Below are 144,179 nucleotides of genomic sequence, written 5' to 3' on the forward strand. Positions count from 1 at the left end.
TAAATAAATGCAAGCTTCCCACCTGTCTTTTATCTTCCTTGCCCCTGCTTGTTCACAGTTAGCTTGTTTTCCAGACTAGGGTTGTCTCCTGTCCCCAGGGAAAATTGCTTCTGCACAAATATATGGATAGCTACACCCCAGTTGTGTTGACAGTTCAGTATCGACAGTTCATTGAAAAGTCTAGCAAATGCACACACACTCTCACATGGATTTTGCATTAGCTTTGTTCACACACAACCATACGTTGGACATAGAGGTAAATTGCTACAGAAGATCTTGCCAGCAGCTGAACAGATGAATTCCACATGCATCTCCAATGGGTATGACTAATTTGAGAGCTCTGCCATGACAGTGTGCGGCCCTCTTTATCCTCCAACCTGACCTGGACCTGCATCCCATTCCCCATACCTCCATGGTATATAACAAACCAGTCGGCTGAAAAGTATGGCTACTGTGTCTGATCTGATTGCTCCAGCTTCTCCCAACCAAGTAGCAAGTCAAGTGACCGAGAGAGAGAGAGTAGTAAGAAAACAAATTGAGAAATGGGACAAAGAAAAGGAAAGCAACGGAGGAAAAGAGGGAGCGGGGAAGAGAGAGAAAGAGAGAAAGAGAGAGAATTTCATGCAATGGGCTAGGCCTCTACAACCACTTGTTGTTTACCTGGGCCCAACGGGGTCTCTCTGGACTCTGTCACATAAAAAATAGAAACTCTGCTGCCACCTAGCTGGAGACACATAGAAGTCAGACAAACTGACAGCCACACGCAGAGGGGTTGGTTGGGAAGCCAGGACAGTTGGGGGGTGGGGGTACCATGCCAGTGACTATTTACAGAGAGAAATACAACAAAGAGAGGTACAGCCCTGCCCTTGCCCTTGCCCTGCTCCCCTCTGACTCAGCCAGTCTCCTCATTCCAGGACTCTGGGGTGGCACTGGGGGCGGCACTTTCTCCCCCGTTACACGTAGTGGGGGCTGCCGGTGTTGTCGCCGGAGCTTCTGCCGTAGTTGCTGGAGCTGTTGACGTTGTTTCTTCTGGGCTCGCTGCTGCTCCTGCAGCAGCAGCAGCAGCTGGCGCTGCCATTGTTGTCGCTGGGGCTGCTTCGGCTGTTGTGGCTGAAGCCGTGCTGTCTGCCTCCGCTTTTGCCTGTGGGGCGCTGGTGGTCTCTGTTGGGGAAGCACTGTCTGTCGTGGCAGCGGCAGGAGTTGCTGGTTTCGCTGCATCCGTGTGCTCCGGCGCTCGGAGTCTCTTCATCATTGTGGTCACTCGAACGGCTTTCTGCAGGTTGGCGAGAGAAAGGGGGTTGTTCGTTGGTAACGTTTCATGGCCTCTCGCAGTTTTATTGTGGGGAGAAGGAATAGGAGCAACACCTCCACCCTGCTTCCTTTGCACCCTACCCTCTATAATTTGATGTCACTAATTCAAAATCTTATGAAACCCTTGGCTTGTGTGTGTGTACACACACACACACACACACAAAATTATATATAATTATAGCATGTTCACACTGGAGAATCTCAGCTTTATTTATAAGTGTGCTTTCAGTTCTTGTGACTGCAGACAAAACTTGAGAAGAGACACTGTCTATAACGGCAGCTCAAGGCTAAAGCATGAGAAAGAAAGCAGCTAGGCCCCAAAATGTACTGCGAGCTTTATTTCATTTCATGATGACTGATCCAATTGTATGACTTCTTGACCATATTACTGAAGGCTAGCAGTATTCAGAAACGGAAGTTAACCAATTTACTCTTTTTTTTTTAGTCCACAAAATTTTCTGAATTATAAAAAAACTAGAGGTGGTCCCTGAATGTTACTCCTCCCCTGCCTCAAATAAAAAAAATGTTGGGGCAGGGAATAACATCCAATTTACATTTTAGCTATGGCAACGTTTTCTATGGGAATGTCCCTGAGAAAGGTCAAGTCTTTCTGAGTATTCCATTTGTATACTTCCCAAAAGCCCCTGTATGTTGCCTCCTGCTTCCCTGCCCAAAGTTTTTTTTTTTAAAAAGTCCATTTGGGCAGGAGAAGGCAGAGGTGGTGGTGGGTGGTCTAGTCCTCAGTGAGAAAGGATGCTTCACTGAGGACTAGAAGTAAAAATTCCAGAATATCCAGTGGGAAACTGACTCTTCATGTGCCATTACCACCAAGGAAGAAGAACCCGAGTGGGATACACAACTTTCCTCATCCAAATCGCTAAAGTTTCTTTTTAAAGATAGATAGAACATTGTACCGTATATATAAAAGTCATAAGCCATAGAGTTAATAAATATTATTAATAGAGGAGTTAAAGGCAAAACTTCATGGAAGATTAAGATGTCCAAGAATAAAAAGGTTTATAAAAAATAATTAAGGTACAGATGAATATTACATGAAAATTAATAATGTAAAATGCAATTAATACAAAGTACTTATAAAGTATTAAAGTTATTCAAAATATTAACATCTTATCAGTATTTGAGGTAATATAGATTCTTCAGGTTCTACCAATTTATTCTTCAACACAACCAGGAGACAAACATATCAATCGCAAAAGTCTATACAATATTGATGAATTCAACATCCCCTGATCAATATTTTGGTAGTAAGGCCTATTTCAATAGTTAGTAAATTGATTACAACTCTGGCAGAAATTATTAATTGCTTCCTGCCATTCCTTAAGTTTAACGAAGTGTCAGTTTAACTGAGGGTAAAATTAGACAAGGTCCATTCATGTAATTATCATTCACCCCAATGGGTGCATCCCACTTTCCATGCGAATTGCAGGTGCATCCTGACTGGGACTGCAACAGGGGGCGAAAAGTTGTGATGTGGATGGGGCCCATGCCTGCAATTTATTGTTGAAAAGCCATTCAGTTGCTAATTGTGTGACGGGTGTGTTCAAGGCCACTTAGCAAGCTTCATGGCTGAAAGGGGATTTGAGTCTGGGTTTTCCCTTTTGAAATCGTTCTAGCCTCCTCAACACTACAGTTGCTCTACACTACTATAAATGTAGTGAGGAATGGACAATGGCATTTCTGTTTCCTACCCGGCTGCAGTGAGGCTAGCCTTAATCCTTTGCATATTTGTGCGGCCTTATGCAAATAAAACCAATGCCCATAAGGGTTGACAAAGTAGGGGAGATTTGGAGACAGACTGAGAAGGCCCGGGATGTGTCCCCTCTCTTGAGGCTAAACTTCCTCAAGTGCAAAAGAGGATTCTTGCTGGCAGCACCAAGTACGTGGGACCTTACCTTCCATTTTGCCCTGGCAAAGTTTTTCTCAATCTGAGCACATACTCCGTCCTTTATGTTCTTGTCCGAAGCTGCATTGCCAGAAATCCTGAGAACAGAAAAAATATGACAATGAGTTGTGTCTCTTGGCAATTACCCTTCCTTAGCCTAACTTCCTTCCTTAGCTTTGCTCACGGGCCTGTACTGTTGGGGCTTAAATGGGAAGGCAACTTTCCACGCCAGCAATTACCATGAATGCCCTGGCCTCTGCTCAAACCAATCTAGATTTTCAGTGCTTATAACATCTGAAACACCTTGTTTCTTCTCCCTTCACCAGCTTCTACTTATTTTATCCAATAGCAGAAGCTGGCCAACATGGTGCCCTCTAGATGATGTGCTTGGACTAATATCCCCACTGCTCCTGACCATTGGCTGTGGTGGCTGAGACCAGTAGGAGTTGTATTCCAAACACCTGGAGGTTGGCTACCCCTGCTTAGGATTTTCAGTGGCTTTCCTAGGGCGTGAAGACAATTTAAGAGTATAAAGACCTTACACACCTTACCTCTCTGTGTTTCCTCCCATTCTCCTTGGTCCTAAGTCCTTCTTTTGATAGGAAACCCTTATTTTACCAGGAACAGCTATTTGGCACTCACCATTCATGAGAAATAGCCTCCTCTGCTGTAATCCTCTGGTCTTGGTCTACCTCCATTAGACGGGCCACCAAGTCCTTGGCTGGAGAAACAAAGAAGAAAAGGATGTAGTGTCTCCTCTCACTACCATTCATCAGATGAAACTGGAAGTCTCCTTTGATTTTTCTTGCCTAATACCTAATTCGGTCCTTTACGAGGGAGGTACTGGGAGCACATATCAGCCAAGGAAGAGATCACAGTTACCTGCCGTGGAATGGCACTGACATTTGTTGAGACTTACATGACTGAGAGGATCAGGTAGGAGTTTATTGTTGCAGGGCATCTGCTAGGTGGGAATGCTGTTGATTGGATAAAGGAACCATTGACACTGTATTTCCCTTCATGGTTTGTGGGTGTACCTCCTACAAGTAACAGCATGCGTTTTCCTTCTCTCCAGTATTCATAGAACCTTACCTGCCTGAGAGATGTCATCCCAGTAGGGAGGATCAAACTCATAGTCGCCTGCCAGGATCTTACGGAACAGGTTCTTATCATGGTTTTCATAATCATCCTCATCCATTTCCTCATAGAATGGTGGGTTTCCTGACAACCTGTAGCACAGCGGTAGGAGGGGAAATTAGCTATAGGAAGGAGATTTATTTATTTATTTATTTATTTATTGAAAAGGTTTATAAGCTGCCTTTTAGGGCAACAAGGTGTCTTCCTATAAAACTGAATAACAACAGACATATTGCTAAAAACGAAACAAAAACATTATACGATACCAAAAATAAAAAACATAAAATCACCATATTAAAGACCATATAAAACAAGCTAAGCCTTTTTGTCGTTGGCATCTGTCAGTCTTGAGAGACAGTGGAGTGCGCCTGAAGGGATGAAATCAAACTGCTGCCTTAAAAACCTAATAAAGACTCAGGAGACCACAACATATTTTATGAAAAAGCCATCTGAAATAGATGACTTTTTAATGTCCGCTTAAAGCCTGCAAATGCACCCCTCAACTTAAAACTCATGGGGCTACTACCAAAAAGGCCCTGTCATGCCTGCAAATCTAACTGATCGCAGTGACAGTCATATGAAATGGTAGGTGTACAGTCTTGCCACTGAGTGGAGCCTCTAACCATACACAATCTTTCGCCCTTTTGCCGTTGCAAGAGCTGAGAATGGTTCTTCTCCTGTAGATAGCTTTTAAGTTCCTTCTCTTTATCCACCAGCCTCCTCATATCTATTCTGTTTTCTGACCCTCCTCCACCCCACCCCAGTCGCCAGTATGATAGGCTGAGGACTCCAGTATTCTTCATTGCTCCTTACTTACAGAATATACATGATCACACCAATAGCCCAGCAGTCCACAGGCCGTCCATACCGCTGGCGCCCGACCACCTCAGGAGCTGCAAGGACAAGAACAGATGGCAAGTGCTGCTCCCATGAGCATATAGGGCAATGAAACATAACTCCAGGACATAGGATTTCAGAAACTTTGCCTTGATCGGAGTGGAAATCAACACTGATAAAATATGACCTGGTGCAGTCATCTTTGGGACTATTCTACTTCTGAAAGCAGCTGGAAGGACTGTGTATTTGAATCTATAACACTTCCCTGCAAACAGAACTAGTGCGCCCTGACAGACAGCGTCCCATGTGCTGCAGGTTTAGAGAGGTAGAACTGGGTGGTTGTTGTTTTAATAAGAGATGAAACTGTCCCCAAAGATCTCAACATCTCAGGAGCATTTAACACCCATGTCATGAGGGAGCCACCCTGGAAACACCCCTCACATCTTCCAGTGAGCCACACTCACTCCCCTCTCGCTGGGAGTCTAGGGGAATTGCACTAGATGTCTCATCAGACAGCAGTTATGGCTTTGAATGAATGAGTGTCTCTTGTGTGAGAATTGTGGAGAGCAGGAATGTTATTTTCGATGGAATATGAAATTAGCTGTGGCTGGTTCTGCCTTTTCCATCATGAAACCTTACAAGCTAATCTCAAAGGCGTGAGTTTCCTGGAGAAATAAGCACCTACTGCATTTCATCTGCCTGAAAAAAGGCATTGGCGTCTGAGATTCAAGTCCCTGGTGGACTTTATACTATATGGGTATAATTCTCCCCCCCCCCCCATTGGGTCCTTCCATGAAAACATCATCTGGTTGTGCTGACTGTGCCATCTCTTACCTAGATACTCAGGGGTCCCACAGGGTTCCTTGATGAGCCCATTCTCCAGCTTGGCCAGGTGAAAGTCGCTGATCACAATCTTTGAGTTCTTCAGGCGGTTGTAATACACTAGATTCTCTAGCTGCAGGGACACAGCAGGAAAGGGGTGGGGGAAGAGATGAATGAAAAAGCAATTCCCCAGGCAAAACTGCTGAATGGCTCCCTCCTGCCCACAGTGCTGTGCCACACAGAGGGCCCTTCCAGATGACAGCCATCAAGCACTGACCCTGTATATTTTAAGGCGCCTAGTTAAAAGCCTTCTTAAACAATCAGCTTTTAGCTTCTTCATTTTGCCTCCCATGTGCTATGTTAAGGTTTTTCCCTTGCTGATTGCTTGCTTCTATGAATCACTGCTGCTGTTGGATTTTTTTTATGACATCTTTTATTTGAATTCTCTTTTAAGGACAGAATATATATATATATATATATGTAAATTATTCTGGGCAAAGCAAGGTATTTAGGATGGGTCTGCTTCTATTTCTGTATATAGAATCATGAATGGGATTTGCCAGTAAGCCACAGAAAACAGTGAGAAAGAACAGAATAGGAAGGGCAGCATTATTATATTTGCTTATGTCTACTTCTTAGGGGAAGCGAGAGCCCATGAGGATGGGGTGGATAATTGGCTCAGACGTTTGTGCAGCAAAGGCTAGCAGCAGGCTTGATGGACTTGCCTTGAGGTTCCTATGTACAATCTTGAGTGAATGCAGGTATGCCACAGCCTCCAGCACCTGCCTGATGACATTACTGGTGTCACGCTCAGAGTAGTAACCCTGGTCCAAGATCCAATCAAATACCTCTCGGCCAGTAGCCCTGCAGATGAGAGAAGAGAGACAAAGTGGCAAGGGAAGACGTGAAATTGTGTAACCTGCAAGGCAAGGGTTGCCACACTATGGACAGAGAAGTACGTACACCACAATTTTGCTAAACAGGTCATATAAACCATGACTGGAATTTTTTACACATCACTTGGGAAGACAGGCGAACTAATGCCAGTGTACTGGAAGAAGCAAAGATCATCAGTGTTGAAGCAATGATTCCTCAACATCGTTGGTCTGGTCATGTTGTGCGGATGCCTGATTATCATCTTCCAAAGCAACTACTCTATTCTGAACTTGAAAATGTGCTAAGAGGAAGGCACGCTTGGCAAACCCTCACCATGATCAACTCCTGCCTGGAAACCTATGTCTCTACTGTGGAAGGACGTGTGGATCCAGAATTGGCCTCCACAGTCACTTATGGACTCATTGTTAAAACCGTGTTTATGGAACACAATTTTAGTCGGGTACGAGTGATCACCAAAGAAGAAGAAGAAGAAAGAAGATAAACCATGACTGGAGTATAAAATGGAGCTGATGAAGCTGTCTTTACTGGGGTCAGGCCACTGATCCATCTAGGCCAGTATTGTCAACACTGAGAGGCAGCAGCTCTCCAGGGTTTCAGAGGGCAGTCTTTCCTAGCCTTACCTAGATCTGGGATTGGACCTGGGACCTTTTACATGCAAATCAGATGTTTTACAACTGTTCCCTCAAATGTACAGAAATTCATGAATGGTGTGGAGAGCAAGTGAAGAGGAAATAAATATTCATGCCCCTCTTTATGGATGGTCTCCTGAAGAAGCTTCTGATCACACTTTGGGAAGGCACCTTGTGAAGTGCCGACAAGATGGTTTGCAGGCACAGTAGAGCAGTCCAAGGCCTCAGCAGAGCAAATGGGAGAGGCCATTATGTATGCGACATCTTGGGAGTTCTGGGTAACAACTACTTACAGCTCCAAGAAGAGGAAGTACTCTTTCCGGGTAACATACACATCCACCAACTGCAGAATATTGGGGTGTTTCACCCTGTAGGGAAAGGAAAGGAAGAGAAAAGCTAGGGGTTGGAAGAGACCTGCTGGCGTATGGCATAGATCCTGTCGCCAAAGTATTTCTGGCAGGTACCTGCTCAACTTTTACTTGAAAACTTCCAAGGGGAATGCTATCACCTTTATTTGTAACGTATTCCAGTCGTTTGCTGCTTCCATAATTTGGAAGTACAGTACATTGTAACCTAAATCTTGTTCCTTATTATTAAATCTGAGTCCCTGTTCTTCCCTTAGTGGATGTGGTAAATAAGGACCCTTTAATGGATAGTGCATAGGCAAACTCCAGACCGCCAGATGTTTGGGACTACAATTCCCATCATCCCTGACCACTGCTCCTGTTAGCTAGGGATGATGGGAATTGTAGTCCCAAACTTCTGGAGGACCGGAGTTTGCCTATGCCTGGGATAGATTAATAATCTCCTTTTGAGACAGAATGCACCATGTTTCATTAGCACTGGATTATCCTTCAAAAGCCTCCATCATTTCTGCAGCTCTCCTCTAAATCTTTTTTTTCCTGTTTGTCAGCATCCTTCATGGATCATCAGTGGCCACAGTACTCCAGATACTTCCCATGGGCACCCATGGTAGTTTCTCACTGAGAACAGAAGGCAAAGCCCCCTCCTCTTCCCCCAATTCTGACTGCAATGACGGCAGGGCCCACTAAAGGCAAGGTTGCTTGGAAGGAAGTATATCCCTCATTCTGATAAAGGTTCCCTCTCACTCATACAGAGTGACATGCAAAGTTTGCCATTTGCAGAGCAGAGCCATTGAAAGCAATAAACTTAAGTTATTGGGTTTCAGTGGGCAAGAGTCACCCAATGAACCCCATTAGCATTAACCTCAAGAAGCAGAAGGGCTCTTGCTTGTGCAATGGGACTTGCCCCCATTCCTGGCTCGGGGTGTGTGTGTGTGTGTGTGTGTGTGTGTGTGTGTGTGTGTGTGTGTGTGTCTGTCTGTCTGTCTGTCTGTCTGTCAGAAGCCTCAGGACAGTGGGGGGGGGGGTTCATTCTATCTGGCAAGCTGATATTCCTGCACAGATGGAGCTTTTGTAATAGTGTGATGTTGAATTCCACCCAGTGAGTTTACTCTAACACTGTATATCACCTATAGGCAGGATAAGCTATCTGGCACATGATCTGGGATCAGATGTGCCAGTGTACAATGCCAATAGTTGTTTTTTAAAAAAGAGCTATTAACACTGTGTAAAGATGAGCTTTCAAATAGGAATAGGCGTTCTGCTGTTTGTTGTTTTAGCTGTGAGTTGTGTTGTGCTTCCTTGCCAGTTTTGCTCTTGTCATGGCACCAGTAGAGCTTGTTTGTTTTCTCTGCCCAAACATCTGACTGGTATTTAATTTTTAAGGTCTTTTTACATTTATTTTGTTACATTTAAGAACCTATTTCAAGAATTGGCTTTGTGACTCCATTTGAGGACCCTGCTTTGAAGAAGGGCGAGTGAGGAATGTGGCTTTGCATTTGAGGCACGGGCTGGCCAATCAGTGCTGTGCACATCCAGTTCCTCCTGAAAATATTGGCAATGCCTAGGTCAATGTAGGAGCTGTTCTGGAGAATCAGAGAAAGTCTAGATAATTTCTTGCTGCAGCGGATTTGGACACACTATGATTATCTACCACAATTAGTAAAAAGATAGCAACACAGCAGCTGAAAAAAGCAGAGGCTAGTGTATCAATCAGTGTGGACATTCACAACTCACATTTTCAGGATGATGATCTCATTCTTTGCTGCCTTCCGCACTTTGCGCCCATCTCTTTTCAGAAACTTCTTGCATGTATAGAGCTTCCCTGTTGATTTCTCCTTGGCACGGAATATCTCACAGAACTCCTCTCTGGCGAAAGAACACCCACCTTCAGATTTAAGTAGTCCATGCCCAGCAGATGAAGCAGCCCAAGAGGGACCACATATACCTTAACTTCATGAGTCACCCACCCTCTCAAGAGTGATGTATACATCCATCTACCATATTGTCTAACAGATGCATGCCAAATTCAAGCACTCTATCCCAGGTCCCACCAAAATGTGATTGCTCTTGGAGAAGTCCAGGCATGGGGTAGGGGCAGGAAGAAAGCTAAGGAGGAGCAACTGGCTATAAGCCTGTGCTAACATAAGAAATGGTGAGCTTGGCCAAATGGTTCACACTATTTCCTTTCATGTTCAGTGGAGGAACATAGGAAGCTGCCTTTTACTGAGTCAGACCCATTGGCCCATAGTATTGTCTATGCTAACTGGCAGCTGCTCTCCAGGGTTTCCTCCCAGTATAACCAGGAGACACCAGGGGTTGAACCTGGGACCTTCTGCATGCAAAGCAGTTGCTCTGTCACTGAGCTACAGCCCTTCCCACCCATGACTGGTGTGAGGCTGCTACAGTCTCTTGATGCACCAGGACCAGGTCTTCTCAGAATTGGGTTGTTTGGCAGTGCAGCCCAAAGAGGGTGGTAAACTTCATCTAAGGCTAAATACTGGCACTAGACCTAAAGTCAACAAGTACCTGGGGGGGAAGCTGAAAAGAACCTTGAAGAGAGAGTGCAAGCAAAGCCTTTTAGTACCCAAATATGTTGGCCCTGGATAATATCTTCTGAAAAAAGTATGTGAGCTGCAAGCCAGGAAATCCCTTGTTCAAATCTCAACTTAAACTCACAATGAGTCTAGTAGTCTCATGTTTATAATGTGTGCACATAAAAAGGAGCAGGGTTGCATTAACAAGCTTTGCCCCTACCATATGCACATACATTTGCCTATGTGTGTATAAATTTATAAACTGTACACGTAGAGATTTGTACAAGTGGCAGGAGATAAACACAGTCTCAGCTTCTGTGTATGCATCTGCATCCATAGGTACCTCAAAAATGTACAAAAAATATGCGACTAGGGCTTGCCACTGTGATTCCACTCCCTCCTAAACACATTTGTTGTATGCATGTGGGATTGTGTGGGCAGCCCGTATGCCATTTGGGCAAGCCACTGCCTTTTCAACACGAGTCCTCACCTCCTGGTCTGCAATGGGTGGTTATTGGCTTAATCCACAAAGCCTAACCAGCAGAACTATGTGCTGTCTAAGTACGGAAAATTACTATGACTGTGTGCGCTAGGTGACCCATTACAGGAGACATGGGTAGCCACTGAAAATAGCCCTCTCTCCCCATATTGTTTGGCTGCACTTAATGTGTAGTGCAAGCTCAAATTGTGTGTTTTCCTATTCCCTGCCAGCAACAAAGATGTAGGGCAGGAAAGAGGGGAGAACGTGATGTGGGGAGTTGCCTTGGACAGCAATCCTACACCTGTAATAAGCAGCAGTTTAGATACCTGTTTGTTGAATTCTATTAACAAAAAAGAACCCCTTCAGTTTCCATGTTCACTTAAGCTCCAAAATGCCAGTGAATTGCTGCTGTTCAGGGCCATGGCCTTAACAGACAATTTTTTTAGGCAATATGGATATGGTATTGTATACCTTACATTGTGGTTCATTCAAGCTTTACCATTCCCGTGGACCTGGATGGCTCTTGGTGACAGAGGGGCAGACCTAAGTCTCAGCTTTGTCTGTTGACTGCAATTGACAAATGGAGTCATTGCAACGGAAACTACCCTTTCACATGAGAAGTACCCAACTGGCAACCAGTGCCATTTGTATAGGATGCATAGAGTTGGAAGGAGCTTTGAAAGCAAGGAGGAGCAAAGACTTACGTTTTGATGACCTGCCCTAGGTCATATCTGTCAGTCACCTCAGATGGCTGGTTATAATCCTTCTTATCGCCCAGGGTAACGCATCCAAACGGCATTGCCAAGTTTGGTGCTGAAATATAAGAGAATAAAAAGCTTTAGGTCATCACCCTTGGATTCAGGTAGTTTCAGGCATAGTGATCAGGGATATTTGAAGGTCCACCAGCCACTGCACCACAGAGCAGTCGTGCATTTCACTCTCATTATAACCAAGTCGACGGGGAAGCCACAATCAAGGAACCATCACCTACTTAGGTCAGAATAAAGGACTTCAGTCACTCGGGTGCAGTTGCAATATCCACTATGAGCTACTATTTCCTCATCCATTTATAGCCAGTCATTTCAAACACTTTTTCTGGTTATGTTAGAGCCAGACTTGATATGGCATTGGAGTTCTGTGAATGGGATATCCTGTTTGGTTTTTTTAAGCTGAAAGCAGTGGTGGGAGGTCCCTCTTTGGAACACAGCCGCAATGCGGAGGGATTTTCACCTTTTCACCTGCATCATCTTTTCTGCCAATTAAAATCCGGCCATCTTGCCCTCCACTTATTTTGTGTGTGGCTGCCCCAACCGATTAGTACACACTAAAACGATGCCCCTTTAAATGTATTGCGGAAGGGCAGATTATTGCTCTGTTTCTGTTCTTTATTTTATTATGTATTTTGTGTTTTTATATTGTAATTGTATGATGTAAACTGCCCTGAGATCTACGGGTATAGGGCACTGTACAAATCTAATAAAAATAAAAATAAAAGAATTACTATTATTATTCCAATTATTACTGGCTCCATATATGCCAAAGTTTATGTAATGATATGCAATTGAGCTAGATATGCATATATAGCTAAGGAAAATATATGGCTTTTTCTCACAGGAATAATAATAATAATAATAATAATAATAATAGTACACCACCCATCTGACTGGATTGCCCCCCAGCCACTCTGGGTGGCTTCAAGCATGTACAAAAACAATAAAACATTGAACATTAAAAACTTCCTAATACATGGCTGACTTCAGATGTCTCCTAAAGGTTGTAAAGTTTGCAATTATTCTATATATGAGCCTCATAAAAACACAATAGCTCATAATAACGCACATAACCCATTTCAAAAGATCTTTGACAGGAATGCATTTTAGACTTTTGCAATCCAGGATGCATATTCCATATGCTGATAGTGGAATATGTGTCAGTGACCATCCTGTAGCCCAGTACTGGCAAAAATGCCAGTTCATAAAAATAAATTCTGTAATTTTAAACGGTACAGAACCTGAACAATTATTACGAAACTAATATCTTGTGGTTATACAGTGTGGAATCCATATAGCAAATATTAATGTGGGTAGTTGCTAAGAGAGTCGTGTTATTTTTTCCCCCTGATCAGAAACACCTCCTACCTTTAAAAACAAAACACGTCTTTCTGTAATTGGCCAAGAGCCACAAAAATATTCCACGGAGAGAAACCATATGACAGATTCATATGTCTGATGATCCTCTGCATCTATGATAGTCAATCAGCTGAGCTAAATTGGCTCTGCTCCATTAAACAAATGTTAATGGACACATACAGTAGATTCACCTTCTCTATTAGAGGTAGAAAACTAGTCTCATTTCCCCAAAAACACTACAGAGAAGGATTTAGGAATACTCCAGCACACAGATGGTACCTACTCACAGAAAGCCTCACCTTAAATTGAGTATTGCATTTCCATGGACCCTATCTTCGTAATACTGCTCAAAAAGACTTGTGGAAGCTCAGATGAAGGACTGCAGTAGAGGACGAGCGACTACTTTCTGTTTGCCCGCAGTCCTTTAGGTCAAACCTAATGGGCTGAATCCATCACACACATGATGGAACCCTGCTGCCACTCGCAGTTTCTCAGCATGTGTCTATTTGCCGCAAGTGGTAATGTGCATACGACTTTCCTACATGGAAGTAATATCCATCCATGTGTGGAGCAGCCCTGAATAAAAATGTTTTGCAAGCATCCTGCACAAATATATCTGAATGCTGGGTGGGTGGGGGAACAGCTGCTGCCCCTCCCATCTGTGGTGTCATAGGCCACCTCTTGTGTATAAATCTCGAGGTTCTGGAAATACAGCTTGACAAAAAAAATGAAGCACAAGATAATATACCCAGGTCAATGCTGGGATTACTCATCAGGCAGCTCCTTGCCTTTGGGTTGTCACACAGTGATAGTGACAGGTGTATCATTAACGCATCTCCAGCAAGTGTAATTAGCCAGCAGTGCATTGAACTATAGTGCAATAAGCTCAGAGCAGAAACCCCAGTAATCACGCTCCTATCCATCACAAATCGAGAACTGCCATATTCAGTTTCCTTCTTTTTAAAAGAGCTCTCAGTTCTGAAAGTGTACCAAAATCACACGATCCTCACAAAACAAAAGCAAACCTTTTCTTGCCCTCCCAATGGCATAGAAATGCTGAAAAATCCAATTCTTAACATGCTCAGCCAAGCAAAATCAATCAGGCTCCCCACCGTGCTGACAATCTCGATACCACATTCATACTTGTAACTTTTGGCAGAACTGGTAGAAAAAGAGGGGAAAGGGGATGGATGGAGGTGCCTGTAATCCAGAGGTTTATCACAACCCCCAGGTTCTCAATCTCAAATAACTGCAGTAGTGACTGACATTCCACAAAGTGATGCTGCTCAAAGCTCAAGGTATCTTTCAGAATGTGTTGCCTTCTGCGCCCTGTAAGCTATGAAGCGGGGTGGTGCTTTCAGGAGGGAAAGAATACAGTTTCCAGGTACGTTTTGAGCCTACCCACAATACCAGAAGCAAACATGTAAGTATTGGGGAAATGAGGGTCCCAAACCAGGAACAAACTGTGGTGTGGACTCCTGATTTGATTGCAAGGTATGGTTTGTGCAAACCATGATTTGCCACATTTGGATGAAATGGCAAACTATGGTTTTCTGTCATTAAGAAGCAGAAGCGTATAAACTCTCCACATGCATGAAGGAGGAGGGAGCAGGTATCCATGGTTCTTAATGACAAATCATTACTTTGACATGACTTCTGAATGCACCCAGGGAGTGGTGGCTGGGCAAGAACACTGGTGGATTTCCTCTCAACCAGGCAGTCATGGGGCAACGAGAGGACTTTGTTTACTCTCCACATTGTCACACAGCCAAATCTGATTGGCTATGCGGTGCTATGATATCCTCATATTAACTGCGTGATCCAGGATTGATTGGGTTTACACAAGCACTAAGCAAGCACTAAAATGCATGAAAAAAATGAAGGTGGCTTTTGTTTTTGTGCACACTTTCTTTTCCCCAACCCTTAGCATGATACTTTATGGCTTACACACCTCCCCACAAATGACAAGTCAGGCGGCGGATACCAAAGTGCTTGCTTTTCACTTCTGCTTACATCCAAATCAGATGTAACAGTATGACGAAACAGCGCTCTGCTGTTACTGGAAACCTTCCATCAAAATCCTTGAGTTGATGCCTCACTGTTTTGGTGGAATTGGCAAACGAAAAGGGGAAAAGTCTGTAGCAGGAATCTTCAAACTTGACTATCCCAAGAGCTCACTTCTCCCTGCAATGCAGTGTTTCTTACGCTAAGGTAGGGTGGGGAAGTCTGTGGCCAGACATTGTTGGATTTTGATTTTCACCAGTCCCAGCCAGCCTGAGCAATGTCCAGGGATGATGGAAGCTGTAGTCTGGCAACATCTGGAAGACAACACCCCGCCTCTGTTCTAAGAATATTCTCTTGCCCTCACCGCCCCTGGAAGCCCACTTTCTGCAGCCTTGTCATCTTCAGCAGCCCTCACTCCTTTGTGACTATGCTGTTGAAGCAGGAAGGGCCCTTGTCACTTTGATAAGCTTCCACTGGAAGCTCGCTGTTGTCCTGTTTCTCTTGCGATGAAAACTGAAGCAATTAGTTAAAGGGGTCCAGGGTGGTGTTGGAGATTGCCACTTCCCTCTCTAAGCTGCCATTCTTTAATTCCACATCAAGCGGATGGATCAAAGCTGCAGAAAGCTAGGCAGATGGCTCGCGCCTAAAGGCCTGAATGCAGAGGTATTGTGGCACAATGGCAAAGAGAACCGGATGTGAACCAATACCGGTACGTTCCTACATCAAAACTGAGTCACGAGGTAGACGTTGGAAAGCCACTATGAGCTTCATCAGCCGCTCCCCTGCAATATGGGGACCATGATACTGACCTACCTTATGCAAGGTTGATGTGAGACTTACTGAATAAATGCATGTGAAATGCCTTGGACACTGGACACTGATTGCTACCACCACTGAGTTTGGACTGTGTATTGGGATTGTGTCTTGCAGTGTCCGTTCCACATGAGAAAAGAGGTTAAAAAATAGGTTCTTTAATTTGTACTCTTCTGTGAGGCATAATTGGGCTGCAATCTCAGTACTGACCAGCATCTGCTCAGTGGGGATAACTTTATGAATTTTATGACCCATCTCATCCAACAGCTCGAAAGGAAGGTGAATTGGAAGGATGGCAACAGATGGAAGAAAAGTTTACTTATATATTTACCAAACTTACACCCTGCCTTACTCCAAGGTGTTAAAAGTACAGAGTGCATGGTTCTCCCTTATTAATTTTATCCTCAGAACAACCCTGTGAGGTTGGTTAGGCTGAGAGTTGGGCTGAAAGTCAGCGGCTGGCCAAGGTCAGCAAGTGAGTTTCATGGCTCAGGGAGGATTTGAATCTGGGTCTCCCTGGTGCACGTCTACTACGTCGCACTGAGAGCGAGCCCAGCATCTTACTATGAAAAATACATTGTGGGCTACGTTAGCAATTAACTACTGCTCAGTGTTTCTGCTTGTAGTTATTGTGGCATTTGTACAGCCTCCCCCAAACTTTGGTCCCTAGACATTGTTGGATTACAGCTAAACATGGACTACAGCATGACCTATGATTGGGGATGATGAAAGCTAAAGATAAAAAACATCTGGTGACACAGTTGCAGAAGACTGTTTCAGTATTTGTGCTTCCAGAGCACATCTTTGATTGCTTACTGTTTATTTGATTGCTTGTCTGTTGCTTAATCTGGCTGTGTTTGTTTTATATCCTTAGCTGCCTTGGGGACTCATGGGTGAATATGTGGGACAGAAGCATTTTTAATAACACAAACAACATGAAATAAATAATGCTAAGCATGATAGACTCCCAGACACTGAACTGGGACATGAACCATTACACAAAATGCTCATTTATATAGGTATGATTTGTGCCACAGCTCCAGCTTTGGCTTCTGTTTACAGAGCCTGGAATATATGAAATGGGAATAGACAGAAGTGCTGACATCCCCATCTAGAATTAAGTACTGTGTGGATAGCTCTCTTCAGCTGATTTCTCAATATTCAGCACGAAGGCTACTAGCTGAATGAGCTAACTGCCCCCAGTGAAAAATATTGCAAAACAGATTAAACATTTGCACCAGGTGTTCGAGCTCAGATGGCCCTTGCACTCTTTTGCTTTGTGTTTCTTACCGCCAAGAGAGAAAGATGCATGTGTGACCAGTCAGCCAGGGTTGCTAGCTCCTACTGGCGTGTAAAAGCACACTTTTCAGGGGACAGGAATAAGAGAATGGATGAACCACATACCAAAAGTTAATATTGTTGGGCATAGGATAGGAAAGGATGTGTACTTGAATCTCCTCCTTGCTTAAGAACTTGCAGCGTTTGTGTTGCACCAGAGGCCCCCACCCCATCCTCTCATCCCAGCCTTAGAGGATTTAAAGGTAAGGTAAAGGACCCCTGGATGGTTAAGTCCAGTCAAAGGCGACTGGGGTTGCGACGCTCATCTCGCTTTCAGGCTGAGGAAGCCGCCGTTTGTCCACAGACAGTTTTCCGGGTCATGTGGCCAGCATGACTAAACCGCTTGTGGCACAACAGGACACCATGACGGAAGCCAGAGTACATGGAAATGCTGTTTACCTCCCCGCTGCAGTGGTACCTATTTATCTACTTGCACTGGTGTGCTTTCAAATTGCTAGGTTGGCAGGAGCTGGGACAGAGCAACGGGAGCTCACTCTGTCCTGGGGATTCAAACCGTCAACCTTTTGATCGGCAAGCCCAAGAGGCTCAGTGCTTTAGGCCACAGCACCACCCAGGTCCCTAGAGGATTTATAGGGACTTGACTCACAGGGTTGTCGAAAGGCTTGTGAACCTTTTTTGCACATGCCTGTTATGCATCCCATCATTGTCTGCTGTGGGGCCATTGAGCATGTGAGCCACAGCCTTCTGTGTTGTGGGGCCCAGGCATTGGAACATAGGGGCATAGAAAGCTGCTTATACTGAGTCAGACCCGTGGATCCATCTAGCTCAGTACTGCCTACACTGACTGGCAGCAGCTCTCCAGGGTTTCAGGCAGGTCTCTTCCAGCACTACTTGGGGTTGATTGAACCTGGGGTTTCCTGCATGCAAGGCAGATGTTTTGCTACTGAGCTACACATCTTCCCCAAACTCCCTCCCTTTAGAGCTGTGATTGGCTCCCTCACTGACCTCCAAAGAAATGGTGACAATCAGGCTTTTAATAACAAGGGTTTCGTTTTGTTATTCTGGTGCCCATGCTATGTCTTTTTGTCTTTCAAATACAGTTGGCGTTGGGTTTCTTTTTGGGGTTACTCTTTGATCCTTATGCTGTAGGTATATTTCATACTTTAGGCATACATTTTGTATGCTACTTTGGGGACCTTTTGGTCCAAAGATGGCATGCAGTCAAATTTACCCCACCTTACTTTATCGCCTAAGTAGCAAAGAAACAAAAGCAGCAACAAATGCCAGCAAAGGAGATCGGCATAGCTCACAGTGACTCACGCAAGTCACATTGTGAAATCCATGGTGGTTGCTAACCAGGCAATTATTTGCTGCGACATCAGGCCAAGGTACTGGCTCCATGCACTCATGCGTTACTCTCCCTGGGCTTTAAAATTTTATTTTTAAGAACAACACACAACTCAATTACTGGAGCCTGCAATTAGGAATATAAGGAGCTGCAGAGACAGACCACAGGTCCATCTCATTCAGTACTGTCTACACTGATGGGCAGCAGATCTCCAGAATTTTATGCAGGATTCTCGTCCATTTCTACCTGAAGATGCTGGGGACTGAAGATAGAGGGCTTAGTTTTACCTTTTACTTTCTGCATGAAAAGTAGATGCTCTAGCACTGAGCCTTTCCCTATGTTGACACTGGGGCGGAGATACTTAGCCCTTTCCCTGCCTGCTATTTTTTTTCCTGTAAAAAAACTGTTCCACCCAATTGCTTTTCTACCCACTTTAGAAAATACAGGGAAAACAGCCAGAAAGAGGAGAGATTTTGAGCAGAAGGTTGTCCATAGGAGAACGGGTTAAACATCCTAACCACTTTGTGCTGGAAGTGACAGCTTCCCATGGCATTTTGTATTTTCTATTTTTAAAAAAACAACACAGCAAGAACTAGGGAAAAGTACACACAAATGTACACAATATTTAATCTGGCGCCTAGAAGAGTGACTGCAGGCACAACCCAGGAGCGGAAAGGACTCTTGGCCACCAGAGGTCGCTGCAATGCAAATTATTGGCCACATTGTATGTATGTGATTCATGTGTGCTTGCCTGGCTAGGGAATAAAGGAGAATTGTTGCCATCTGGGTCCACCTTTGGGGAACTGGAAAACGGTGACAAAAAGGATCGAAACAATCATTTTTAAGTGTAGCACTCAAAGAGGCACGTGGCCACTTTTGATTGGAGTGTGGAGGAACGGTGAGAAACAGTGTCTACATAACAGGAAGCCACATCTCTACTTAAAGGGGGTGACGATAAGTATTATACCAGATGTAAAAAATACATTAATATACATAGAGCTGTATTTGTGAAGTCTGAGAAGCTTTTCAAAAAGGATAACAGTGGACATAGAAACTTTATGCAGGCCACCGCAAGCATATAAAGTTGTATGCGGGGAAATTAGAACCAAAATAATAAAACATTTACAACCCTCCAAGCAACAGTCAAAGAATGCATATTCAGTGCTGGTAATTCTGGGCAGCACACAGCATCCATCCGCAAGAAATATCCCAATGAAATATGGTAAAAAGCCAGCTTTCTGAAAAACCATTGAAGCTCCAGCTCCTCAAATATTTATTTATAAGCTACCTTGCCTTCACACACCACACACACAACCAGCTAGAGGCAGAATATGAGAAGTTTCAGTAGAGTGTTCTGTAGAGACAAAAAATAATAATGAATATTTTCTTCTCTTCAGTAATACGGAATTTTAAACTTCTAGTAATCTTGAGCAGTTTTTCCCAGCTAGCTGCACCCACCAGTCCATCTCGATCTCCTGTTTTAACTAGCATGAGGTCACCACAGCCATAGCTAGTGGTTTCTGTAAACTTCAGCTTCAGTCCACAATAATTGGTTTTTGTGTCTATGTGTGGTGTGGTGTGTCATTTCCCTCTGCCCTTTACATAGCTGTGCCACTGGCAAGCCTGACCCTATGGTTGCTAAGCCTTCTTTCTCTACTGGGGAATTATTCTCAACACTGGGCTGCATCCAACAGTGTTGTTCTGCGCATGACAGACTTCTGCTTCCACAGTGGAACTTCTCTTCCCTCCCCTCCCCTCTGAAAATGCGGGATCCCCACCAATGAAGTTATTGACACCCCTCCTCTGTGCTGTGGTTCAGAACTAAACTGGCCCCCGCCAAGTGGCTGCTTTCTGGATAAGACAGCTAGAACTGCAGTCACAAAACTCTGCCTATTTGGCCATAAGTGACCTAAAATATATTATAAAACTGGTTTTAACTTTACAAACAGAATCATTGTGTCAGGTAGGACTTCCTAGGTCACCTAGTCCAAAACCTGCCGGCTGCAGGAGATCCAGAGCAGAGCATCTCCAACAGATAGTTCTTCAGCATCTGCTTAAAAACCCCCACCAAGAGAGAGCCCACCATCATCCCTCCAGGTTTAAAGAGAATGTATTGATAACAAAATCGTGTCATGAAAATGTAGATGTTGTGGCATCCTTTCCTGTATTAGACACTGGCTGAAAGAGATAAACTAGCTGGGGCACAAATGGCCAGTTCTCACTGCAAAGATTTGGGATGTCAGGGCAGGTGTAGTAGTTAAGACTAAGGCCTGAGAGACAAGGGCTCAAATAGCCGAGAAGCTCACTGGGTGACCATGGGCCAGTCACTGCTTCTCAGTCTAACCTACCTCACAGGGTTGTTGTAGGGATTAAATGAGGATTAAATGAGGGGGAGAACTTTGTACACCGCTTTGAGCTCCTTGGAGAAAAGGTGGGATATAAATGCAATAAAATAAATAGAGATTAAGACGGTGCCCCAAAATCTGTGTGATACTTGCTCTTTACAGAACAGTCATTAATGACCTGGAAAACGAACAAGCGAAGTGACTAAATTTCCAAATGATGCTAAATTATTCAACACAGTTAAGTCTAAAGCAGGCTGTGAGGATTTACAGAAGGATCTCACAGTGTTGAGAGAAAGGGCAAGGAAATGGCAGATGAAATTAAACGTTGGTAAATGTAAAGTGACGCATGCTAAGAAGAATTAAAGCCCAATGGTACTTCCACTTTACTGCGTCCAGAATTGGCAACCAGCATTCGAGGAGGAGATCTCAAGACAGCTAGAGATGGGACTATCAAAAAGGCGAACCGTGCTAAAGGGGATTCATCTCTTCATATTAGAAAATAATGAAGCATCCGGTCTCAGAAAGGATAAAACTTTGAAAGGCAGCAGCTAAGATGTTATAATACAGGCACAGTAAAATAATGTATGGTTTGAGGAGAGACAATATAGAAAGTGTATTTACTAATTTACAAATGAACCACAAACAGAATACAACTCATTCTTGTAACTTATTAGCATTCAGGAAAGCTACGTACAGTGGTACCTCGGATTACAGATGCTTCAGGTTACAGACTCAACTAACCCAGAAATAGTACCTTGGGTTAAGAACTTTGCTTCAGGATAAGAACAGAAATTGCGTGGTGGCAGTACAGCGGCAGCAGGAGGCCCCATTAGCTAAAGTGGTACCGCAGGTTAAGAACAGTTTTAGGTTAAGAATGGACCTCCAGAACGAATTAAGTTCTTTTAAAAAAAAATATTTTTATTAGTAATTTTGACACAACATTTTATTGATAAACATGTCATCCTTAACCCCCCTATTTTTCCCTCCCCCTCCCCAAAATATAGCCCCACCCTCCCCTCCCTCCCCAGACTTCCCTCAGCTCCTCTCTCTGGTTTATCAACATATATTATTTTTTGCATGTTACAAAACTGTACAGATCCTTAATTTATCTATCTAGATGTTATCATTAAGTTCTTAACCCGAATTAAGTTCTTAACCCGAGGTACCACTATAATGGCTAACAGTATGTAGGTTTCAAAGAGACCTAGCAAAGTTCGTGGAACCCAACAAGGAATGGAATTCTTTGTTGGTGCCTTGTCTCCCAGAAAATAGGACATTGAATATTGCCAGAGATATTCTGCTGGGTTAGATGAACTACTTATTTTCTATGGGGGTATTTCTACCTCATGAGCCTATTTCAGCTTTATACTGTCATAGCTTTCTGAGAAGTGCAGTTTGGTGACGGTGCTAAGGTTTCAGACAAAATGAGGGCCTCATTTGGGGCCAATGAGGGGAGTCATGAGGGCTGGTTTTAGAGGCCTGCCCCCCCCCCCAGCCTAAGGATCCTCCTGTCTACACTTAGGGGAAGCACATTCCAGATGTTGGAGTCACCACAGAGGAGACCTTGTGGCTCTGCCTTTGCAAATCTTTCTACTGTGTAAACTGGGACATGGGACTGTTGCTCTTCTTCAGAGGGATACCTAGGGTCTGTTGCAGTCTTGGCAAGGAGCTGTATTGGCACCCCCCCTCAATCACTTCACCTCAACAGCCACATTAGAAATTAACGTATTGGCCTGAATATAAACCACACCTTTAAAATTGGAGGTGGGGAAAAAATGAATATAAGTCGCTCCATTCCTCCTCACTGCTCCTGGCTGCATATCGGGGGGGGGGGGGTGTTTAGCTGCGCTGTGTTGCAGGCGGCCTTTCCCTTTCCTCGCTCTCTCCCTTCCCGGCCTTGGGGGAGAGGACGGGGGACTACGCACAGGGCGGGCACCCCTTTGTTGTGCTCCTGGCGCTGTTTGCCCCATGCTCCTGGCTGCATACCGTAAGGTCGTGGATATAAGCCGCACTTGAACTTTTCATAGTCAGAATTTGGAGGGGAAAGTGAGGCTTATATTCAGGCCAATACTTGGGACCCAAGTATTGAGTACTTGGGACCCAAGTACTCAAAGTGTCCAGAATGAGGGTGAGGAGAGGAGGAAGGGGGGGGATATGTATGCCCTTGTGCCACGCGGTGTGAGAATGGTGGGAAGCTTCTCCTGCATTTGATCTCACTACATGCATGTCGCTACACACACACACACACACACACACACACACACACACACACGTCATGCACTCCATAGTCTCCAGCAGTCTATCTTCATACCTCCCTTGCCATTTCTCCTACCGCTCAGCTCCCAGCTCTTGTCTAAATTCACAACCTTACACAGATAATTGGAGACAGAATTCTGGGGTGATTTTTGCACTCCAGCCCAGATCTGCGTGCAGTAGAAAAGGAAGGTCGGGGCAGGATGCACGGGGGATCTATGGGGGGCTGTAGGAAGTTCTGGCAATGTTTTCCAAAAAAGATCAACAACTCTGTGGCTGACCCCCGAAAAACAACTTTGGGCAATAACCCCTCTGTGCTGCTTACAGATCTAAGGGAGTGCTCTGGAGGCATGCAGGGCCTTGTGGTCTGCATGTGTCCTTGAACTTTATATAAGTCTGTGAGAGTTGTACTGACCGCTTAATATCTACACGGAAGTAACTGCACATGGGATTCTAGCCTAAATTAGTGTTGCTTAATTCCATAAGTAGAAAACTCATGGACAGACAAACCCAACAGAAACTTCAGCCATGCTCCGTTTGTGGTAGCCTCTTGCCCCAGTTTCCGTGTGTTGCAATGAAGGACGGAATATAAGGTTTAAAAATTATTTTTTTATTTTGACCGTTTGTATCTGCAAAGACCAGTTCTTATCATCACCAAACCATTTTTCAGCAGTTCATCATTATTCATTGACTTGGCAGAAGCTGAAATTATGCTAATTTTGGTCTAGTAACAGAATAAAATGGCAAAACATTTTTTTTTCTGGTCCATGAGTCCATAAAAATATTATATAAAATGTATCCAGCTGGACCACAATTTTAGCGATCCAAATGGCAGTGGTGTGCATAGTCCAGAGTCTGCTGAACCAAGATTTGGAAATGAACCTAAGAGTCCTGATGAATCGACCAGAGGCCCATCCAGGCCAGCATTGTGTTGTCCACAACCAGATCTCACATGCTACAAGAAGATGCTTGTGGGAAGGCTACAAATAGGGCAGGAAGGTAATCATATCTATCTCCTATTGTTGCTCCTGGAACATACTTTAGTTTAGAACAAAGGTGAGTAACAGCGCAGGGGGCATGGTAGAAGGGTACAAGATTGCGCATGGGGAAAGCGCATAGGGATAAGTTACCATTTCTCTCTCTCTCATAATACTTGAATTTATGACCTTCCAATGAAGCTGAACACTGGGAGATTCAGAACATGCAAAAGGAACTACTTCTTACAATCATTATAGATTGCTTTGACAATTTCCATTTTTATGGTCCATCTCCCATCTCTGGGAATCAGGGCTATTATCAGTTCAACTCTTTCCTTTCCGAACCTCATCGTCTTTATAGCTCCCCCACCCCTCCTTTGCAGTTGGGAAAGAATCATGTTCAGAAGTGTAGTGCAGGTGTGTGGGGGATTTAACCCTGTCCGTACCACAGCATGGTTCCAATGAAAACTGTGCCCCTTCCCACAACATTTGGGGTTGCTGATGGCTGCATGACATTATTTGAATTGCGCCCCGAGGCACCTGAGCCACAAAGTTCCAGGAGAACAAGAAGTCATACTGACACGGAATATTTGGTTTATGGGTTCAAATAGGCCTCAACTTTATTGGTTACAGATGTGAGCGGTTTGGCTTAGGCCAGGCTTCCTCAACCTCGGCCCTCCAAATGTTTTGAGACTACAGTTCCCACCATCCCTGACCACTGGTCCTGCTAGCTAGGGATCATGGGAGTTGTAGCCAAAAACATCTGGAGGGCCGAGGTTGAGGAAGCCTGGCTTAGGCATTGGGGTGAAGCCAGGCTATATCTTGACTCCTGCCCGTCTGCAGGGAGTCCACGGAAGGGTAAACCACTGAAAGGGGGTGCCCTATAACTTACGTCAGATAGCGGTACCACGAGGGTCCCTGTAGGGGTTGTGGGCCCTAGCCCACGCCCAGGCTTTGGACAGTATTCACACCTCGGATCCCTTTAACACAGTGGTTCTCAACCTGTGGGTCCCCAGATGTTGTTGGACTACAACTCCCATCACCCCTAGCTAGCAAGGCCAGAGCTCAGGGATGATGGGATTTGTAGTCCAACAACATCTGGGGGCCCACAGGTTGAGAACAGCTGCTTTAACAGGATACCCTTACTGAGGAGCGGCAGGCAGGGCAACAACCTCCCCTCCAACCAAACAAAGGCTTACCCAATGCCTAACCGCACAAAAGTTGTGGCGATTGCTACTAGGTAGGCAAAAACCAAATGGACGGTGCCAATTTGCCAAGTGGAAAAAATTCCTACCCGGCCCAACAACCAGGCGACCGACAACTGCTATAGCAAGGTCATCTCAGAGCAAAGCATGATAAGAGGGTGGGTGGGTGGGTGGGGTGAACCGACGAAAAGGCAGGATGAGGGAGCCAGACAGCCGCGCCAAGTTTAAATGGCCCATGACCACACCGACTCTGCAAGCTGATTGGCTGGGGCTGCCATGCAATGCCAATGACACGGCTGGCTATGACGTAGGGGTGAGGTGGTGTACCCCCCCCCCCATGCTGGAAGACCTTGAGGCACGGCTGTCTATGCGCAACACTGCCCACCGATATAGAGGTGAGAGGACTTCTGAAAAGCTGGAAGCGCTATTGCTATTCCACCTGCAGTTTAACACAGAACTACAGATATGAAGCCCCCCCCCCCAAAAAAAAACCCCAGGGAAGTTGAAGGGGAGAAATGGAAAAATCAAAGGTGGAATAGGATGGGTCCTTCATTTTATATTTATTTTTACTTTTTTTCTAGCCCTTCAAATTTCTATATAGCAATAACAGTCTATACTAAGTTATCCATGTCTAGAGGCACCCAAAAACTGTATATCTGGAGGACACTTTGAAAGTGGTAACTTTCCAATGTTTGGCTCCCTCCTAAAGTGTCAGATGGAATCTGCTGGAGAAATTTCACAGAAACATCTCCCTGGATATATACTCAGATTTCCCCCCCCCCCCTCTGCAGATCACACCACACACACAGCAAAATGAAGAGAAATTACACAGCTGAGAGTTCAGAATGCACCTTCGCAGCGGATGATGACTTACTTACTCAGATGACATACATTATTCACAGCCTCAGGGTGGATAACAACCATTATTAAACACACAATACTGAGATACAAAGCAGACATCATAATAATTTAAAACAATTTTACGACATTAAAGTAATTTTATAGTAAAGACATAGGAGATTTAAATATTTCAGATAGCATGCATTTCTTAAAAAGATACACCAGTAGGTTAAACTCTTGCTTATTCCCAGTCAGTAAATAATTTCTAAATAATTTATCCATGATTTGTATATTGAAGTCACATGGGCAAACACTTGAAAGAAATGTGTGGAGGAAACTCCATGTGGCAAGTCATTTGTTTGAATGTAACTTTTAACTTGTTGTTTAGTCGTTTAGTCGTGTCCGACTCTTCGTGACCCCATGGACCAGAGCACTCCTGTCTTCCACTGCCTCCCGCAGTTTGGTCAGGCTCATGTTTGTAGCTTCGAGAACACTATCCAACCATCTCATCCTCTGTCGTCCCCTTCTCCTAGTGCCCTCCATCTTTCCCAACATCAGGGTCTTTTCCAGGGAGTCTTCTCTTCTCATGAGGTGGCCAAAGTATTGGAGCCTCAACTTCACGAAAAAACTTCACTTTTAACTACAAACTACTAAAAAGGAGAGGCTGTGATTGGTTTGGTTAAATGTCCAAAAGGACAAATGCTCCTTCCTGTGATAGTATGCATGTACTCAATGCAAATTTCTTTCTGTCTGGAGCTCTACCACACAGTCTTTCTAAAACCTGTGAAATGGGTATGGCTATGTACATATGATTGCTTCTGAAGAGCAAAGTGAACTACAACCCCCATAATAGTATTGTTACCAGCCCTGATACAGCATGGTTACAAGAATTATAGATGAAAGGACATATGAGGGGAAAGTATGTTGTTTCCTATCCTAATTCCTCATTACAGTTGCTTCCCCATGTCCCATGGCAGTTAATAAGATGCTGAAATTAACCGGATCAGATCAGAAGCAGCTTCTAGTTTGGTCAATTTCTTTAGTCAAGGAAAAAAAGGAACGGACTTGGATGGTAGAACATCGCTGAGAGGAAGCGATTGCACTTGTCCTTTCATGTACTTATGTAGATCTGTGTGCTTTCATCTAGAACCTTTCAAGTTCATTTCAGGAAGTTTTTATTTATTCAAAAATAGTTCTAAAATTCTTGCAGGCATATGACAGAGTGCCTATTTTCACATAATGGCACTACCGGATGAGTTCCTATAACAGTCACACTGATATCTATGCACTTCAATTGCATCAGAGATGGTTGTTCTCCTGGGAGATAGCTTAGGTTTGAACCACTGAGCCATTATTCTTAGGGAGGCGGGTGGCACTGTGGTTTAAACCACAGAATCTAGGACTTGCTGATCAGAAGGTCGGCGGTTTGAATCCCCGCGACGGGGTGAGCTCCTGTTGCTCGGTCCCAGCTCCTGCCAACCTAGCAGTTCGAAAGCACGTCAAAGTGCAAGTAGATAAATAGGTACCACTCCAGCGGGAAGGTAAACGGTGTTTACGTGCGCTGCTCTGGTTTCGTCAGAAGCGGCTTAGTCATGCTGGCTACATGACCCGGAAAAACTGGCTGCAGAAGTGGACAAGCACCGGCTCCCTTGGCCTGTAAAGTGAGATGAGTGCCACCACCCCAGAGTCGTTTGCGACTAGACTTAACTGTCAGGGGTCCTTTACCTTTTACCTTAAGTACAACCGAAAATACAATGCAAGATGCTAAAGTGACAAAATATTTATAATAATATCAAGAGAGGTAAAGGCAAAGGTAAAGGATGGCTGGACGATTAAGTCAAGTTGAATTTGACTACAGGGTGCGGCGCTCATCTCCACTTCCAGGCCAAGGAAGCCATCGTTTGTCTGCAGACAACTTTCTGGGTCACGTGGCCAGCATGACTAAACCGCTTCTAGCACAATGGGACACCAGGACGAGTGCCACAGTGCAGGGAAATGTTGTTTACCTTCCTGCCACAGCGGTACCTATTTATCTACTTGCGCTGGTATGCTTTTAAACCATAATATAGTCCATCTACTATTATTCTTAGGGACGCGGGTGGCGCTGTGGGTTAAACCACAGAACCTAGGACTTGCTGATCAGAAGGTCGGCAGTTCGAATCCCCACGACAGGGTGAGCTCCTGTTGCTCGGTCCCAGCTCCTGCCAATCTAGCAGTTCGAAAGCATGTCAAAGTGCAAGTAGATAAATAGGTACCGCTCCGGCGGGAAGGTAAACAGCGTTTCCATGTGCTGCTCTGGTTCGCCAGAAGCGGCTTAGTCATGCTAAGGAGTGCTCTGATGGTGTTTCCTGCTTGGCAGGGGGTTGGACTTGATGGCCCTTGTGGTCTATTCCAACTCTATGATTCTATTCTATTCTATTCTATTCTATGCTGGCCACATGACCTGGAAGCTGTACGCCGGATCCCTCAGCCAATAAAGCGAGATGAGCGCTGCAACCCCAGAGTCGGTCACGACTGGACCTAATGGTCAGGGGTCCCTTTACCTTTACCTTACCATTATTCTTGCTGTCCTCAGCAAAGCAGAGTCTCTGGGACTGCAACCCAAACCCCCCAAAATGCAGTTCTCTCCCCTCCCACCAGCATCTACCCAAAGGCAGCCATCTCCAGCCACCAGCCTTTCACACCCTTGATCTCCCAGTCCATGTTCCCCCCCCCTCATTTTTATTATTAGAAGTCCCCCAAAGTGTGGGAGTCCATTTCAAGCTCCACCAGCATCTCATGCTCTGGGATGTATGAAATACCCACATTCAACACTCTGAAGAGCTGGTGATTCTGCACAGTTCACACTTCTAGTTATACATAGAAGGGATGAAATAACGTATCTTTGGGGGCAGTGAATCTGGAAGTTTTGGGTATGTTTCTGGAGCAGCAGCCCAGGGAGATGATCATGTGAAATCCAGTAATTTGCAGTGGTTGGTGTTTGATTTAGATGTATGAAATCCAGATTTGTGAAGGAGATTTCTGAGGAGAAAACAAGATCATAAATAATAAAGTTGCTGGGACCAGGAATCTCTGAATGCATCCACCTGCTATGCTCTGATGCAATGCAGTCTTAATCTTAATTCAACATGCTTGTATGTAGCATGTTCCACTTCAAAAGCCCTTGATATTAATTGAGCATAAAGTAAAGTTGTAGCGACTAAGTTCATGAAAACACTACAGTAGGCAAGGAAATGTCAAACATGGCGCTAAATGTGTTCAAAATGTACACGATGATCTCTGAGTTTAAATTCTTAAAACACCAGAGTTTTTAAAAGTTTGGTACTAAGCAAAAAAGCATCGAGCTACATTAAGAAGATCTGAGTTTCCTTTGAGGACTAAGCCGGTCCTGCCTTAAATCAATTTAGATCTCTCCAAGAAGAGAACTGTAAGTATCTCAGATGTAATCCTTACGTCAACTGAGTCACTTTGCCTAATTCACTGACTGCAGTAGGAGCTGGGAGCCCCAGGGATTTTAAACAGGGTGAGGCAAATATACCAGGGAATCAAACAATTTTGTTACTCAGAAACCGAAACTATTCAAGTCTGCTAACAGAGTTACTGTTTAAGTGAATATGGTACAGATCTGAGCAGCAGTACTGAGGGTCTTGAGTTCAAATCCCACAGAGAGCTCATTAACTCTTTGGGAAATATTTATTTTCCTCATCTTTGGTCTCTTTCTGTGGTTCTCTCTCTCTCCCCCACCCCATCCCCACACACTTTCATTTTGTCAAGACTAATGACTCCTCCACTCTGGAGATTTCTTTAATGGAAAGAGCTGTAAGCTTCAGCCACAGCAGAGAAACAGGGAGCAAGGGATATGGAGGGAGGAATGCTGGCGGAAGATGACAACTGCCAATGGCAGCAAGTAGATATCTGCGAGGAAAGTAATCCACAGAGAGTCCCTGGGAAGCTAAACTGAGGAGAAAGCTCAGAGTGGACAGCTAATCATGCAGATGCTGGAAACACATGCAGGAATAATAGTGACTCACAGGCAAGCTCTGAGAATTAATTGACTAATGTTTGCAGAGCACTTTGAAGATAAAATAAATTTAGTGTCTTAACTATAAATTTAAATAAATTTAGTCTTAACTATTAATATGTCTGGGGTAGAAGAGAAGGAGATTTAGGGGTGCACAATCCAAGGGATATTTTTTTTCAACTCCTGTGCAACATGGTGCCATCTTTCGGACTACTGATTTTTCCATTTTGATGCTCAACTAGCAGGATAGGAATCTCCCATCTGGGTCTGAGTACTCTTGAACCACAAGTGGAAAATGCCTTATGTGCAAAGTTGACAAGAAAGTTAGTCGAGCCACACAGAAGGTGCATTGTCTCATCAAGGAATGAAGCACGTAGAAGACCGTCCAGAAAAATCTGCCCATTTTAAAAATGGGAACATTACACTTAAGCTTGAGAGAGAAAAAGAGGTAAAGAAGAATTTTTTTCAAGCCTTAGGGATAATAACATAAACAGACCCCTCTCTTTCTGAATTCCAGATGGTGAGGACAAACAACAGGAAAGGAGACCATGTGTGCACAAAAAGGTTTCAGGAGCCGCATGCTGCCTTCCTCTGGTATTTTGATCAATTTCCATTGTGATCAGTGAATGTCATTTGCAGAATGGATCAAGGAATCTTCTTATTGCTAGTCATTATGTAGAAAAAAGAGATATTTTTGATTACAAGTGGCAGGAAAGAAAGAGAAACAAGACCTTAAACAAAACCAAGAACCAGGCTGCGTTGGTCCTAAAGGATGGGGGCAGGAGAGCTGGTACTGAATAATATTTGATGGGCTTCTATCATATGGGATAGATTTCCACTTCACAGTTGTTTTACAAAGGAAAATGGGAGGGCAGGCTGCACTGAAAGGGTTCTGCAGCCATTCTACTTACTTTGAATGGCATGAGACTCACAATTGGACAAGGGCCATGGTGCATGCTCCACCCGCCATTTTCTTTTTTGCAGCTACTGCTGCTATCACCAAATATCTTCCCTTTTGGAATAAGAAACCTGATCCTATTAGCTTGAAGTAGAATGACACCTTCATGTTTACACAAGATTTGCCTATATTTTTCTGTGCTCTCTCATATACCTACCCTAGAGGTTATGTAATATGAGACTTCTGGGCTTAAGTAATGTTCTGGCCAATTTCATAGGTCCTGTGTGTCAGTGTCTTGTCTGTTACCTAACATGGAAAAAGTCTCTTTGTCATTTTTTAAAAATTAAGAAAACATCTCTAACAGGACAAACAGAACAGCTATTGTTGATCTGGTTTGACAGACCAGTGGGAGAAAACACCTCTCAGAATATCATTCATCATAGCCACAAATCTTCAAGTTCAGTTGGAAGAAAAGTGTGTTGACAGGATTTAAGCTTGTATAGAGTGAAATTGTCCTGGGGAGTGTTCTGGCTTGGACCCATCATGTTTCAGACAAGAGCTTAATGTACAATTGATTTGTATATTGCAAATGATGCCACAGCAGCTGTGACTATACCGTGCTGTATTTTGCACAAAAGAAGAATGATTGGAAAGCAGGGTTAAAGATACTGTTTAATGTATTTGTCATCAAAAGTGACTCATCCAGCAAATATCAAGAGCTAGAGAGCCAGGAACAGTAGCCAGTACAGATTTTCCTCCTAGGCATATAATACAAAGTGTGTGTGTGTGTGTGTGTGTGTTCGTTCGTGTTCCATTACACACACACACACACACACACACACACACACAACCTCTTTGTTTCCTCTCCTTTGCAGACAAGCAAGTCTGCTATGTACACATGAGTGTGAGTGTGTGTGTGTGTGTGTGTGTGTGTGTGTGTGTGTGAAGCAAATAGATTTTTCTTCTATAAATCACAATTTTGTGCTTGTTTGGTGATAAGGCAAGTCTCAGCAAACTAATTAGGCATATATCATAAGAAACCAACAAAGGCATTGTTAATAGCAGGGGTGGCCAACGTGGTGCCCTCCAGATTTTGCTGGGACTCCAATTTCCAGCAGCTAGCATGCCCAATGGTAAGGAATGATAAAAGTTGCAGTTCAGCAACATCCAGGAAGGCAGCCCTGATTTACGAGCTCAGAGTAAAAATCATAATGGTAGTGGAGATAGGATATACGATGATGGACTGTACATCTGTTCTGGTATTTTTCTCAACCAAAGCACAAAGATTTCAGAGTAAAAGTTTAACGTTGAAAGACTCAGATAATCATTCTGGAATATGCGTGGGTGAGGGCTAGGTTTTTTTTTTTATGGGGACAGCAGTAATGTGGTAGCTTGTTTGGATTCCAGCTTGTCAAGTGTGGCAGCAAAGCTTGTGCTGACATTTGGCAATATTTGCAGTAGTACTGTAATTTCCCGAAGAACAATTACAAACAGGTTTTCAACCTTTCATTAATTAATGAGTTGGATGTAGTTTATTAGAGAGGTTCTCAGTCGATTAAAGGGCATCCTTCATTAGCCGGGCAACTTTTTTTTTAAAAAAAGAAATGTTATAATAATTTAGTACTTTATAAAAGAACAGATGGCAGACATTGTCTTAAAGGAGGTATTCCCCCTTGACTCTCACAAAGGATGGAATGCCATATTTAAGAAGATTAACTGACAATCTTGAAATATCTGGAGGTCTGTCGCAAAGAAGCTGGAGACTTGCTCTTTGGCTCCAGAGGGCAGGCTGATGGCTAGAAATATCAAGGAAGCAGATTTCAGATAAACATGATTAGGAGGAACCTCCTGATGCTGGGCAGTGGGACATGCTGCCTTCAGAGGTTATGTTTTTCTGGAGATACTGAAGTGGAGGCTGCACAGCCAGCTGGAAAGGATTCTGTGTTTACATCCTTCACTTTGTTGGGGTTTGGACCAGATGACTCCCAAGGTCTCTTCCAACCCCATGATTCTATGGTATACACAATCTAAAAACAAAGAAAGAATGCCTTTTAAAAGACCCACCCACCCAATGTTCATATGCTAAGTACATACACAATTAATTATTTGATTAACAAATAATTTAATTTGATTTAATCAAGTTACACTCCTAATCAAAACTCTGTGCAGCATGTCCTACCATAGCATTTTCTTCCACCAGTTTAAAGTTATTGTATGCATTTTCATATATGCTGTATTTGTATTCTTATTTCTTAAATAAATACAATTTTTAAGGCAACCCATTTTGCCCTGGATTTGCCTTTCATTAAGCTTTATCTGTTTTGTGCTTGTCCTGCACTATAATATTCCTTAAGATGGGAGCATAATGGAAAAGAACTAAGGGAAGATGTGTATATAAGTCAAGAAGCATTGGAAAAGGAAAACACGAGCAATGAAGGATTGATCTGATTATGATATTCCTGATAGTAATAGTAGCAGTTTAGACTTTAGAGCATGCATGAGAAATCTGTGGCCCTTCTGGACTCCACCACCCATCAGCCCAGGCCAGCATGGCCAATAGCCCTGACTGATGGGTGTTGTAGTACAACAACATCTGCACAGCTATAGATTGCCTATCCCTGCTTTAAATATATAGTTTGAATCTTATATGGCAAGTATTATCCCCATATTGCAGTGTTATCCCCATATTGCAGTGTCTACCTGAGACTGCCATGAACTCATGGCAGAGGCAAGTTGTGAACTGGAGATTTGTAGTGCAATGTCTCATCCATTACACTGTATTAGCTCTCTAGGGCTATTATCTAAAGGGGATTGTGGAAAACACGGTTGGAATTTATTTTCTCTAAAAGCTGCTCTGGCTGCTGCAGAAAAACGTATTTTACCCTAACAGAGAAGATGAGTATCTCATAGAGAAGACAAACCTGGTCCCATAGTGGCGATGTCAAAACATATTAACTATGCTTACACTCGTGAAGGCAAGCAACGGTGCTGAGAATGGGTAATTGTTGGGTTAATGAATGGCAAAATGATCTATATGCATCTTCTCTTTCAATGCAAACATCGAGAGAGCTTGCCTAGACTTCACACAAATTCCCCAGATACAATGCAATATGGTAACCAGGTACTTCTTTCTTGAGGGCTAAATAGGAGTCAGAGTAGTGACAGCTACTGCAGATTATGCACCAATGTAAAATTTAGTGGACTTAACCTGCAAATAGCTGGCTTTTTTTTAAAAGAGAGCAGAAGGCAGTTTCAAAGAAGTTCATGGTGGTGGGTACATCCTGCCACCTCTAGTAAACAGGATTTATATGTTTTTAAAATATATTTCCCCCCCCAAACCTGCCTGCACAGAATCAACAGTAAAACAAAATGTGAATACAGTACACCAGAGGACGTGATTCCTCCCATACCGCTTTCAGCTCTATCCATATCAATTCCCGTCTCCACCTTTCTTCTTTCATGTTACAAACAGGGAAGGGCTGTAGCTCAGCAGAAGAGCATCAGCTTTGGTTGCAGAAGGTCCCTGGTTCAATCTCTGACAACTGCAGTTGGGGATGAGAGAGACTCTGGTCTGAAATCCTGGAGAGCTGCTGGCAGTCACTACAGACCAGGATGGAGAACCCCAGGCCCCAAAGGCAAATGCAGCCCCTCCAGTCCCACACATGTGGCCCCTGGCCACACCCCAGTGCCAATGTCACATGTCACACCTCCTCTACCCCTCCTTTGTCTCTAGCACTGTGTAGCATGTGGTTTTTGGAAGCTCATCTATGAGAGAATATGGCCTTCAGGCTGAAGAAGCTTCCCTACCCCTAGTGTATATAATACTGAGGTGCATGGTCCAGTGGTCTGACACAGTAAAAGGCTGTTTCTTGTGTTCTAAGCCACCCCTCTCCATCTGAGGGCAAGAAATGTGCTGGTTCAGCTAGTCCGGCCCTGAGTTCCTGACTGATGCACAAGCCTTCCTGAAAAGCAGCCCGTTGTTATGCATCCCTCAGGTGTTGTTGCACAACCATCTCGGCATGCATGGCCTACTGTTTCCTTCCCCTTAATGAAATGCTTGGCTAGTTTATGGGGCTAATAAAGAGGCAAGGAAGTTGGAATTAGCTGCTCAGCCTCCCATGCTGACCTGGTGACTGTAGCAAACGGATCTCGCTCTGAGACCTTGCTGCTTCTTCTTGCTGAGCGGTCTCTCTCTTTCGCCTCCCAAACACACCATGCAGTGTCAGCAAACTGAGTGCTCCCCTAGTCCATGTCACAGCCGTGGGACACTTCAGACATTAGCCTGGTTCCAGCAGTCAATAAAGCTGGAGAACCTCCTGACAGCACTTGCCTTGCTCTTTGCTCCTTGCCACTTCAGCCCACAAGTGTGTGAGAGAGTGGAAGGTGTGGTTACACGTAGTGCTGAATTCTGAGCTGGCGGAGCCACCTTGCACACATTAAAATGTCAGGAAGAAGGCAAGGCTGAGACCTTCATTCCCTGACACACTAGCTTTCTACATGCAAGGTGGTGTGGGGGTATTTCTGGGGAGGGGAGAAAGGAGAACATTCTAAATGCAGCCCCTCTCCGACAGCCTGATGTGCTACAATCCTGTTTTAAAAACTGACCATGCAGTGCTGCTACAGATACAGAAGACTTCTAAGTATGCTTAGGGTTGCTTTTCTACTCTGCTTACCAAGGCTCAGTTAGTTAAGGTAAATGCTCACACGCTCTCTTAATTAAGGTGGAATTTTGCTATTTTATTCACCAGCAACTCAGCTACAGACAGATGGTTTGGTGGTGGTGAATATCAATACAGTATTGGGGGGGGGGGGGACAGGCCAAGGAAGAGCCTGGATTGAAAGCTCAGAAAGGGCTCTTCCACAATTGTAAGCCATACTGCCTAGGGCTGATAAATTTTGGCTCTACCCCTTGACACAAACAAAAGGATTAAATGTGGTCTCCTAGCTGGGGTAGATTGTGATTCTTTCACAGCATATTGCAACTGACACTCATTTCTTAAATTCCAGTCTCAGGTGCAGCTAGGATATGGTGAAAAATGGGATGCCCTCTAAGCCATACACAGGCAAAGAACAAGCCTAGTGGGTTACATCCCATTGCATAGAAATCCCTGCAGAACCTGGATCTTAACAGTACTTCCATTCGATTGGATGATGGCATAGAGTCATGTCATCGGTCTTGAAAAATACCCAAGTTTTCTCACTTCCTCCTTATCATTACTTAGTGAATAACTCTTATCATTTGCTGTACATATATGTGTGGTGAATGTTGGCAAGGGACACTCTAACTCAAAATCAAGCCCCATTGTCCCATCCAGACCACCCCACAATCTGGTCTGTGGGCCTTTGCTTCTATCACTTTAGTCTACAATAGCTTAAAGCCATGGTTTTCCCAGTAGTGATGTATGGAAGTGAGAGCTGGACCATAAAGAAGGCTGATCGCCGAAGAATTGATGCTTTTGAATTATGGTGCTGGAGGAGACTCTTGAGAGTCCTATGGACTGCAAGAAGAACAAACGCATCCATTCTAAAGGAAATCAGCCCTGAGTGCTCACTGGAAGGACAGATCGTGAAGCTGAGGCTCCAGTACTTTGGCCACCTCATGAGAAGAGAAGACTCCCTGGAGAAGACACTGATGCTGGGAAAGATGGAGGGCACAAGGAGAAGGGGGCGACAGAGGACGAGATGGTTGGATAGTGTTCTCGAAGCTACCAGCATGAGTTTGACAAACTGCGGGAAGTAGTGGAGGACAGAGGTGCCTGGCGTGCTCTGGTCCATGGGGTCACGAAGAGTTGGACACGACTAAACGACTAAACAACAACAACAACAAGCTTGAAGATGCATTTTCAGTAGCTTTCCCTATAGCCACAACTGCTAGAAAAACTGTGAAGGTAGTTTTCATTTTGTGGTGTGCTCCCAACGCACAGAATAGATAAAGTCCAGTTCATATGCTTAAGTTTTTGGACGAGGGTGCACAGTGGCCACAGCAGATACTCATGCTGAAACGACCAGTTTCAGAAATTCTCTATGAAGCAATAAAAACACACCTCTCCTGCCTGACAAGTTCACAGAAGTTCGTGCCAGGTGCGTTTTAGATCAGAATTCAAAAGAAAGCACATCAGGTTCTCTGGCTCTCTCTTTCTCTCAGAGAAGTGAGGCTGGGGACTTGCTGCCTGCTGGTTTCTATTGCCAACAAAAAATAACCACCTCTCTTCTATACTGTGGCTGCAATGCCCACCACTAGGATCTGACCTAGAACCTAGTACTGTGGGAAGCTCTGAAGTCCAAAAGGAGGTGTGAAGTATCTTGGGCTGTGAGCCAAGAACACTAGAGGTCACGACGGGTAAACCGTCTTGCTGATTCATTCGCATCATGTGTCCAGTTGACAACGGCGCACAGGCAAAAAGTGCTAGCGCACCATATCACATTGCAAAGAAGACAGCCAGCTATAAAGCAGGACTGCAGGACAGTGACAGCTGAGTCAGGAAAGCCTGCAAGTGCTATCATGGAACAGCAACGTAGCTGGGGAACAAGGAGGGGTAAGGCTTAGACACTAAGCCTCAAGAGAAAACAGGGAGGTGTAGGAAGGGCGAAAGGGCATCAGGAGAACTATGTGAACAGCGTGGGATGGATCTGGGTAGCAGCTGACCTTTCACTGTGGGGAACAGCCATTGCTTCTTGCTTCCAGAATCCTCATACTTGTAGAACTTAGCAGATACTTAGTCAGTTTGAAATCTGCATGTAGGAACCAAGCCTAAAAGCTGGCCTTATGGCTATAACATCCAGCTTAATTATGTGGCGTTTGGCTTCTTTTAAATAAACCCCAAACCCTCATCCTCTTACTTCCTGTGTTGCGTAACATCTTTGCCTGATGACGAAGAGTTCTGTAGAACTCAAAAGCTTGCCCCTGTTTTGTAAATTTTTGGGTGGTCCTAGACATTGTCCGAGTGTGGACTGTTTCTGTCAATTTGACTACCTATGCTTTCTTCCACCCCAAAAAACATGGGGATGGATGTGTCTTTCTGGAACAAACAAAATTCATAAGATGGATAGATTGTTGTCATGGGTGTTAGCACTGTATACTTAGCCACCCTTGGCCAACATCTGGAAGTGAACGATTTGGCACTTTTGTTCTCTCTTCCTGCTAAGTAGTAGGTTGACCAGATGTGAAGGAGGATAAGACACACGTACCATAAATAGCTGAGCAGAAGAGAACATTCCAATTGCTTTTCTCCCTCTTGCATGCTAAGCTGCACCTGCTGAAATTCCCTTTCCCATGCCACTATTAATAGTACAGAAGCCCTGTTCATCTTCCCATTCGGCCAGCAACATGCTTAACTGCCTCCTTTATTTTAGCTTGTTGGGCAGGATTAAGATGAGAGCACAGGCACGGACGGCATAATGCCCGAGAGGGAAGAAATGGTGTCTCCTCTTGAGGAAGGACACGAAGCTCAGCTTCGCTAGAGGCCCCGCAGAGCTGTTGCACAAAGCAAATCTGTAAGGGAGCCGGAATTTTGGAAAGCTTTGAGAATAAACCGTGTGAATAAAAAGAACAGTGGGAGGAAGTGCTAAACTGCAGTCTGTTCATTCTAGAGAGGAGCCTCATTACAGTGCAGCTAAGCTCAGATTCTTCCAAAGGGGGGGAAACCAAGAGAGACAGATTGCATGGTTACATGGGGGCTGAGAACACAGCCAGGGTTAGAAAGTGACACCAGTATGTGAGATGGGAAGTCAGAAGCAAGTAAAGCCTGTGGCATCTCCAGCAGAGAGAAGCTAATGTTAGCGGAATGCATTAATGTTGTTACATGAAGGTCAGGGAGAAAGGCTTGTTTTTGTTTTCGTTTTTTAATGGAGAGAGCCAGGCATTTACTGGGAAAAGAAAGAAAGAATAAATACAATAATGACTTATGACTCCTAGTAAGAATTGTGTGCTGTAGTAATGGTCTAGATAGCCCTTCAAATCTGAAGAATCCCTGAAAGTAATTGGCAGGATGTTGGTCTCGGAAAGAAACTAAAAATATGCTACAGGCTTCGTTTGGAGCTTTTAGGGAAGAAGCATCAAGACAGACAGCTTATGGGCTTGGTCACACCTGCAGCAGCATGATGATCTCAAGTGGTGACCACTACAACCCAAATGGGAACTGCAGCTGGACTAACCAAGGTGCCTGTGATGAGCGGACCAGATAACTCTCCTCTCCTGTGTCTTTTCGTGCAGAGACTTGGATTACCACAAGAGCCAATCCTTAGGCTACATCTCTTGGTTATGCTCTAGTGCAGGCATGGCCAAACTTGGCCCTCCAGCTGTTTTGGGACTACAATTCCCATCATCCCTGACCACTGGTCCTGTTAGCTAGGGTTGATGGGAGTTGTAGTCCCAAAAACAGCTGGAGGGCCAAGTTTGGCCATGCCTGCTCTAGTGTAACCAAGAAATGGAACACAAAATGGGGCTACACAGATTACGGTAGGCTCAACAGATAAACCCTTGAACTGCACACTTTATGGTTGCTCAGTGATCTTTGTTCCACCGACAGCTTTGATTCTGAAGTGGGCATAAACAATAGTTGCATTTAGTCAAAACAGAGGGGGATCTAGATAATATTAGAGTACACAAAAAAGGGAGACTTTCTGACTATAATTACCTCACTTTCTGAGCCTAACAGAAGGCGGCACATAAGCTCAACCCATAGAAAGTCAACTGCATGCAATGACGGTTGAAATGAATTGATTTCTCACTCAACTATATATTTTTTATTGATTTTAGCAGAACCTGAGTACAATTAACTGTTTTCTAGATTTGGGCCAAGAGACACGTCCACAAGTAAATCCCAACACCCTTTTCTGTCTTAGCAATATTTACCATAAAGAAAAAAAGTTAATTGGATGAGGAGCTGCCACCTCTGTTCCTCTATACCTGGCATATATTCTATGATGCCAAAATTCTTATTCAAACTTTTTGATATATCCCGATGAGATCCCATGGAGTCCAGAGCAAAATAGATTTTGTAATAGAACAACTAGAAGGTAAGGCATAAGAGGAAAGCATCCAGCATGGGGGGGGGGGAAATAAAATATCTCGTAAATGTGAATACGTAAATAATTGGGGGTGCGTAAATGGGAACATCTGAAGAAATATAAGGTGGGTTGTTTTGACATCACATGAAAGGTGTAAATTCCATTTGAGAGGCTGTTATGAATGTGACCAACGCATTTCCAGTAGGTAGAGGTGGACCCAGAGGGCAAAAGGGACCTAGTTAGGCTTTCTACAGACTTAGGGTATAATCTTATGGTCCACTTCATCACGGGAGGGCATGATCTAGAGAGATTTTAATTGTTCGAATTCTGAGGTCCGGCTGTCTGGATTTGGACTGCAGCCTGGAGGTTCTCCACCCCGACATTGTATTATTCAAGAAAGGTTGTGTCCCACCCCCCACCCCGCCTCCCAGGAGCACACTTTTTCAGTAAGACCTAATCAGGGATCAGATCTAAGTAAATATGGCATTGATTTTCAAGCACACTGACCCTTGACCATTTGATGCCCTGCAAATCTAATGTAGCAACCCTACCGAAAGCACACTGCAGCGGGGGGCGGGGATGACTCTGAGCTATTAGAGAATAATGGAACCGTAAGCCAAAACTTGCACAAGGAGATTACCAGGAATAAATCTTGCCAGGGAATTTGACAGCTTTTATTTTTCTGTAATTACAGAATTAGTGGCCAAGTAGAAGCAGGATGGTTTAATAGACCGGAATTTTTTTTACAGCATTTTGAGTGCATCTGAAGGGAGCCTCACTTGCAGAATTTGATTGTGTTGGCTTGAATAGGGTTTCCTCCAGATGCAGCATGTTATCTACACTCGTTTCTGATGAGAGGTTAATGCTTTCTGCTTCCATTGAACTCAGACATGACTCCAGGGACAGCCCCAAGGTTACAGGATAATGCTTAGCATTGATGCATAAGACTAAAGAAAAAGAACTTTAGCAGAGATCAGGGTTCAGCTCCAGCCCCATTAACATCTTCATTAAGGATGGGGAAGCAGGCATGAGAGGCATACTAATTCAATTTGTGCCAAAGACCAAATGTGAAGGCACAGGGACTAGCCGAAATACAAGCGTATTCAAAAGGCCAAAAGAGATGAGAAGTGATCTAGAAAGGCTGCCAGAAGAATCACTCAGGGGTTGTGGTGTATTTATTACTTATTCCTTTCTTATATTTATACCATCCTTCAATTGCATTCCCAGGGCGGTTTTACGAAAAGGAACAATTAAAACACGACTACTAGAACAAAATCAGCTGAAAGCTACAACCTAATAAAAGCAGCATAAAACAATGAGCTGTATTCTAAAAGAAAGGAACCCCCCGTCCCCACATCTAATAACACCAAGAAAGTGAAAATGACAAAAAAGTGCCAGGCAAACCTTCTGGAAAGAGTATTCCGGAACTGGGGCACCACCACTTACAAGGCTCTCTGGTATCCACCTAACTCACTTTTGATGGAGAGAGCATTCACAGAAGGGCCTCCATAGAAAGGCAAATATAGAGACTGATGGACTGAAGCCATGAGGAGCTTCAAAAGGGAAAAAAGAGCATTTTGAACTGAAATGAGTGTGAGCCAGTGCAGTTGGCATAGCACAGGCATAATATTATAATATTATGATTATAATATCCAGTCAGCAATCTAGTAGCTGCATCCTGCAGCAGAAAGCATAGTTCAGAGGCAGCCCCCAAGTATAGTGCATTATAGTAGTGTAACCCGGAGTTATCAAAGCATGAATAATGGCACATGGCTATCTCCGTCTAGGTAGGGTCAAACCTGGCATACCTAAACTAGTAAGAGGTACTCCATGCCGCGGAAGCAACTTGTAGCTCTAACAAGAAAGATGGATCAAGGAGAACTCCCAAGCTGCAAACCTGCTCCTTCGGGGGGAGTGCAATTTAGTCTAGTGTAGGATCACTCCCCTGGGTAAACAAACCACTATACACAGCACTTCCATCTTATCTGGACTGGACGTCTGCTTATGGCCTTTATTTTGGGGGAGAGGGGCAAGCCTACTCTGAGGTGTACAGTTGTACCTTGGAAGTCGAATGGAATCCATTCCGGAAGTCCGTTTGACTTCTAAAATGTTCGGAAACCAAGTCGCGGCTTCCGATTGGCTGCAGGAAGCTCCTGCAGCCAATTGGAAGCTGCGTCAGATGTTTGGGTTCCAAAGAACGTTTGCAAACCGGAACACTCACCCGCCAGGTTTGCGGCGTTTGGGAGCCAAAATGTTTGACTCACAAGGCGTTTGACTTCCGAGGTACCACTGTACTGAAAAAGACTGTCAATATGTAGGGGTAATTTGTGCACTTCTGTAATGGCCAGTATAAAAGCCCAGGGAAATGTTTGAAGAGCTACTTTGCCTATACAGTCATACCTCATGTTACGTCTGCTTCATGTTATGTTCTTTCAGGTTACATCCCGTGGCGACCCGGAAGTACTGGAAAGGGTTACTTCCGGGTTTCGCTGCTCGCGCATGCACAGATGTGCAAAATGACATCATGCGCATGCGCAGAAGTGGCAAATCGCAACCCGTGCATGCGCAGATGTGCCACTGCAGGTTGTGTTCCCTTCAAGTTGTGAACGGGCCTCCGGAACGGATCCCATTCACAACCAGAGGTACCACTGTATAAGCAACCTCTCTCTCCCCCCCCTCTTTCTCACACACACCCCATCTATCCTCAGTGTTTCACCATTCTGTCTGAAACAAGTGGGTGTGGCAGACAATGATACAAAATGGGATTGATTAATAACGGCAAAAATGACACAGGGCTAATAAGGTTCACATCCTGTGGATTCCAAAGCATGTTGGATGTGGTGTACATCTGTTCAATTCAGTAAAATTGTTAAGCAAGAGTGCATCATCAGGATCAATTAACACAGAATTTTTTAAGACTTAGTTTACTTTTGGGAGATCTGGAGCAGGGGCAGCCCAGCATTAGGCAGAGCAGGTCCATCTAGACGGTGTGTGCGTGGCAGCGGTCGGGATTGCCATCTTGTCTTTCGCCTCAGGCAACAAACTGCCTTGGGTCGGTCCTGATCTGGAGAACGCACTCTAGCTTTGTAAATTTAAAGGGGTAGAATTCACTCTTGTACTAGGCCAACTTCTCTGTTAGCTCCGGCATTTCTGCTTCTGCTGATGGAATTCTCTCCCCTCTCCTCCCCCTCCATGCTGCTCCAGGGGTTATCCCATCAGCCCAGAACCAATTTGGGGAGAGGACACATTGGGGTGAGGGGGAAAGACCCACTGCTCTAGCAGGATGCATTGTACGGGCTCTTACTGGCTCAACTACAGTGGTACCTCAGGTTAAGTACTTAATTTGTTCTGGAGGTCCGTTCTTAACCTGAAAGTGTTCTTAACCTGAAGCACCACTTTAGCTAATGGGGCCTCCTGCTGCTACCGCACCGCCGGAGCATGATTTCTGTTCTCATCCTGAAGCAAAGTTCTTAACCCGAGGTACTATTTCTGGGTTAGCGGAGTCTGTAACCTGAAGCGTATGTAACCTGAAGTGTATGTAACCCGAGGTACCACTGTATTTCATTGAATCTGGCCCAAGACAATTGTTGAACCACTGGGACAGTAAAACGATAGATTGCAAGACCGAAATCAGTCTTCCATTGCCCTAAACCTAAAGCATGATTTGCTTTTAATTCACATAGTCAGGATTGCTCAGTTAGGTACTATGGGCTCGCCAACACTTCCGCTTATCCCGTGCCTAGAAAGCAAGGATCCGAGTAGTTTCCCCAATTCCCTGCTCCTTTCCCAGGAAAAACTTTTTCTTTAGCTCTAAAAGGGAGCAAATGTCAATCCAGAGAAAACTGGAATTGCTGTTTGCTCCGACTGAGCTCTAAAGAGCGTTCCCCCCCGGGGGGGGGGGGAGGGAGCAGTGCGACCAGAGGAAGAGTGAATAAGCCCCATCTTTGTCTGGTTTTCTTTGGAAGTCTGGATTCTGCCGCTTCAGTCAGGGTCCACCCACTCCCTGCTCCATCCCCAGCTGCTGCTGCTGCTGTGCTAAAAATTTCCCAGCAATCCTTTAAAAGAAAAAAGAAAAAAAATCCACTGCTTGCATTTCCAGGGATGAAATATAGCTGAAAAAAGAAAAATAACAGCCTGTGTCATTTTGCTAACGCGGAAGCATTCCATCATGAATGTGTGAAGCATCAGCCCTGCTGTACACAGCTCTACAGCTATTTCACCAGGGAAGCTGGGCTGCCTTGCCTCTCCTGAAAGACACTGATAAATCGAGGGACAGAGCTGTAAAAATGATCAGTGGCGGTGGAAGTCTAATCTAAATATTTATAGAGGAGAAGTCTTGCTGTAGCCCAGATGAGATCATAGGACTATCTACTGAAGATTGTGACATCCCTCTTCAGGCTACCTGTCTCCTCCTGGACCCAGTCTAAGCTCCTCATCTTTACCTTGAAATACCTCCCTTGCCCCTCCATCACCTGGCTGCTCTTATGTCGTTTGCTCCTCTGCTTCATCACCGGCATAAGGTGGCCACGTGCCTTACTTTACAGTAGTGAGTCCTCCATTTGAAGGGCTGTCCAGTTCAAGTCCACCTTAAAGATGAGGAACCATAAGAAGGGAAAGCAGGAGGATCTTGAAGTTCCCCATCAGCACTAGCACCAGGGGAGAAGGCTGAGTGGGCACACACAGTCACCTGGTCACAGTCTTCCTCATTAGGCTACGTGAGATGTATCTCTATTTAAATTTAACTAATTTGTTTGCATTCTTCAAATCTGTATCCTCTGCTTTTAGATCACAGTTTCTCAAACTTGGGTCTCCAGCTGTTGTTGGACTACAACTCCCATCATCCCTAGCTAGCAGGACCAGTGGTCAGGGATGATGGGAATTGTAGTCCAAAAGCAGCTGGAGACCCAAGTTTGGGAATCCCTGTTTCAGATGATGCAATTTTCCTCTTTGGTCGCCTGCTCCCTCAAACACCCCCCCTTTCACCTTTGGTGCCCCTTGTGCCTTGAGCAGCTTGCCAGAATACCTGTGGATGCCCCCTCCTCCAAAACCACCTTGTCCATGCAGCTTTTGACCCAACGCTGCTCGTTCCTACGCTCTCTAAAGCAACTCTTACTGTAACAAAGCCTAAGCACTCGTAAATGGAAATAGCGGCATATTCATCGGCTATTTATCCCTCCCTCCATTTTCCTCTCCTTTGTCTGTTTCCCCCATGTCAAACTTTAGATCAGGGCTTGTGGCACCCACCGTCTCAATTTCTCAGCGGCATTCATACATATAAATTAGCATATGCAAATTTCATGCACATTTGGTTCACGGGTCTGTGCTGTGGCACCTAAGTAACTGGAATTCAGAGACATGGAAATGGTTTTGTCTAACACCATTTCCAAGATGCCTGTAAGAACATTCATGCCTGCTTGCTAGCAACACAACAAGATGGAGACCCTTCTCACCACACGACAGGAGAGCAGCGTCCTGTCTTTCAGTTTTACAGTCAGTCTGGGAGATTAATCAGCATGAGGATGTAAGGGAAAGGCACACTCTCTACCTGGTGGATTTCAGACACAAATGAGTGGGAAAGGATGAAAAGACATTCAACTCTAAGGCTCTTTCTTTAGAATGATCAGCCCAACTGCACTCAGGGGTGGCCTGAGATGTTTTGGCACCTGAGGCAAAGCACCCCTGCATTAGTGTGCTTGTGGGATGCTCTGCAATGGCTCCCCCTCAAGGAAAAGTCCTTGCAGAGCCTTGCCACTGAGCATGGAAGCTTCGGCAGAATCTCCCTTCCTGCCCAGCAGCAAAGCTGGGTGGCAGAATGCCTCCTGCCTCACCAGCTCAGCGAGAGGGGAGACGTGCTCCAGAGCTTTGCCGCCAGTGCCTCTCCGCCCCTAGGGGTGGGGGGAGACTGGTGGCAAAGCCGGGTGGCAGAATGCTGTGCTACTCTGCCTCCGCCAAAAGCCTCCCTTACCTGGGTTGCTTCTCCAAAGGCAGTGGGGCGGGCAGGGCGCTGCCTCTTGCATTTCCACCACCTGAGGGGGTTGCTTCACCCCGCCTCACGGGAGGGCTGGCTCTGATTGTACTCCAAATGGCAGCTAACTCTTTGTATTGTACCTGTGCTAAGACTGTAGTCCTATTCCTCACTTGCCTGGCAGCAAGCTCCATTTAATATAGTGGGATGTAGAGCTGAGCAGAAATGCATTGGGTTGCAGTGTTCACTACTTTAATGCCAACATCCTCTACCCTGTGCAGATTTACAAATCAAAGAAACCATCATGAGCACTACATACACCAGCACCCAAGCACAGACTGCCAGCAAGTATATTGGCTATAATACAGTGCTTCTTTCATGTCTAATTTCAGGGGGGAAAGAGGACCCTGCAGGCATCAAGGAAAGCTTCCATGGGCACATCTGCATCCATGGGTACCATTTTAGTGATTCTGGCACTACCCTCTAAATATTCTATTATGTGCAGATGCAACAACAGACTGTGTAGGGGGCCTATGATACAGTTAGGCCCTCCTATCTTACCCTCCCCTCCCAAATAAACCTTCAAACATATGTGGTCCAGCACAGCAGCAATGAATGCAATAGCTCCAGGAAGAATCTGTAAAGGATTCCTCTATTATCCCACAGTGATGCCACCACTTGTTAAAAGATTATTATAGCTACTCTTACTATAATCCCAGTTTGCTGCCACCAAACTGTCAAGGATTAACTCCTGTTATCCCACTCCATTCCAGCTGTTACTCCCCTTTACTTATTTGTTCGACCCTGTTTCCTCACTGCCACCATATATTTAAATTGCAAGTTAATGATAAACCTCTATTCACCCGCTAATAGCTGTGGCAAAGCACGGTACGAAATAGTACAGGCACCACTTCCAAGTAAAACAATGTACGTAAGATGTCTTTTGTCTTTGATCAACAAATAATTAAAAATGGGCGGTCATGCTTAGCTTTAAATTTAATATATAACAAACTTAACTTGGCTGCTCTTACTATAAATCAGACTGTTCACTCTACCAGGTTGCTTTAACGTTAAAAAGATAATTCTGAGATACTAAGTTCTTCCTCTAGCTAATGAGCCTGGCCACTCTTAACTCAGAATGACAGAATGTAACTCACAGTCCAGCCAACTGCAGCCCTATTGTGGAAACTTTTTACCCATTACATCTCCTAGGAGCAAGTAAAGCTAGCATATAGACAGTTAACTCTGTACATTCCACAATGTGAATTCAGATAAAAGCAAAACCTTTATCTCATAAAACCTCCAATAAGTATACAAAAGCGATTTTTCTACAGGATCACATCTCCCCTTGCTGCAAAATATTGCCATTATAGTGCTATGAAAAGAAAATATCTATTATTATTATTATTAAGTATCCTTGAGAGGGACTAACTTTTTGGGCCGATGTGTAAGAAGTGATAAACAAATGTGCATTTATTGCCCTAAAATCTGCTCACGTGGGAAGGCACACATTGCGTACACTACTACTCTGTGTATGCAGGTGAGTGCAAACAATGAATTTGGCATATCAGTGGAGGTGGGGGTGAGGAGAGAGAGGCTTGGGGCCCCAGCACTGACCCCATACTGGAATTTCCTCACTTTGTTTCTTTGAACAGATGCTCCTTGCTGGTATCCCACCCACATGCTGCTGTCTCAACTTTGCTCTGAGAGTTCAGAGGGAAATAGCAAGAGGCAGAGACAGAACACACACGAACCCCTCCAAAATAGCCTGTACCGAATCTAATGGCATTGCTAACATCAATCATAGGCGCACCAACAGGGGAAAAAAACCACACCACCAAGTTGGATGCTAGGCAGTACTAAGGAGAGGAGTAGCAGAAAGATGCTGTTTTATAAATCAGCAGCTTGTTCTTACTTCAAACACTGCCTTCCGTTACTGTTCTCCTGGGCTTAGCAGCAAGAGAACATGCTGAGAAAAGGCAGCAGGAACACTGAGAGTCATCAGGGCAATGTGGGGAGAGATGATTACATACAAGAAGGAGAATTACCACTGCTCTAGCAACGGGCTGGTTCAAGTTATTTTGGCACCACACTATAGGCCAGTGTGCCTCAACCAGGTGCCCTCCAGGTGTTTTGGACTACAACTCCCATCAGACCCAGTCAACTGAGGCTGATGGAAGTTGTAGTCCAAAACACCTGCAGGGCATCAGGTTTGGGGAGACAAAAATGGAGCATTAACAGAGTTACTGAATTAGCAGAGAACTTCATCAGAGGACAGGCTTTTAACAAGTATTGTGTAATTAGTAACCCCACACACTGGAGATTTGTGGTTGCTGTTTCGAAACTCAAACTGTGGGGGGCACTGTTAAGCGTAATTGTTTAATTGTAAATGGAAAATAGCTCTGTATGTGTATTGCTAAAAGGAGCATGGAAATTTCCAGTGAAGCTCTCTGAGCACCAAACAGGCTGATAATTAACTGAGAATGTATCACTGCTACTCTCTCATGTGCTGTTTAACTTAGATTACATGGGAGGGGTATTCAGTTGCAAATCTCCATTTTGTGGGAGTTGTCCTTGTTCTCAAGCCACCTTGTGCTGATGATTCTCTCCTGGAGAGAACAGCCTCAGGCTGGAATGCAGGCTGCATGGAGAGAAATAACTTTGATTTCAGTTCTGTTTGGAGTAATTTTACATTTCTAAGAAGATGTACATCTGCTTGGACAAGCACATGGTTTTATGCAACTATTTGAACGTATCGCTATTGTTGTAGGTCTGTTTTGAAGAAAGTTATTAAAGCTTTGGAACCATATTTTTGGTCTGGACAATTTTTATTCCAAGAAGAGTCATCCTATTGCTCCAAATGTGCAATATTAATAACTGCAAGAGGCACACCTACCCCCACCTAGCTCTCATGGTTGCTGAGAGAATTCTCTCTGGGCTTTGCCTTTCCTTCCACCGCCTTCTGCATGACTGCCACATACAAGGATTGGGGAAAAGGATGGAATTGGCAGCAGCTGCTTAGCAAGTGATCCTGGCGCCTAACAGCTGTGCCAGAGAGGAAGAAAGAACAGTACGCCCTATGTTCCCGCAATCCTCCAGATACTACCTGGCCTTCAGTTAGGTCTAAATGTTACACTTACCGCATTGCTAGGTGCCAGTTTAGAAACTGGAGTGTAATGTTGACAAGTGTGGTGTTTGCTCTGCATCAGGAATGGGGAACCCATGGCCGTTCAGATATTGCTGGGCTCCCAACTTCAATCAGGCCCATCCAGCATGGCCTGGTGTTAGGGATACAGGCGTTGGAGTACAACATCTGGAGGCCACAGGCTCTCCATCTTTGCTACATAGTAGTCTACTGTGGTGTGTGTGTGTGTGTTGTGGAAGCATCATATATCAAGAGAGACAGGCAGCATTGAAAGGTTGCCTTTTGTTTCCATAGACTCTTCCCTTAATTAATATAGCTACCTTGCACAGGCAGACCTTGGACTCCCTCCCTTTGTGCAAGCACTTTTACAGACCATGATAGGTAGCAAGAGGGCTAGACTGTTTTCATAAGCTTGGCCTTCTGGCCACTGCACAAACCACTCTGGCAGACAAATAAAAATTCCTTCCATGCCATGTGCCACGTGATGTTTCACTTCCCACACAATTAGAACAGCATGCCATGCTGAGCTGGAAAGCGGGAGACTCAACACACCACCCGCACATGATATGCACATTACAGACAAGTAAAGGCATGGCGTGAAAACTCCAAATGTCATGGAGTGATGGTACCATTTAGGCCTGGCCTTTGCCCGCTCTTCCACTTGAACCTGAGCCCTGGGAAAATGTCCCGCCATCCCACTTTGAGAAAACGCTAGTAATTATTCAGAATAAACATCCACTCCTCCGAGGAGCTAAGGTTGCACAGAGACTCTGAAACACCCCCCCAGCCCAATCAAACTGGTTTTCAGGTTTATTTGAAAAAAGCCCTGACTTATTTGAAAAAAGCCCTAAGAATGTGTAAGTATGTAGAGCAACCATAGTGACTAGCCCCAGGTTGCCCAGTGAACTTCATGGCTGAGCAGGGATTTAAATATAACACTCTTTAACTGAGTTATCACTTTGGCTCTCAATTAACTTTAAAATAAATCAGTCTATCTTCAGGAAAGAACATGAAAACCTTTTTTTTTAACAGAGCAGTGTACAAAAACAAAACATTGGTAGCAGGCAGGCAACCTAGTATACTTTGTAATGCGAGTCATAACTGAATCACGTACCTCAGGAGAACAAATGAGCTTGAACAAAGCAATTGACATTTATAGTCTGAACATAAAAGTCCTAAAATGGAATCAGTTTTCCAAGAATCAGTTGAGTATATCAGCGAAACAAGCTACAAAGTGGAATAAATGAGCCCTCCCTCCCTAAATCACACACAAAAGATTCCGGTCACAGCAAAAGGCTTTAGATCTGTTGCGTATAGGTTGTTCCTATCTACTTCGTGTTTCCCCATGGCAGGTTTTTTGGGGGGACGAATGTAGCATTCTGTCACACTTCGCCAACATTTGTACCACTCATTATGCCAATATATTGACTTTGATTGAATTTAAATGGCTGAGTGCTTCATGAAGGAGTTCTTAGGGGGATATTTTCCTTAAGATCAGATCAGATGCCGGCTGGCACATTTGATCTTCAGCCATGTTTATAAATTATCTGTACCCAAGAGAAAAGCCACTTTAAGTTTGACTGTTTCATTTCAAATAGCTGCATGCCCTTAGATTTGCAAATCTGGCTTCCCTTTGGACCTCTTTTAACAAGTTGTAATGAGTCACTGCAGCCAGAATTCCCAGACCCAGAGCACCTGCCTTGAACAAGTGTGAATCCTGTATCACAGGAAATATTTTTTTTACAGGGAGGTGAGCAATCAAATAGACCTTTTTGATCTTGAACTACCATAAGCACTCCAGCCTGCATCCTGAAATCCACGGACATAAAGTCCACTTGTGAATTATGCTTGTGATTTGTGAATTATCCTTTCAGCTAAAATAAACATTTCCTCAAAGTGTCTTGTGACACCTTATCTAATAAGGCATTTGTTTTTGCTGTAACAAAAGTCATATCGCTACCCCACTGGAATTTTCCAAACAAAACATGGTCACCTTTATGCACCCATCACATTCCATGCAGGAGTCATCCCTGTGGATTATGTCTTACATTGTTTGTTGCCAGGATTGGGTGAGAAGAAAAGGCACAATCCACTTCTATAGACTTTATGAAGACAGAGGCTCTGCAGGCATCAAATATGTAACATGCTACTAAGCAAGCTTGCTGTTGGTCATCATAACTAGAGACATTTTGCTGCCTGGCAGAAAATCCAAGTGGTGATCCCATTTTGGGAAATGTATCAAACTAAGATATTGATCGACATTTTGCTTTTCTGTACCAGTACCCTAAAAATCTGCCACCTGATGTCCTAGTAGAGCTGATCCTAAGTGGGAACTTTGTTTATCTAAGGTTCAGTTCCAATGTTAAACTGCAGTTTCAGAGATAGGAGCAAAAGGTTTCATTGTGAAGTGTCAGAGGCCAGACCCCCTCCCTGAGTGATGGCTTTCCCCTAGAACAGTGGTTCACAAAGGGTGTGGCACGCCACATTGGTGTGGCAGGAGAAGATGGCAAGTGTGGCAGTAAGATTCAAGGACAATCAAAGAAACATTTCAACATGTCAGTATAGTATAGTATAGTAGTCTCAAAATAATTTTAAATATGTCCACACCTCTCTTCAAGCACATTGGCTATTCTTCTACAGTTCTCCATGACATATTGTTCTGAACAGGGATTTTCAATTCTGACAAATATGAAAGATCAGAAAAGAGCTTCTTTGTGTTGATGAGCAGACAAGAGTTTGTTTGTCTCAAATTAGACCTAATATAAATGAGATTACACGGCAAAAGCAAGCTCACACCTCTCACTGGGAATGATTCATGATCTAATGTAGCTGCATTGTTTTTATACTTTCTGCATGTCCCATGATCACATTATAAAGTAGTTGTGTTCTATGTTATAAATCAAGCACTGTGAGTTGTTGTTACTTTTTGCTTTCCAATGTATTTCTTATCAATAAAAAAAATTAAGTGAGAGGCGCAAGCAAATTTTTATTCTGAAAATGCGGCCCAGGGAAAAAAGCTTGAGAACCACTGCCCTAGGAGGAGGGAAGCCAACAGCATTACTAAATTCCAAATTCTCAGGGCTTCATAGGGATCCTCTCAAGTGGGCTGACTATATAAATAAAGAGAAATTGCCTAGACAATTAAAAATGGGCTGTTCTCCTTAGTTTAGCCCTTTACCATATGTTTCCTTGCATATTAATAAACCAGGATGGATCAAAGTTGAAGCATATATAGTTAATGAATTAAACCTTTCCCAACATCTCAATAACAGAACAGGCAAGCAGACATATATGCAGATTACTGACATGCATGTATATCTGTATCTTCCGCAAGTCACGTCTTTTCAAACCCTTCTGCCCTGCTCTCCCCCTGCCTAGGCAAAGACCTATCTCTGTCAGGAACTCAAGCATGCCAGCAAGGCCAGGCTGAGCTGGTGGTTTTCACACCAGGTGCCGAGATAGCACACAGACTTGGCAGTATCTGAACAGACCCACAACATTAACTGTTCACAGATTGGGCGCCAAGATGGCTTTCCTCTGCTTCTCCTTAAAGGCTTTGATTCTCCATTAAATGGGAAATGATGAGGTGGGCAATAATCTGACCCAAGTGGTCCATACATGGGTGACCTCAAGACTGGACTCCTGTAATGCCCTTTATATGGGACTGCCCTTGTATGGGGTCCAGAAGCTGCACCTAGTGCAGGATGCAGCTGCCAGACTGCTCACAAGAGCATGCTATTCTGCCAAGAGATATGCACCGCTTGCTGATTTGCTATCATGCCAGGTTTAAGGTCCTTGTGTTAATTTACAAAGCCCTAAGCAGCTTGGACCCAACATTACCTTAAGCACCGTCTGATTCCTTATGCTCCACCTCTGCCACTGAGATCCTCTGATGGAGAACTTCTGGTGTTTCTCAAGCTCTTGAGGATCAGTTGGAACTCTCTACCTGTAGAGTTTTGCAAGGAACCATCCCTGCCTTCTTTCACACATCTTCTGGAAACTGCTGTTTATAGACGGGCCTTAACAATATGAGAGCCTCTTGCCAGTATAGACACGACAGATCTCAAGAGACCATTGGTTTGACTTTCTGTGATGCTTCCTATGTTATTGTGTTCCCAGACACTTAGGAAAAGAACCAAGTAAATGCAAGGATTGTTTCCCTACGTAAGTCAATCTGCTGGCAGCTACGTGGAGCAAACATCTCTCCCTACCTGTGCATTTCTCTACCCCAAAGGGGCGCCAACAGCCGCTTCTACCAACTGAGGTTGGAGAAAGGGAATCGTTTTTAAAGAGTGTTTTGCATGGGTTTTAGAGAGGCATCACCTCCCATTGCGAGAGCTGCCCACACGTTTCTTTTGATTCACTCTGAATTCTGGTCGGGGTTTTTTTTTTTTTTTTTTTAACAATACAGGAACTTGCAAAATCTCTTTAGTGGCTGCAGAGGTGGGATGAAATGTACCCACCGAAAGCAGCCACCTTTATTTCAAACCTCTTTCAACTGCGGGAAGAAAGGCCGTCTCCATCCTGAATCTATTCCTGAGCTGAAGGCTTTTCATCTCAACAGTGAACTCTGTCTGTGAAATGCGTCAAGAGCTCCGTATGCAGTATTTATCTTAAGCGCCTTGGGGGAAAGAAGGCACCCCAGGGCCATGAAAGCAAAATACACCAAGGTTGGTGAAGCTGAGCTACAGGTTTGGGCTTTAAAATAAATGAGGGGCAGAACAGGTCCTCCCCCTCACCCTCCATTACAGTAGGAGATCAGTTGATCTGCACATGTGATTGAAGCCATTTTATGTGCCAACTGCACAATCCATCTGCATGAATACAACTCAACTGTCATTCACAATGCAGGATGATGGAGGAAGGGGATATATCAGAAAGCTCATGAATTAAAAAACAATGTGCAGCCAAACCTATGGAACCTAGGGACCAATCCTATGGAATCATAAGAACACAAAAAGATCCCTGTGGGATCAGACCCCAAGGCCTATCTTGTTCAGCAACCTGCTTTCCAGTGTGGCCAACCAATTCCCTACAAAAACCCTGCAAAGCAGGACATGAGTGCAACACCACTCTTCCCACTTGTGCTCTTCAACAACTGGAATTCAAAAGCATTCTACCTCCGATACTGGATAGTAGTACGCAGTCATTGTGGCTCATAGCAATGCTTAACCCCTTAATGAAGAAATGCATGTGAAAGCACAAGTTGAAGGGTCCAGGCAGATTTTGCAGAAAAGGCACACACCACCAGGTGACTTGCCCATTCCCGTTCACAAATCTTTATAAAACACATGTGAATTTTGAAAGATGGCATGTTTTTCCACATGCCTGTTTGGATTTGAGTTGATAGGCTGGGAGGTGGGTTTGGGGAATTCTAGCTCTGCCAAGTCATAGATGATAGCTGAAAGGGCAACGTGCAGACCATTCCAGGAATTGTGTGTGTATCTGCTCAACGGCACTTGCTGGCTCAAGGGTTCCCCATCACTCTCTGTTTACAAGGTGCCATGCCTAACATTGTATTTTTTTTTAAAGCTGATTTCCATCCAACATAAGATTCTCTCTTATCTTGAGCCCAGATGCACTTGTGTTCATTTGCACCCAACTTTCAATTAACTTGAGTAAGACTAGGTGAGCCCTCTTTCCTTTTCAGAATGTAAGGGAGAAGGAGCAGATGTCCTGAAGCAGAAAGCCAAAGAAACTTCTCAGAGAGTGAACCACACAAAAGACCCAGGGGCTAACTTCTGAGTAAACATGCATAGGATTGGACTCCACATATTACATTTTAAAAGTGCAGCCATTTTTTGTTTTGTTTTCTAAGCTCAGACCTTAATAGATGATCCATTAAAGTGTTTACTTAAAAAAAACACCACTATATATCATTTGGTTTAAGGAATTCTGAGCTGAAGTGTCTTTTGGGGCACACAATCACTGTGAAGGCGGAAAATCCAACATAGTTCTGGGAATGACCAACAATGGGCATAGGCCACAGGGCTCCACAGGGAGGAATCAGAAGGGGCTCATTGGCAGCTCTGTGGAAAGTGAAACGTGACAGCAAGGGCCACATGCTTTAATAAGTAGACCAATTATCTAAAGCTTCCAGGAGCCAATTGTAATCAGAGAGTGTAATTTTTAATCAGGCGACTTCAGATTAATGGCACACTTGTCCACTTTTGAGAATATTTTGGTTCTAGTATGTAACTGTAACTCATCTCATCCTGTTAATACCTTTAAGAGTCACAAGTGAAAAATATTAAAGACAGTCTTTTTAAGAACAAGTGGTAGCTCTTTGGCACCTATTAATGATGTTTTGTAATATGAAAACTCAATCAAATTATAACTAGCTATAGTTAATCTGCTAATTAAAGAGGCAGATGATCAATCAACTAAAAATCCTTTAATTGGTTCACACTGCTACTGATAACGAAAACAGTGCATGTCATTTGCAGTTGCTGGGACCCGAGGCCTAGGGGTGAGCCCAAATGGAGTTCTCTTACTTTTGTTTACAAGGTGTGCTCAGAGTTCCTGAGCATTTGGGGAGGCACAGAGGTGGAAGGAGTCTTCTTCTGCAACTCCAATATCCCTAGCTCAGTCAAATGATGCTAATATGGCAAAGGTAGGAAAAGAATCCAATACGAATTGGCAGGAAAGGGATCTTCTGTTTCAGATGGCATAGTTTCCTCTTTAGGGTGCCAACAGGCATATGAAGTGAGATCCACCCTCTTCAGCATGTATTAATTAGCCCTTCTTGTATCCCTAGTTTGACATGGTGTTCCACATCAAGTAATCCAGTATGTTTAAGGCGGATGTGATTTTAGGATATGGCAACAGGGCTCTGAAAAAGCACACATAAGCAGGAGGCCTCTGAAATACTTCCCACCCTGACTGCGAATGAATTTAATATATCCCAATACAGGCATCAGTTTGAGGGTTTAAAACAAAAATAAAAAATGGGGATCTTTTATTTTGGCTAGTCACAATGTTTATGGCTGTGGAAGGCAGAGATTTACAGAGCTGGTCCAAAATAATGCCAGATGATATTTACACCCCGCTCCAAATATATATCTATAGAAGAGGTTTTCTTGGTGAGTTGTTTTATCCGTGCTCTGGAGCCCTAGTCAAAAAGGCTGCTCTGTTATTAAAAATGAACTCTAAGTTCTGTACGGATCTTAATAATTTTAACTGGATATGAGCGCATATTTAAAAGCCTCAGCAGCCACCCCTTCGAATCTCAGCTTATCGGGTGATTAAATAAAACACAGAGAAACCCTCAGCCAGGGCAAAGGAGTTGAGCGCGCCTCCTTCCTTGCGGATGAGTTCTGTTTGCTAACGCAGCCCCGCGGGCGCTCTTCTGCGAACCACAGCGAACGCTGGTGGCGCTGCGCACTCCAACCCCGGGAGTTTCTGTAACGAAGGACAAGAAAGCGAGGGACACGCCGTAGCCCGAGGAACACACATGCGAGAAAACGCAGGTCGAGCTTCCCACCCACAAGGCCAGGGGAGGCGGGCAGCATCTCCACCCGGGCGCCAAAACAGAACCGCTAAACTTACAAGATGCCTCCCCAAGCACGGTCTGAGCGCAGATCCTCTAGTCTATGGAGATCGTTCCCTTTTTAGAGGCATCTTTAGCCTGGATCTGACTCGAAGCATAAAAACTCCTGTTCTCAAAACAACACCCCCCCCCCCGCACTCTCCAACCTGCAATTAAGACAGAATCTTTTAGTTGTGACATTCGCTGTTGTCATGGAAATAAGCGCGAGAGAGCGAGTTGATGGGCGGGGAAAAGGAAATCAAAATAGCAGAATCTGCCCGGGGAGAGGGGGAGCGGGCGGCAGCGAGAAAGAGTTGATGTGTGCGTGTGGAATTACAGTTGCTAATGCCGGCTAATGCCACCAGCTCCAGTTGGGCTTCCGCAGATTGTCCCATCCGGACTAGCCAGCGGCACCAACCTTTTCTCGAGGCACGAAACTTGCAAGCGCATAGCTGCAACCTGTACGTTGCTTCCACCAGCCCCGTGCGCGCGCATGGATTGCCTGGGTAAAGTGAAGCCGAGGAAGCTTTGCCTCCTCTCTCTCTCTCTCTCCTGTGCTACGGGAGTAAAGGAAGGCGAGAAGGACCCCGAAAGAGTCTCAGTGGGAGGAGGGGACGCCTGACTCGGAAGCAGACCCCCCCCCCGCGCGCGCATCTGCCGCGTGGCCAGCCCGAATCTGAGCTGCCCCTACCCCGCGCCGCGCCTCCATGGCTCTCTGCGCAAGGCTGGGAAGCCAGCCTCGCCGAGTCTCTCCCATGAGAAGCGCGCAGACGACGGCAGCACCTCCCGCCCCACAGGGGGCGACGTGCCTCTTTCTGCCCCGGGCCCAAGCGAGAATCTCCGATCGCCGCGGGAGAGGGTGGGCGCGCGCACCGAGCAGCAAAGGGAGCAGACGCCAGTTCCTTTTGCAGCAGCTGCAGATCGACTTCCACGTGGGGTCTGAGCTGGCTCCTTTTCTTAACCCTCCGCCAGCCTCCTGACTCCACCGCCCCCGTCCCACTCTGAACCCCCTTTTTGCGCGCGGACCCCCCTCCAATTAATATTTGAATGTGTGCGCGCGCTCACTGCACGGGCTGGGGAAATCAAGACAGCGCGAGTGGGTGGATGGGTGCGGGAATGAAGATCCGCAATTACTCAGCTCGGAGTCACTTTGCCGAAGTGAAGGTGCAGCGCAGAAACACTCCAAGCAATTCACGGCGGCAACGAAGGGGAGCGTTCGCGCGCAGCCCGGTCGACCCCACAGGTTGGATCGCCGCAGGGAGGCCACTTTCTCCCCAAGCTCCGCGGCGGGACAGGCGCCTACTTCCCAACGCGCAGCCTTTCCCCCTTACAGCCGCAGCCTCAGAACCCCGCGAGGGAAAGCTTGCCGACCGAGCTTCTTACGGCACATGCCCGGGTGTCTTCCCAGCCGTCTCCGGCGCCGAGGCTCCAGCAGGGGCCCTCCTCCCCTCGCCTCACTGCAGCAAGCCACGGGGGCCCCGCGCCGCGCCAAGACCCACCTGCAAATCTGCTCTGCCGCTGGAAGGGATCAGAGGGGTGGGAAGCGTTCCGGTGGCGGCGGGGGGAGCTGCCCTATTTCTGGCAACGGGGACTTCTCGCCCTCCCCGTGGTGATCGGCCCTCCTCAATAGCCCGCCCGGCTCTTCCCGGGGCGAGGGTGGCTGCAGGGTTGCAAGGCGAGATGTGGCGTCCGAATCCGCCGTAGGATCCCGTCGACTGAAGATGGAGCCGAGAGCGCTCGGTGCTCCGCGGCTCCTCGCAAGTTGAGCATCTCAGTTGAGTTCCAAGTGGGAAAGTTACAAAGGATGAAACTGACAAGGGCCCGCCCAGGAAGGGTGGGGCCACGGGCGGCTGACGTCACCCGGAAACTTTACGCCCCTCCCACTACTTTTAACAATTGATCCTGGGCCCTGCCTCCTGGTCCGGGACAAAATCATCTCACAGGCTGGTTTAGAGAGGGGAAACTAGGAAGACGCGCATCATATTCCTGACCAACCTGATCTGTCCCAAGAGAAAAGCCTTTCCATGAAACTCTGTTCATTACAGTGACGTATTTCATGTTTTCCCCGTAGTTTAACCTATATAATATACGACATTTGTAGCACCCCAGAGCGATAGAAGATGCTAGTATCGCACACTTTTGTCACACAGCGCTGGGATTCGTTGCATGTTCATGACATCGGGACTGAACCCCGTCATCAACCGAATAGCAAACCAGAGACAGATATAACAGGAAAAGAATCATCGGTGGCACATTAGGCTTAATGGTGAAAGAACTATTTTTGGATATGGTTGCGAAACGGCATTCTTGTTGCAAAAGATGTCATTGTATACCTAAGGGAGGCTGGAGAATAAGCATTTGTCTCGCAGATTGACATTCTCCCCTTTAGAGACACACAGTTGGCAGGCTAGCTGTCTAAAGTCATACCTTCCCTGAGTCCTCTGCAATACACATCGCAGGCTCCAAGAAGAAGAGGTCTCATGGGCATGACAAGTTTGATTACGATACGCACCTGAAATCACGCCCTACAGGGATTATCCCAGAACAACAGTAAATTGCTTCCTTTTTAACTGATTTATGTAGACAGAGAAGGTGTAAAAGAGAGGTGAATGCAAGGAAAAGAGATTCATTGATGGGCAAGAGCTTTCCTCCCATATCATGTCTTCCTTGCCCATGCCAACAGTATTGTGGTCGATATCCTGGACATGTGGATGCTCAGTGCATGCAGTTCACAATGCTGCAGTGACCCAATACATTATGCTTGGCTAGAAGATCATGGGATTCACTTCATGTGCAGTAGGGCTGCAGTTGAGCAGTCAAACATAGTGTGAGTGTTGCAGAAAAAAATATATTCCAGGTTCAGTTCCTGGCTTTTCCATGTTTGGCTGGGGTCAGTGCTGGGGCCCCAAGCCTCTCTCTCCTCACCCCCACCTCCACTGATATGCCAAATTCATTGTTTGCACTCACCTGCATACACAGAGTAGTAGTTTACGCAATGTGTGCCTTCCCAAGAATGAATGAAAAGATTGGAGTTCTAATCAGCCTGCCAGCCAGCTCACAAACATGACGTTTGCAGACTTCTCCAGATATGACATTACAGGATTGTTCACGAGATTTTCTGCGCAGGTTACATATTCTTCAGGGTTGGTTTTTTTTTAAAGGTTTCATTGACATGACTGAGTTGTTCCCAGCACTGTTAATATAGACACACATAATATTTCATGTTATTCGTGTGCATAGACCTGATGACTCATTACAATTCCATCAGCTCATACCTAGGCTTGCTTGAGACTGGGACTTAGCAGCAGTTTCCTGATGGAAAGTTAGCATTACAAGGAAGAGAAACATTGGAAATAGGGCCTTAGTTGACAATTAAGGAAAATCCACGAGGCGCACCGGTGTTAGCTATATATTACAAAGTAGGGCATGGAGGCACACAGGTGGTGTGGATTACCTGGGGCCACACATTCAGTTTTACGATTTATGGCCAGAGATGGAATTGTACCTGCAAGTGTTTGTGAGCCAATTACTAAATTACAGCGTTACTTTGCTCTTAAATCAGGGGCTGCACATAATCACATTTTGCAACTCTCTAGAAATGGCATTCTGTTAATCATTCTACTTCAGTAGCACCCTGGGATTTACAGGATGGCTGTGGCCTGCTTGTGTATACGGAAAATGGATGCCTATCAGAGGAACACACTTGTCCGAATAATATATTTTTGACTCTGCAGCAAATTAAAATATACACCGTGGTACCAATTCTGTGTTACTAGTCATAGCACAATCCATCTCTACAAGGGACTTTCTGGGCAGCAGACCAGTTCTTATTTGTGCTGTGGGCTATGGACCTGCATGCTGAGCACTGGCAAAACAACACAGTGAAGGTAACAGCAGCACACCTCTCTCAAAAATGGGTCTTCTTCTGTCAGGGATGATGGCTGCTGTTTGGGAGTTGGAAGACGCAACCTACATATCTGCTTCTCACACCATGCGCTGTCACTGCACTGTGTGCAAGAAGGTATTTCACTAGTTGCACAAGACAGAATGGGGCTGAATGGTCTAGAGGGGTCCCACTTCCAGTGAGTCCCATTCTCTTGCATTATGGTGCAGTGATGGGTGCAGAGGGTGGAGCACCCTACTAAATGTAATTAATGTATGATTCTTACAGCATTTTCCTTTTATTCCTTTCTGCTGGAATGGGTTTGCGCAGGAGTTTCAGTTTTCATTTTGAATTCAAAAGTTTTATGCCCTGCAGAACTGCAGACAAAAAAACGCTTTTGGAAATGTGACCTCTAAAGTGTGAAGCGCCCGATGGAAAAAGGGAAAAGAGAGGATTCAATATAATTTTTTGATTTGCAGTGAGGGAGAAGGACTTAATGCATAGAAAGCTAATGCTATTCTAGGTTGCATCAACAGAAGTATAGTGTCCAAATGAAGGTAAATAGTACCGTACTTGGAATACTGTGTCCAATTCTGGGCGCCACAATTCAAGAAGGACGTTGACAAGCTGGAACATGTGCAGAGGAGGGCAACCAAGATGATCAAGGGTCTGGAAACTAAGCCTTATGATGAATGGTTTAGGAGGTGGGTATGTTTAGCCTGGAAAAGAGGAGACTGAGAGGGGATATGATAACCATCTTCAAATATCCAAAGGATTGTCACATGGAAGATGGACCATCTACTGTTCAGGAAGGGAGGACTTGAGCCAATGGCTTCAAGTTATGAGAAAGGAGATTCCGACTAAACAGCAGGAAGAACTTTCTGACAGTAAGAGCTGTTCGACAGTGGAACAGGCTCCCTTTGAATGTCGTAGACTCTCCTTTCTTGGAGGTTTTTAAGCAGAGATTGGATGGACATCTGTTATGGATGTTGAGTTGAGATTCCTGCATTGCAGGGGATTGGACTAAATGACCTTTGAGTTCCTTTCCAACTCTACAGTTCTGTGACATTAATATACATTTAAACCTTGCCATTAGTAATATTGAGGCTATAGCCATACTGATTTTATGCCAGAACAGTTGCTCCAGTGACTTCTGTCTCGAGGGCAAGGCAAATATGCTTTGGATGATCCCGATTTCAAAGCAATAAGTCACCTTATTTTTTAATCTTTCCCCCCTCTCGCTTTTTTAAAGAGGGCAAACTAGTTATTTTTAGAATCACCACAAAGATGAATGCTCACAGCTCCTTGGGCTGCACAGCTTAAAAGTGCTGTACAATTACTTTTTATATTTAAAGAAGTCCATCTCTTTGTAGATAATGATCAGCCACTGTCTCTATCTAGGCTTGGCATGCCAGAATTATAACCTTATCTGCCTCATGGGGTATACCAGTTTCAAACTGATGAAGGTGTGAAAGAACCTTTGCTCTGGGAGTAGCTTGTATCAAAAGATATTTACGATACAGTATTAATTCCTTGCCGACTATATATGTATATTTAATACAGCCAGATAAATGTGAGGGATATTGACCCGAGGTGTTTTAAACTGATGTCTCAGCACTTATCTAAGATGCAGTGCTTTACTTTTTATTTCTTAGAAGGCATCAAAATTGGTGACCACTGGAGACGACCCACTAGTCAAAGTAATCCTCAGCTGTTTTCTCTCTGATAAATATGTTCTTGCTTATAGACCATAGTATAACAGCCCTGATAATGATGCTTAGAGCAGGCATAGGCAAACTTGGCCCTCCAGATGTTTTGGGACTACAATTCCCATCATCCCTGACCACTGGTCTGCTAGCTAGGGATCATGGGAGTTGTAGGCCAAAAACATCTGGAGGGCTGAGCTTGCCTATGCCTGGCTTAGAGGCAGGAAGGGATATTCCTTTTAGAACAGTCTTTGCCAACTTCCTGATGTTTGGGGCTACAGCTCCCATCATCCCCAGTCAGCATGCAATATTTTTTTGTATCCTATCCCCCTTAAATGTTGTTTGGAAAATATTGTATCCAATGTATACAAAGTAGCTTATATAAGTTATTCATTATTACAGATGGGGAACCTGAGGCTGAGAAATGAATCACTTCCCCAAGATTCTTCCATACATTAAAAATCTGCTTCTTGGCATTTGAGTGGAAGCTGTTTTAACAGGAAACATTAGCTTCTAGATGACATGTATATGTAGAAATATGTATCTTCAATTTTTTTAATATTCATAATCTTAACATATATTGCAGGATAGCAAAAATACATCAAATTTATTATGTATTTTTCTATACCCTGCAGTATGTAATTTTGGACAGTGAACACCTATACTTTTAAAGCATATATATATATATATATATATGTATATGTATGCATCTATTGGTTGTCCTTGTTGTATTTCTTACCACTTTTCACCATAAGGTCCATGGATGAGTTGCAATAATATAAAAAATACAATATTAAATATTAAAACCCATTGAAACAATTTACAGTAAGAAGAAGAGGGTAGCTCCAAAAAATATATTTCAAGTGTCAGAGGCCAGGGTAAGGAGATGTGGTTTCAGCATACAACAAAACCTATATACAGTATAATGAAGGTTCCAGATGCACCTCTGTGGGGAGGGAATTCCAAGGGCTAGGGGTTGCTACAGGCTGTCACCCCACAACTTCTGAGGGCAATGGGACTGCCAAGAGGAGCCCCTCCCAATCTTAACACCTGAGAGAGCCTATAGAGGAGGTGGTCTTTCAGCAATTTGTGGCCTACATGAACATAAACATATACATATATTAGCAAACTATTCCCCTCCCAATTTGCATACAGTTTCTTGCTTTTATACTTAGTTTAAATACACTCAGCAATGTACTGTATTTGAAATGTATGGATCCTGACGCTTTCCACAACAAACAACAATTTCATTAATCTTTCTGGCTACGAAAAGCACCATTTCCGAAGGAAATACATTGCCGTTATTTTTGCACAGAATATTTAACTCCAGTAATACAACCATCCATTCTACCGTTATTGCCTTTCTCCCTGTTTCTTAGAAAACAATTGCCATACAAGCAAATGAGTAAGTAAAATCTGTCTGAAAGAGCCGTGTGATTTATTAAGAGATCAACGAGAATTTCTGTGGACCTGTTCTGTATTAAATATTACTTAATGGGAGAGAAAAATGCTTGCCCAAGGGAATCTCAATGAACATGTGTTTGTGCATGCGCGCACACACAGGAAGCTGCCTTGCGCATAGTCAGGCCACTATCTACAGTGACTGGCAACAGCTCTCCAGGGTTTCAGGGAGGGGTCTCACCCAGCTTGTGGGTTACCATATTCTTCGCTCTATAAGACGCACTTTTCCCCTCCTAAAAAGTAAGGGGAAATGTGTGTGTGTCTTATGGAGCGAATGCAGGCTGCATGGCTATCCCAGAAGCCAGAACAGCTAGAGGGAGCACTGAGCAGTGCTCCTTCTTGCTGTTCTAGCTTCTGGCTTAGCTGCGGGAAGCCTCCGCAGGGCACGGGGAGCCTTCACCCTGCTGCCCTGCGGAAGCTTCGCGGGGGTATCCCAAAGCCAGAACAGCTAGAGGGAGCACTGCCTCTGCAGGGCACGGGGAGTATCCCTTCTCCCTCCTTGGGGAACAGCCTGCAAGCGCCGCACACACGCTCGACGCAGCTCGTGAAAGGGAGCGCTGAGCAGAGCCTGGGATGCATACAGGCTCTGCTCAGCACTCCCTTTAAATATATATTTTTTCTTGCATTCCCCCTCTAAAAACTAGGTGCGCCTTATGGTCAGGTGCGTATTATGGCGTGAAAAATACGGTATTTAAAGTGCAGCCAAACCAACAATTCATGTTTTGCTAGTGAGGAACATGATAGGAGCTGAAGCTCACAAAGTTTCCCTGTAAGTTTGTTAGAGAGAATTCTGCGAGAGACATTCCCACTGTGCCCTGACAGCGGGAGGGCATAGCTATATATCCTCCTGCCTGTCTGGGCTCACCCTCTTCCTCTCTTTCCATCTCTTTCTGCTCTGCCAGCAATGTGAGGACACCTGCTAAGTCAGAGCGACATGCTCAGACTCCATCTTAAACCAGACTTCAGTATGTCCTTGTAAATGAATTACCATTTTAAGCCTGCCTGGAAAAAGTTGCTCGACCTGTTACTCTTCAACAAGTATTTTGAATGAGTAAATGTTATGTTTACTTTTTACAAGACTGTTTGTGTGATTATTGTTTTAAGGGGGGGGGGGGGATACCAGGAAAACCCAGTCTGCCTTAAAGCACTCTGGATTACTTAAAGGCTAAAACTAGCCTATCTAAGCTGCCCTTTAAGCAAATGGGTGGCACTCTGCTGAACTCACAAATGTGGAGAAGGAAGGATAATATCTAATAAATACATCCTCTCCTGTGCCTGGAGGTGCCAGGGATGTTCCACTGTTGAGCTGCAGCCCTTTCCCAAGTATCCTCTCACTGCCATGAGGGGTGAGATGATTAGGAGCAGCACTAAAGTGTACAGTTTTCTGAGATGCAAGAGCAGACTGGTGAGTTCATACTAGTATTTCCAAATATTAGACAGAGTCTGCAGACACCTAAATAACATGCAAGGGAACCTATATCAGATCCCCCAAAGCAACAACAGGGACCCCCTGCCCCAGTCCAAAGCCTCATTTCCACTAAAAACTCTTCTCTCTCTTAATCACACATTCAGTTTGTTAGGTGAAACTAACCCATTCATTGTACAGTGGTACCTTAGTTGTCAAATTTAATCTGTTCCGGGAGTCCGTTCGACTCTTGGAACCGTTTGAAAACCAAGGTGTGGCTTCTGATTGGCTGCAGGAGCTTCCTGCATTCAATTGGTCCAAGTGGTAGCTGCGCTGGACGTTCGGCTTTCAAAAAATGTTCGCAAACCGGAGCACTCACTTCTGGGGTTGCAGCATTCGAGAGCCAATTTGTTCAGGAGCCAAGCCATTCGAAAACCAAGGTACCACTGTAATTGAAGTCTCTCTGTGTGTGTATGCTCTTTTCATCCTGTTAGATTTTTAAAATAATAATTAATTGTGAAATTATTAAATTTAACACTCACAGCAGACGTGTGTAGGTTTGAAAACAGTGTTAGTTATGTTCCAAGTAGATAAACTGAAATGGATAGAAACAACCAGCTTAGGTCTTCTGATTTCCATGGGTCTACTCTGAGTATGACTTAATTGGAAACAACCTTCTATTTCCAGCAAATCCCAAAATGTGGGATAGTGTCTTTATCTCACACAAAAATGGCAAGAGGGTCATCAGTAGTTGATCCCCTTTGGAGCACCCACTCTATAGAACAAGACCCAAAGCAATACACATCTGTTCCACCACCTATCCCCAGCTCCACTATATTGCTACACTACTTCGCCTTCTCCTCAGCTGTCATGCCAAACTGGCACAGGCAGAGCTGGCTGAGTGAAAGGTTGCTCCACTGACGTCCAACATACCTTGCTGAGCCACTTCAACTGCAGAGGCAAGCTTTAAAATTGGATTTGGATGGCGCAGAATAGATAATAGTGAGGGGCTTTCATTGTTTGCAGGCAGCAGGTAGGGTTGGGAACAAGCATAAGGCTCCTATAGGTGTCCTGATTGTCAGGAGCAAAACTACTACTCCCCCCTTGTTTGCATAGGTGTTTCTTACCTGAGAAATGTCTGAGGTAAAAATGGAGCTGTTCGATGCCATGATGGAGGTCCCCCCCCCCCGAATAGAAGAGAGGCCTTCTCCTTAGCTGCTGTGCCTGTCGCCATGTTGGTGCTTCTAAGAGACGAGCTGTTGGAGAAAAGCTGTCAAGGAAAAGGTTTATTTCTGTTTGTTCTATCCGTTGGAAAGAAGCAGAGTTCCTATTGCCTCTTTCTGTCAGACACTGTCATTTTCAAAGGGGCTTAAGCATCAGGTGGCATATGAAAAGTGTCTGTACCATAAAAAATGGTTTAAAAGACAGTAAAGGAATGGTACCACCAACTGTCAATCAATCCTTTTGACTAGCAGATTGTACCTGACACTAATTTAGTTTATTTCAGTCTGTTATTTATGGCCATTTCCTGTCAGTAAGTGCCATCAGAAACATTTCCTGTTTTGCCACCTACTGCAACAAAAGGACAACTCTAAAGCAGGGACAGCTATTTCAAATTTCAACAGGGGAAATCTTCACAGTTGGGGTCAAAGGCATTTTTATCCAGATTTAATTGCAAAAGCAGTGCATTTGTGGTTCCTTTTTAAAAATTCCTTGTAATAATCAGAGATATAGGTCTTTCCCCACAAGCAATTATGCCCTGAGAAAACAGTTACAGCAGCCTCTCCTCTATCCCATCATTAAATGCACATTGGAATATATCTACCCAGCTAAAATTAACTCCATTTATAGTTAAGAAAGGTCACACAACTTGCTGCAGCGAAAGCTTCTGATAATTCACACAAATCAGATGTAGCACACTACTGCCGTGTTCCTGCAACTAATAATATGCAAGACAATTGTCAAACAGAGGCACAGATTTAGACTTACCTCAAAATGGCTTAGTGTTATTCCTTCATCATGGCAGGAGGGAGATGACCAGATTGGGGGGAAATATACACTTCTGCATTCTGCGTCACTTAACAGTGCATTGGTACCTGCTAAAACTTAGCCCCATATGTTGCAAGCATACAGATTTCCTCAGTTATGATATTCAAAAAGCTATATAGATAATCAAATGCAGATTTGACAAATAGGAGGATTTTTCCTCAGTTATGCACTGTTTGATTTATGCACATTCCTCATTGTAAGAATGTAACTATCTATGTTTTATGAGGAGAGAACTGATGTTAAAACGATGTTTAAATTTTGAACTTTCAGCTTGGAAGCTATATGAAATTAGCGAAACAGAGGGATTCATCATGATTTAAAGCAGGACCCTTACCATTTGTGGTGAAGACAGTGGCGTAGCGTGGGTTGTCAGCACCCGGGGCAAGGCAAGTAATTTGCGCCCCCTAACCCGTGAATTTGCGCCCCCTAACCCGTGGATTTGCGCCCCCTAACCTGTGGATTTGCCCTAACCCCAGATGTTGCGCCCGGTGCGGCCGGCCCCCCCTGCACCCCCCACGCTACCCCACTGGGTGAAGAGGCTTCAATAACTATTTGCTGCTGATCATCAAGCCCCCTAAAAATTCTCAGTCTTTTTCCTTTGTTATGGTAAAGGGCTAACCCAAAAGAATGACCACAGAGTTCATATTAAACTTAGTGAACAAGCTGGACTATCATAACGATTAAGGTTTTAAATGATAATTTTAGATTATATGTTAGTGACTAAGTTTTAATTTATATATTTTTTAACTGTTGCTATATCTGTAATGTCCCTGTTATGCCTACTTGCAAATTCAAATGTATCCCTATTGTGTTTTATGACTTCCTTGATATTGTATGTGGGCAGGAACTGGTCCGTGACTGAAATAATAAAATTCATTCATTCGTGAAAAAAGGTAAAGGTACCCCTGCCCATACGGGCCAGTCTTGACAGACTCTAGGGTTGTGCGCCCATCTCACTCAAGAGGCCGGGAGCCAGCGCTGTCCGGAGACACTTCTGGGTCATGTGGCCAGCGTGACATCGCTGCTCTGGCAAGCCAGAGCCGCACACGGAACACTGTTTACCTTCCCGCTAGTAAGCGGTCCCTATTTATCTACTTGCACCCGGGGGTGCTTTTGAACTGCTAGGTTGGCAGGCGCTGGGATCGAACAACGGGAGCGCACCCCGCCATGGGGATTCGAACCGCCGACCTTTCGATCGGCAAGCCCTAGGCGCTGAGGCTTTTACCCACAGCGCCACCTGCGTCCTTCATTCATGATAATGCCACACAAATTGTTTTCAGAAGATCTTGGAAATCTATATCAAAAACATAAAGATAAAATGTTTAAGTGAGCTTTGAGGCACTGCAGTGATTACCAAATGAACTTTATATACGCAGCTGGGAAGGGAGACAGCAAGTAGATATGTTTGAAGAAAAGGGGCTTGATTTGTAATGGAGAGAAAGAAAAGAATTTTAATTTAACAGATCTTTGCTAACCTGCTATAACAAAGCCATGTGTGATTAAACCATTCAGTTTAGTAGATATGTTCACTTTGGTTTCTTCTACATTTTTTTTCTCCCACGCAACTTGAAACAATATCTATGGTAGTGTCAACCTTGGTGGTAGATCTGGACTGAGCAGCTATACTTCAAAGACTCAATGAAACCTAAGGGCTAGAGATAAAAGACACCCCTCTAGGTCTCAACATCTGGACCTCAGGAGCTTTCCTAGGTGACACCATCTCTCCTGGCTGCGCTGCTCATGAACCCCACTCCACACCCTCCTCAGGTATTGCGATCAGGTTGGGAAGGACGCGATCAGGATGGGCAAATCTTCAATTTTGGTTTCTCTCAGGTTCACATTTTTCCAGTTTTACATTCAGTTCTCTACATTTCCAAATCAGTTTTTATTTTATTTTTTAAGTTCTTACTGACATTTAAGTGCACATTTCTCCTAATATACACATTTTGTATGCAACTTTGACTAATATAACATTTTTTGCAAGCTATTTCTCCTATGCTGCACTTAATGCACTCCTGCCACTGGTTTGGGAAGAGGTTGCACAAATGAAGTTAGCCACACTCTATCCTTTATCTGTCCTATTGTGTGTTTTTTTATGAAATACTCTGTTCAGATTCATTTTCCTGCAAACCAGCTTCAATCCAAATGAAGAGAAAGAACAACCTATCTGCATTTTAAGCTAGTAATGTGCACACAGCCTATGCTATGGCCAGCCACTGATAGGAATGCAGTTTTAAAGGAGGGGGGAAGTAAAGTGACAGACATAAAAAAATGAAAATGAGAAAAGAGCATCTTGATCAGCTCTTGTTTCCTTAATATGCTATTGCTACTGCTCAGCATACAACAAAACATAATAGGTAAGGAGAAGGATGGATTCTATTTGTCCAGAGCACCCAAAAAATCTTAGGCCACTCCTCAAGTTTGATATTTTTAAAAATGAATGTGTGTGTGTGTGTGTGTGTGTGTGTGTGTGTGTAAGTTTGGATCCAGAAAAAAAATATATCTGAGCTTTTTCAAGATTCAGTTTTGGTAAGAATGTGACTCTTCCTTTCTGCACAGCAATGCAAATACATTAATGAAATGCAAACAGATAAAGTGTCAACAGTGCGCGGCAGGGAAGGTACAGGCTGTGAAAGCCTACAGCAGAAAAATAAATGGACACACTGCATAAATTTTTTAGCTGGAATTGCTAGGAAGGAAGGGGGGGGGGGAATACACACGTCCTAATGCAAAAAAAACCCCACAAACCCTAAAAGAGCAATGCCTTACATTTCCTTGAGATTACATTATAGCTTTCTATATGCTTTCTGCACTCTGTAGTCTTGCTATAGTTGATGCTTGCTACTCAGGAAAGCTTATTAAATAAAGAATAACTGTCACAGCTTGTTCTTTTTTATGTTCAATTCATCAGTTTTCCAGTAAAAAATAGGGAGGGGGGAGAGAAAAGAAAGAAAGAAAAATGCAACCAATGTATTAGTTTTCATTTTATCAAACAAGAAAAACCTGGCAATAATACATAAGAACCTAAGTATTATTATTTTTATTTCTATTATTTCTATTTCTATTTCTATTTCTATTTCTATTTCTATTTCTATTTCTATTTCTATTTCTATTTCTATTTCTATTTCTATTTCTATTTCTATTATTTCTATTTCTATTTCTATTTCTATTTCTATTTCTATTTCTATTTCTATTTCTATACTGTCCTTCATCTGATGATCACAGGGCAGTTTACTGTATAAACCACCAAAATACCTAATATTATGGGTTAGATCCCTGGGTGCCACATTTCCCCCTCTAGATTATTCGGTGCTGGCCCTGCCATTAAGCCATCCACAAGACAAAAGACCCTACAGGTGACTGAGGGGGAGGTTGCCAGGGCAACATGGGCATGGTGTTACACAAGAAAATTGTCACGTTTCCCAGGATAGTTGAGTCAGTAGAGCATGAGTCTCAATTTTAGGGTGGTGGGTTCAAGCCCCACATTGAGCGAAATATTCCTGCATTGCAGGGGTTGGACTAGATGACCCTTGAGCTCCCTCCCAACCTAGCTGCATGCCTACTGAACACTTGAAAAGCCCAAATGAGTTTAGAGGTGAGTGAGCAGGGAGAGACAGCATCACAAATCAACGCAGCTCGGATGTCAAAAGAATGATCTAGTTTAGATGTTTGAAAATAGCTTTAAATAAGAAGCACATCTGCTAATCTTGTCATTCATTCACTTATAATTAATGAACGGTACAAAATGTCAGTGGATTTTGGCTTAGCTTTAGATATTAATATGAGCTCATCCATATATATATATATATATATATATATATATATATATGGATGCAGGTTTTGGTGTCCTCGGGTGTCTTCCCGTGTAAAAGTTGGGGTGTCTAGGCGACGTTTCGACGAGGTCTCACTCGTCATCTTCAGGCTGGTGCACCAGCCTGAAGATGACGAGTGAGACCTCGTCGAAACGTCGCCTAGACACCCCAACTTTTACACGGGAAGACACCCGAGGACACCAAAACCTGCATTCCTGTACCCGTGAAAATCTACGAAAGCAAATATATATATGGATATATATATATGTGTGTGAATGATAGATGCTGGAACGTTATGCACAGTAACCTACAAACCAAGTAGACATTGCATACCAGCACTTAGTATCATAACTGAAATTCTGACATTTTAAATTAGTTCATTCATAATTAGGAAGATGGGCACAAAGGGACCCAGTGCCACAGTCCAACCTTGGATCTCCAGATGTTGTCGGACTACAATCTCCATCATCCATTGGCTATGCTGGTTGGGGAAGATGGGGGTTGTAGTCCTACAGCCCCAATGTTGTGGAAGGCTGATCCTATTTATTTCAACAATGTCTATCCTGCCTAACACTGCCATTTCTAAGTGGCATACAATGAAGTTACAAAAGAGATGTAAAGAACAAACTAAGTTAAAATGAACCATAAAATAAGAAACACTTGCTTAAAATGCCTGGTTTCAGATATTGATGTTTCTGGGGAATGGGTACAAACCCTCACCATAGACCAGGTATCCCCAAACTCCGCCCTCCAGATATTTTGGGACTACAACTCCCATCATCCCTAGCTAACAGGACCAGTGGTCGGGGATGATGGGAGTTGTAGTCCTAAAATTTCTCCAGAAGTTGCCATAGACCAAATCAATTCTATCTCCTCACCTTCACCCCCCTTCAATATCCTTGCATTATGTGAAAGTAAAGAAATACACAATGGCATTTCCTCTGAGAATTTCAAAACTCTTCCTGCAGAAGTGGTTCTGGTTCAGGGTTTGATGGTGAGTTGAAATTGGGGAATGCACAGCCCTAGCTTGCTAACATACCTTGGCTTGCTGCAAATCAGGGCCCCAAGGCACTGAGCAAGTAAGCAAATATTGACTGCCTGCCAGAGAATGAGGTTAGATGTTCATGAATACAGCAGTGCCCTTTCAGGGAGCTCCACAGTTGACTCACCAAAAGAGGTTCTGTTTCTTCCAAGTTGCAGAACTGCTGCCTGTAAAGCTTTTCAGCTGATGGTGTGCCGATGACTGGGTTATTAAAAGATTTTACAGTCAATTTACTCCTAAGGACCTCTTTACACAATCGTTTATCTTGTTAAAATGATCCCTAAATATAACTCAGCCTCTGATTTGTGTATTCCGTTTGCTTATTTATTCATTTAATGATTTCTGCAGCGCTGTTCATAAAAACAACAACATAGCAGCGTGCATGTCTAAGAACAATATAAGCAAGAACAGAGCCAATAAAGCAGGGCCAACAAAATTATTGCAACTTAAACAGCAGCAAGATCTAAACCAGCATGCAACAACAAACCAAGCAGAAGGCTGTGTCAGTCATCTTCTGCAAAAAAAAAAAAAAAAAGACGTCGCCAATCACCTTGGAAAAGAGAGTAGGAAGTAAACTGTACAAAAGACATTTCCCAAAGCACCACAACCAAAAAGGCTGTGTGTTGAGAAATGGGAATCTGAGCCTGAGTAGCCCCAGTCAAAGGCTCTTTGACAGAAGAAGAAGAAGAGGAGGAGGAGGAGTTTGGATGTGATATCCCATTTTTCACTCCCCTTAAGGAGTCTCAAGGCTGCTAACAATCACCTTTCGCTTCCTCCCCCACAACAAACACTCTGTGAGGCGAGTGAGGCTGAGAGACTTAAAAGTGTGACTAGCCCAAGGTCACCCAGCAGCTGCATGTGGAGGAGCGGGGAAGCAAACCCAATTCACCAGATTACGAGTCCACCGCTCTTAACCACTACACCACTGCTGTACACCATTGCTGTACAGATGATGCATCCTATATCCCTTACTGCTGAAAAGCCCTAGCATGTAGGATAATTCCATGCATCTGGTCAAATGTTTAATAGCACATCCCTATATGTGCCGATTCAGAGGCCATGTGTGCAGTGAGGCTAGCTCCCAGGAAAATGTGCACAGGATTGCACCCTAAGAGGAGCTTAGCCCACATATTGGCTAGTACACGTGTCGCAGAAGCAGCAGTGTGTAGAAATACAGCTTGCATTTGGTCTCATGCATGGATGAAGCATCTTTCAACATTGCATGGACTAACACCACCGGTGTTTTCTCATGGCATTTCCCATGGAGACAGCATGTCTATTACAATTATTCATAAACTATAAGAAAGGGATCACATCTGAAGCACCTTTGAATCCCCCTGTTGTGTAGAGAAACATGTTTTTTATTGTGTTTTACCTTAGCAGTCAAAAGAAGAAAAGAAAAATGCGCGCGCTGAGGATGTCTCTGCTTCATGGCCAGATGTGGCCGTGCCTCAGGACAGGACATGTAAGAAGTCTTGGTGCATTACAATGAAATGCAACTACAAAGATGGCAATGTGGTCAGCTTCGCTATAGGTCCAACACAGGTTTTTTTTACTGAAATAAGCAGAGAAGTTCAGATTGCTCTGGGCTTGGAATATGTTAGGATAACACACACATCATACACCCCTCAGAAGTACGGCACCAGGGGCAGAACAGACGCCCAGAGGGCCTTATGCAGAGCCTCCCCATGTCATGTCTACGCTTGGATCTTCATTGCGTATAGATAGGTTTATTTTCTTTACATCTGCAAGGCATCTCAGGGGCAATGTGTGAGTTTTTGTTTTAAATAGTCTGTGAGCTCCCCCCCCCCTTGCCGCCTACATTTTAAAAGGAAAACATCACCTTGGCAACCAGCCATATCTATCTCTTCACTTCGCTACTGGAGTCTCTGAGGAAAGGTCTGGCAATTCATTCTGGGTTTTTATATTTTATTTTCCTCTTTCTACTGTGAAAGTTCTCTGGGTAGGCTTCCAATGGCAAAGAATAAAACAAGCTCATTCCGACTCGGGTTTACTTTAAATTTCCTCTTCTTCATCCATGATTTTTTTTTTTTTAAGCATCCATGTCCCATCCATTGTGACAAGTGGGCCTAGGAACAGAAGATGCCAGACTGGATCAGGCCCACGCATGAATATGCTAGCCCAGTCTTCTTTGCCTGGCAACTGTCCAAGGGCAGAACTAGACAATATGAAGAATAGCACAGAAAGCTCTGCAAACATCAAGTAAAACAAGAAACGTGTAGGATAACAACATTACATTTTAAGCCCAGGCCCTTTCCTGGTTGTGGCCGGCAGGTGGGGGGAACTAGCAGGATCTGGGAAACATGCAGTGCAGTGATTTCACCTTTCCCCCCTTTAAATGAGGGTTTTGTTGTTGTTGTTTTGGACTTCCCAAGGATTGAAAAACCCCACATTGAAAGGTGGGGTAGGTCCTGGACAACCATAATGATGGGTATCAAAGCAGAATGGTGTTGGGCACTGTGAGTCTTAAACCAGAAAAACCATGTGAACCAGTTACTGATTCTTTTCTCCTTGCAGTACCAGGGCTGCTGTTTGGAATAAGGAATTGTAGGTAGATACCATAAACTGTATCTTTCTGATACTGGGAGAGTCAACCAGCTTGTTATATATCCTCTAAGGTCCTCTCTATTTTCTCTATTTGGGCAACTCATTGCTCAGAAGAGCCTCCAGTTTAGCCCCAATTTATTGCCTTCTTGCCTTCTGCACCCGCCTTCCAGTTGGGTCTCTGGTCTTTCAGTCATGGACTCCTCAGACCTAGGAATGGTGTCCCCAATGGAGTTTCATCTCGGCAATAACTTTTCTTGTTGCCTGTCTCAGCGATCACCTGATTAATGGGTAGCTGAGGGAATGTGGTCTTGAGCTGAAAAATATTCCTCACCACTGCTCCTAATGGTGATGCTTGTGCTGAATGCTCAGCCAACACTTTTGCTCAAGCTTCTGCTCAGTAACCAGTAGCACTGGGCTTCCATTGCTGCTTATGGCAACACTTCCTACCCAGTGCAGGCTCAGTTTTTCTCCCTTGTTTATAGTGCAAAAACCAGCTGCCTGCCTGAGAGTGGTGCTGCATGAACACAGTGGGTTCAGATCACTTACAGCCTAGCTAGGGGAGAAGAGAGGTATTTCATTGATAGAGTGTGGGGAAACAGACCACTGGGAAAGGGAAGATTCCGATTTCCTCACCCAATGTGCTGCATTTGTTCTTAAAAACAAGACTTTGGCTTTAGTTGGGGCAGACTCAAATTTAAGCAAATAGACCTTTCACCAACATGCATAGTTTGATCCTTTTATAGATGCCATTCAAAAACCCCTAATAACTTTGTTGCTGTTCGCTGTACTTTTTAAACATTTGTATGGTATCCTTTATTACCTTTATCATTATTCTTACTACTACAACTATTATTATTTATTAAATTTATATACCACCCTTCACCCAAAGATCCAAGAAAAGTACAAAATGAGAATACAAAATGCATAATAAAACAACAACAACATGAGCCAATAACTCCTTCTCCCACAAGCATATTAAAAAACCACAGAATGTTAATCAGCTGGACGCCTGGTTGAAGAGAAATGGTTTCCCCTGGTGCTTAAAAATATGTAATGAAGGTGCCAGGTGAGCCTTTAGAGATCAGGGTGATGAGAAGAGTTCATAGTTCTGAATATGTGATGAGCACAACCACAGATCTCCATATGGCTTTCCACAGAGACAGGATATTTTTGTTATGTTCCCTCACATTCCTGATTGTCTCTAGTATGGCTTGTTTTTCAGACTGTTGTCAAGGTCTTTCTCCCAAGTGGAAGCAGTTAATTTAGTTTTTAACTCCTCTTAAAATGACAACAACATTTATACCCTGCCCATCTGACTGGGTTTCCCCAGCCACTCTGGGCAGCTTTCAGCAATAAAATAAAATAAAATAAAAATAATAAAAGTCAAACATTAAAAACTTCCTGATATTTTATGCTGAAATGGCAAGACTAACAGGTGTAATAAGAAGCCAAGAAGTAAAGAAAATTATTAAAGATCGGAGAAAATTTGTGGGATATTTGAAGAATTCTTGTATGCAAATAAGTTCATTAGGAGGGTCTACGTAAAACAAGCAGTTAAACATATTACCAAGAGAAACGAAAGAATAACTTAAACATGGATTAATGTGGAAAATGCAGTATAAAAAATTAAAATTCAAAAGAAACCACAAAAGGAGGGGAGGGAAGTCAAACACATATGCGTATTGGAAATGTATGCGATTTGTGTGTTTGTAATTTGTATGTCTGTAAACTTTTGAAAAATGGAAAATATAATTTATTTAAAAAATACACCTTCCCAATACAGGGCTTTTAGAATTGGAGTCTTAGAAGCTCAATGCATTAGAAGTAACCTACTACTGTCCATTCGGAATCAAAGGGCATCTCCTCCCTGGCCATACCCCCTCCACAGCCACAATCCCTCTCCCCTAACCACATTCCTCACTGTCTCTGTTCCGTGTCATCCTTGAATGTTTTTGTGTGGCTAGAATGTGTCCTTGAACCACAACGATGCCTTTTGCTTGCCTGTATGGAGGACAGAAAGGAGTGTGTGAGTGTGTGCAGAACATAGACCATGGTACAAAGGTAAAATTTACATTTATTGCTCCTCCCCTTGTTTGCCTCTAGCTCTGCCTACCCCTGGCATGTGACCCATCCAGAAGGGAATGTGGTCCTTGGGCTGAAAAATATTCCTCACCACCACACCAAATGGTGATGTTTGTGCCTAATGCTTGGCTAATGCTTTTGATCAAGCTTCTGCTCCATAGCCTGTAGTACTGGGCTCCCACTGCTGGTTATGCCATTGCTTCATATCCAGTGCAGGCTTAGGTTTTCTCCCTTGTGCAGCTTATTCCTGGCCCAAGAGGATGGCCAGGTTGTTTGACAAAGCCTGTGGGACCCAAATGCACTATATTGTGCCTGGTTCTCGCTTCTACCTCTGTGGACCAAGTGCACACCTCTGCATTGTTCCAGCCAGAGCAACGCAATTCAATACCTCTAGCTGCAGCAGTAGCATGAATGAGATAACATCCGGAAATGTCAGCTCACCTCCCAATACAGTTGGTGTAGAATCTACACAGTAGATCATCCACTTATCCAGAGTTAATTGATTGTGTTGCTCCCACCCACGCTCACCTGAGTGTAGATTATGCACCTATCAAAAGTTAATTATCTGTCCCTTTCCCACACTGCAGTTTGAGAAAGGAATGAAGGTTACGTGGCAGAGAGGCAGTAAAAGAAACAGAAAACTTGAGCTGCTTCTGGAATCGGAGTGAAGCGGCGAGGGAAGCAGGTGCTGCTGCAACGGTGCGTTTTAGTTTTACAAATTAACAAAACAGAAGGAAGGTAGTAAAATGTGGCAGGAAGGAGGGCTTTGCACCAGCCCACCGTCGAGAGAAGCCCGGGTAGAAGGGGAACGCTAGAGACTAGAGAGAGAGAGAGAGAGAGAGAGAGAGAGAGAGAGAGGAGAGAACTTTATATTGCTTTGTATTTTTACTCTGCAGCAATGTGGTAGGAACTCTTTTCCAGAAGAGGAGAGGTTAGTGCCTGCATGAATCTTTGGCTTCTGAACACCTCTTGGTCCCCTTCTTTCTGTGTTTCTGCGTGTAGCTGTTCTCTGAGCGGAGGATGTGAAGCCCCTCCCATGGCTCCTATACACAGTTCAGGGTTCCTTTTGCCTTAGTCCTGCTTTGCCGGTCCACCCCCCACCCCCCACATTATAAATAGCATGTGCTTGCTGCAACTTGCAGCAGCGCAGTGCTGTGTGGAAAGGAGGAACTGCCAGTAACGTCTTGCACTCTGTAAATAACTGGGTGATGACTCCCTGCTGTGAAAATCACACTCTCTGTAAGAGCCGGGAAGCGACTGTAGCCGGGGTGTGAAAGGCAGGAAAACAGGAGTCAGCCTACAGCTGGTCGGTGTCTGCGTGAGTGAGTGTGCAGGGGGAAAGGCAGGAGCCCCGGGGAATCAGGGAAGGGAGGAGCTTGGGATGCTTCTAGCCATCTTGATCTCTTGGTTCACTTAAGCAGCTTCCACCTTCCTGCAGTATAGCAGGTCGAAATATTTTAGGAGTTATAACATAGAAGTGAAGTTTTTTGTCACACAGTAATGTGACCAAGAAATGGAACTCATTAGTAGATGAAGGGACAGCTCTGGGCAGGCTTTTTTGCTTGGAAGAACATACAGGATGTATTGTTGCTGCCTTGCAGTAATATGCAAGGGCCAGAGCTCACTGACAGAGCATTCTGCCTTGCATGCAGAATATCCCAGATTCAATCCTTGGAATCTCCAGGTATGCCTCCTGTCTGAATTGCCAGAACTTTAGCCAGCAGGGCTCACTTGGAGCTGTCCAAGGTCCTGTTTTTTCTTCCTTCATTGCAAAAGAGCTTCTGGCTGAACTTTATATGCTTTATATATAAAGGTAAAGCTTTTTACCATTAGGTCCAGCCGTGCCCGACTCTGGGGTTGCGGCGCTCATCTCGCTTTATTGGCCGAGGGAGCCGGTGTACAGCTTCTGGGTCATGTGGCCAGCATGACTAAGCCGCTTCTGGCGAACCAGAGCAGCGCATGGAAATGCCGTTTACCTTCCCACTGGAGCGGTACCTATTTATCTACTTGCACTTTGATGTGCTTTCGAACTGCTAGGTTGGCAGGAGCAGGGACCGAGCAATGGGAGCTCACCCCATCGCGGGGATTCGAACTGCCAACCTTCTGATCGGCAAGTCCTAGGTTCTGTGGTTTAACCCACTGTGCCACCTGCATCCCTTTTGCTTTATATATCCTTGCCTATTATGACTTGATGCTGTCTATGTAGACCAGCTTTAAACTTGACTTATCCTTGAAAAAGGATAATGGCTGGTGTTGAGGAACAAAGAGTCCCAAAGGAAACGGAGTGCTCCAAGTTTCAGCACCTTACAATGGGATAACTTGTTCACCAGCTGATTGTTGGACTCACGGGTCTCCATTGACCACCACTCCTCTTGGACAGCTGTGAAGGAATGCTGGGGAAAGGTTTTGTTAGGAATCCAGAAAATTTGTTGGTGATATTTTCCATTTAGCTTTATGGATAATAATCAGAACCCTTCTCCAAAGCTGTCAGGGGATGGGGTCTAGACAGAGTGCAGCAACTTCAATGGGAAGTGAATGGCTTGGCAGTGCCCCCTCCCTCTTCCCTGCCTCCCTCTCTCCCTCCCTCCCATTTCAGTGGACACATTCCATGATTTTCAGCAGGTTTCAACTTGTAAGCTGTATAATTAGCGGTTGCCCACCCTCATGTTATTGTCATGAGCCTTGAGGAGGTATCATAAAGGGGAGGTCAGATATCAAGGTGGAATAGAAGGAACTCAGAGAGTTGGAGCTGGAGAACCCTGGGGAAGGCCCTAGCAGGATGAGGGAGATGGAATTGGTACCCCAAGAAGTGTCTAATCGTGGGAGTGGTCTGGCAGCCGTGTGTGAGAGACTGAGCAGGTCGTCAAAGGTGAGTCTCACTCCTACAGCACCCTTAACCTGAGACCTCCTGCTGCAGAGCAGCCTCTGCAACCACCTCCTATCACTGAGGAGCCTCCCCATTCTGCACCCCAAAACGTAGCATTTCCTGGTCTCCAAGGGTGTGTGATACAAACAGTATATAACAATCCATGTCATGGTGATGTGTAATCCATCTCATAACATTCAAAGGCAAACTTCTATGCCACTGGTATTCAGGGTACAATCCTGTCTCTTGGTAGCCTGATATGTTCTTTTTGCTCCTAAATATATGTCATCACATTGAGCTGTATAAAAATGAATGCTTCTGAAGTACATCGGTTGTACCAGTACACTTAGAGGGTTTTGTATTAATGACTTACCCTTGTAGCTTTCTACAATTTTTGTCCCCTAGAAACTTTATGTGTGCTGACTTTCCATTTTCTTTCATATCACTGTTTAACATATCAATTAGCTCTGGGTTGAGAACTGATCCCTGGTGGACTCTGCTAGAAACACATACCCATTTCCTAATTAACAAGTACATCCTGAGATCTATTAATTAACCAGTTTTTAATCTGTTTAATAAGGGTATGATATGGTGCTAATTGGAAAAATGGAATATTGTGCAGGACGGAGTAAAACACCTTACAGCAATCAAAGTGTTTTGTGCCAACCAAGATTACAGAAGGGTTCCTGCATCAGCCCAGATCTACACAATCAGAGCAGTCACGTGGTACAGGCATCTCAACACCTGCTCCCTGGGACTGAATTCGGGTGCAGGGTTGCATTCTTGAGTGTACTGCAGTTCAAAGATTCCTTCCAAAGAGTAAACCAATATCTGGGGGTGGGTAGAGCTAAGCCAGAACCCTTTTCTCCAGCGTGTTGACAATCTATAAGGTAGAAGACATGGAACAATATTGAATATGTAGGGCAAGGTAGCTAATATGATGCCTTCCACCTACTGCTGGACCAAAATTCCCACCAGCCCCTAACAGCATGGACAATGGTATAGGGTGATGGGAGTTGTGGTCCAACAACAGCTGCAGGGCCCCCTTGAGGTCATCTAACCCCTGTTCTGCATCCTGAAGTACCACAGTCCAAGAAGGGACATGCCAGATGATTCTTCTGGGCTCGCTGAGTCTGTGACAGCAAGAAGGTAAAAAATATCTTAGAGGTGGCCTAGCCATTTATACTTGCATTAGCTCTCATGCACTCTTCACAGGGACTTACAACATCTGGTGAAGTGGGATATTGCCTATGAAAATTCATGCTACAGTAAAAATGCAGCATGAAAATTGAAGCAAAATTTGGAAGTTTGCAAGTAAGACATCTGAAAAGTGTTGGAGGAAGCTAAATAGTTTGGATAGGGCCAAAGCTATTTCCCAGGAGATTTCATACATCTGCTCCAAGGCCACACAAGAAAGCCAAGATGATAAAGATAACAGGGTACCCTGGGATCATCAGGGTTCCTTGAGCACCCTTAGTTTACTGGGTGACAAGTTGGAGGCAGTGGTGGGAGAAGGCCTGAAGTGGGTCTGGGACAAGTTCAATGGCTATCACTTCCATGGACCTCCTATGTGGAATTTGATTTGTCCAATAGAATAAAGTCAGCCTTGATTTTCTTCAGCTACTAGGACTTTCTCAGGTCTTTATAAGATTTTATTTTACAAAAAATTATTTCAGAAGCAATTCAATGGAAAATGGGGTTGGGAAGCAATCCTTCCCCCCTGTTGGATTATCAGGTGACTTATACTTTTTCTCTGTATCCCCCTGCAGCATGTGGCACAACTTGTTGGCTCGATCATTTTCAATTTGTCTTGCTAAATGCATTCTGTATTCTGGGAAAGCAATGGCTGTGCTTAGAGAGGGAGCAAAATGCAGCCTCTGCGCTATCTCCCTCTCCTCAGCCCCCACCCATAGCCCTTCATGCATCACCAGCTTGTTAAAGGGGGGGAAATAAACCAGCAATTTCTTGAAAGCCTCCCAGATCATGCCCTGCTTGTTCTGTGTTGACATTCTTGGCCCATATGCTGCTGGTTGATAGCCGAAGCAATCACCTCTGCTCGGGACTGGCTGGGCTAGGGAGACAAGCAGAAATTCCAGTTCATTAAAATAATCTGTCCCAGCAAGTTATGAGCCTGCTGGAGGCTGAAGACAGTGTCAAGATGCAAGCATCTTGTTCCAGTGTGGAGGGAGGAAGATCTGGAATAGCTAAGTAAAGCAGCATGACAAGAAGTCAGCTACTGAGCTGGTTTGGCTGCATTATAATGTGAAAATACAGTCTATTCTAGAGCTCTCTAGCAAGCAAGGGCGACAGCACCCTTTTTACCACTTCTACTTTTTGAAAACTTAGGTGCCAGCAAGGGAGGGAAATGGAGTTGTTAAACAGAGATTTCCAGGCTCTTTGTCTGGATCCACAGCTATTGCCTGCGTCTTTCATAATGTATTTAACACATTTTAAATAGGTAGGTTGGGTGGCAAATACAAGTGAATGATGAATCCACTTATATCTGCCCCAGGCAGAACTTTGGCCTTCAGGTCGTGTCTATGGTTACTCAAGGTGCTGGCAATTTTCCTTCCACCCACCTGCTATTGTTCTTTGGTGTGTTAGGATGAAAGGAGTCAGGTTGATTCCCCTTAAGACAAAGGGGAATCAGACTGCAGAGGAGCACCGCACCAGCAATTTTGCAATCATGTCTTTCACGATTAGTACACTGGTCGTTCATGTGAGGCTATGGCTAGACCCAACTTGCCTGGCCTGTGCTGTGTGTGAACTGCAGGCAGAGGTGTACTGAGGGTCCCTTGTGCCCCTGGCAAGGAGCTCCATCAGCACCCCCTATCACTTAATGCCTTTGTTCTGTGGTTTGAGAAGGATGGGAAGCTGTTTCTCAGCCTCCTCTACCTCACTGGGTTGTTGGGAGGATAAAATGGAGAGGGAAGTAATCATTTTGCCATCTTGAGCTTCTTGGATGACAGGTGGGATAGAAAAATAGGTTTGAAAATAGAGAAGCTTCCCTGTCGTGACTTGCCCATCTAGCTCAGGGTTGTCTATATCGGATGAAAGGAAACTTTTGCCCTCCCAATGTTTCTGAACTGCAATTCCCATCAGCCCCAGCAGGCATGATCAGTTGCTAAGAACAATAAGAGTTGTAGTTCAGCAACATCTGGAGGGTCAAAAGTTCCCCACAGCTGGTATGCACTGACTGATGGTGGTTCTCCAGGCTGTTAGATAGAGAAGGGTCTTTTCTGTTACCCACTACTTGGGGCCTTTTAATTAGCAACAGCAAGAACTGGAGCTGGGAATGTCTGAGTCATGGTTCCTCCCCATCCTTTTCTTGAGATACCCTGGCCAGCTTTCAAGAAACCCTTGGATTTCCCAGAGCAAGGCATGAAAGCTTCTCCCCAAGGCTTAACAGAGCAATCCTACCTATAGGAAGCCAGCCTAACTTACACTGGTGTAAGTCAACCCTATTCCAAACTCTGTTTAGGAGCCTCCAGGAAGGGCTACTGCTGGCTGAGTCAGCAGGTGAGTGTGGGCCCAGGTTTTGAGGACAGGGTCCTAGGTCACATGACTGAGCTGAACATGGTTTGGAATGGGTGTGTCTCCTTTCCCTGCCCCCACCAAACTCCTGTCACGTCCCCCTTCAGGGGACTTATGCCACATGCTTAAGTTCTGAGCCCTGACTGAACCTGGATGAGGAACTTATTCTGGTGTATCTTCAGCTCAGTTGGGGGCCTGGACTTAACCCCATCTGCACTATACATTTAAAGCAGTATCACACCACTTTGAACAGTCATGGCTTCTCCAAGGACTCCTGGGAACTTTAGTTGGTTAAGAGTGCTGAGAGATGTTAGGAGACCCCTATTCCTTCCACAGAGCTACAGTCACCAGAGTGGTTTAATAATCAATCCCTCTTCCCAGGGAGCTCTGTCAGTTGTAGCTCTGTGAGAGGAAAAGAGCTCTCCTAAACATCTCTCATCACTCTTAACCAACTAAAGTTCCCAGGATTCTCTGGGGGAAGCAACAGCTGCTTAAAGTAGCATAATACTCCATAGTGCAGATGGAGCCTTACGCCAGTGTAGCTGGGAAAGTCCAAGATCTGTCAAATTCAAACTCTTTCACCCCAGTGGATCTTTGGTTTGACTGTGACTCCTTAAATCAGCCTTGAGTTAACGGCCATCACTTCCAAGGACTTGGGGAGAACTGGAATTCTTTCTTTCCTGGGCAGTTTTTCTGCTCAAACTGCCCCAGATGCTCTTTCCAACCTGTATGGGAAAATAGATGCAACCCTATACTTGGAGGCGGAAATATAAAACAGCTCTTCCATACCCTTTCCCCACTTTCAATCACAGCCTCCTGAGGCTACTTAAAATAAAATTTAAAAAGTTTACCACCTGCATCTCCCTTCTAACATCTGGCTCAACTCTGAAACCTTTTGGATGATTATAACATCCTCAAGGTTCTGGGTGGACATTGTGAGTGGAGAGGAGCACAACTATTAAAAGCTTTGTATCTCGGCCATTTCCAGACACCCCTTCCAAAACCAGCTTGTTTCTCAATAATTGTGAGTTTCTGTGCCAGGCAAAGCCTTGTCACACAGTAATTATTTTCCCATCAGAACTGACCACGCTCGCTCCTCTTGACTCAGCTGATTTCGCAAGACTGATGAGATTCATCCCACCTTGAATTCTCCAGCAGTTGTCCTGTAGGGTTGTTGACAGCTTGGCTTATCTGGACTGACAGCAGCCACTGTAGGTGGCAAAGGAATTTAGAAGCTGATCTAGCTGTCAGGTTTTCCTAGGATGCTGGAAGCAAGCAGCCAAGTACTAAGCAGATTTATGGGGAGACCCCAGGGATGTAGAATTTGCTTTCCAAGAGGATAGAGCACCCAATGTGTTCCCTAGTGTGGGATTCTTTTACCTGTAGAAAGTAGCTTGTATTTTTGACCATAGGAAGTGTGATTCAGATCCTTGCACTCTCTCCAGTTTGGAGAAATATGATGGGGGGGGGGACTAACCCTTCCATAGTCTTTCTGGATATCAGAATGATTTGAAGCATCTTATTTGGAACATCCATTTATGATTATGGATTTGTTAGGTTCAGCAATGTAATGGGCTGCTACACCTCCACCCCCTGCATGCAAATATCTCTTTAGTAGATTCTTTTAATAATATTTATTTATTTAAACAAGCTCACTTCAATAACACACAAGAATAAGAAGAAACAAAGACAAAAGAATGAAATGAAAACCAAAATTAAACACACACACATGACATATTTGAGCTGTTTCAGTCATATTCCCTGGGAAAAATAATTACTGGTGTTGTGGAGTAGGAATATTTTTAAAATGGACATTGTCGTCAAGGTCTTGTGATATAAGCAGAGTCTTCTCCATAGCTGTATGTGCAAAAGCAAAATGCGGCTTCTCACTAATTAATTACACTCAGTGGTGCAGGACAAAAGATAGGAAGCAGGAGGAATAAAGATTTCTCCAAGCCCAGAAGCAACAGCTATGTACCCATCACAATAGAGAAACAAGTGAGACTCTTTCTACTCTGTTGCTTCAAATATTTCAGAAGGGCAGGGGGCAGAGGGATGTCCGACTTTCTTTAGGCTATCCAGAATCATAAAAGGTATCTCATGAAAATCAGGGAGGAAAAAGTTCTGTCTCGCCCTGACAAGACAGTGGCAGCAGAAATGTCACTGCTTTGTGCAGATCAAACTGCTTTTGGATCAAGAATGGAGGGGAATAATAAATGTACCCAGACAAGTGTGGGAGGTTCATTGGATGTACCAAGACAATTTTGCTTTTCCTCATCTTTTAGTAGTCCTGATTTGCTGTCAGAGGAATCTGCTTCATACATGGCACAGCCTCATCCTGCACCTCTTCAATTTGGAAAAATTGAATTAAATTTGTCTATATTTGAGGGATATTTAGAACACAGAATTTCCTGGTTATGACACACACACACACACACACACACACACACACTTCTTAAAACTTTAAATACAAATTTGGATAAAAGATTTTAATAAAAGACAGCATATAATGAAGCACTGGGAGGCCAATCAATGGAATCTCTTTTATTTGTTAAGATTTGTCTTACTTTTCCCCCATAAAACAATAAGATATAGAGAACTAATGTAAATAAAAAACAGAAAACAGCTACAAAAAGTACAGATGGAATAAGTACAATACAGAGTCCTCTCTTAAAGATGGTTCTTAACTCACAGAAGGGAGTAGCTCCTCCCAGCTCTCACCTGGTATAACTTTCCTTTCTCCTCCCAGCTTCTCACTCTGGGAGACCAATGTTTCTCTGCCTCGCACCCAGGGTCCTCCACCAACCATCTACACCACCATCGCTGGACCTTGATAAAGGCCCTGAGCATAGGACTCCAAAGAAAAAAGAAGAAACAAAGAAGAGAGACAACAACAACAACAACAAAGAAAGAAAGAAATAAAACAAGAAAAGAAAAAGCGAAAGAAGCAGGAAGAAGAAAAGAGAGAAAGAAAGAAAGAAAAAGAGGGAAGGGAAAAAGAAAAAGAAACAATAAAGAAAGGTAAAAAGGACTCCCGGTTTTCCAACTGCCAGTTACCAATATATATATATTTAAGACATTTAGTCCATGATAATATCCATCTTCTCCACTTTCTGTTAAGAATAAACTGAACCTAAGCTGGGTGGCTTATCTGTATGGAAGCATGGTGTTCAGCATGCTCTAGATGTGATTGCACTCCCATCAAAGGAAGAAGTTTGTTGCTTATGTGTGCTCTTCAGTTTTCCACGAGATGTATCCCTTTGGGGGCATAAAAAGCCTGATGACACCTAACTATACACAGGCAAATTCAATGTTAGATTGATGTAGCATGTTTATACATTGGGCTGCCCTTGAAGACTATCAGCTTGTCCCACTGTTAAGATCTTCAGAAGCTCTCTTCTGCATGCCCCTGCCATTTGAGGTAACGTGGGTGGCAATGTGGGAGAGGGACCTTTTGGTGGTGGTACCTCAGCTGTGAAATACCCTTTTAATTTTCCCAAACATTTTATTTGGTGTGGGGACCTTTTATCCTCCCGATGTTGCTGAGATACAATTCCCATAATCTCTAGCCATTGACTATGCTTGGGCTGGTGGAAGTTGTCGTTCAGCAACCACTGCCATAGCTGCCTTGCCAATATGTTTGTCCAGCTCAGCATTGATGGAATAGTTGCTGATTATGGTGGAGTCCAGATAGACAAAATCATCTACCACCTCAAGCATGTGGTCACCAGTGCTGATGTGTAGAATGCTGGCAATGTTTTGACCCAGGATTCTGGTCTTTGTCAGGCTGATGGTGAGGCTGAACTCCAGGCAAGGTTGGGCAAAATGGTTGATGAGTCTCCATAGAGCTTGCTTGAAGTGCACTGTCAAGGCTGCATCATCTACAAACAACATACCTTGGATAGGAACCCACTGCACTTTGGTCCTGTCGTGGAGACTTGCCAGGTTGAACTTGCCTCTGGAATGGAAGTGCACACTGCCTTCAGTCAAGCTGAATGCATAGGAGAGCAAAAAGGAGATATGCCAAAGAGAGTTGGGGCAAGAACACAGCCCTGTTTCACGCCACTCTTTATAGGGAAGGCATCTGAGGATGAACTGTCATACTGGATGGTGAGTGGAGCTTTTAAAGGACCCATGTTTTGGTCCAGGCTCTAACATCCCTTTCCTTGGGGACTTTTCCTTGGGGGACCTGCTGGCATCTCAAGTATGGAGCAATAGGTGAATGTAAGGCTTTGGACAATTTGAGAGGGGTGCATGTAGCATTAGGAAGTGCACAGCATTTCCCTTCGGTCAATATGAGCTGCTGATGTCTGCCTGATTTCCCATCAGACAGGTGGCTCCTCCTATCATTTGGTCATCTCCAGGTGGAGCTTCAGATGCCCTGGGTTCAACATGCAACCTTTTTGAAGTTGTGTCTTCCAGGGTCATTGTTGGGATCACTTCTCAGCTTCAAGTGTCCCCTTCTACCAGCCGGTCATTGGGGTCTTCTTGACAGACGTGGTAGGTATATGGTTATTGGAAGCCATCTATCTTTGTAAGAGATGACATATGTGGAGCATTTATCTGGGTGACTTGGATTACATCAGATTATATTTCCTTTTATATATAGAAAAAGAAGCATAATAAATAAATCAACATCAATTTATGGGACCAGGCTGTGATATATTTTGATACATATTTAAAATGCAGAGCTGTCTCAAGAACTTGAACCGAGGCCAGCAATGGAAGGTGTCTTTTATTGGGAAGGGAGTCTTCTTTATGGCAGGGGAGACAGGCTAAAAAAAAGGAAGATATATAGGAGCTCTAGGGAGCAATGCAGATCTGAACCTCTGAAAGCTGCAAAAAACTACAGCTGATACTCACTGCCCAAGGGCATAATAATAACTGCTCCAACATGCTGCCCTAGCTCTCATAGCGACAGCCTGGGGATTTGCATGTTTGCTGAATTTCAGCAATCCAATATGCCCAGGGTGTGGTCTGAAGGCAAATAATTTCAAGCTAAGCATGTCTGGGTCTCCTCGGGGGCTCAATGGGAGACCTCTTGGAAACCACGTGTATGACCCCATGTTGGAAGAAAGAAGGGATATAAGATTAATAAATTTTAAAATATGTCTGTGGTCTGTTATATGAGTTATATTTTTCACACTGAGAGATGTCCATATAGGAAAGGAGTTGCCTACCATAATGTGTGCTGTTTTTTCCTTTATGCTACTAAGACTCTTGCAGCCCCATTCTTGCATTTTATTAAAGATCTATCTCTGTGTAGGAAAAGCTGAATGTCTGAAGTGCCTTTAAAGGCTAGATGAGCCTTGGGAATATATTCCAACATGTTCTCTCTATTCCTGAGTGGGCTGAAAATGTTGCAACTTGGGGCAAACTTCTCCCCTCACTGAACAAGTTCTTCATGGAGACACCGCAAGCCAGTGCCTTGGTCTATCTGACTCAGTATGGCTGACACTGAGTGGTAGTGACCCTCTAGGGCAGGGGTCCCCAAACTAGGGCCCGCGGGCCAGATAAGGCCTGAAGGACTTGTTTATCTGGTCCGCGGTGACCCCCGCTGCCACTGCCTGCTCTTACCAGTGCTGCGCTGCACGGCTGCCCACTTCCGGGTCGGAGGAGCACCGTAAATAGCTTGTGCGCATGCGCAAGCGTTATTTGCGCATGCTCATTATTTCCGGTGCACATCTGGGTTGGAGGAGGCCCATGCACATGTGCACAAGCTATTTCCGGTGCTCCTCCGACCCGGAAGTGCGCCAGAAATAGCGTGTGCGCACACGTATGGGCACACGCTCCCCAGCCCTCCGGCCTGCTGCGTGATTGGTGCTGGAGACACTGGCCTGAGGCGTGGTAAATTTGCTGACCCCTACTCTAGGGTTTCAGGCAGGAGGACTTCTCAGCTCTACCTGCAGAGGCTGAGGATTGAATCTGGGAAACTTTGGCATGCAAAGCATATGTTCTACCACCAAGCTAAAGTTCCAACTCCTAGCTGCCGCCACCACCCTTTCACAGCTGTTGTGGATGGGGAAATCAAATGACTTTTGTTGCACTGCCTTGGTCTGATGCGCTTCTCTCCTGGCATGGGAGGAGGCGTCAGTGATCATATCTAGACCCGGAAGATGTGTTCTGCAGCTCTGGCACTCTCAGGTCGGTTGTTGTACATGGAGCTGGAGATGAAGAATTGAGTGGGATGCTGAAGAATGTCAAACATAAAGTGCTGCAGGCGCCTGGTATTACAGGAAGGGTCATGGGTCAGCATCTGTTTTGCACGAGAAGGTCCCAGGTTCCATCACTGGCATCTCCAGGTAGGACTGGGAATATTCCGTGTCTGATACCCTGGAGCCAGTGTGCACAATACTGAGCTAGATGGACTAGTGGCTTGACTCAGGGGGCTCACCCACACTTAACCTTGCTCTGCACTTGTAGGCGCAGGTCCAGGCTTCCCAACTCTGTGTCAGAGCACTCTTCCTTTTCCTTTTGCCCTTCCCTGCAAAAACCTACTCTTTACCGCTGAAGCAGAGCAAACAGCAATCCACGCAAAACCCAAATTGACATGTGTTCCAATTTAGCAGTAAAGATTGAGTTTTCCTGGGGAAAGTGGCATGGGGGGGGGGAGTGGCAGATCTGTGCCTAGAAAGCAAAGGGCAAAAGGTAAAGGACCGCTGATAGTTACGGTAAGTATAGTCACGAATGACTCTGGGGTTGCGGCACTCATCTCACTTTACTGGTAGAGGGAGCCAACGTTTGTCTTGTCTGCAGACAGTATTTCCGGGTCATGTGGCCAGCATGACTAAGCCGCTTCTGGCAAAACCAGAGCAGCGCATGGAAACACCGTTTACCTTCTTGCCAGAGCAGTATCTATTTATCTACTTGCACTTTGATGTGCTTTCAAACTGCTAGGTTGGCAGGAGCTGGGACAGAGCAATGGGAGCTCACCCCATCACGGGGATTCGAACCACCGACCTTCTGATTGGTAAGCCCTAGGCTCTGTGGTTTACACCACAGCACCACCCATGTCCTGGGCAAGAGGTAAGTGTGGCTAAACCCTAAGTGTAAGGCAGTTTCTTCTGTTTGCCAGGCAAAGGCAGAATACCAAGCTTTCCTGCTGCAGCACATACCTTCTACAGCTAATGAGAGGTCAAAGCGCGCGCACATTCAGTTTTTGCTCACTAGACTCGATCCCAGCCCTATCACTGGCTCAAGCATCCCTGGCTGTGTGACACTATGCAGCAAGGCCTTTGCCGGAATTTCCTGGCTAAATGTCTGGGTGTATTTCAGCCACTGCTGAGGGGGGCTGCACTTTGCACAGGCAAGAACTATGATCACGCTAACTGCCGACCACCTATGCCTGTAATTAACTGCTGGGTAAGCAAGGGGGAATTAGCAGTGCACTGTAGACTCGGCTTCCAATCAAGAGTTTAATCATGCAGCCTGAAAACAGCAAGATACACAGTTATTAATCTTCGAACTGTGTGGTAACCTCAAGTATAATTCCCAATTAATCAGCGGGAGGCAGACACGGCTCAATATTTACAAGCATTTGTAGCATTAAATGCTAATTTATAGCATTAATGTGATTAAAGGGGGGTATTGCTTATGCAGGGACGTGGGTCAGCCTAGTTAAGACTTGGACCCTGTTCTTCAGACTATGTTGCTAGTGAAGAGTTTACCACAATATAATCAGATCCCCAATAACAACCTCATTTTGTCCAGTTTGTGCTGCTTCCCAGAATGCCCAACTCAGAACTTTCCCTACTTATTTAGTAGGGAAATAAGTAGCCAGGCTGCATATTACTCTTACCACATGGAAGGCCAGCCCAGTTTTCCTTCTTCAGAAGACTCTTGATGTGCGAATAGAGCTGGCACGGCTTGAAGTCATACTGACAGAGAAGCTCCCAGCCAGTTTTCTCCTTCTGTTTCTTACCTCCAGTTTAGCATACCATTTTGACTGGATTTTATATAAATAGTCACAACCATGCTGGACACAGCAGGCATGCCAGCTATCTGTGGTAGAGCAGAAAGTGAAGTCACTGCCCCTCCAGCCCAAGAGGAACTTGGGAAACTCATGTGAATTCTGCTTTGATTCCTGGCTACTTTGAAGAAAACTCCTGGTCCATCATGAACAGCACCCCCTGTGTGTGTGTGAAGAGGGACTCCATCAAGCACATTGACCTCCAGGAAGTATACTATATCACAGGGAGCTCCAACTTTTCATACAAAGTGGGCTGCAAGACTACTTCAACCGGGACCCTGCCAAGTTGTGAAAGCACCACCTAGGCCATGAGAAGGAGGAGTCTAGGATCCTGTCAGAGCCCCATGCCTCGTTCTCAAAGCCCAGCGCCTCACTTCCCTGGCTTTGGGAAGGCAGCATGAGGGCTGTGGGAAGGGGGCATCAAGTATTGTTGAGGGCCATCAAAAAAAGGCCTTGAGGGCTGCATTCAGGTTGAATGTTGGACCACCCTGCTATAGCACATACACTGATTGTAAGGATCCATTGGCTTGTCCAGAGTAATCCATTTGGATTGCTTTTATGTGGCATAAGGAGAGAAGGGCATACTTGCTAATCCCCAAGTGTGGCATCAACATGAGAGAGAACTCAATTAACACCACTCATCTGAGCTCAGTGAGAAGAGAAGACTCCCAGGAAAAGATCCTGATGTTGGGAAAGATTGAGGGCACAAGGAGAAGGGGATGACAGAGGATGAGATGGTTGGAAAGTGTTCTTGAAGCTACCAACATGAGTTTGACCAAACTGCGGGAGGCAGTGGAAGACAGGAGTGCCTGGCGTGCTCTGGTCCATGGGGCACGAAGAGTCAGACATGACTAAATGACTAAACAACAACAACAACAACAACAACAACAACATCTGAACTCAGTTCCTGGTCATTCTGAGGCAGGCTTCCTCAACCTTGGCTCTCCAGATGTTTTGAGACTACAATTCCCATCACCCCTGACCACTGGTCCTGCTAGCTAGGGATCATGGGAGTTGTAGGCCAAAAACAACTGGAGGGCCGAGGTTGAGGAAGCATGTTCTGAGGGGTAAGCAGGGCTCCTTTGGGTTTAGTTACTACCTGCCCATGCCTCTTTTTTTGTCTGTTTCTTCCTCCCACCAACTTTTCTGGGTGGGAAAGGAAGCAGGGCTGCCATAATGGAAAATGGGACAGTGGGCGTAAAAGTGATGCAATGGATGGCAGCAATCATTACAGGACACCCCCTCCCCCGACACACCAAGAGTACTTAATTCCTCCGGTTTGAAAATCACCACTTATTTTTAATGGAACAGTTTTTGACACTAGAACCATCTGCACTTTTTCATCCTGGCAAGTTGTTCCTGGGCAGCTTCCTTTCATAACAACTTTGCTGCCTGCTTGTGAACTATCCATTTTTGGACCGTCAATCACTTCTGACTCTCAATGGAAGGGAAACAAAGGGGGCCAACCTCTCAGTACCAGATGCATTTGCAGGTACTTTTCAGCTGCCAAGTAAGCCAGATCACAGTGGGGATATTTGGAAGAGAGGGTGGCAAGCCAACTCACTGGTCTTGTGGATGGAGAATCTCATTCTGCAAGGAGCCTATAGGAGAGGCTGAGAGTGCTGGGATGCCTCACTCGGTGTTAACTTTAGCACCGCCAAGCCAACCCATGTGATCCGCCACAGCTGATCAGCCTCTTTCCTTCTGGAGCAAAGTGAAGAGCTAGTATGTTCACAGACCCTGCTGGGTGGCAGCTCAGCCAATGACTCATAGCATAGCACACACAAGGATCAGTGTGCATTTAAATTTGCCATGGCAACAAATAGTCCACCAGCGGTAATTACATAGATTGTCATGGAGACAGGGCAAAAGAAACAGAATTAGTTCCCAGTTCTTTCAGGAGAAAGACCATCTCTGAAGTTCCTGGCATAGGATCTCCAGGGAGGATGTAAGAGAAAAGAGGCTGCGCTACCTCCAGCCCTAAAAAAAGATGCTCTCTGCCAAATAGCTGGTCTATGGCAACACAATCTCTGGTTTATGAGATAGCTGTAAATGTCTCTTCACTCCCCCATTGCTTAGGGGTGCAAATATTAAATGAGAGAAATACATGCAAAGTGGAAGATGTATAGGTTTACCCCTGAGATAAGAGGCAGCGGGTCCCTGGGTATCAGTTTCTGGAGAACATCTGCAAGTAAGGGCTATTGTCATCTTGCCCTGCATGTGGGCTTTCCATAGGCAGCAACTGGCAACTCTGGAAAGCAGGATGCTGGGTGAGATAGGCCATGGGTGTGATCCTGCAGGGCTCTACTTGTGGCCCAGAGGATTTGGACAATGCCTCCTCTATCCACCACTCACTCACTCACTCATTCATCCTTCACTACACCAACTTTGAAGCCTCTCCCTCATGATTTGCAGATAACGCCACCTTTTGTCACAGAAAACAGCACAGGATTCTGTATTTGTGTCCTTTGGCCTTAGCAGAGATTCTGACTAACTAGCCTTGCTAAAGGACTAAAAGCCCTGTTCTGATAAACTCTTCTGTTCCAGTGGCATTCTTTAGCAGGAGCAGGATTCGTCAGTCTCGATATTTATCAGGAAGAGGAGCCACATACGGTCAGCAATGGCTATGTTTTCATTTATTTCCCTGGACCCAAGCTCCTCACCTCACAGTCTTGATCGACCTCAATGTATGAGCAGTTTTACAGGTTGCGCTCTCTTTGGACAGTGGGTGGAAATGTGTGAGGGGGAGGAACAATCTCTAAATATGGGTAACTGTTCACAGATTTGGGAGAAAGCTACAGTGAGAACTGCAAATGGTGGTGGGTAGAGTTCTTCCACCACAAATGTAAGAACATAATAGCTCTGCTGGATCAGAGGAAAAGGCTCACCTAGACCAACATCTTGTTCTCACAGTGATTGACCAGGTAGAACATAGCCCTCATGGCTAGTAGCCACAAATTGATCTAAAGAAAGAGGTGCAGATGTGTAGGTCTGCCTATGAGGCAGTTCATACTTGTGTGTATGTGAGAAATATGGCACACATATATTGCACTGCTTTTTTTGATAGGCTTTACCTGTAACAAATCACATTTTTTAAAAGGATCCATTACTTGGTTCAACATTTCCACTCTCTCCCTCTCTCCCTCCCCACCTCTTCTTATATTTTTTGTAAATCCCTACAAACTCCCTTTGCTCTTCCCCATCTCCAATAGTGGTGACAGAACTGACTCAGAAGTGCTATGCTAAAAAAAAACAGCATGTTGTAGAGGAGATTTTCCCTTTGACACATGCCCTTGCCAAGCCTGGCATGCCACCGCCTTGATCAGAAGCAGTGCCGGTGGACAATGAAGGACCCCTTCTCATTGTAGGCCTGCCGGTCAATCCACACATTCTGGAAAGAGTTGAGGGATGCCACAATGGAGCCACCCAACCAGGCAGAGAAGGTGCGGTTGGGGGAAGCCAGGATGCCCACCTTTTTGGATGGCTCCATCTTCTGCAGTTCCTTCTTAATCCTCTCGGAAAAGCCACGAAGCATGGTAGTTCCACCAGCCAGCAGCACATTGGCAAGCAGGTCCGCTTGTCGCTCTGGCTTGCATTTCCTGATGCTGCTTATAGCTTGGACATGAAGCCCCACCTCTGGGAAGCCCAGCATGGTCGGATTGAAGAGGATCTCTGAGCAGCGGAAGCGCTCACTGCCGATGGAGATAACCTGCCTGTCAGGAAGGGTGTAGTCCATGAGGTATTTCTTCTCATCAGCATTCAGTTCACCCTCATATTCCTCCGGGATATAGCAGCACTTCTCCTTGATCTGACATACCACCTCCATTTCATCCTTATGGAAAGGGTTCCCAGATTCTCCCATCAGCTTGGCCAGGTATTCCGTCAGGGCATGGCCTGCTATGTCCAGTCGGTAGGTGGCATGAGGTAAAATGTAGCCATCGTGGACAGGAGCGGTGTAGGATGTCCCATAGCCAGAGCCAATCACCAGACCACCTGTCCGGCCGTAGGAATACACCGACAAAAGGGACTGATGAGCCACAAACATGGCTGGCACTTCAAAGTTCTCAAAGAGCAGCTCCGCCATTTTCTCGCGGTTAGTCGTTGGGGACATGGGGGAATCGGTGACCAGCACAGCAAGCTCTTCAGGACACACGCTGAGCTCTGTGTAGAAGACATGGTGCCATAGCATCTCTAGGGCATCCCAATCTGTCACGACTCCATGGGTCATTACCTGGTGTGTGCTCACCTCCGCACGCCGCTGTGGGATGCTCTTCCCAATGTAGTACAATGGGCTTTCCTTGGTCCTGTACCTTGGCACCCCCACAACACTTGGCACAATGGATCTCGGCTTCTCATCCCCAGCCAGGCCACTCTTGGTGTATCCAGTGCCTGTGTCTATAACAACGGCAGCATAGTCCTTGTACTTGTCTGATGGGCATGATGAGGAGTCTGACGGGAGGCCCTTTGAGCTTGGTCTGTGCCCTACAGGGCCAGGACTCTTGGACTTCTTAGGGTAGTGCATTGTGATGGGATCTTTCAGAGGCTATGTCCCTTTGTCCTGATGCTATCACAAGACCAGACAGTGGCCCCACAGCTTCAGAGGGAAAGAAAGAATCTTCCCATCAGTACAGAAGGCAGGCACCGTGTTGCCATAACAATCACCTGTGATGCGGCCACAGCAGAATGACATCATAAGAATGGGGGATGAGATGAAGGTGTTTTCATTCTAATAAAGATATTGAAATGAAACTGAACTGACACCCACTGAGACCTTACCACAATACTTGACATACTTCTATGGTTTCCATGATTGACATCCACTCTGGACACCGTGTGATATTTAATGGGTTTATCCTCATCAATTATTTCATAGAATCATAGAATTGTAGAGTTGGAAGGGACCATGAGGATCATCTAGTCCACCCCCTGCAATGCAGAAATATTTTGCCCATTGTGGGGCTCGAACCCACAACCCCGAGATTAAGAGTCTCCTGCTCTACTGACACAGCTAACTTCACAGAATGATGAAAGCAAACACATGTCGGCTAAGGAACTTGTTGCCTAAACTGACGTACGATTCAGTTGTGGTGTGTGCAATAATCTTCTGTGCCTTCTCAATCTGAAGTTCATGTCAGCTCCTGACTGTGCCTTCGCCCTCCCCTTTTTGGGCCTGAATTTTAGGTATGGGACTAATAGTGCACTATTCGTCCATTGGGGTCTGGTGAGGACCCCAAGACCTCCTGCAATGATTTTGCAATGTTCTTTGCAGATAAAGTCGCTCAGAGGGAAAGGGAAGGAGATGGAGTCACACAGAGGCAGAAGGAGAACTATGCCATCTTGAATTGCTGTGAACTCTGCTCTCTTTTACCTCTGGCCTCATCCACAGATTAACTGAATGTCCCCAACTCCATGGCAAACATGAAGGGTTTCATTTTCTGTTGACGCTCCTGAAAGAATGGGCACATTGTTCAGTTAGAGCACCAGTTCTCCACAGAAAGACTTGAGAGTGGAGATCTCTATTGGAATGTCAGGAAGCTCCTCTACTCGGCATCCTGGTTCTTACTCCTGGTCAGATGTTTCCTTTGGGGCCCATGACCCTGTAGAAACTGCAGGAAACCTTTAGAAGTCAGAACAGGGCACACACTTTCCGCTCTATGCTCATATATTTCTATGATGGCTATCTGATCTGCCGCCTCTGTCAGAGATATTAAGTTGCAAGGAATCACGAGGGAGAGAGAGTGCTATTTCGCTTAGGTCCTTCTTGTCATCTTCTTCTTCTTTGGCAATCACTCATAGCCGAGTAAGATTGTCTTCCATTAACAGGGTTCTCAAAAGTGAGGGCATAAGTGACTGTGTTATCTGACAAAGTCCATATATTCCATGTTCCAAAGTTCAATTGTCTTTTACGACCACTGGGTGGTGACCCCACTGGGGGCGGTAATCCAGTCAGGGGAAAAGAGGGGCAGATTATGTTTAGGGCACCTTTTCTAGCCCCTTCCCTCTTTTCAGAGTGAGCAGAGTGGATCCTAAATAAGGCTGCTCAGTCATGGATACAGCTGCCGAGCTGCTCAACTGCCTCATTCCTTGAGTCAGTGCGACTGAATCTATATCCACCGCCCATGTGCTGGTTCATAACTAGGGGCTTCAGGATTTCACAGTCCTGCCCCCGTTACCATTTGCCAATTGCCATGGGATGTTTTGGGGTTTGGGATGGGTTTTTGGAAGACGCCTGTGCGTGAATTTGTTTTATGTGTGTAGATCAGTGCACACTGACCAATGCACAGTATTCACAGTAAGGCTCTATTCCAATGGCATGAGTAATCATGACTGGTAGATTCTTGTCATAGTGGAGCAATAGCCTTTCCTATTCCTCTCCTTCCAGAGCCTCTGATCTGCATTTTAGTGTGAGAGATCCCCTTGACAACTTGCTGGCCATTGTGAGGACAGGATGATGGACTAGATGGGTCTTTGGCCTGATCCAGCAGGCTCTTCTTACGTTCTTGTGCTGGGGTTTCATCTGATCCTATTATACTCACTCACCTGGGAGTAAGCTTCACTGAACTCAATGTGTTACATTTCTCAGTAGACATGTGTAGCATTAATCTCTTGTTCCCAGTGTATGCATTTATGGAAGGAATGGCCTTAGATCTTTAGCCTTGGCTAGTCCCTGTCCCCACCTATTACCCGCTTGGGAAAAGGGGTGTATGATTGTCCTAAGAGCACAGTCTCCTTGCTCAGCTGCTTGAGAGAGAGGCAAAGGTTCAGAATGAGCCTTCTGATAAATGGCAGGAACAACTGACTTTCCCTTGCTAAAGTAGCTCTTTCTCCTCTGGCCACAGGGAACGGTCTCACTCTTAAAAAAAAATAAAAATCATGTGTGGCTAATCTGCCCATGTCTGCTTAATTCCTTCTGACTGGCAGAGAAGCAACTCTGTTCTCCCTGCATTCAGCCAGCTTTGTCATTAATGCAGTTAATTCCAGAGCCAGAGGGTGAGCCTGGGAGATCCATAGCAATGCAGGCAGGCCATTTGCACTGCTGGCAGAGCCGGGGGGCAGGAATAGCGATTGAACTCAGACCTGTTCAGGGTAAGATTCAGAGCATCTCACCATCAGTGGGTTGACATGAAACCGAATTGTGGATGACCCAGCAGCATCCCTTCTCCCCACCCACCCACACCGCTTCATTAGAGTGCTTGTTACACGTGCAAGATGCAGGGATGATGCAATGCCAGGACAACGTGATATTAATTGACATTAAAAACCATATTGTGTAAGTCCATCCGCAGTGGCATCCTGCAGCTGTGTCATGCTGCTGTCTACTTCTAAAAACATCTGTGGCTCCAGTGTTAAAGAGTTGCAATGACGTGGATGCCTGTGACTAATACTGGACTGTTTAGGTGTGTTCCAAGGCAATTTTCAATAACTCACTCCTTGTTCCACTTTACTGTCAAGAATTGTGTGTCGGTTAATGTGTACCTGCAAGATGGAGGGTCAATGGATGGTCCTCCTATCTTTGATCAAGGAGATGTGCCAGGTAAATTTCTCAGCATCAGAATTCTACTCATTACCTGTCTGGGGATCTGCTTTGAATTTTACACTGCAGCTTGCCAACCCTGAAATGCATATATAACAGAAATGTAGGCATATGAAAATAAATTTTATGAAATAAAATAATAAGCCTACACAGATGCTTAGAAAGTTGAGATGATTTTAATGTGTTGTAGTACGTTAAATTTGTATGTTTTAAAGTATGGTTGTGATTCCCCCCCCCCCCTTGATTTCACTCTTTTATCTTTTGTAAACTGCTTTGAGGGGTTCCCCCTCCCCCCTTACGATCGAACAGCGTGAATTTTTTTATGAAATAAAAATATGAATATTTGTGAAAACAACACCAAAAAGTATGGTGTGATGCTTGGAAAAATGCATTTACTAGGCAAAATGTATTCATATATTCAAAAACGAGAAAGAGTTCCATGGGCAGCAGGATCTTCCCTGCAATGCCTCTGCAAGACTTTCCATTTGAACACAGCACCATATGGGTATTTCTGCATGAAGAAAAATGTTTGTATTTTGTAATCTCTGCCTATTACCTTTTCCTTTGTGTTACTTTAGTCTGTTCTCCTATGATTTTTGTAAGGGTCAGAGGGAGCAGAGTTACTGCTGCTTCATCTTAGTGCAAGCATAAAAAAGGGAGAGCACAAAAGACTCTGATTTTCCCAGTAAAGAATAAGAGTTGCAGCAGCATGTCAGGAGCTGCTGAGGCTGGTATGGGAAGCCTCCAGGCCATGCACAGTGCTTGAATTGAATTGCCAGAGGGTGAAGGGCGGAAGAAGCTCGGCTAGAGATGATCGAATCTGTCCCATTGGGTTTCTCATTTCAACATTAGTCTGCAATTTATTTTCCAAAGTTCTCATCTGCATTTTAGTGCAAGCCTTCCCGAATACACACATTTTGTGGTGTGCAGTTTTGTCATACACACACACACACACACACACACACACACACAGACACACATTTTTACAGGACATGGGTGGCGCTGTGGTCTAAACCACTGAGCCTATTGGGCTTGCTGATCAGAAGGTCGGCGGTTCGAATTCCTGCAACGGGGTGAGCTCCCGTTGCTCGGTCCCAGCTCCTGCCATCCTAGCAGTTCGAAAGCACATCAAAGTGCAAGTACAGTGGTACCTCGGGTTACATATGCTTCAGGTTGCGTACGCTTCAGATTACAGACTCTGCTAACCCAGAAATAGTACCTCGGGTTAAGAACTTTGCTTCAGGATGAGAACAGAAATCGTGCTCCGGTGGCGCAGCGGAGGCAGGAGGCCCCATTAGCTAAAGTGGTGCTTCAGGTTAAGAACAGTTTCAGGTTAAGAACGGACCTCCGGAACGAATTAAGTACTTAACCCAAGGTACCACTGTAGATAAATAGGCACTGCTCCGGCGGGAAGGTAAACGGCATTTCCGTGCGCTGCTCTGGTTTCGCCAGAAGTGGCTTAGTCATGCTGGCCACATGACCCGGAAAAACTGTCTGTGGACAAACGCCGGCTCCCTCGGCCAGTAAACCGAGATGAGCGCTGCAACCCCAGAGTCATCTGCAACTGGACTTAACTGTCAGGGGTCCTTTACCTTTACCTTTATATACATTTTTGCAAAGCGGTTTTTCTTTATATAATGCATTTTTCTAAGTTATTTTCACTAATATATAGATTGTTATGCACACTTTACACTTTAGTGTCTCTCTTCATTGGGGAACCCAAGTAACTGTTTGATTGATGTTGGCTAGATGTTGGGTCCACCAGAATCTGAAATTAGGGACCTTTTTTAAAAGAAGTAGCAAGAAATATGCAATATCTTAATTAATCAGTTGCGCCCCCCCCCATCCTTAAGCACTAGCTGGTTTCTGGTGGGTTTTGTTGTGCTTTGCCCACATGACGATCTGAGACAGAAAAGTAGGATCTGCACGTCCTTTCCTTAGTGTGCCCCTGGTGTCTCTGATGGCCAGTGACATTTTCCTGGCATCTGTCCCCTCTTTTCATTTATTCAGGGAATAACACTTTGAGTCTTGGGGACCTTGACTGCTTGTGTTTGAAATGTCTTCACTGCTGTGACTGGTTTGAGATTCCTAGGCGTTTCGCCTCTTGTTCTCTGGGTGGGCAAGTGTCCTAGCACTCTTGGGATGTGTGATCTTGAAATGTCATTTCTGCTCATGCATGTGACTCTGAAATTTGCTCTGTCACCTCCCCCTCCCCCACCCACCACTTGCTTCAAGCCAGGAAGTCTCAGTTCAGTCACACTTTGTCGAAGGTACAAGGGAGAACAAAATGAATTCATAGAAAAAAGGGGACAGCTATTCGTGGGAAACATGGAGAGGAATTCACACACCTCTGCAAGGGGCGCACCCTTCTCTGAGGCAATTCGGGCCTCACTTGTGGTACTGAAAAAGAGAGAGAAGTTTGTTTACATGGCAAGAGGATGGGGAAATTGTGGACCAACTTGGAAGGGTTGTTTGCTATGTGGTGATTCAGTGTGTGTCCAGCTTGACAGTGAAGTTTGCTGGCTAAGAGATTTGGGAAGGAATTCAGTGTAGCCCTAAATTAAAGTCCCTGAGTGGTGTACTAGTTGTGCTAGCAGAATGGCTTGCACAGGAGAAAGTGCAGGAAGAAAGCATGCTCCTGGTGCCTGACTGCTCAACTGATTGCTGTAGCCCTAATACTCCTGGTTGCACAACAAGCTTCAGCTAGTGCAACTGATGTAGTGATGCTTCCTGAACATTTCCTTTTTTCTGGGACAATTCTTGCTGCTGCTGAGAGAGGAATGAATGAGGGTGCATCTACATGATGCTTTCTTCCCAAGAGGCTATAGCAATGTTAGATGGCCAGCAGTCCTGTGCAGATCCATCATTGATAGTTCTTCCTTACTGGGAGCTAAGCTCTGATATTTTTTTTAGACACTGATTCAGTCTAGGGACCAGGGAACAAATAGGGTGAACCTTTGGAAATCTTGATGAAACTGGGCCAGATGCGTACTGCAGTTTTGACTTGTGTCGTCTGGAGTCAGGGAACCAGGTGTAAAGCCTTGAGCATAGTTTGTTCCATGTTCAGATGAGGCTAGAGACTGTGACACTGACAGCCCACACTGAGATCTTCGGCTGCTGCATATATTTGAGTACTCTGAAATGTTCAGTCCAGTAGCCTGCTAGCAGCCGTCTACATCCATTCCTGTCTGGAGTCGGAGCCAGAAGCTGAGGTCTCTTGGCAGAGCCACTCGGGGTGACTGGCAGGACTTAAATGAAAGCAATCCTTGGGCGAAAAGCATGTTGGCAGCAGCAGCTGCTGAGAACAATAGGCCACACTTGCACAACAGCCTCCCCTGCAATGTTGGAAGCACCTCAGCACCTCAGATAAGCTGGGTCTCCTCCTCATGTCAAAATGCCTCCAGTTTAAACAGTGAATCCCTGACTGGCAGAAACTGTGGGGAGGGGGTAATGATAGTGGGTGGGTTCCTGGGTGTCCCGCATGTGTGGGGGTGGCCACTTTCAGGAACACAGGGGAAGATGAAACGCTACTGAGTGCAGTGGATAAGTAGTTCTTCAGTTCAGACTGAGCTGTGATCAGAGACACCCTCAGAAGCAAACGAACACAGAAGCCTCAGGTGTTCTTTACAGTTTCATTTGCAAGTGCTTTGGGTTTCTGAAATCCCGGTCTAAAAATGTTCCTGCTTTGCTGCACCTACCTCCTGAACTCGCATGGCTGTCTCTGCTCCCACCTGCTCCAAGAACTTGAATGGAGCCTAAAAGTGGCTTTTTTTCTTGAATGCCCCCCTCTCCACTCCCTCCTATAGATGTGTGTGTGTGTTTTGAGAATGCTTGTCTCCAGAGGACAGGCGGCATGGCTTTGCTGCTGAATTAGCACCTTTTAATAGGAACTATTTGAGAAGAGTCTGATTCAGCTTTTCTCTCCTTGCTCTGTGGGGGATTTTTCTTTAGGTGAAACTGGGTCAGTTCAAGTATCCGAGTCACAATTGCATCTCATGTGCCTGCCCGCTTAAGAGCTCCATCCCCAAGGATTTGCTCTATGAATGTGTTCTGAGATTCCACATGCAGCCAGGCAGCTGCTGTCTGATAAGGTGAAGGGAGAAAAGGAGGGGGGGGGGAGAGTTCAAAAAGCGTACAAATGCAAATACATCAAGAGCTGCTGTGGAAGGTGCTTTTATCAATAATCGTCCTGCTGAAGACTCTGCCTTTGTGAACTGAGCCATGATTGATGCAAGAAGTAACTCTCTTAGTCAGAACATGGACACAGACCATTTGCACAGGAATTGATTTAACAGCCCTCCCAAGCTGGGCATTGCTTGAGGGCTGCGATTGGTCACATGACACATGATATTGCTGATCCCTCCTCACATATCTTATGTACCAAATCCGCATTGATTTTGTATTCTGATGTTGCATTTTCCATGCACATTACAGAGCTCATCCACAGAAGGAAAAGGGAAAATGTCACTGAATCAGCATGGCTGCTTCCCGCCCTGATAGCTTCTGGGAGGGATAAGACGATGTTTCGTGAGGATGCCTAATGTTTGTGGCATAACACTTGACCCATTCAAGTGAAAGCAATTTCCCTGTAGATCTGCTATAGTGGTGGCATAACAAGCTTCTGAGAGGCCTCTCTGTCAGCAATCATGTAATGTGTGCAGACCTGCATTTATTACCCCTTTCAGATGCAGTATTAGTCAGGGTGGTTGAACTCATTTGTGGAACATGCCTCCAGGGATGGGGGAGGAACTGGATGCATTTTCATCCAAAGTCGGACCTAATAAATTTGCACTTTCCAAAACAAAACAAGACAGAAACACATCAGTTTGTCAAAATGTGAAATTCTCTGAATTTTGCAGTGCAGTTCTCCAGTCAAGTAATGTGTACTAAAATAATCATAATCATATGCTGGGGTAAAGCATGCATAAAAATGCTTAAACATGTGTACAAAATATGTTATATTAGGGAAGTCTGCCCTTAAAAAATATTAGGCAAAATGACATACAAATGTGTGTATCAGGAGCAATTAGGTCCATCAGGGTTTGTGTAATGTTTAATTGTTTAAATATTTAAATATTTAGCCCCTCTAACCACAAAACTTTCTCCAAGTAAAACATTTTAAACCTGATGCATGAAATAGATGCTCCTCATCAGTGGAAGGTGGTCTGGATGGAGAAATGTTATATTTATATCCTGCTCTTCAGCCAAGCAGTTCACATATTAGAATGACAAAGGACCTGCCCTGCTCTGCCCTATCCTGTCCCCACAAAACGGGCACTTCTCTAGGGAGCTAGTTAAGAGTGGCAACTTGGAAACTCTATGCATTTAGCTCAAATAACTTCCCTGTATTGGGTACATCGAGGAAGAAGACTCAGGGGTTGCTGTTGTTTTTACACTGAAAGGGTCTATAGCTCAGTGCTTTGCATGCGGGAATTCCTGGGTTCAATCCCTGCATCTCCAGATGGAGCTGGGAAACACCTCTGTATGAAGCATGGGAGAGCTGATACTAGTCAGTGTAGACTACAACTCTCATCATTCCTAGCCACTAGGGCTGATGGGAGTGCCACATCTGGAAAGCACCATGTTGGCTACCCCTCTTGTGGACAATACTGAGCTCTTAAATGGGCCATTGACTACATATTTTTTAAAATGTTTGTGCTTAACGTCAAGATGATGAGAATGGAGTCTGAAGAGTGGCCAACAACAGAAAAGATATATTAAAATAATTACAGAGGATTTGATGCTTATAGTGAAAGGCCAGTCAGAGGGCCAATGTTCCCAATGGGGTGGAGTAAAGGAACAGCCTATCAAGCACAGGACACAGTTTGAGGACTAAGGGGAGTGAGCTGACATAGCGCAAGAGGACTCAGCAGTCAGGGTTCTTCTTAGGACTGTGAAGGAGGAAACCTAAGGGCTATATAGCAGGGGGCTGCTGGCTACAGTAAATACAGAAATAGGAGCCAAAGGAAGGAGATATTTTTGAAGGTCAACAAAAAACAGATTACATAGCTGGCAACCATTCATAAATTTTATGCATGCCCACCAATTCATAATATTTATAGATTGCTCATCTCCAAGGAGCTCTGTTCATAATAAGTAGAAAACAAGCATGAAACATATGGATGGTATTGCTTCATCCTTTAGAGAGTGGGTATCCAGGCAGAATGATTGTGTCCACACAAACTTCAATCAGTCCTTCCTTTGGTTTCAAAAATCTGTTTTGTGAAAAGGGACATCTGGAGGCAAAGAGCAACAGCACACACACACACACACACACACACACACACACAAAATAATAAATGACAGCATGCTGCTTTGCAGAAATATTTCATAATATGCATCATGTCTCTTTTGTTTGCCAAATCCGGGAAAAGGAATTTCAGTGAAGGAGCTGTAATGTCCATTCAGCCTAGTGACCAGTCTTCCAAACTCCAGCTTTAATAATGTAATTTAATAATGTAATTTAAATGATTGGATATGAGCTAGGAGATCAGTTATGGTCAGGATGTCAAATCTATATATAAAGTTTAAATAGGGAGTTCAAGGAATGATAAAAAGGGTCAAAATGCAAAAGGTGGAATTAATAAGCCAAGAGTAAAGCAAACAATTATATTTCATCCAGGACTGGAGATCTCAGTCCAGAAGTGGCCTACACATTACATCAAGTGCAATAAAACACAAATCACATCTGGAATTTAGACTTCAGAGAGTAGATCCCAAGCAATTCAGGATGGCATCATACCTTGTCCTGAAGCAGCTCAGAGATCGTAGGTCAGAAGCTGCAGCACCATGGAAAGCTCCTAGAAAGCAGCTCCATCCAACGGAGTCTAGGAAATGAGTGGGCCCTTTTGTGCCTCCTAAGTCCTGCCTCTTCCTTGAGAAGCGGAAGGCCTTAAAGTGGCAGCTCTCTCACTAGGAGCTCATTATTCTTCCTCCTTTCAGACAATTTCCTCCAGGCTTACCTGCTTTGATGGGGATGCGGGTCTCTGGCATGGAGGGAGTCAGTTCCTCATATGTGAGTATGCATGTGTATGTGCACATGCATGTACAAACACCAAGGATATGGACTCTAGAGAGTCTTATTTGCTAAGTTCAAGGATTCCCAATCTGATAGCCTCTGGTTCTTGCTCAGGCTTGGTCATGTTGCTGAGGTCTGGCATCCAGTCCCTCTGCCTCCATAATCTCTGGTCCAACAAATTTTGCTGGCCCCCACAGAGCTGAGGCAACTTAGCGGGGGGGGGGGGGGGAGGTGTTCATATAGTATTTAAATTTGGAATTCTAGATGTAAGCTTCTTCTGGATCTGTCCTTTTTGCCTACATGAGTAGCACTAGACAATAGCAATATTTGATGACAATATTTGTATGTCATCATCACTGAGACAAGGCTTAATGCAAGGTGGTTCAGGTTAACCACAAGCAAGCCAAAATTGCTGGAAAACAGCTTGTGATGTTAGAAGGGCAAGACAGCACATCAAGCCTGGCCAGTAGTGCTGGGGAATCAGATGATGAACACCAGCAAATTGCTCCCTTGCTCTAGAATGGTGCCCATTGCCACACTAGGAACTTTCCAGCTAATAGATATAGAGATATAGATACATAAGGCTGTGCTTGTTTTCCTTCTACAGGATCAATATCTTTCTTTAATGTTTTTATTTAAAAAAATCCCTGTCAGTTTCATTTTAATCTGTTTTTTCTTTTTGGTATTTTTCATTTTAGACCTTATTATGTCTTATGTGATGATTGTTTAATTTTGTTGCACATTTAATATGTTTTTATTTATTGTTTAACTTTTGTTATATGTTTGTAATTATATAAATCTTTCCATGTTTTAAGCCACCTTGAGCATAGTTTTAACTATGGAAAGGCAGCATGCAAATAAATGATGATGATCATGATTTTCATGATTGGGGGGGGGGAGACACACACACACACACACACAAAATATACACTGTGAGGACAGATGGGTCATATGAAAAGTGGTCTTGTGAACTGGGTGGGTTATCTGGGAAGAATGGAGGACAGAGAGGCATGCAAGTTCAGGGAGGCCAGTTGGAGTTCACATGCCAACAATTTGTCCCTTTCCTAGTTTTGTGTTTCTGAAATCTAACCGCGTTAATATTGACATATCTGAGGTGGCTGTGATTTTTCCAGAATCAAGTAAAAGCTGCAAAAACAGCCTTACATTCCCCCCTCCCAGACTGCAGCAAAACCCATCACTTGGGCTTGTAGCTTTTACCACATCAACCCCATGGGCACATCATACACAAAGAGCTGGCTGTCATTTTGAAGGGCTGTCACAGCCTGTCTTCATGCTACCTGTCAGTTCTCATATGCCATGAAGACATCAACCACACCAATCTTCATTGCCTATTAGTTACATTTTCCAGAAAGCACCTTTTTCTGCCCTCCAACGCCAGCCCTCTTGCATGGATGAAGTTCCCTGTTGCTGCATAAGATGTCATTTAATTATCTTCCCATAAACCAGGGGCAGCCAATGTGGTTGGAAATGACTCCCATCATTTCTAACCATTAGCTATGCTGGCTGGGAAGGATGAGAAAGAACAATTGGTCTTACCTGAAGTGTAGATTTGGGAGTAGGGATGCTGGAGTACATGGGCCCTGCCATGGGTAATCTCCAATGAACTGATAGGGAGATACTATCTGTTGATTATAATTTCCTAGTCTTTTCAGATATCTAGTGAATTTGCTCCTTTAGATTTGCCTGAGCCAAGGAGGGAGGAAGCAGGCAGATTTTTTATTTCAAAGACTCTGTCGGTGCTTTGCTGCTCATTGAATCCAGAAAACTGAGGGAATTGAGCCTACTTCCCACAAGTCTTTGCTCCTGCCTAGCGTCACATGACAAGGACATTGCCCATCCCATTGGCTCCAGCATCCCACAATGTAAATTTATAGTCTAATAACATCTGGAGGGTTACTCCTGTTAGCTGAACCTATCTTTAAAGCTTTATTTTGCACTCAGATTTATGAGGATCATCATAATGGTTCAGAGCAAGCCTCAAAAACCAACAAAACAATAACTTGAATTTCCCTTTTGTGTTTATAGGATGTACAGTGGTACCTCGGGTTAAGAACTTAATTCGTTCTGGAGGTCTGTTCTTAACCTGAAACTGTACTTAACCTGAAGCATCACTTTAGCTAATGGGGCCTCCTGCTGCCGCTGCACTGCCGGAGCACGATTTCTGTTCTCATCCTGAAGCAAAGTTCTTAACCCGAGGTACTATTTCTGGGTTAGTGGAGTCTGCAACCTGAAGCGTATGTAACCTGAAGCGTATGTAACCCGAGGTACCATTGTATTGATTTGACTAGTGAGGGACCTTAGGCAAAAAATTTTTTTGGGGGGGGGAGATTGTAGAGGGTAGGAGAGGGATATTCAATTCCCCCCCCCCCACGCCCAAATAGTAATTGTTCAAAAAATGAACCTGGGAAGCCTGTAGATGTATAGAGCAAGGTCCCAGGTCCACAGGTCCGCAAGTCACCACTGTGTGTGAATTCAGATAAAAGCTGGAATTTGTGTAGATCTGATTCATCTTTTAATGCAACACTGTACTATGCACAGCAGATTGAAAAAGCCCCACAACAGTCAGCCCAGTATCAAACAAACACCTATCCAGCTGTGTGCTGAGTCTGCAAAATTCCTAGAGTGCTTTGGGGGCAGTTTACAATGTGGAAAACTGTGTTCAAAAAGCTTCTGTCCCTCCGGACACAACTTAAAAAATACTTTTAGATTTATTTGACAAAAAGAATCAATTGACTTTCTCTCTCTCGGATATTTCCAAAGTGTTCAAATATCATTCTTTGAACAGGTGCTCTTACATAAAAACAAACAAACACCTATCTCTTTGTGCTAAGTGGATCTATTCCCTGCAATTTGTTTTAAGTGAATACAGCAAAGGCACATAAGCTTTCATAGAGTCGAACTGGAATTCTTCCAGCAGCATGACTAGAACTCCATGATTTCCAATCTGAAGGTTATAGGTGCTTCATAGGTGACCTTTTCTGACCTGAATATGAATTTCAGAAGCAGAGCTGAGTGGGGTATTTTAGAACACTTGTGCACCACCCTTCCAATGCATAAGGCTGAGGCACTGTTTGTGGTTGGTTCCCTAGACTGGATGGCTGGAAGGTTGCCTGCTTTTGATGGGGCTACACTCCCTCTGAAGGAGTGGGTATGCAGCTTAGGGCTTATTCTGGATCCATTGCTATTGCTTGAGGCTCAAGTGGCCTCTGTGTCACAGAGTGCCTTCCATCAGCTTTGGCTGGTGGCCCAGCTGTGCCCCTATAGCCTAATTTCTTTTGTCTATGCTCTGGTAACCTCTAGGCTACATTACTGCAATGTGTTATGTGGGGCTGACTCCGAAGAAAGTTCAGAAACTTCAGCGGGTGCAGAATTCGGTGGCCAGATTGCTCACCATGGCAAGACGGTTCAAGCATATAACACCAACCCTAGCCCAACTGCATTGGCTGTCAATTAGTTTCCGGGCCCAATTCAAAGTGCTGGATTTGAACTATAAAGGCTTAAATGGCCAGGATCACAATATCTCAAGGACCACTTCTACCTATATAAACTGACCAGGGCCCTGTGGTCATCATCTGATGCCCTGCTTCACGTGCCTCCTCCACGAGAGGTCCAGAGTGGCAGCAACACAAGAATGGGCCTTTTCTGTGATGGCTCCCTGTTTGTAGAATACTCTCCCCAGGAATGCTCGCCTGGTGCCTTCATTATATATTTTTAGGAGCCAGGCAAAAATGTTTCTCTGTAACCAGGACTTTGGCTGATTAACATTCTATGGCCATTGGGGGGGGTATTGGTTGAAGGTTTTTGTTTTATTATGTATTTTGTGTTCTCATTTATTATGTATTTTTATGTTGTAAATGGCCCTGTGATAAAATAATGTTTGCATCACTCACGGTAGCTTACAAGTTTTTAAAAAATGCAGTCACATAAAGCAAAAGCCTAAAAAACAGACAAAGTGTGTGCAATATAATATACATATTTTGTAAACTGATATGGAAGTTTTCTAGTGAAGGTGCAGTAGAGACATTTAAAAAGTATATGTAAATAATGTGCAAAAGACTGGGCAAGTGCTTCCTCCTCCTCCTCCTCCTCTTTCCTCTCCGCCAGCAAACTCCATTTGCATGACCTTTCATACAAAGATGATTCACTGCAACGATTAGAAACCTTACTGACCCTCAGGATGTTTCTACAAAAGGCATTTCTCTTATGAGAACACTTCCTCCTAGGAAGAAGCATTTCAAGCCTAGTTGTGAAGAACACATGCATGTGCATGTATAAGTCTCCACAGGGACACATGAAGGAAAGTCAGTAATGAATGATGGCACCTGAAATATGTATAGAGCCTTTGTTTGTGACAATGTATATCTTTCCTACACACTTTTCGCTTGGATGGAAGATATTTCTGGGGGAAGGATGTCATCTATGAACTGAGCAAAGTGGATGCTAGAAGTGCAGGAAGCAGTGCCAGAGGTCTGAGGTCTGGATCAGCAACATCCCATATGTTGACTGTATTACATGTGCACATTTGTGCAGACAGGTGTGAGTGTGGGCCATAGATGTATGCATACAGACTTGAATGACTGCACCTGAAACAGAGGGGGACGAGGGGTGCCAACTTGAACAAAATATTTAGGGGCCAGGTAAGCCCCACCCCACATAATTGATCACATGACAGGGCGTGCACACACCATTTGAATGGCAATGCCCATCTGGCCCCCTGAAATATTTTATTGGGGGGCCCAAAGATGCCTCGGCCCTTAGGAGTTGGCTCCTATGAGGGGGACAGATAATGCGTGGATGTACTTTAAGTTCCCACCTGTAGTCTCTTCCAGTTGTCCTCTCTTACGGCACACTGTTGCTGTTTGCTGTTGAATATTGGACTGCTGTGAGATAACCCTAGAAGTGGCAGCCTATCAGTGTACCATGCCAAGTAAGGCAACACTGACAAGGAATCCCCCTGGGTCAGCCTTGAACATGCGGTGTGTGTGTGTGGTGGACAGTGTATGTGATAACCAACAAACTGAACTTTGCATTATAACTGGCCTAGTACTTTTTAAATCTAGGTTGCCTGCTTCATGTCTTTGCCAGTGTAATTAGGGCAGGATAAATGTGAATTAGAATGAAACCCGTCATCTTCTGCAAGCGAAATTTACAGGAGGGAGAGAAAAGGAAGTCAAAAGCAGAGGAGCTGATAATGCACTTCGTCGTAATTGCTTGATCCATCTTGAAATAATTAGAAACTCAGTAGATTAATGCTCTGCAAATGAACATTAAAAGAGATCACACATGCCCCTGCTAGCACCTCTGTCCAGCTCAGAAGGGATCAAAGGCCCAATAACTAATTAGCCCCAGAAGATGGCTCACACAGCGAGCAGCCACAGAATGAGACGGATGCCAAAGTCACGTGGGTTATCATCTACTTCTGTGGACGGGAGTGAAGTGCAATGAAAGCCCCATAGATCAGAGTGTAACATAGAAAAAGGCTTTAGCAAGTAGCCTGCATAATACTCAGAATGGATATAGTATTGTGGCTTTGCTGCATGAGGTTTCAGGTAATGCTTTTTATCGAGTATGGGCAAAAAGGAAGTGCTTTTTACCATATACTAAGTCATTGCAGAGTGCTCTTTCCCCAAATTGCCCTTGTGGCTTGACACTGCTCTTACAAGATGATCAATAATACCACATGCATACATAATAGATGTCCCCACTGCTAGGATGGTAGTAGATCATGCACACCACAGTGACAAGCTAAGCGTCCCAGTTCTAATGGACTCTTCATCCCAGATCATTTGTTGGCAGTCAGCAATTGCTACTCCGAATGGGTCTTGCTTGCCTTGAGCAATCAGGTGTGTGTATAACTGAAGGGCTATGCCTGTGCTTGTGGACTACCAGGTATACCAAGCTCACTTACCCTTCCTTAGAACCTGAACACTTAAATAATTAGCCAATTAGTCAATTCAACGCCCAACAGTTTCCCACCCTGCCTTGCCACTAGCATAGTGGCAATCCCTCCTTTGCCTAACTTTACTGTCTGAGGGGGCTGGGCTAGGGCCTAATAATGATGATGATGATAATAATAATAATAATAATAATAATAATAATAATAATAATAATAATAATATATTTATACCCCATCCATCTGGCTGGGTTTCCCCAATTCCCAACAGAATATTAAAAAACACGCTAAAACATCAAATATAAAAAACTTCTCTATACAGGGTTGCCTTCAGATGTCTTCTAAAAGTCAGATAGTTGTTTATTTCCTTGACATCTGATGGGAGGGTGTTCCAGAGGGCAGGCACCACTACCGAGAAGGTCCTCAGCCTGGTTCCCTGTAACCTCACTTCTCGCAGGGAGGGAACCACCAGAAGGCCCTCGGAGCTGGATCTCAGTGTCCAGGCTGAACGATGGGAGTGGAGACGCTCCTTCAGGTATACTGGGCTGAGGCTGTTTAGGGCTTTAAAGGTCAGCACCAACACTTTGAATTGTGCTCGGAAACATACTGGGAGCCAATGTAGGTCTTTCAGGACTAGTGTTGTATGGTCTCAGCGGCCACTCCCAGTCATCAGCTTTGAATAGTCATACCCCAAACCAGACTTCCCTGTCAGCCCAGAATCCCTGCTACATGTAGTGAGCCAGAGGTGTAACAGGCAGAAGATAAGGCTCTATTAACAAACCAGTTTAAAGTGTGTGATGGTGATGATCTTTTAAGCCCTGCACAGCTTAGGATCAGGGTACCTAATAGTTCACCATCCATCCCCCAATTAAGCCTGTGCACTTGTAGATCATTTGTGCAGGCCATTCCAAACCCAGATCATTTGGGGCAAGGAAAAGGGACTCTTCTCTGTTGAAATCTCCTGCCCAAGGAGCAGAGGCGCCATCTCTGTGGGGCCCTGGGGGGCTTGGCACACACAAAAATTCCACTGTGGGTGCCTGGCTGTCACATCGTGTGCTTGTGCTGCTCAGCCTTCACCTGCCACCACTGCCCGCTGCCCTGCCTCTGATGACTGTCCAGCACCACGGCGGCAACTAGGGCCTCTATCACTGCCACGGGGCCTCTGTTGGGTTCCTCTTGCCCTCTCCCTGTGTCTTCCACTACAGAACTAAGGTCTTCCTACTGAGGAAGGCCTTTGGTCTTTAGAGGCTGATCTTCTTAAATTGTTGGATATCATAATTATATGTAATCATTCTGTTTTTTCACTCTGTCTTTTTCTGGGTGGAATTCAACAAAGCACAACATAGCACATAGGGAACAAAGTCTGCTCAGGCAATCAGGCTTTTCCACCCTCTCCTACCCCCGTGCTTGCCATGTAAACTTGTTCTGGGTGCCCCCTCCGCACTTTGCAGAATCCTACCCATTATGTATTATTATGGGGTTTTTTCATTTAAAAAACTGCAGTTGCTTACAAATCGTTTTAATAATTGTCTTTTTAATATATCTATATTACCGTTCTTATTGCATTTTATTTTACTATAAACTGCCTTGAAATATGAGGAAAAATAGGGTATAAATATATTTTAAAGTAAATGGTTCCCAGTTGAAGCCCTGGATAACTAAAGAACAATTTAGCATAGCGTGCATTCCTATACATGAATACTCAGATGTAAGGCACAAAGAGATCAATGGGCCTTACTCCCAGGGAAGTGGGCACAGAATTTCAGCCTACAGTGGTACCTCTGGTTATGTACTTAATTCGTTCCAGAGGTCCGTTCTTAACCTAAAACCGTTCTTAACCTGAGGTACCACTTTAGCTAATGGGGCCTCCCGCTGCCGCCGCGCCGCCGGAGCACGATTTCAGTTCTCATCCTGAAGCAAAGTTCTTAACCCGAGGTACTATTTCTGGGTCTGTAACCTGAAGCGTAGATAACCTGAAGCGTATGTAACCTGAGGTACTACTGTGATTAGCTGAGTTTTAGTATAAGCACATAGTCTCTTTCTTTAGAAATGGTTCATTAGGGTTTTCAAATTATTACACTGGAATAGAATCCCTTAGTCTCCTTCCCTGCCCCCTAGCTTCTCTCTCTTTCTCCGACCTCATGCCCTATTTTGTCTTTGTTTTTTCATCTACAGCATTTTAATCTCTGATAATCTCTTTCCTCAGCCCCTGTCAACCCACAAAATACTCACCATCCTAGGTCTGTGACACAGCAGAATAAATCTTGTCTTCAACAGTCATGGAGGCCATTGAAGAGACAGATGATTCCCCTGGAGGCAATTAACCGGAGCAATAACAGACTGATGTTTCTGCCTACTTACAACTTGTATTTTAGGAAGGTTAGTGGCAGTTAGGAGTGGCCGAATATCTACAGGGGGAAACGGAATGACTTCTGAAGGTCTAGTTATTCCCGGTAGGTCACTCCCCTCTTATGGCAGAAGAAAGGACTGCCCAAGTGCTGTGGTGATTCCAGCTCAAACATATCCATTAGTAAGTTGGAGGAAGGCCAATAAGCTGAAACTGAATCCTGTTGAGGTGCAGTGGGCATCCCATTAGGCACCTGGCTGGCTACGGTGAGAACTGTGGGCTAGCCACGGCCCTTTGATTAGATGCAACAGGCCTCTTCTTGTATTCTCAGCATCTGGAAGGTCACAGGCTCCTCGCCCCTGCTCTAAAGGTGTGCATTGTGTTCAAATTTAATCTTCAACATTTTTGCTATGTAGCAGCTCATTGTACAGGATGAGTTAATACCAGTTTCTACATGGCTTTGTATAAGCTTTCCTGAACAAAATACAGTGGGGAAATTGTTCAGCTCCTCAGCATCAACTTGGGTTATATGTGTCTATACAGTCGTACCTTGGAAGTCAAATAGATTCCGTTCCGGAAGTCTGGACATTCGACTTCCAAAACTTTTGGAAACCAAAGTGCAGCTTCTGATTGGCTGCAGGAAGATCCTGCAGCCAATCAGAAGCCTCAGAATGGATGTTTGGCTTCCTAAAATAGTTCACAAACCAGAACAGTCACTTCTGGGTTTGTGGCGTTTGGGAGTCAAAACGTTGAAGAACTAAGCTGTTTGAAAACCATGGTATGACTGTATTAGCAAGAGATGTGCCTGTAGGTGTCTTTGCACATGCACATCCATAACATAGAGAGTACAGGCTTGAATGCTCCACAGGCAAAATGGGCTTGCAGGAACTTACAAATGTGTTTAGGCCTGTGTTTCTTTGTCTTTTGTGGGCGTAATCTCACTGGCTTGGGCCACCCTTGTTTCCTGCTGAATAAATTGTAGCCTTTGCCTCTCAGGGATCACCTAATGAGCTTGGCTGTCGCTGGGTGCTGCTGAGTGATTTGCAGATGAAGCTAATGACTCGCCTTTGATTGTACTAAGAAGGACGTCGGTTTTATTGCCTAATTAAGCTGTTCTCTCGCTTTTCATGCAGTGACTAGGAGCAGGATGTTTCAAGGCTAAGAACACGCAAAGCACAGGCAGGCCCTGTCAATTGCAGCATGAGAAGGTCCTCACCAGGGATTGCAAGGAAGGGAGGGCTCAAAATGGACAAGATTCCTGTGGGAGATCCATGATCACATCTCCAGATATTGTCTCTCTTTTGTTTTAGTTTAGCTTTATAAATAGCTCAGGAGTGGGGGCATCGGTGTACGGCAGGATGTTTGTTTGTTTTTTAAAAACCTTCTTCTCTCTGTATAATTTATTGAACTGAAATTATCCCAGTTGCTAACAGTTTTTCTTTTGAGAGCTGGACCGTAAAGAAGGCTGATTGCCGAAGAATTGATGCTTTTGAATTATGGTGCTGGAGGAGACTCTTGAGAGTCCCGTGGACTGCAAGAAGATCAAACGTATCCATTCTTAAGGAAATTAGCCCTGAGTGCTCACTGGAAGGACAGATCGTGAAGCTGAGGCTCCAATACTTTGGCCACCTCATGAGAAGAGAAGACTCCCTGGAAAAGACCCTGATGTTGGGAAAGATTGAGGGCACAAGAAGAAGGGGACGACAGAGGACGAGATGGTTGGACAGTGTTCTCAAAGCTACAAACATGAGTCTGACCAAACTGCGGGAGGCAGTGGAAGACAGGAGTGCCTGGCGTGCTCTGGTCCATGGGGTCACGAAGAGTCGGACACGACTGAGCGACTAAACAACAACAATAGTTTTTTTGGGGGGGTGCAGAGAGAGGAGACAAGCACAATACACAGAGAATCAGAGGCTCCCCATCCCTTCAGACAAGTCATGTTAGTTAGTGAAGCGAGGAAGAATCTTGTGATGTCTTAAAGAATGACAGAAAGACTTATAATGGCATAAGCTTTGTAGGCAACAGCCCACAGATGAACTGGAATCTAGTCCACTGAAGCTTATGCCAAAAGAAAAACGGCTAGTCTTTAAGGAGCCACATGCTCCTTAATCTTCATTCTCCAACCACTTAATGCTAGTTTTAGAGGGATGGTTTTGATTACAGAAACAGTTTGAAGGGGGAAGGGTTAAACAAACCCCACTTCCTCTGTGCTGCTAGACAAAGCCCACATCCTCCAGCCAATTATAAAGGAAAAATACTGGGAGATATGCCGCTCACGAATCTTCCATGTTGTATATGGTTTGGCCTTGGCGCTGCTCTGACTACCACAAGTGTTTCGCTGCCGAATGGCTGCTATTCACTATCCGCCTCCTCAAACCTCCTTTCAAAGGACACGTGGCAGGCAGGGGCTGCCTTTGGCTGACAACATTCTTCCTTACGCAGTAACTCTTTTGTGCTTCCACGTATGCAAGCCAGTCCCATGAATAACCAACCTTTCATAATATGCAATGAATTGTGTTATATCACTTCTCAAACTGAATTTGATGTGTGTGCCTGCTCAGCCCGATGTCTGGGTGAATTCTGTTGATGGTCAGTTTCAAGGCCTCAGACCTCCCTTTTTAGGGTTCTTTTTCTTTAAAGTGGACTTGAACCAAACAGCCCTTCATACAGAAGACGCCTTGAAATAAACGACAGCCTTTCAAACAGTCCTCGGTACACATTTGGGCATCCGCTTTGCCTCATATAATGCATTCCCATCCATTGTTTTCACCACTAGATGCATTTTTATACACACTCAGGCATTTTTGCGCATTGCAAAATTCAGAGAAGTGAGAATTTCACATTTGGTTCACATATTGTTTTGAGAAGTTTGAAATAGGGAAGCTACACCTTTAAATGTGAACTTAAACCAAATTTCACCCCCATCCCCAATCTCTGGACACATTCCACAGGCAAGGTCCAGCTCCAAGGGCCTTCTGGTAGCTCCCTCACTATGAGAAGTGAGGTTACAGGGAACCAAGCAGAGGGCCTTCTCGGTAGTGGCGCCCACCCTGTGGAAGGCCCTCCCATCAGATGTCAAGGAAATAAACAACTACCGTATTTTTCACTTTATAGAACGCACCCGACCATAAGACGCACCTAGTTTTAGAGGGGGAGAACAAGAAAAATAATTCTCTCCCTCTCTGCGCAGCGCCCCTTCAGTGAAGTGGGAGGAGAAGTGGAGCCCCTTCCATTTCTCCTCCCACTTTGCTGGAGAGGTGCTGCGCAGAGAGGGAAAGCTGCCTAGTGCCTCTCCAGTGAAGCAAAGCCAGGAGAGCAAGCGGGATCGGTGCACACCGATCCCTCTTGCTCTCCTGGCTTCAGTGAAAGCAACGCAAAGCCATGGAGCCTGCATTCACTCCATAAGATGCACACACATTTCCCCTTAATTTTTGGAGGGGGGAAAGTTTGTCTTATAGAGCGAAAAATACGGTATCTGACTTTTAGAGGACACCTGAAGGCAGCCATGTTTAGGGCAGTTTTTAATGTTTGATATTTTATCCCTTTTTAAATATTCTGTTGGGAACTGCCCAGAGTGAACAAATGATGTACCTCGGTTTACAAACTTAATCCATTCCAGAAGTCCATTCTTAAATTATTTTTATTATTATAACCTGATCAGTGCAGAACGGAGTAGAACTATGGCTTCTCGTGATTTGGGCCCTCTGTTTCAGCTAATGCAGCCCAAGGCTGCCCTTGCTGGGTTCTTTCTTTTCTTTTAAGCAGCTGCATCCCATCTAATAAGAGGTTTTAGCAGGAATTCTTAATGTATTGGAAGTCCTTGTCTCTCCAGGGAACTGAGCAGTGGCTGACGTTTCACCTTCAGCTCAAGCAGGGAGTAAGCTCTCTCTATAAACTACACTAGACTGCTCCAGACTGGCCCCTCCCAAAGAAGGAATTTCCGTTCCAAAACTCACTGTGTTACAATAAAGTTTCGGTGCCTCTAGATGGTCACCATTTTGTGGAAGGGATTCAAGCACATGCCAGAAATTGAGGTTTGCACAACTGAAGTGCTCTATTGCTTTACTACAACAAATCCACTTTAAAAACTGCAACAGACATTTGCAGTTAGGAAAGTGGCAGGGTAATGCACTGGAGAGTGTGGGGTGAACAAATGATGCACAGTGGTATCTCAGTTTAGGAACTTAATCCATTCCGGAAGTCCGTTCTTAAACCGAAACCATTCTTAAACTGAGGTGTGCTTTCCCTAATGAGGCCTCCCGCCACCGGTGCCCTTCCACCATTCGGATTCCATTCTTAGGCCGAGATAAAGTTCGCAAACTGGGACACTACTTCTGGTTTTGCGGAGTTTGTAAATTGAATTGTTTGTAAAACGGACTGTTCTTAAACTGAGGTACCACTGTAATGGGAAGCTTTATGAACACCCCACAAGCAATTCAGAATGAATGCCCATTGTTGTGTAGTATCCCTGCAACAAATCAGAATGAAGGTATAATAAAGATGGAATATCAACTGAGCACCGTGTAAGCAAATTAGGATGAATGCACAATAAACAGGTCGCCTGGAGGAGTCCTTTAATAGTCGGTACTGTTGAGAACTGGTTTCTCTTTTATGAGAGTTCAGAAAAGGAGTTCCATTACATGCTATGCTTGTTTCTAAGTCGAAAGCCGCATTGAAGGCCTGATGCAGACTAACAGGTGGGCTATACAATAAATGAATAAAATAATAATAATAGAATTAATTGAACCTCTGGGCTAAAAATGCTCTTAAAGGAAACCAGGCCATTAACTTTGATATTCTACTGCTAATAAATGTGAAGCGCAGTAAATAAGGCTGCTTTCTGTGGAGTTTAATAGGCATATATAGTATGATGTAAACGCCTTTGCAAATCTTTTAAAAACCCAGGGTGATTTCACATGTTCCGAAGAGAGGGCCTGAGAGACTACTTTCAAACTTCCAGCATAACATCTTAAGGTGTGCACCTCCCCTATTATGCAGGGATGAAGATCTTGCATAGCCCCACAGATGTTGTTGGACTACAGCACCCATCACTCCTGACCATTGGCCATGCTCACTGGGGCTGATGGGAGGAGGAATCCAGCAACATCTGGAAGGCCACAACTTCCTCTTCCCTGTCATACTGGAGTGCATTGGTGTCTGAGGCTAGTTCAGCTCCTACATTTTATCCCAAGCAAAATATGGAACTACCCTTTCTAGACATTATACAAGTGAATTGTGCATTGGTTCCTGCTACTATTTCGCAATGTCCAAAATCACCTGCATCCAGGGCCCATGTTTGAGGAGGCCCTTGGCAATATGCCTTCCAACAATACCCTAGAGGAGCACTATGTCAGGGGCATTATGGGAAATGCAAAATGATGGCTTGGTTTTGGTGTTAAGGAAAGGAGAAATGGGCTGTGGTTTCAAACGTTAAGGGGGGAAATTCAGCTGCTCTTTCTGGGCTCACCCTAGAATTTTTGATCTACTGCCATCAGATTCTAAAAGATGCAGAAACGTGTCTGCGAGAGATCACCAAGGACAAGCTTAAACAGACTTGCAAAAAACTTTACAAAAAAAAGCAAAGCAAATGAAGCTGTGTTGAACCATAAGTGTGTGTGGCAGGGACACCAAAGTCCACAGTTGGCCCATACCTTTCTAAGATGAACCAGAGTCCCAAAATGCCCCTTAAGTTCTTCAGAACTGTCCACCAGGCTGGATTTAAGCAAAGCAGAGGCAAAGGAAAGGAACAGCTGGCTTTATTTTGTAGCCACAAATCTTCATCTGGGCACAGTCTTAAGATGGAAGAGGTTCTACTAAGTGGCATGGAGGTCTCTGTTTGCACCCAGTGGACAAAGAAACATACAATAGTGGTTCCCTCATTTTTGCAAATATAAAATCCAGCAGTTACTGAGATTTGCCCCTCCAGTCTCAGGTGAAACATATCCCTTGTTAGGCAGAGAACAGAAGGCAAGATAAACACAGTTGTTTTTAGGTAGCATATTGGGTTAAAAAAGGAAAGGAAAGCCAAATTGGCAGCCTTACCCAGTGGTTGGACGAAAAAAGATAGTCCCATCTTCAGGAGGCAGAAAATTATCTTCCACTAGTTTGCGCAATCTGATCCTGAACGGCTAAATTCTGTACCCTCCAAATATACACACCAAAAAAAAAACCAGAAATCTGCAGATTGTTTTACTTACACTGAGGCATCAAACCTTTTCTCATTCGCAAGCACTACATTAATGTCAAGTTACGAATAAGCAGGCTCATGAATGGTTGACAATCATCTAACTATGAACTCCCCCAGAGGCTTGTGGCGAATGAGCTACAATTATTATTTGGTATTTCATCATCACTCTAAAGTAGGCCAGGCAAAAGCTCAATTAACAAAATGTGCAGTTATGCCAGCAGCAAAAGGGAACCATCTTTGTGTCATTTACATGGTGTTTTTTTTACTATTATTATTAATTCATTATGAACCAGCAGTCTCATTATGAGCTTTCTGTATCAGTGATTGCAGACTACACATTTGGTCACCTCAAGTACCCCACTTCTTGCAAATCTAACATAGTCCCAGTGGCTCAAGAGGAGTCCTTTGTATCAGCAAGAAACCTGGTCACATCAGCTAGGGAAGAAACTTCCCTGCTTGACACCTTCAATGATAGGTAAGCTTCCTGGTGAGGGGCATTCTTATAATGTAAGCAGATTTCCCAATACAGAGCATCTTCAGCTCCAAAGCACTCCAGTTCTTCTAACTGGCCTTCTGTGGAATTGGAGGAGAAAGGAGAGTTGATAGCACTCAGCATTGATAGAGGGGTTCCAATGAATGATGGCGTCCATAGTGTTATGGATGCAGGTTGATAACAGCTACTTGATATTGACTCAGTGGCCACAACCAGCTCAAGAGATTTTGCCTTCTGAGGCAAAGCATCCATGTACAGATGCAAGCTGGACTGGCCATTGAATCTTCCTTCAACACCAGTGACAGGACAGCTTCCTCCACTGTACCTAAGAGCAGCAAGCCAGCCATTGGAAAGGGTGCATCCACATGTTATTTATTATTACATTTATACCCCACTTTCCTTAAACTTAAATCCATTGATATCCCACTTAACTTAAATCCACTGATTTCAGTTAATCTATGCTGAGTATGGGAAGGGACACGGGTGGTGCTGTGGGTTAAACCACAGAGCCTAGGACTTGCCAATCAGAAGGTCGGTGGTTCGAATCCCCATGACGGGGTGAGCTCCCGTTGCTCAGTCCCTGCTCCTGCCAACCTAGCAGTTCGAAAGCACGTCAAGTGCAAGTAGATAAATAGGTACCGCTCCGGTGGGAAGGTAAACTGCGTTTCCGTGCGCTGCTCTGGTTCGCCAGAAGGGGCTTAGTCATGCTGGCCACATGACCCAGAAGCTGTAAGCCGGCTCCCTTGGCCAATAAAGTGAGATGAGCGCCGCAACCCCAGAGTCGGTCACGACTGGACCTAATGGTCAGGGGTCCCTTTACCTTTTATGCTGAGTATAACTAACAATGCAATCTTAACCATGCCTGTTCAGAAGTAACCCCAGTGGGGTTTTCTCCCAGGTAAGTATAGTTAGGACTGCAGTTGTAGTCAGGTGGAACCCTTAGAGTTGTTTCTCAGTGACAACAAAGGGTTGAGATTTGGGATGTCAGGGAATAAATAATACCTTCTCTGTGCTAACATTTTTGTATAAAAAACAAAGACAGCTTGGTTGCTGGATGTGTTCAGAAATGGGAAATGGGCTATTGGGAAAAATGCAGACTTGCTTGAGATGGTACCAAAGCAGATGCAAATGAAGATATCTTAGATAAACTCCTGGGGTTTTTCTTTCTGGAGTGCAGTTCTAAGGCACATGCATTCCAGCCCACCCGACAACCTACATTGAGACTCCATTCATCTTGGAAAATTAGCTAAGAAACCAAGGTGAGAGTCTGGGGGCTGAGCAGAGGCTAGAAATGTGAATAGCTAAGAAATTCTAGCTTCTGCAAGAGCAGTGTGAAGGAACAGCAGGATGCTGAATAAATGCCTCTCTTCATACAAACAGCTCTGTATCCGAGACTGGGAAAATAGCATAGCTTTGTGTGGAGGAGTAAACATTGACTTTTTGCTTTATTAATGGTGGTGCCCTTTTGTCTAGAGAAGGAAACTCATTTAATGTTGATGGGGAAACAGTTCAAGAAGAGAAGCAACATTGCAAATATGTAAATGGCCATCTATCACCTTGCACGTTCCTAATATTGTTAACTTGTCCTTTTATTTTGTTTTCCCAGGAAGATCTATAGTCTATTTAGAACTTCTTTGTAAACCAGACTGTCTCTCTAGGAAGAGAGAAAGCCATTAAGGCAGCAAGGTGACCATCCTTTGTTAAGGATGTTTGCTAATAGCAAGGAATGATCAGCCAATATGTCTCTAATGGTTAGGAGGTGTTTTTTCTTGATGGGCAATTTATCTGCAGGGATGAGGTCTGCTTAGGTGTGTGTGAAAGAAAAGAAACCTCTTGCCAGTTCAGATTTAGACACAGATGGGTTTGTAGTGGGAGATCTCTCAATGGAAAGCAGCCTCGGGGACTGTAGGGGTTCACAGTATTGTTCTCTGGGAATCTGATGCAGGAGAAGCCGTTTTGTTGCTTATTTTGAGGGACCTGCTTGCTTCCCAAAGACAGGCACCTATGTTGTACTGTTTCAGACACCTGTTGAAAACCTTCCAGTTTCATCAAGCTTATAATCTAGTGATGTACACATGTCTTTAAATTTTGCTGACTATACAGTATTGACAATTGCTTTCTGATGTTTAATGTACACTGCTGCATATTTCAAACAGGGATTAATCCTAGTGCTTTGCTTCCTATGCTGGGAGAAAAGCCAAAGGGAGAATCAGAGAGAAGGAGGAGGAAGCTTAAAGCCCCTCTCCCTCTTCCACCACTTCCCTCCTCCAAATTGCTATGCCTTGCGCATTTTAAGGTGTTGGACAGAGAACTGATATTGCTCCCCAATGAACGTTTGATCTGGTTTGCATTGTAAGGTAAAACAACGTCAAAAGGGACTGGGGAACACAGAGAAAGGAACAAATGCACCCAGAGAATGCTGCAGAGAAATCTGACTTTATAAGCTCGCACTGTGTTTCATCTGTATATTTCTCTCCATGTTCTGCTTGTTTACTGTCAATTTGGGTGGCAGCACTCTTTATGGGGGGAAATGGTCAACTGAGCCTCAAGGAAATAGAAGGATGGACTGGACTGGTCTGTTTTGAGTGGGCCCCAGAACGGTTGCACCGATACCTTTGCCTACTTAAACCCTCTCTTCTACATCAGGGGTGGGGAGAACCTCAGGCCAGAGGGCCAAATGCAGTCTTCCAGGGCTCTCTATTTAGCCCTCAGGACTCTCCCAGGTCAGACTCCCTCCCCAGGCCTCTCCCTAAGCAACATCCTTTCCCACTCATTCTGTGATTCATCCTTGGTGGAATCTACACACATATAAAAAACGCTGTGAAAATGCTTTTAAAAAAGCGTTTTGAAAAACACATTGAGTTTTGCATAGCTCACTGTCGCCATCTAGTGTCACATTTGTATGTTGCACTTTACAACACATTTAAAACGTTTTATTTGCAGCTGTGTAGCTGAGTCCCTTGAGTGCCAGTGCTTGGAGAGAATGTGCCCTTGAAACGTGGTGCCTCTTGCTTGCATGGATGGGGAATGGAGAGAATGTGGCTATGGAAAGCTCTGTCTTTTGTGTGGCTGGAATGTAGCCCATTGCATAAAGAGTGACATCTATTGCTCCACCCCACGCCCCCGGACCTGCCGACCATTGGCATATTGTACCAGAAGGCTGTCCATGAGCAAAGATGGCCTTCAGGCTGAGAAAGGTTTTCCATCCCAGTTCTAGATCTTTTGCACATTAGAATGCAGATTGGCAAACGGACTTCCCAGTCCCTTACATTTAATTTCCTCTCCACAGCACAAGCTCTGTGCCCATGTTACACACACACACACACACACACACACACACACACACACACAACCCCCTTCCTCCAATTATTTTGAAATCATCGCTAGGAAACCATACAGTCAGTCGCCTCCTATTTCTGATTCAGAACTTAATGAATGTGTGGTGCGAGGGTTGGGTACAGGTTGCTACGGCAACCCTAATAGTCCTTGACAGCTTAACCCACTCTGAAATCACATTGTTCTGTTCGTTGTTGGCAAAGGACGTTCATGCTTGCAGGGGAAAGGAAAACATGTTCCAAAACACATCCCTGCTTCTGAAGAAGTCAGCCTCTTGGGGCTCCTTCTTTCTCAGCCAGATTGATTATTTGGGGTTGAGAAGAGGCCGCCTCAAATTGTCAAGGGCAGCCAATCTGCTCAGCAATTAGCACGCTTAAAGTCGGGATGGTGATGTCTCCATGCACAACACCTCCTCTCCAAGTGTCTATGGAGCAAAGACAAATTTCAGCTGGAGAAGCTCAGAGAGCTTTTGCCCTGATGCCTTTACCCCCGGGGTACAGTCACCGCAGAATGGCAGGCTCATGCGAGGTGAGAGAAGTGCTATAGAATACCCAGTGACCTCTGTAGATGCAAAGGTCTAAAGATGCCAGGACTAAAATAGGAAGAAGTTTTGTGATGGGATCAACACTGCTTACAGCTTCCATTCATATACTGTCAGAACCAGGCTGGGTTTAGGCATATGGGGAAGTTTATTGTCAGGTGATGACCCGGTTCTCACTGAGATGGTTAACTGGGTAACGGGTAACAGGTGGAGGCTCATGAAATTCCATTTTTAAAAAACAACAACCTTCCCTGCACATAGAAAACTAGCATATGAGGGAGAAGGCTAACCTAGAACTCTTCTCCCTGATATCTATTTTTCTAGGATATGGAACACACAGTCATGTCAGCTGCTACCTTCAATCTGAAATTATACAGCCCAGGAATAGATTTGTCACCTCACTGAGAAGTAAGAACGGGAAATGTTGGATGTCTAGGAAGCGGCTTACAGCAGAACATTGGGCCAATAATTCCAGAGTAAATCAAACATGGATTCTCGGGCTATACTAGGCCTTAGGACGACCCCTAGTGGTAAAGGCAAGACACACCATTTCAGAACCAGACACTCTGCCCCCACACCTAGATTAAGGTTATGCTCCTGCATTTGTTTACCCCATTAGGCAGAATTCAGAAATAAAGAGGGACTTAGAAACACACACACACAAACACTGCACAATCACAGTAATGGAAATTTAACCAGCAAAACTGAACTGTGACCAGTAGAAACTGAAAGTGAGGAGGACAATGTCAGGTGCTACCAGAAAGGGAAAGCAGATAATACCACCAAGTCAGGCACTGCTAAATAGTGGGACCGATAAGGAAACACTCTGTAGCATCTCATGGGTTTAGGAAGGGTAATTACTGTTTGAAGAAAACTTGCAACAGGACTGCCCTAGTGCCAGGAAGCAGCAGGAGTCAGCTTCAACAGTAATATTCATTGGTGAGCAAGAGATCAATAGCTCAGCATAGCAGCTAGGGCTTGCTACACAGGCAAGACGCCAATTGGTTTCCATTTTCTCTCATTCCCAGTATTTTTCTTATTGAATTGTATGCATTTTAGCCTGGGTTTGAAACCCTATTTAGAGTTGAATGGTGGAATGGTTGGGACAAGTAATGCTGTCATGTAGGCAGCAGCAGTGGCATCTTGATGTCTATAGAGCTTTGCCACCTGCAACAGCTTCCCAGGAGGTAACAGGCAGGACAATCCAAACCTAGTCTGGGTAGCGGTGGGTGCGATGAAGCAAATAAAATGAATTTCAGCAGAGGTAAATGTGATGTTCTGCATTTATGAAGGAAGAATCAGATTCACAAGTACAGGATTGGAGACGCCTGACTTAACAGCGATACATGTGAAAAGAGCTTATGAGTTTTAGTAGACAACAAGTGGAACATGACTCAGTGCCATAACATGATGGCCAAAAAGGCTAATGTAATTCTAGATTGCATCAACAGAAGGATAGGATATAAGAAGTAATAGCACCACTCTATTTTTCTGTGCCCAGACTTCACCTAGAGTACCATGTCCAGGTCTGGGCACCACAATGTAAGAAAGATTTTGAGAAGCTGAAACATATCCAGAGAAGGGTGAAAGAAACTAAGAGGCAAAGACCTATGTGAAAAGTTCTGTTTTTGTCTTCTGCCCCACTCCTTTTGGTGCCATCTGCCCATCTAATGAGCATTCCCCCTGCTTCTTCATTGAAGTCATTTGTAAATATCTTTAAAAAGAATGGGCCCAGGGCAGAACTTCCTGGCACCCAACTTTGATGAGGAGCTAGTTCATCAGCCAGATGTAGATTCACCTAGCAGGAGCATCATCTTGCCTACATTTTAACAGATGGTCAACAAGGATATAATGGGAGATCTTGTCAAAAGCATTGCTGAAATCAAGATATATTATGTCCACAGTATTCGCCCGATCTACCAAACTAGTAAATCTATCAAAAAGTGAGATGGGGTTAATCTGGCACAACTTGTTCTTGCAAAACCTGTGCTGGCTCTTTGTGATCACAGCGTTTTTTCTCAGTGCTGACATTCCGCCTAATGATCTGCTCTACAACCTTCCCAGGTATTGACATCAAGCTGACCAGTCAGTAGTTGCTTCATTCCCCCACTTGGTAGATGGGAGCAATTATTGTCCACCTCCAGTCTTGCGGCACTTCACCTGTTCTCCAGGAATTGTCAAAAAATATAAACAGAGGATCTGAGTCGACAGCTGCAAGTTTCTTTGGTACAATTCTAGGGTGCAATTAATCAGGACAGCACCTGGAATCTGAAAACACCAGTTTCAATGTGGAAATAATCCATATATTGATTTTATTTATATTAAACATAAATAAAATAGATTTACCGGTACATTGGGGCTGTTTCTATACCCTGGGACACCTGGCATTGATCTGGAATGGCAAATCCACACACTCTCCAAGCCAGTTCTCCGTAGATTGTTGTAGCTGTTCCTTGCCGTTTACATGTTATCACACTCCTCTAGGTACTGGAAACCAAATGGTCTGATGCCTAATGATGGCTCTCTACTTCCCTCCACCCAAGAAGGGCAGCCATCTCATGGTCCAAGAGCAGAGATAGGGGAGGCAGGTTTGGCAGCTGTGCATGAGGTGAGCTGCTGAGCAATGGCAGCAAATGATAGCAAGTGTTCTCATGATAGAGAAGCTGTCGATTTCACACCTTCTCCTGGGAGAGGGGGACTTATCTGGACATGAAAAGCTGCTTTGTTCCTCTCTCGGCATATGGTAGAAATGAGTCAATCCAGAATCGATTGGATGGAAACACTGTGTTAACGGAACCCTACAGCAATTTGATATACAGAGTGACAGATATGTGAGTGATACAGCACTCAGTGTAAGGATATGGAGCCTAATCCTGGAGATTTAACAGGTTTCTTTACGGGTGTGAAAGGAAATGCAATAACTGGCACTCCCTTTGGTATTTTATACCTCTGAATGGTGTCAATATGCTGAATTCACCAGTGAAGTGGCCTTTCCTTTGTGGAAGAAAACCTTACACTAGGCGGCCAGCGGAAACTGAAGAAAACTGCTCGTTGAAAAGGGTCTTTCATGTTCAATCTCATTGGGACACTGCAGGAACTCTCATACTTGTGCAGATAGGACTCTGGGCATGTCCCCCTGTTCCCCATAGCACATGTAACTCTGCTGTCCTGGAGCTGTGGCCTTGTTTGAGCGAGAGACTCGCTCCCGGAGTGCTTCCCAACTGTCTGAGATTCTGCTCCTCGGTGACATGCGACAAGAGTGTTGCCATCCGACTGAGTCACCCCTGAGGGATGGGACTGTGAGTCAGACTCCTCAGCAGAAGCAGAAGCAGATCTGCAGCAGGGTGCCCCAGGGAGCGGGAGACAAGCTGCAGCTCCTCTGCATCCTCCTTTGCCTAATTGAGGATAATGGCATTCGAGGCTCTGTGCACCACATGCATACAGGTAGGCAGGTTGGCGAGCAGGGCTATCTTGTGATGGACATGGGTTTAACTCAGCCATTTGCATTAAGGGCTCAGGTACGGCAGGCTGACGTACAGCAATCAGAGCGCCAGATGGGAAAGCATAGGAACCGAGCCATGCAGTCGTTAGCAGATATCAGTTTTCTTCTCTTCGATTCATTTATCATGCTAATTCACTCCCGTGGCTTGTGGGATTCTTCCATGCTGCGATCTCTCTACATTGTAACAATATTTGCAGCGCTCTCTAGTTAAGCACCTAATCATCTGCAAAGAAGAAGAAGATGAAGAGGAAGAAGAAAAGGGAGAGGGCAGGGAAGTAAACAAAGGCAAGGGGGTAGGAAATGGGGGAGAAAATGTACATTTTGGGGCCAAGCAACTGCCAAAATATGGCACTACAGTTACCTGTTCCATTGCAGAGGCATTTGAAAAAGTCACAGGAAACTGGCAACAGCAATCAAGTGAAGGCATTGCATGAAGTAAAATTGAGCTGGTATATATTTATGCACACATAAATATCCAGAGCCCTGCTGGATTTAGCTCAGCATCCTGTTTCCAGTAGTGCCCAGCAAGATGCTTACAGGAAGTCCACAAGCAGGGCCTTAAGGTAGGATCCCCACCCCCGCTACCTGCCCCTGGCACCTGGTTTTCAGAGGTATACTGCTCTGAACTGGAAAGTTCCACTTAGGCACCATGGCTAATAGTCATAATCCCAATCATGGGCATTCTCTGTGGACCTTTTCTAATCCTCATTTTAAACTGTCTATGCCAATAGCCAACAGCACACATCAGAGCAGCACACATTCCTCAGATTAATTATGAGCAATGCAAAGAAGTACTTTCTTTCCTCTGTTTTAAACTTCCTGACATTCAGTCTTACTGGATAGCCCTGGGTCCTTGCATTGGGGAATCTCTATTCATTATCCACATCCTGTTCATAGGTTTGCAGTTCTATATCATGTAGTTCTTTCTTGTCTATCCTTCACTTGTTTATAATACATCAGCTTTTCCCAGTCTGGGAGCCTCCAGACAGGGCTGGGCTAAGAGCTTTCGGCACCTGAGGTGAACCACAAAATGGTGTCCTGTGCCCCACACCAGAGAAGAAGATCTACATCAGAAACAAGGGGTGAAACCATATCAACCTTACCCAAGAGTTGAAGTGGGAATCAAAGGCGGTTGCATGTGCAGAGCCCAGTAGACTCCAGAGGGCAGGGCCCCCCCATTTCATCCCTAGGGGTGGGAAGAGGCCAGCAGCACCTTCTAGAGGTCACTGCAGAGGAAGCACTGGGGTGGGGGGACCTGTCAAGGAGGTGGCAGATCTGGCCTCCAAAGGAGTGCACTGCAGCCATCAGTGCTACTGCTACTGCAGCAGCAACAGCAGCAGCAGGAAGCAGTGCATTTCTTGGAGGCTGGATCCACTGCCCCTGTGGGTCTTGCTGCCTGAGGTGGCTGCCTCACCTTGCCTCATGGGTGGGCCGGTGCTGCCTCCAGATGTCATTGAACTCCAGCTCCCATCAGCCAGTTGTGGCCAATAGTCAGAAGCAGTGGGAGTTGTGGTCCACAACATTAAGAGGACACTACATTGGGGGAGGCTGCAATATGTTATTCCACGTTCTGTAAATCATAACAGAAATCTTCTGAACCCAGCGATGTTGTTTAACACCCTGTTTGTTTCTTGAAACTAATTGCTCCAGCATTTCCCTGGAGGGAGAAAAAGAGACAGAGCATTGAGCTTGTTTAAAAACAAACAAACAAAAAAAACCCTTTACCTAATAAGCCAAAAAGAAGGGTGGGAAGAAAAACAGGAAGAAAGCAGAGAGAAAAGGGCAGGCATAAATGTAGAGAGATTTATAGAATCATTAAAGGCACTGGGAACAAAAAGATTACTTTCTTGGTCTCTTGTGGCTCAGAAATGACAATATCTTTGTGGTGCTCAAAAAAAGGACTGTGTGTGCTTGGTTTGGCCTAGAGCACTCCTGTCTACATTTATATTCAACCTAGTTGGATCATAAAAACTGCTCTGAGCAAGGGGTGACTTTTGGACAACGACTGGTTTAGCAGGCATGGCACACAGGAAAATCGTGCTTCCTGATTTGACCCCCAGAGTTGAAATAGCTTAATAAAAACTCGTGAATAGGAGTTTTTGGGGCAGTCAGACCACATATCTTTACTTATGATACCATCATATAGACCTCTCGTACGTAGAATTAGACCATCAACTAGAGAGATACGAGTGTGGCCAGTAGGTGCATCTGAGCAACTTCAAGATTGCTTTCGGAGCACCGAGTGGTTGCTTTTTGTGGAGAATAATGTGGACACATACACTTCAACAGTACTGTTCTACGTTAAAAGCTGCATTGATGTTGTCACTACCACCAAACAAATACGGGTGTTCCCTAACAACAAGCCCTGGCTAAACAGGGATGTGTATCTTCTGTTAAAGGCAAGAAATGCTGCTTTTCACTCTGGTGATGCGCAACAGTATAGAGAAGCCAGAGCCAAATTGAGAAAGGGCATTAGGAACGCCAAAGCTATGTACTGCCGGAGGATCGAAAAACATTTTGAGAGCTCCGACCCTCGTCGAGTATGGCAAGGCCTGCGACAAATTACAGGGCAAAATATTAAAAACGAACTGGCTAGCAGCAGTGCGCACCTGGCTGATCAACTGAATCAATTTTTTAGTCGCTTTGAGGAGGGAACTGGAACTACCGTCACTACAGCATTGGCTACCAGCGCATCATCAGAAACTACTACTGATAGACAACCACTTTTATTACAGACCTGTGACGTACAACGTGCCTTTCGGAGCATTAACATTAGGAAGGCAGCTGGACCGGATGGAATCATGGGACGGGTTATTAGGGACTGCGCTGCAGAACTAGCTGGTGTATTTACGGACATTTTAAACCTATCCCTGTTGCAGGGTTCTGTCCCTACCTGCCTGAAAACATCGATTATAGTGCCAGTCCCCAAGCAGTCAGTGGTGGTATCTCTCAATGACTATAGACCAATAGCCCTAACATCTGTCGTTATGAAATGTTTTGAGAGATTGGTGCTAGATCATATTAAGGCTGGTCTTCCATCCACTCTAGACCCGTTCCAGTTTGCATACAGAAGAAACAGATCTACTGATGATGCTATTTCCATCGCTGTCCATACTGTACTGAGTCATCTAGAACGACAGGGAACCTACGCAAGGCTGTTGTTTGTGGACTACAGTTCTGCCTTCAATACAATTCTGCCAGACAGGTTATTTCTTAAAATGACCAATTTGGGTATACATCAGAAGATCTGTCTGTGGGTAAGGAATTTCCTGACTGATAGGCCGCAGACAGTGAGAATGGGACCTTACTATTCTTCTACTCTAGTATTAAGCACAGGAGCCCCTCAGGGATGTGTGCTAAGTCCCTTTCTCTATTCCCTGTACACATTTGATTGCACCCCACTGTATAAGTCCAACACAATCATCAAATTTGCGGATGATACAACAGTGGTGGGGCTCATTAGTGAGAACGATGAGACTGCTTATAGGAAAGAAGTACAGGGGTTAATTCAATGGTGTAAAGAAAACAATCTTATGCTTAACACCAAAAAAACCAAAGAACTCATAATTGACTTTAGGAGAAAGAAAAGTGTATTTTTACCATTGCACATAAATGGCGAGGAGGTGGAGAGGGTTGGTAGTTTTAAATACCTGGGCATTTATATCTCTGAGGACCTCTCATGGACTGCAAATATTAATATGGTTGTGAGGAAGGTGCAGGGGAGGTTGTATTTCCTGAGAATGCTCAGGGGACTGAATCTATCTCAGCACCTACTTCTGTCCTATTATCACAGTACCATCGAGAGTGTCTTAACCTATAGTATATTATCGTGGTATGGGAGCAGCTCTGAAACGGATAAAAAGGCTTTACAGAGAATAATTAAAATTGCCCAGAATGTTATTGGGCTCCAACTACCAACCCTGGATGAGATCTTCACGTCTCACACTTTGAAGAAGTCACACAATATCCTGAGAGATCCCACCCATCCTGCTCACAACTTCTTTGAACTGTTGCCTTCGGGCAGAAGATATAGGACAATGAAAACACGAACCACACGCCTTCTGAATAGTTTCTATCCAAGAGCTCTGATTGCACTAAATAATGATCTCAGGGCCAGTTGCAAGAAATAGCAAGCAGGGAGTAGGAAGGAATGAGATAGGTTTTAGGTTATGTTATGCCTTTAATAGGTTATGTTATATTCTGGATTATGTTATGTTTTTATAGATTATGTCTGAATAGGATGAGAGTGTTGGAGATACGTGCAAATGTGTATGTGAACCCGGTCTTTGGGTGGGTGTTTGATTTTCGTTGTTGTGTATACTGTGTATATACGGACAATGACAATAAATTTATCTATCTATCTATCTATCTATCTATCTATCTATCTATGCAGGGCCTTTTGTCCCCGGTGGACAGCTCTCCCAACTCAGCTTCCTTGAGTGATTTCTCAAGATCCATGTCTTAAGAGAGCTGCAGAGAAAGATACTCACAGGATCCTTTGGTGGTTACCATAAAACTACAGAATATTTCCTATAAGGACTGTCTGGGCCTTTATATTCTAACCTGATCTCTGAAATCATCCACATTAATTGACCTAAGAAGCCCAGCTGGCTTCAACTAGATGTCAGGTGTTTATTATTGCCAGTCCTGTGCTCTTGGCACACGCTTCCAGCAGAGATTCAGCGGGCAAGCTCACCACTGATTTTCAGATATCTCTTCTATTCTTCAAACTTTCTCAAGATGAGCCAGTTTTTTAAAATGATTATTTTTGCATTGTTTTTATGGTATTTGATGTTCTATTGCACTGGCATATTTTGTTGTGCATTGCCTTGATGTGTTATATGGGGGGTGGGGTGGGCAGCCTCAAAATAGCTTTACAAATAAAATTGATAAATTAGTAGACATTTAGCCTGTAGCTGGAAGACAAAAGTTGCTGTGGTCCTCTAGGTAAGAACTACAGGCAAGGGGCGGGATGGGGGGAGCATAGTTCTTATCTTCAAAAGACTGCCAAAGCTCCTTGATATGAATAGGGCTTCAGGTGTAACATGCTTCAGAACATAAAAATGGAAGAAGAGCCTTGCTGGATCAGACCAAAGGGCTATCTGGTCCAGTATCCTGTTCCTCACAGTAGCTGATAGGGGGCCACAAGCAGGACATGAATGCAATTCATGCAATTCCCACTCTTGTCCCCCAGCCACTGGCATTCAAAGGTCTGCTGCTTCTGATACAAGAGGCACCATAGAGCCTCATGACTATCTGCCACTGCTAGATTTATCTTCCATGAATTTGTCTAAGCCTGTTTTAAAGCCCGCCAGGTTGGTGGCCTCGCAGCAGCAAATCCCGCAGCTTAACTATGTGCTGCGTGAAGAAGGGCATTCCTTTTGTCTCAGCTTTACAGATACGATTTATGAACAGATGGCTGGAAATACTGGTGGCTTGTATTTACAAAAAGAAATTGTGCTGCTGGTTTTTAATTATCGAATGGAAGAAAAGAAGAAGAAGAAACGAAACTCAGTTGTTTGGTTGTCTGACGCCCCCCTCCCTATTCCAAGGCATTTGCTTCCTCAGATATATAACTGGCTCTTACAGTAAGAAAGAGAGAGAGATGCAGTTAATGTTATAAACAATCTTAATTGGTCTTTGATGTCAATGTGAAGCCATTTCTGTAGTATTAAATGTAACCACTGGCTGGCACAATTTGAAATTCAGGACCTTGGAGAGCGACATCTGCAGCACTCTGTGAACTCACATAAAGCATATTTATACACCAAATTCTCCTGACTCCCCCCTCCCCCAAAAAGGTACACCTTGCCTTGTATGCTACCTTAGCAGCTCCCTTGAGTAACACATAAACTGAAGCCTCCTTTCCCTTTAAAAGTGTGTGAAGCCCTTGCTTTTCAGCATAATTTACAACAGGCACACTTACAATATCAAACTTTGCCTGTGTTACCAAGACGCCTTTGCCAGAAATCACCAAGGGTCTCCTTAACTCACGTGACTTTATTTTGCAGACTTTATAACCAAGAGAAACTTTAAAGAGGGGGAAATGTGATGGATTATATCGCGTTGTCCTGCTCTCCTGCTTTTTATGGGGTCCAGTGTGTGCTTCGTTGTGGCCACGACACTAAATGATAAATATATTATTTCCTTATGATAATAACATCCTTCACGTTAACTAATAATCATTGTTAACTAATCTCCCCAGTGTTTACATTTTACTCTGTTGTGTTTGGTTGGGTAATTGCGGGTGGCAGGGGGAGAGACATCTCCCAAGCAGGGACAGGAAGCAGCGATTACCACCAACTTGGATGGCTTTAAAAGAAGATTAGACAAATTCATGGAGGAGAGGTAGCTGTCAGTGGCCATGAGGGATGTGTTCAACCTCCTTTGTCAGAAACATTGTGCCTCTGAATATCAGTTGCTGGGAACCACAGGTATGCTGTTGGGCCTATGGCCTGCTTGCAGGCTTCCCATCAGCATATGGTTGGCCAACAGGATACTAACTAGATGGTCCACTGGCCTGATCCAGCAGGCTCGCTTTGTTTTCTCCTGATGGAACACCTACACAATCCTTAACCTGGCTCTCCACAGCTAGGAGAGCACATAGTTTGAGATCAGGACTTGATTCCTTCAGAAAGCAAGCATATTTGTTTCCAACCTGTAGAAGAAGCATCAGGAAGATTAAAAGCTCAGGGGGTCTATCTATCTTTTTTGGTTTCCTTTGTGCACAATTGTCTTGACTGTTCACACCTTCTTGTCACTCTCAAGAGGCGGCTTGTGAAACATTCATAGTGCAGGGATCTGTCACAGCAGGTGACACTTCTAAGGCCAGAGTACAAAATTAAGTTTTAAAAGCAGCTGCTGGGTGCCAGCAGGGGTGGGCTGTGAGCTGTTGCTGCTAATGTACTAGCAGATGTGAACAAGTCAAGTGTTCCCTTCGCTGGCCTGTCACAGCAAGAGAATAATATTGCTCCAACACTGTGCAGGAGCTCTGGATTTGGCTGTTAACTTCCTTTGCCCCCTGGGGCCTGCATTGAAACCATGCTGCATCACAGTGTAAGAAGACAACTGTCAGTCCCCCATGCACACACACACACACACACACACACACACACACTGATGCCCCCTGCTCTCTCTCTCTCACTGTGTGTGGTGCAGATCTCTTGAGACTTTAACATTTCAGACTGCAGATGAGGACACTGTTTGAATTCTACTCCCTGCAGTTTATTTACAGGTAAAAAGATCAGGACTTTACTACCTTTCCTTATCAGAAAAAAGTTAAGAGGTTGAGGCCATATTTTTCCGATTATTGACAGCTTCCAGGAATTCAGAGTGATTCTCATTATATTGCATTTGTATCCACTTCCTGGATGTTTGCTGTTATCGTTACATAACACATTCAAGTTATGCAATCTAAGCATGATGAGCTTAGCGCTTTATGGAGACTTGTCAAGCTACGTTTTGCTATGGCATCATTGTGCCAGCCTGCAAGGAAGTGAGACTGGATATAGGGGTCAGGCTCAAGCAGTAGCAAAGGATTGATGTTGGACAGTTTAACTTAAGCAGGTAGAGTGAGAGGGTATAGTTTGAAGATAAGGAGGATGGGGCCTGGTCAGTGCCTGGATGCGAACTCCACATACACCTCCTTGGGTTCTAGGTTGGAAGAAGGGCAGAATATAAATGTTAAGAAAATATGAATAAATGAAATCATCAAGTAACCTTCAGTTAAGTAGGAAGTTCTACAAGTCTTTCTTGGTGTTTCCCTCTTTTTTAAAGGAGTGATTTATAGCACTCCTTGTTTATTTGCAGGTTACTTAATGAGTTATCGGATATTGACTTGTGGGATCACTCCCACAGCCTATCATACCAACAAGGTTTGGCTGTTGCAAAAATACTTAAGTATTCAATCAACATGATTGGCTGAACTTTCTTTGGTGCTCTTGAATTTAAAATTGGCCAGGCTTGAGCTTTCTAAGGGTCAATGAAAGTTCCTAAGGAGCTTTTCCTCATTCAGGGCTCCTTTCTTTCACTTTGTTGCTTTGGTCTGTAATATATTTGCATGGAGATTGGCTTTTGTTTCTAAGACTTTGGATGTGACAGCTCTCTATTTGAAACCAGATGCATCCGTTCACCACATCACGACCATTACCATGGCAACAGAATTAGGCTTTGAAGAGAGAGTGAGGACCATTCTTCTGCGTTACTGGTGAGGACACAGAATGTGTGTCACTGCACTTGCCTGGGAGTAGTTTGAAGACCCACACAATCTACCTACTTCTGTGTGCTCAGGGAATAAGTCCTTTAGGAGCATGAATATCTGGAGGGCATTTAGCTGAAATGTGCTGGAGGAACTGTTTCCCACTGAGACCCTGGCTCTATATTGTCAGCAGACAGGCTGCTGTCTGTCTGGTAGAGCTGACCTAGAAACCAGCACAAGACACAGTACATAGCGATAAAGCACAAAACTTTACAATAAAAAACACATTTAAAAGTTTAAAACAGACATCAATTAACCATGGTGGAAGGATGTATTCTTAATTGCCTGTGCAGGTCTGGTGGAATAGAAAACCATTCAGCAGACATTTAAAATTTGGTACAGAAGGCACCTGTTTAATCTCTAGTGACAGGGAGTTCCACAGGACTGGGCTGATGATGCTTTAGGCTTGCTTTCTTACTGTTGTCAAATGAGCCTCACCAACTCAGGAAACTACCAATGACACTCCTGTGGAAGATCTCAGTGCAAGAGCGGGGATAGGTATTTACCCTCTGAGTTGGATTGCTCTGCAGTCTCAGTTTCCAGTCCTGCCCCTGACCCAATTTAGAGCACTGTAAATGTTCCAGCCCTGACAAAAAGAAAGACAACTACCTTATTCTTCTAGACAAAAGAGTAGGCCTGGATGAGGTTTAAAGTATATCTTGACATCTCAGGGCTCTCTATAGCCCTTGGATAAGTGATGAGGTGTTGCTTTGATTAGCTTGGGAACTGAAGGAGGACTGAGCATTCTTGATTTGAGTCGGTCCCATGCCAGGGTACAATGCAGTCTCCCCCAACCTGGTACCCTTCAGATGCTTTTAGACAACTCTCATCAGCCCCAGCCAGCGGTCTGAGAAGATGGGAATTGTGTTCCAGAACATCTGGAGGGAACCAGGATGGTATAAAGGGTCAAGGCCCTCCTTTATCTGTCTCAGAAGAAAGTTTTGATGGGAAACTTTCAAGTATACTTTGTGTTGAAGTTCCACAATCACTCAGTTACAACAATCCTAGAATCTGCCATGTAACAATGATCAGGGTGGAATCTACACACATGTAAAAAGAAGTTGTGAAAATGCTTCCCCCCCCCAACGTTTTGAAAAATATATTGAATTTGCCATAGCTCACCATTGCCATCTAGTGTCATATTTGTATAATGCCCTTTAGCTGAGTCCCAGATGGGCACAAAACTGGTGTGGCAAATGTAGAGATTAGCACCAACTGAATTTGCCCCAGTGGAAACCCAGGTATCTTGGAATTTGGCCTACAGAGGAGCAGAGTCTTCAGCCTTCTTTTCACCGCTCGCTTATTTGCCTTGTTGTATTTTCCACCCTCCCTTTCTCCCCAATAGCTGTGATTTTGCATCTCTCTGGTAGCAGGTATGGTAAGTGGCTGGCTGGCTTTTTTCAGCTAAGACAGGACAAACACCAAAGCTTTCACTGGCTCCCTCAGGAGGATGTAATGGGTTTCTTCAGCATCATTAACTTGTTATCTTAAGGGGGGACAGACTTGCTCCTAAGTGCAGTGCCCTGTTCCCTCTGAGCAGGCCTGGAGTGGAGAGGCACCTACTTTTCCTGGGCATCCAGCAGAAGCAATAGGGCAGCTTCACTAGCAATCTGGAAATAGACTTAACAGCCTGATTCTATGCAGGCTTAAGAGCACCTAACAAATTCATTTTAATGGGCTTAGGGGCACAACTGACTCAGCAGGGGTTGGGCTGTAGGTCTCCCAGCTGTTGATTAGAATGCTTGTTGAATAATATTATAGCATGGAACATTGAAAACAACCAGTTCTCCCCCCCCCCCACTTTTAACCCATGTGCTTTGACGTTTAGAGCCACCACATTGTGAAAACTGAGATACACAGTGAACTGTGTAGCCAATATTAATTGAGATAGGGAGATTTTTTGGGAGCTTATTTAATGCGTGTTGACTGCTTAGGTGGGGAACTTTTGGCCTTCCAGATTTGTTGGACTCCCAGGAGCCCCAGCAGCAGAGACAATAGTGAGAAATAGCAGAACAACATCTAGGTAAAGGTAAAGGTAAAGGGACCCCTGACCATTAGGTCCAGTCGTGACCGACTCTGGGGTTGTGGCGCTCATCTTGCTTTATTGGCCGAGGGAGCTGGCATACAGCTTCCAGGTCATGTGGCCAGCATGACTAAGCCGCTTCTGGCGAACCAGAGCAGTGCACGGAAACGCCGTTTACCTTCCCGCCGGAGTGGTGCCTATTTATCTACTTGCACTTTGATGTGCTTTCGAACTGCTAGGTTGGCAGGAGCAGGGACCGAGCAACAGGAGCTCACCCTGTCACGGGGATTCCAACCGCCGACCTTCTGATTGGCAAGTCCTAGGCTCTGTGGTTTAACCGCGTCCAGGGCCACAGATCCCCCCTTCCTGGTTTAGAACATTAGATATTGTATTCCTATGGAAAATATATGTGCATCTGCACAAACACACAAACAAACAAACACAGTGAGCTATTAAAATAAATAAGAGGATAAAGAGATTGCAGAGAATTTGAATGAATTATTTGCATCTGTCTCCACAACAGAAGAGATAGCACAGATCCCAGTGTCTCAACTAATTTTTGCAAGAAGGGATTCTGTGGAACTGATACAAATAGTGGTGACAAGAGACAAAGTTCTAGACCTAATAGACAAAATAAAAAAACTGACAAATCACTGAGTCCAGATGGCATCCACCTGAGAGCTCTTATGGATCAGCAATTAGTTAAGTAACAGGAAGTGGAGAGTAGGAATAAATGGAAAACCCCAACAGAGGAATGTAGAAAGCAGAGTCTCCCAAGGATTAATATTAGAACACGTGTTTTTAAACTCATTTATAAACCATCTTGACTTGGGGTGAGCAGTGAGGTGGTGAAGTTTACTGATGCTACTAAATTGTTCAAGGCAGCTAAAAAAAAAAAAAAAAGGATTGTGAAGCATTTCAAAGGGACCACTTCAAACCGAGTGAATGGATGATAAAATAGCAGATACAATTTCATGCAAACAAGCGTCAAGTGATCCATGTCACAGCAAAATACCTCGATTTCAAAGATAAGGTCATGGGGTCTGAACTGGCAGCGACTGCCCTGAAATGAGACCTTAGGGTCAAAGTGGATAGATTGATGAAGAAGTCGACTCAGTGTGAGGCAGCTGTGAAAAAGGCAGATTCCATACTAGACATCATCTGGAAATGAAATGAAAATAAAACTGCTGGTTTCACTATGCCATCGATGGTGTGACAGCATTTGGAATACTACATGCAATGAGCTCACCTTAAGAAAGGAAGAAGGTTCCCCAAACAGCATCAGACTGATCAAGGGGATGGAGCAACTCTGCCATGAGGAAAGGTTACAACATTTGGGGTTTTTTAGTTTAGAGAAAAGGCGAGTTAGAGGAGGCGTGAAATGAGTTTATAAAATTATGCATGGCATGGAGAAAGTGACCACAGAAAAGTTATTATCCCTCTCTCACAACACTAGACCTCATGGACACTGAATGAAGTTGAACGTTGGAAGATTTGGAACAGGCAAAAAGAAAGTGCTTATTCTCTTTAAAGCCCTAAACGGCCTCGGCCCAGTATGCCTGAAGGAGCGTCTCCACTCCCATTGTTCAATCCGGACACTGAGGTCCAGTGCTGAGGGCCTTCTGGCGGTTCCCTCACTGCAAGAAGCAAAGCTACAGGGAACCAGGCAGAGGGCCTTCTCGGTAGTGGCACCCACCCTGTAGAACGCCCTCCCATCAGATGTCAAAGAGATAAACAACTACCTGACATTTAGAAGACAACTGAAGGCAGCCCTGTTCAGGGAAATTTTTAATGTGTGACATTTTGATGTATTTTTAATCTTTGTTGGAAGCTGCCGAGAGTGGCTGGGGAAACCCAGCCAGATGTTGCGGGGTACAAATAATAGATTATTATTATTATTATTATTATTATTATTATTATTTGGTGCATAGATAAACTATGGAGCTTGTAGTGAAGACCACTAACTTGGATGGCTTGAGAAGAGGATTAGACAAATTCACGGGGGGTAAGTCCATCAATGATTACTAGTAACGATGGCTATATATTACCTCCAGTGTCAGAGACAGTATGTCTCCAAATACCAGTTACAGGATAGCAGCACTGGGGAAGTCTTATTTGACTCATGTCCTCCTTGCAGGCTTCCCATCTGGTTGTCCACTCTGAAAACTGGATGACAAACTGGATAGGTTTTTGATCTGATCCCGCAGGACTCTTCTTAAGTTCTTATTTATGTTAATCCTTCTTCACCTTGAGGATGGACAGGGCTGCCAAGTGTTCCCTGCTGCTGCAACCCTCTAAGACCTCTTCCCAGCTGTGAGCCTCGGACTCCCCCTATGCATTCTTATGAGATTATGGTGGTTTGTAAGTTATTCTGTCCCCGTCCTCCACTCCCTTGTCCTTTATCCTGCTTTAATATTAGTAAATGAGCACTTTGTTGGCTCTCCCTGACAATTACTTTGATATATACACATTACCTGTGTGCATCCCGAGAGCTGCCTGGCTGGTAATTAGCTCCGTAACTCAGAGGAAACAGAGAGGGCAAAGCCTTTATGCTGCTTGAATTCAGGTTTGCAAGGCAGCAAAAGGAAGGCTGAGGCTGACTCAACAGGAGGCCTGAGTCAGGGCTAATGCTTGGCCTCACAGCTTTGCATTGACAGATAAATCTCTTAACCTGGTTTAGGAGAACCTTATCGGTAGAATATAGCCAGGTTGACCAGACACAAGAGAATGCTTAAAAGATGGGAAAATACCAACAAGAGAGCTGGACACTAAGGTCACATATACAACATATATTCAACACACATTTGAAGCAAGCAACCCCCCCCCCCAAGAAGCCTGGGAACTGTAGTTTGTTACAGGTGTTGGAAACTATAATTCTATAAGGGGGAAAGTACAGTTCTTAAGATTTTTTTCTAGAGGAAATCTTGTGCTTTCAGTGTTCTGATACTGTGCCGAATGAATATGCAGATGGCTTCTGGGTGCAGTTCTGGAGATGCCCATAAGTGGATTACCCTTAAGCACTTTATGCTAAGGATTTAAGTTTGAGTTGTGGCCCCAGGCCCCTTACCATCGCACTGCAGCAAATTAGCAGAAGAAGAGAGCAAAAGGGAATATATAGGAGCAAATGATGTAGAGCACAATGTATGATGGTGCCTCTTTGGCTGTTGTAACACAACCTGGTTGCTTACACTGCAGGGATTGAGCTAGCTGCTTGTCCATTACTTCTTGTATGGTAGTAAGTCGTACAGCAACCGTTTTACTTCCAAACGCAAGATAGGAGAAACATGTTAGGTTTGAAGGGGGTCATCTTACCCACAGAAATACTCGTAAAGTGTGCCCCAGTTTTTGGAAGCTTCATAAATCCTGTCCATGCCACAGTTTGCCTCACTTAAACAATATTTTACAGTCCCTCCATTCCCAGGAATGGGCTGCAACTATACTTGATATGTGGTGTCATTCCTAGCATTGCTCCCAAGATGGTCATCGGCATTTCTGTTCTGTTACAAAATACTGCCTAGCATGCAAATGGTTTGCAGTCATCTACAAATTCATCCTCAGAGGGATCTTCTCTTTCTCCTTACAGTGGTACCTTGGTTCTCAAACAGCTTGGAACCCAAACACTGCAAACCCAGAAGTAAGTGTTCCGGTTTGCAAACTTTTTTCAGAAGCCGAACATGCCCTATTTTGAATGTTACGCTTCTGATTTGAGTACCACACTTCCATTTTGAATGTTATGCTGAGGTCTGTCTGTTTTTGCTATTTATTTTGCATTTTTGTGGCTCTTTATGTTTTGTTTTTGTGACTGTGTGGAACCCAGTTCAGCTACTGATTGATTGATTGTGTGACTGAAGTAGATTGTTTATTGCTTTCATTTTATGGCTCAATGGTCATGTTAAATAGTAAAATTCATGTTAATTTGCTGTTTTAGGGGTTATTTTTTAAAAGTCTTGAATGGATTAATCCTTTTTGCATTACTTTCAATGGGAAAGCATGCCTTGGTTTTGGAATGCTTTGGTTTTGGAACAGACTTCCGGAATGGATTAAGTTTGAGAACCAAGCTACCACTGTATTATATTTCAGTTTAACGGATGGCATCATTCTCCCTGTCCAGCAAATCCACTCCACTTCCCAGTGGGGAGGAGTTGTGGTGGACCACGTGGCCACCCACTCCCCTCCAGGGGCAGGGGACGAAGTCCTGCATCCCCTGGAGGTTCCCGGCCACGTCATTCGCCTGCCAGCCAATCCGCTGGCTGGGGGGGCGTGGCTGGGGCCTCATTTAAACTGAGGCGCGAGCTGGAGAGCTTCCTCTTGGTTCACTTCCTCGATCTCCCACCCTCCCTCCCTATTTTCAGGTTTCGAATTTGGCCTTGCTATGGACCTTGTTTGGTCACCGTTGAGGGGCCTGGTAGAAGTTTTTCCACTTGGCAAATTGGCATGGGCCATTTGGTTTTTGCCTCCCTCTTAGCAATTGTCACAACTTTGTAAGGTTTGGCGGTTAGGCATTGGCTGATCTTATGATGGGGGAGGGAGGTGTGGCCACCACCTGCCCCTCCAAGCTTAAGGGTATTCTGTTAAAGAAATCCGGGGTGTGTGGATCTTGTCTGAAGTCCGGGGCTAGGGCCATGCCACGACCCTGTCTGGAACCCAGGGGGAGCTCGAGTTGGTTTGCATCGACGGGGCTCCCCTTACCGGTGGTTGACCCTTACTGGACTCTCCGCATGACGGGCAGGAGTCAGATATAGTCGGGTCAATTCCAATGCCTAATCCAATAGCTCTCACATTCTGCAACCAATAAAGTTGTGGCCTAAATTTGCCCAATAATATTAACCTAATATCTGTGTCCTTGTGTCTTATTCATCAACGTGGGGGTGGTCTCGGGGTCTCGACATGCAAGGGACATCCTGGGGCAGAAGCAGGCTTACCCATGCACAGCCAGTGAGGATGCAGATGTGCCATGGGACAGACAGGCGTGCCCAGCTGGGGATACTTATTGGGATGCGGCTGGGTGCTTCATTTTTTTGAAGGAGAAGAGAATGCACATCCCTGTCCAAACAATCAGCTGCTGGACATGACTAGCTGTAAGACTGGACAATTGGAGACACTCAGTGCTAAATCGGGAACTATTCATTTTACAGCTATTCTGAAAATCCAGGGAGAGCTTAGACTGGTGCATTACAAGCAAGAAGACACTTGGCTTAGCTTGTCTTGTTGGCTGAGTCCATGAGACGGCGAAACAGCTCTGACTCATGCGCTAGCAGCATGTACATGACTAAATTACAGCAGCTCTTCCAAACTGCTGAAAAGCAGCCCGAGGTTCATAGTGCTTCCATGAAGTTCTTTATGGTGGCACCACCGCTGCTGAAAAATGCAGTAATTCACAACAGTGCCCACGACTAGAGCCGAAGGGAAGCCATAGCAGGTTGCCAAAAGTCAGCAAAGCTATGTCCAAAATGCAACTTGATTCTAAAAGTTTCTGAAATGCAATAGCTGGTGCCTACCTACCAGACTAGACAAGAGGGATTCACCTCCCTGCCACTGCTAGTTCACTTATGGTTCTGGTTAAGGAAAACACCTCACTACTGAAAATGGGAGAAACACAATTTAGAAGAATAGAAATGTCAAGCTAATAGTCCCCTACCTAAAAATGGGCTATTATCTACTTTTACTCCTTAACACAGAGATGGCTTTTTCACTGGAAAAAAAAGTTTTGCTCTTTTTGAATGCAGATGTTGACTAGAATGTACATTTAATTTTTAAAGTGTCTCTTTTCTGCTCTCCATCCCACATTAAGAACATTTGCACAAATCGTGCAAAAGAGACTCAAAAGTGCCCTGACAGTCATGTGCAAAAAAATGTTCTCCATCATATCAAAAGCAACTCTAAAGATGTTCATCCAGTTGTATTTTAAAATGACAGAGGCATTAAAATTTCCCTTTTGTCTTAACTGTTTCTGAC

General features: G+C 44.6%; 2 protein-coding genes across 3 annotated transcripts; both read right to left on the minus strand.

Annotated features, from left to right (window-relative positions):
- Positions 1-208: 208 nt before the first annotated feature.
- CAMKV (CaM kinase like vesicle associated) lies at positions 209-58,497 on the minus strand. Of its 2 annotated transcripts, none has more exons than XM_028718623.2 (11): positions 58,195-58,497; positions 11,621-11,729; positions 9,636-9,767; positions 7,830-7,904; positions 6,736-6,874; positions 6,023-6,143; positions 5,169-5,244; positions 4,307-4,443; positions 3,857-3,935; positions 3,225-3,312; positions 209-1,273 (listed from the first exon to the last, which is right to left on the minus strand). In XM_028718623.2, exons 2-11 carry the CDS (start codon positions 11,713-11,715, stop codon positions 893-895), a joined length of 1,323 nt encoding a protein of 440 aa, XP_028574456.2. In that variant the 5' UTR covers positions 11,716-11,729; positions 58,195-58,497; the 3' UTR covers positions 209-892. The 2 variants fall into 2 exon arrangements, with proteins under 2 accessions (XP_028574456.2, XP_077780855.1); XM_077924729.1 differs by lacking the exon at positions 58,195-58,497 and adding an exon at positions 56,716-56,832.
- Positions 58,498-94,394: 35,897 nt separating this feature from the next.
- Positions 94,395-95,661, minus strand: LOC114592755 (actin, cytoplasmic-like). Its single transcript, XM_028721036.2, has one exon. The coding sequence runs from the start codon at positions 95,592-95,594 to the stop codon at positions 94,395-94,397; it is 1,200 nt and encodes a 399-aa protein (XP_028576869.1). The 5' UTR covers positions 95,595-95,661.
- Between the last annotated feature and the right edge of the window lie 48,518 nt (positions 95,662-144,179).

The sequence above is a fragment of the Podarcis muralis genome, chromosome 2 (genome assembly GCF_964188315.1).
Source record: "Podarcis muralis chromosome 2, rPodMur119.hap1.1, whole genome shotgun sequence".
Classification (NCBI taxonomy): Eukaryota; Metazoa; Chordata; class Lepidosauria; order Squamata; family Lacertidae; genus Podarcis; species Podarcis muralis.

Excerpts from the sequence above, each read along its gene's own strand:
- CAMKV (XM_028718623.2), bottom strand. The coding sequence starts at position 11,715 with ATGCCGTTTGGATGCGTTACCCTGGGCGATAAGAAGGATTATAACCAG. Across the intron at positions 7,905-9,635 it reads GAGATCATCATCCTGAAAAT|GGTGAAACACCCCAATATTC; the intron begins GTGAGTTGTGAA and ends CTTTCCCTACAG. Across the intron at positions 6,875-7,829 it reads TACTTCCTCTTCTTGGAGCT|GGCTACTGGCCGAGAGGTAT; the intron begins GTAAGTAGTTGT and ends TCTCATCTGCAG.
- LOC114592755 (XM_028721036.2), bottom strand. The coding sequence starts at position 95,594 with ATGCACTACCCTAAGAAGTCCAAGAGTCCTGGCCCTGTAGGGCACAGA.